General features: G+C 42.5%; 9 protein-coding genes and 3 long non-coding RNA genes across 20 annotated transcripts; 3 read left to right on the forward strand and 9 right to left on the reverse strand.

The window, feature by feature from the left end:
- Positions 1-17,670: 17,670 nt before the first annotated feature.
- Positions 17,671-19,027, reverse strand: LOC134448543 (protein rapunzel-like). Its single transcript, XM_063198219.1, has one exon. It carries the CDS (start codon positions 19,025-19,027, stop codon positions 17,840-17,842), a length of 1,188 nt encoding a protein of 395 aa, XP_063054289.1. The 3' UTR covers positions 17,671-17,839.
- Positions 19,028-22,486: 3,459 nt separating this feature from the next.
- LOC134448544 (serine/threonine-protein kinase pim-1-like) lies at positions 22,487-26,327 on the reverse strand. Its single transcript, XM_063198220.1, has 7 exons — positions 26,206-26,327; positions 25,641-25,958; positions 24,752-25,005; positions 24,157-24,529; positions 23,735-23,911; positions 23,508-23,631; positions 22,487-23,394 (listed from the first exon to the last, which is right to left on the reverse strand). Exons 4-6 carry the CDS (start codon positions 24,518-24,520, stop codon positions 23,528-23,530), a joined length of 645 nt encoding a protein of 214 aa, XP_063054290.1. The 5' UTR covers positions 24,521-24,529; positions 24,752-25,005; positions 25,641-25,958; positions 26,206-26,327; the 3' UTR covers positions 22,487-23,394; positions 23,508-23,527.
- A 1,779-nt stretch (positions 26,328-28,106) lies between these two features.
- On the reverse strand, positions 28,107-40,913 carry LOC134449449 (protein rapunzel-like). Of its 3 annotated transcripts, none has more exons than XM_063199385.1 (4): positions 40,763-40,913; positions 37,735-37,801; positions 34,757-34,837; positions 28,107-31,388 (listed from the first exon to the last, which is right to left on the reverse strand). In XM_063199385.1, the coding sequence occupies exon 4, from the start codon at positions 31,313-31,315 to the stop codon at positions 30,623-30,625; it is 693 nt and encodes a 230-aa protein (XP_063055455.1). In that variant the 5' UTR covers positions 31,316-31,388; positions 34,757-34,837; positions 37,735-37,801; positions 40,763-40,913; the 3' UTR covers positions 28,107-30,622. The 3 variants fall into 3 exon arrangements, with proteins under 3 accessions (XP_063055455.1, XP_063055456.1, XP_063055457.1); XM_063199386.1 differs by lacking the exon at positions 28,107-31,388 and adding an exon at positions 31,488-32,762 and having other exon boundaries at positions 40,763-40,911; XM_063199387.1 differs by lacking the exons at positions 28,107-31,388; positions 34,757-34,837; positions 37,735-37,801; positions 40,763-40,913 and adding exons at positions 31,488-32,762; positions 33,757-34,641.
- Positions 40,914-44,903: 3,990 nt separating this feature from the next.
- On the reverse strand, positions 44,904-66,079 carry ncapg (non-SMC condensin I complex, subunit G). The gene is made up of 22 exons (XM_063199348.1): positions 65,961-66,079; positions 65,161-65,281; positions 64,545-64,760; positions 63,666-63,894; positions 62,988-63,133; positions 61,120-61,204; positions 59,611-59,806; positions 58,881-59,030; positions 58,461-58,601; positions 57,872-57,995; positions 57,193-57,282; positions 56,896-57,081; positions 54,584-54,694; positions 53,866-53,985; positions 52,484-52,708; positions 51,655-51,836; positions 50,743-50,911; positions 50,127-50,297; positions 47,185-47,308; positions 46,464-46,499; positions 45,946-46,015; positions 44,904-45,348 (listed from the first exon to the last, which is right to left on the reverse strand). Exons 2-22 carry the CDS (start codon positions 65,266-65,268, stop codon positions 45,222-45,224), a joined length of 3,006 nt encoding a protein of 1,001 aa, XP_063055418.1. The 5' UTR covers positions 65,269-65,281; positions 65,961-66,079; the 3' UTR covers positions 44,904-45,221.
- Positions 66,080-71,950: 5,871 nt separating this feature from the next.
- On the reverse strand, positions 71,951-82,099 carry LOC134449427 (uncharacterized). Its single transcript, XM_063199350.1, has 4 exons — positions 81,608-82,099; positions 74,380-74,802; positions 73,622-73,730; positions 71,951-72,475 (listed from the first exon to the last, which is right to left on the reverse strand). Exons 1-4 carry the CDS (start codon positions 81,942-81,944, stop codon positions 72,337-72,339), a joined length of 1,008 nt encoding a protein of 335 aa, XP_063055420.1. The 5' UTR covers positions 81,945-82,099; the 3' UTR covers positions 71,951-72,336.
- Positions 82,100-83,360: 1,261 nt separating this feature from the next.
- On the reverse strand, positions 83,361-86,718 carry LOC134448545 (uncharacterized). Its single transcript, XM_063198222.1, has 4 exons — positions 86,203-86,718; positions 85,818-86,087; positions 84,881-85,177; positions 83,361-83,761 (listed from the first exon to the last, which is right to left on the reverse strand). The coding sequence occupies exons 1-4, from the start codon at positions 86,621-86,623 to the stop codon at positions 83,742-83,744; spliced, it is 1,008 nt and encodes a 335-aa protein (XP_063054292.1). The 5' UTR covers positions 86,624-86,718; the 3' UTR covers positions 83,361-83,741.
- Positions 86,719-88,157: 1,439 nt separating this feature from the next.
- On the reverse strand, positions 88,158-95,671 carry LOC134449424 (uncharacterized). Of its 2 annotated transcripts, none has more exons than XR_010034958.1 (6): positions 94,986-95,671; positions 94,144-94,383; positions 90,417-92,158; positions 89,556-89,919; positions 89,144-89,214; positions 88,158-88,839 (listed from the first exon to the last, which is right to left on the reverse strand). XR_010034958.1 is itself a non-coding variant. In XM_063199349.1 (6 exons), the coding sequence occupies exons 3-6, from the start codon at positions 90,775-90,777 to the stop codon at positions 88,321-88,323; spliced, it is 1,320 nt and encodes a 439-aa protein (XP_063055419.1). In that variant the 5' UTR covers positions 90,778-92,158; positions 94,144-94,383; positions 94,986-95,671; the 3' UTR covers positions 88,158-88,320. The 2 variants fall into 2 exon arrangements, 1 of the variants encoding a protein (XP_063055419.1); XM_063199349.1 differs by having other exon boundaries at positions 89,144-89,219.
- Positions 95,672-97,758: 2,087 nt separating this feature from the next.
- LOC134448546 (uncharacterized) lies at positions 97,759-103,366 on the reverse strand. 4 transcript variants are annotated; one of them, XM_063198224.1, is made up of 5 exons: positions 102,848-103,366; positions 102,378-102,659; positions 100,241-100,639; positions 99,779-99,878; positions 97,759-99,067 (listed from the first exon to the last, which is right to left on the reverse strand). In XM_063198224.1, the coding sequence occupies exons 1-5, from the start codon at positions 103,185-103,187 to the stop codon at positions 98,929-98,931; spliced, it is 1,260 nt and encodes a 419-aa protein (XP_063054294.1). In that variant the 5' UTR covers positions 103,188-103,366; the 3' UTR covers positions 97,759-98,928. The 4 variants fall into 4 exon arrangements, with proteins under 4 accessions (XP_063054294.1, XP_063054293.1, XP_063054296.1 ...); XM_063198223.1 differs by having other exon boundaries at positions 99,779-99,881; XM_063198225.1 differs by having other exon boundaries at positions 98,976-99,067; positions 99,775-99,881.
- Positions 103,367-106,939: 3,573 nt separating this feature from the next.
- Positions 106,940-107,657, forward strand: LOC134449426 (uncharacterized). Its single transcript, XR_010034962.1, has 2 exons — positions 106,940-107,233; positions 107,607-107,657. It is a non-coding gene; the product is annotated as an uncharacterized LOC134449426 (long non-coding RNA).
- An 89-nt stretch (positions 107,658-107,746) lies between these two features.
- Positions 107,747-112,713, forward strand: LOC134449425 (uncharacterized). 3 transcript variants are annotated; one of them, XR_010034961.1, is made up of 3 exons: positions 107,747-107,894; positions 108,643-108,775; positions 108,889-112,713. It is a non-coding gene; the product is annotated as an uncharacterized LOC134449425 (long non-coding RNA). The 3 variants fall into 3 exon arrangements; XR_010034960.1 differs by having other exon boundaries at positions 107,749-107,894; positions 108,643-109,544; positions 111,847-112,713; XR_010034959.1 differs by having other exon boundaries at positions 107,750-107,894; positions 108,643-109,194; positions 109,434-112,713.
- A 7,625-nt stretch (positions 112,714-120,338) lies between these two features.
- Positions 120,339-121,660, reverse strand: LOC134448547 (uncharacterized). Its single transcript, XR_010034785.1, has 4 exons — positions 121,572-121,660; positions 121,168-121,259; positions 120,811-120,928; positions 120,339-120,700 (listed from the first exon to the last, which is right to left on the reverse strand). It is a non-coding gene; the product is annotated as an uncharacterized LOC134448547 (long non-coding RNA).
- A 7,317-nt stretch (positions 121,661-128,977) lies between these two features.
- Positions 128,978-130,435, forward strand: LOC134449791 (glutamic acid-rich protein-like). Its single transcript, XM_063199898.1, has 3 exons — positions 128,978-129,604; positions 129,728-129,832; positions 129,934-130,435. The coding sequence occupies exons 1-3, from the start codon at positions 128,978-128,980 to the stop codon at positions 130,240-130,242; spliced, it is 1,041 nt and encodes a 346-aa protein (XP_063055968.1). The 3' UTR covers positions 130,243-130,435.
- Positions 130,436-142,286: the final 11,851 nt, after the last annotated feature.

Here is a 142,286-nt window from a genome sequence, read left to right on the forward strand (position 1 = left end):
GTAAACTTTTCATAACCCAAACACCACTGCTTTACTGTAGTTTTGCATAATTCTCAACATATTTGATACAAACATGATGTTTACTTGAGGAAACTGAACATCTGGTGGGTCTCAAGAGCTGTAGGCCTACAGTTGAGTGGTGCGAAAGAGGAACTGTCTCCTGGGCCACAGGAGAAAGTATAAGGGAGAAATGAGTTATGACTGTAAAGAGACGAGGCATGTTGAAACTAGCCTGCAGAAACCAGTGATGTATTTGGCATAATACCCGGCATCACAGGTGTGGGAACGACCAAGCCACCTGCATCCAACACAGAAACAGGTTGATCTTATTGCGGCTTCAGATGGATTAACAGTCTGTGTCTGCAATCTTGTGCTCACTCGCCTCAGTTTATCTGTTTTGTTTACTAATTTTTGCTTGCCATGTGTGTTCAGTAGAAAGAGAAATTTTGAATGTTATTCATTTGTGTGTTGTTTGACGTGAAGCAATAGTAAGTAGTTGTCTGAACGTTTAAAATAAATTGACACAACAAAAATGTTTCAGCGTTTCAGCTGCTTATACATAAGTCAGAATTCACTTGCTATTCTCAGAGGTCCAATTGCACCAAGTACATTTGGAGGACCGGGCAGCACAGAAAGTTTTTAAGTGCTAAACCAACACTTTGAGATTCGATTTAACATCCTCTAGAGACTGTATCTGATCCCACGCACTGAGTACTCTCGAACTGTTGGAATTAACACTAGCCTACTTTTTTTTTTACTATGCATCTCTCTAGTTTGAATGGGAGAAACATTCACTTTCCAAGACTGCATGACCTGTAGATAGGCAGAACCCATTGTGTAGCCTATATAAAGGCTGCGCATTAGCCAGTCACAGCAGACGAAGATGTCACATTGAACATTTCTGACAGCCTGTAACTGCAACTATTACGTGTGCCATCAATGCAGTAGGCCTATTTGTACAGTTAAAAAAAACCCTAAGAAAAACAGTGCAGTGTTAATTCAACACTTAGATTTAACCCTTGTGTTGTGTTCATAAGCTGCATACACCTGTGGTGTTCGGGTCATTTTTGACCCATGATAACAAAACTCAGCCATAAAATACCTAAAAACACTAGTTATCATCAAATATTGTTTTTCATCTCATGGCTAACTTGGTATGTATTCATATCCATGGAAATATTACTTTATGTATTCATCTTTTTGACTTTACAGGTCTTTTATCTTACATTATGCAAATCGTTTTTGATGACCAAAACTATCAAAATCTGCATAAATTCACTATTAACACCTCCTAGAGTGATACAATTAGTGATTATGTTGTCCATGTATTACAGCTGATATGTGAGTACAACAACCCCCAAATGTATTTAATTAGTTTTTCTCTAATATTAAAAAATATCATCAATAGTGGCATTTGTGGTGTTCGGGTCCAAACCAACCCAAAGAGATTTACAGCAGGATAAAGACCAAATGTCAACTAAATTACTTTTTCAGTGCATAAAATCAATGTTTAAATATGTTGACTTGGTGTTTTTGAATATTTATATGATTTTAGTGTGGTAAATATACAAAATAACAATTCTGTCAGAGTCCCAGCTATTCCGCAAATCTAATGCAAAGATATTAGAAATGAACACCTCAATGAACATGAAAAAAATCACACTATTCATCTGAATACCCTATGCCATGAACATGGACCATTATGTCATTGCCACATCAACTTTATGGAAAGTATAAGACCAGTTTTACATGTTTGGGTGCAATTATGAATTTTTGATACGTTTTTTTGGAAAAAAAATATGTGCAAAAATGTATTTTGAAAACAAATGTGCAACAAAACTCATTATATAATCCAGAAATGGATTCCCTGACCATGAAAACATATGAGTAGACACCAGAAATACATCTGTACTCCTTTCACAACAGGAGATATGACGTATTGTAGTGTATGGGACTGTCCGGCAGCCATATTGGATTTGTAATATGAAAAAGCTGGCAATTTTTTTTTTTCAGGCAAGAAATATATTTTCCTCAACATAAATCACCAAATTGAGGACAAAGGGCAACCAACAGCTTTTCAGAAATGCATACAACAACCAAAAATCTATGCCGGGTCAATTTTGACCCTCGAACACCACAGATGTAACTTTTTTTTTTTTGGACCTTTAAAATTTACTAAAATGACCAAACAAATTTTTTTTTGTGTTGAAATGATTGTGACTGAGGATTAGATGAAGCCTTATTCCAAGAAAATAAAGGAAAGTGTGTTTTTTTCACACTAAAACTTGAAAACGGGTCAAAAATGACCCGAACACAACATAAGGGTTAACATTTGACTTAACATCTTCTGGACTGTATATGGCTTTTTTTTTTTTTTTTTAACTGTGAATCGCCAGCTATTTATCTCATTTGAGGTGCAGTTTGTGGCTTTTTCATTGTTTTTATCTGTGGCAGTGGAGGATTTGGGCCCAACTCTACATGTGCTCATGGCTTTAACCGGATACAGTCACAGATGGAGCTTCCCATTTCCTGTCATCATTTTGTTTTCCTGTGTTGCTGCGCACACTTGGAGACCTTGTACAAATGAAAATGAGGGATGGAATGGAGGGGTGCTACAGTAGAATGGAGTGGATTGCTCAAACATTTCACCACAAAGGAAACTTTTGCTCACCTCAGTTCGAACAAGTGCGTTGGATGCAACCGATGGTTCAAAGTACAAGTTTCTCATCTGATCAAAGTCTGAACAACTGAAACGTTGCGGGCAGTAAAATTGCAAGTTGACAGTGTTCAGGATATTTACTTACTACTTTGACCATGGATTTTCCCAACTATCAGATGGAAACTTGTGATCAGAATTTGAGGACGAGAATGAGCTCTTTATACATGCAAAGAGAGTATAAATATTTAATTAATATATAATGGATGAAAGTATGGGTTTATTTGACACACTATTCAATATTATCTTGGTCTGAACGCCATGCAAACTTTAACCCAGTCGATTAGATACATTTGTCATGAGAGGCCTCTTTTCCATTCAAAGCAGAGCCGACGCAAGTATCCTGCAGACAAGAGCTGACAATGGGGTGGCCATAGATATAGAGTATTTTACAACATGCATCAAGGCTGTTTCCCCAATCTCGGTTGTGTCAGGTCATGTCTTGTTCACACGGCAATCTTCACAGAAACTTGAGGAGGGCTTGCCCTCTCTTTCACAAGAGCAGTGCTGTCTTTATCTTCACAAAGGAAATGACCCGGTTATGGGAACCTGATCGGAAGCCCACGGTCTCCCTTGGGAACCATGTGGGGGCCTTTATCACGAACACAAGACAATCAAAAGCAGACCCAGAAAAGAAAGGGAAACACAAATCCAGCTATGGACAACAACTTTTACGGAGCACTTGCGCTGAGATAACTGTGGTGAATTTAGCATTCGATCTGGTAGTAACATCCCACTGCCTTTGCATGCAAAGATAGAAATGCATGTCCCACTAATGCTTTGGACAGTTGCAATTACAGTAGATTGCAATTTTCAGTTTTATTGTAACAACTCGGGTACTTCAGACCTGTTGTCACTTGTACTGTATATATTACACACTGAGAAAGTTAGATAGCCGAAACGCGTCGGTGCAATAAAAGAAAGTCAAATGCATGGCGTCACCTTCTCTTACTTTTCAACTGTAACAACTCTAATGTGATTGCCCAGAATTTACTACCAGGAACAAAGGTATGTAGTGCGATCAGGAACTGCTTTAGGCATGACTGCCTGTTACACATGTCTGCTGTGCCGTCACTTATTGGGAGCAATTGTGTCTGTGCATGCTGGAGCTTGCTTGAGCGTCGGAGCAGACAGATGTTTCCAGGTCAGAGAGAGCCAGCTATGTATCATGTGATTCCAGGGACGCTGACAGCTTTGGCCAGGCCCAGGACAAAGTCATCTGAAAGCCCCCCCGTCCCGCACCACTCACTACATATGTACAATATAATGGGGAGCCAAACCTGGCCCCCTTTCCCTGGGCCCGGGATAACTGAAACCCTCACTGTCGGCTTCCCTGTGTGAGTCAGTGGGGGAACTCCAGCCGTCCTAACGCCCTTAAAGTTTCAGGGGTGGTCGCGCATGCCAGGACCATGCTGCATGGTCTCCCATGGTGACGGGAGGCTAAAAAGGAAGTTGCGCAAAAAAGACAACTTTTAAACACAAGAGGAAAAGGGTTTTTGGAATCATTTCATCTGGATCATATTTTAATAAATACTCATATTCAATACATCTGTTATTTCAAATGTTATTACCAAAGTCTTACAGTATCCTGCTGTGTATACATAACACATAACAACACAGGGTCAAAAACTGTAAAGTGGAAAGACAAATACAAACACAAACTGACTTTATTCCTATGTGAATTTGAATATAACTGCCCCCCCCCCCCTCATAATTAATTCAAAGTTCATACTTTGATCATTCAAATTATTATTTCACATATACTGTATGGTTAAATAATATTCCTTCAGATTGGTTGTTTACCTCTAAAGCTTGTGCAAAAGCCCATCAGTATGCACACACACAGCACAGCCTGTGGAGACAGGCCCTGAATCCAAATCTCCAGTAAGACAGACAGAGTCGATTTGTTAGACTGCCTGAATCAATACAAATCTGTGCAGGATGAGAAAACAGATGAGCGTTCAGAAACTATTAGCTGCCATTGATTGAAAACAAATGTACCTTTGAGCAGGGGCACAGCTACAGGAGCGGCAAGAAGGTCGGGGGGGTCAGTGTTTTGTCCTGGGTCCCAGTGTGCAATTCTTCCACCACTGTTTTGATTCTTTTTTGTTGCTGATCAAAGACAATACTCTTCTACACGCAGGCCTTATAGAGTGCATATAGGCCCCATGCTACGATTGCCAAAACATAACATGAAACATAACATGTTTTGGGCACAGGATGGCTGTCAATAGTGGTAGTGTACGGTCTGCATCTGAACACAATAAGTACATTGTGTTCAAGGCTGTTTTTGTCTTAATGTACATTATATTTAACCAAAAGCAGTAGTCAAGCAAGCCAACATTTAGTTTTGTTCTTGTGAAAGTTGTGACAGACAAAATACAAAACAAAATAAATCATAATTTGAAGTCCTACTGTACGTTATAGGGAAGATGTATTGTACATAAGGATTGTAGGAGCCTAAATGCAGTTTATTTTAGTTAGAATATTTTTCATTTAAAAAGATGCAAATTCATAAGTAAGATAATTATTGTTTATTATTTCATGATTCAAAAGGATTTAAAAAGATTTAAAAATGCTATTTACATATGTACAGTTCATTGATATTGTGTGAGTAAGATATGACTTTTATTGTGACATCTTAAAACCGGCCTTTGGGGGAGATTCATCTTCATGCCAGGGCATGCCAGGGGAGCGTGGTCAGTAGGATTCAGAAGGAGATTGGAGCGCAATAGTTTTTTGACCTCGCCCTCAGGCTCTCCTTTGGACTTTAAAAGATTTCATTTTGTGGATAGATTTTATGTTTTTGTAATGTTGCGTTAAGTTTTCATATAAACAGTTAAAATCAAGAAGTGGACTCGTGGATTTATTTTTTGGAGTGTTTTGATACAAGGGAGTCTGACGAGCGTCAAGATTAAGTTCCAATATCGACAGTAAGAACCTACAAGGATGAAGCAGATTGTAACCTGCCCCTTTTCTATTCTTGAAGGTAGAGAATGCGCGCACATCAGTGGCACAGGTGCTGGACAAAATAAAGTAACTGAAGTAAATGATAGAAGTCCGCAACACTGTTAATGCTCCCAGATTGTTTTATTTGCACGACGTTTCAGACCTTCGTCCTTTTTCAATTGCAACCTATTCTTTCTATTCTTGTCACAAACATGACAAGAACAAAACATGCCATTGTACAAGATTTATAAAATGATTGAATCATTAAATTATTGTGAGGCAGAAGCTGACAACTCAGAGCCCGTCTTTGATCAATGTGAATGCACCAAAGGGGGCAATGCATTCCAGTAGTTTCCTGACTTGTTTTTTGTGTCCATGCCAGTCTTTGTGAATCTCCACCCACCTTGTCTCGCTATTCTGGTCATACACAAAAGTGCAGTGTCACCTGCTCCCACTAGGCCACAGAAATACTGTGTGTGTGTGTGTGTGTGTGTGTGTGTGTGTGTGTGTGTGTGTGTGTGTGTGTGTGTGTGTGTGTGTGTGTGTGTGTGTGTGTGTGTGTGTGTGTGTGTGTGTGTGCGTGCGTGCGTGTGTGTGTGTGTGTGTGCGTGTGTGTGTGTGTGTGTGTGTGTGTGTGATAGAGAGAGAGAGAGAGAGAGAGAGAGAGAGAGAGAGAGAGAGAGAGAGATCAGCACTCGAGAGAGAAAAAAATTACAAGGAAGCCAGAACAGCAATCAATATACCGATTACAACTTTAATTTGCTAATGGTTTTGTGGACAGAAGTGTAGGAGAGCGAGCGTAAGAGCTATTTATAGTTTATGTTAAAGGAACCTGACTGAACTGCACCGCCACGTTACATGACAGTAACAAACATTCATTATCAGCGTTGCTTGCTGCCGGGGCCCATGTGGTCATTGGAAATGAAAGTCCATCTATTGCTTCCTGTGAGCTGGAGTTCAGAGCTTGCAGCTGTGGCTGTTTCCTAATTTTCCATTTCCCCCTTTTCCTGCCCCTCGCTCATGCCTTTACTCCATCCATTCCCCTCCCCCCCCCCCCCCATCCCCCCACATCCCCTGCAGTCAGGATTGAACTGGTAATCTGGCAAACAGGCTATTTCCCGATGGGCCAACGGTCCCAAGGGGCGATGCTGTTTTTTTTTGTGTTCTCTCATAGACCGGCCCACAGTTTAGAGGGGGCAATACAAAAATGCCTCTGCCTTATTTGGTGCCAGTGCAGCCCTGCTTGCAGTAACCCCAGCATGGACGCACTCAACTCCCCATCACTCACCCTGGTGTGGACACGCCTGTTGGCTCGTCCCCGGCAGCAAGCTATTGGCTTCATCATGACTTAGCGGCTTCATTTTGCTGTATGCGCTTTTTGGCGGTGGCCATCATGCAACCGTGTACCACTACAGATAAGCAGAACCAGGGCTGGACAGGCCATCTAGCATAGCGGGCATTTCCCAGTGGGCCCTGCACTCTTGTGGGCCCCTTATTTCAGACATGATTTTTTTAAACATTTCTGAAAATAGGGGACCACCAGTGACTCAGTTCTGCGCTGCTAATCATGAGGGACCCCTTTAAGCCCAAAAGTGCCCGGTCCCTATTTCTCCGCTAGGCCAGCCCTGAGCAGCACTCTCTATACTAGTAGTCCACGGGCCAGGTGAGATGTCGGTACCACTCAGAGGGGCAAAGGTTGCTTATATTTTTTGAAAAGATACATGTCTGAAGTTAACATTTTTGTATGATAACCCTTCTGGAAGTACAGCCAAGTTAGGGTTATCAGCCGTTAAAGTAACACCCCCCATCAAAAATAAAGGTTTTTAAGATGGGTGCCTGTCTTTCTACTGGCCCTTGTTTAAGACATATAGGGATGGTTAATTTTGTTATGTGTGGTATCGTTGCGAAGGGGAGACTCTGAGCTTTCATCCGACTCCTCTTGAGAACATTTTGGTTAAGTATAGCCCTCCCTGCAGCTCTTCAAACATTTACTCAGACACATTTTTTTCCATTTTCGCCGATACCATCTCTTGTCTTTTCATACTGTGGCATCAGGGAGCATCAGAAAGACCTATTTTAAACTCTAAAATATTGTCTTGAGTATCAGGAATCTGAAAATGTATCCTTTCACTATGTTATCCCATGTTTAGGGGGTGATTTTCAGTCTTGTATGAGGCATGTTATTTTTTTCAAAACACAGTTTTACCATTTTCTCATAAAGTTCAGGAAGCAATACCTCTAGGTGCATTTTGCAGTTGGTTGTCATAGCTTGTTATATACCATATGAAAGCTTGGAGTGGGTAGCATATTCATATATTATCATATATTTGGTGTACCTGTTTGCAGAGCAATGTTAACTAGGCAAATCATTTTCCATAACCAGTATCAATGATATAGTTTCTCAGTGATTCCATTGTGTCATATGGTGTCTGAATCCTGACTACTTGTCCTAAAATCAATGTTGTTATGCGCCCAGAGGTTGTATACCAGAAATATATGTGATAATGTCCCCTATGATATTAGTCTTGCAACTGAAATCATAGCAATTGTATATAAACACAACATAAACTCATCCCTTAACTTGTCCCTTTTTAGTAGTCTTTAGTAGTAGAAAGTGAAGTGAAAGTTCAACTAGTTAACTCCTACATCCATTCACATTGTGACACAGCCCGCCACAACACACTACACACTGTGCACACGACACACACCAAAATTGCATTTATGCCTCACCCGTGCAATGGGGCAGCCCCCAAAGGGCATCCGAAAGGGAGCAGTGCAGCGGGACGGTACCATAATTGGGGTGCCTCATGGGAGAGGATGGTGGAGAGCACTGGTTAATTAATCCCCCCACTAACCTGGCGGGTCCTGAGTGCAGTTGCACACTTGCAGGAGGAGATAAGTGCTGCACACTCTCGAGTTGTCACATTAAAAACTTGTTTATTTAATTGGAGAATTTGCGGCACTTCTCTCCTCCTGGAGGCCTTGGTCGTACCACATGTATCATGATTTACAGCAACATTTAAAAACCCTCTGCAAGAACACTTGATTTGAGGTGAAGATCATGAAGAGGTTTGCAAAGGAAGAGTGGGGTACTATTTCATCAAAGCTTTGCAAAGACAGCACAAGTTCTGAACTTCATACTGCTGCAACAACTACTACACCATGCCACCGATGAAGCAACATGCATACATGTACTGTATTCACATGTGTTGGTGTACCAACTGAGCAACTGCAGCTCACTTTCCAGGCATACACTGATACCCATCCCTAGACCCAAGCAGCAGTAATGAACAATGGAGTGGAGTGAAGTAGAGTAGAGAACTGTATGGTACAGTAGAGTATAGTTCAGTAGAGTACAGTGCATTACAATAGGAGACCATGCTGAGCATTGACCTCTATGAACCTGGTAGTCACAGTAGATGTAATGGGTTTGTTATTGCCCTGCTACTCTACATGTGCTAATGTCACAATAGCACAGAACCTCATATCACACTGAGTAGTACTCCCTGTACATGCACTGTAAATGTAGAGAGTAGGACCAACTGTGGCATTCATACAGTTACATAACAGCCATGTTACACATACTATAACAGCACATGGGGCAGTTGTGGCGTAGTGGTTCAGGAGATGGACATCAGATCAGAGGGTTGCAGGTTGAAATCCCACCTGCATACTGACTTATGCATAAAACTGTATACTGTATACTACATACCACTTTAGAAAGAAAAAATGCATACACAAAGAAGATGTGCACTTACCTGCTACTTAGGTACACCTTGCTGGGCTGGTACTGGGCTGGGTACTGGGCTGTAGCCTACCCCTTTTTCAATAAGAAGCCATTTAACTGCCTGCAACAACGTTCAAGTAGACTGGGGCATTGTAATGATGCTTGATTGGTACAAAGGGGCCCAACGTGTGCCAAGAAAACATCCCCTGCTGAAATTATATTTTTGTCTTCTGAATGGTCAGTATACAGTCATCATCAGTAGTATTTGGGTGCACAATGACAATGACAGCTTCCAAACATGTTTTTCATTCATCAATGAGCTTTTTGTACTTTTCTGATGGTATTGTCCCTCACTCTTCCTTTGCAATATGTTCAACTTCTTCATGATCTTCAACTGTTATATCACAGACAGTTTTTACATTTTGCTATAAATCATGACACCTCTGATACAGTCTAGGTCTCCAATACCAGATGTAACAAAGCCCTGCTGCCTGTTCAAATCACTACCCAAGACTGAAGTTGGCCTTTAGGTTTGTAGATGATAGACCTGCTGGATTTCCTGCAAGAGGGCCTGTCTGGGAACACCAGATGTGTCATTATTGACTAAACAAAACCACTAAATGAAGAGCATCTCAAAAGGACTAGGCATGGACCGCTAGATAGGGCACCAGACTGCCGCCTCTCTCTCTCGCCAATCCTTTCCTGTCACAAAATGAGCCATAAAAGACCAAAAAAAGAGGCCTAGGCCACTAGAGGACATCTAATTGAAAGTAACAAAGAACTATTTTTCATCAAATTACATTTTAAGTTCAGTACTTTTTTTGAACTACTTTACCTATACTTGAGCAGATTTTGGATGAGTACATGACTTTTACTTACCCCTCGAGTAAGATTTAAGAAAGATAGGCCTACGCTCACTTGAGTACAACTTCAACTCTTTTCCCATCTCTTCTGCTAAGCACATGTAAAATTAAGATACATGTATGTCTGACATGTAGTAACCAAACATTTTAAAGTCATATTTAACATGACACAATATGTCTACAAAAGTTGACACGATATGTTTAAAGGCCTATTGTATTTCTCACACGTTTACTATGATTTCAGTTGGTAGACTAACATCAAATGGGCCATTATCACATATGTTGCAGACGTTGTATATAACCTCTTGATGTATTGCATCACAACACTGATATTAGGACAAGTAGTCAGGATTCACGTATCATTACACAATGGAATCGCTGAGAAACTGTATCATTGATGCTGGTTGGTAAGGAAAATGCTTTACCTGCGTCGCTAAGCAAATAGGTACAGCAAAATATATCATAATATCCCATACACTGCAAACTCCAAGCTTTAATATGGTGTATAATGAGCTATGATAACCAATTGCAGAATGGCCCTAGAAGCGTTGCCAGTTTACCACTACATGGAACTGATAGAGTAGTGTGGGGTCATGTACAATGCAGTGTAAAAAAGAAAAGTGGAGTGGGAGTCAGATATATTACGGTTACCACTCAAATTCATCTTCAAGGTTGAAACGTCTTGAGGTATTTTGGACATATAATGAAGTTTCAGTCATAACAACAAATTGGCAACCGTTGCTATGCAAATAGGTTACTATGCAAATAGGTACACCAAATACATGGTCATATCTGTATACTATACAATCCAAGCTTTCATATGATATACAGGGTCGCTGACAGCCTTGGCTGGGCCTGGGACAAAGACATCGGAAAGGGCCCCAAATTCAATACATACAATGTAATAAGGATCAAATTCTGGGCACCCTCTGTCCCTGGGCCCGGGACAAGACATCCCTTTGTCCCCCCCTGTCGGCTTCCTTGATGATATATAACAAGCTATGATAACCAACTGCAGAATGTCTCAAAAAGGCCTGACTATACGAGACATTAGCACACAAAAAAAACAGCAACAAAAAAGTGGCATGCCTGATACAAGACTGAAAATCACCCCCTAAAAATGGCATAACATAGTGAAAGGATATATTTTCAGATTCCTGATACTCAAGACAATATTTTAGAGTTTTAAATAGGTTTCTCTGATGCTCCCTGATGCCACAGTATGAAAAGACAAGAGATGATATCGGCGAAAATTGAAAAAAATGTGTCTGAGTAAATGTTTGAAAAGCTGCAGGGAGGGCTATACTTAACCAAAATGTTCTCGAAAGGTGTCGGATGAAAGCTCAGAGTCTCCCCTTCGCAACGATACCACACATAACAAAATTAACCATCCCTATATGTCTTAAACAAGGGCCAGTAGAAAGACAGGCACCCATCTTAAAAACCTTTATTTTTGATGGGGGGTTGTTACTTTAACGGCTGATAACCCTAACTTGGCTGTACTTCCAGAAGGGTTATCATACAAAAATGTTAACTTCAGACATGTATCTTTTCAAAAAATATAAGCAACCTTTGCCCCTCTGAGTGGTACCGACATCTCACCTGGCCCGTGGACTATGGAGGCGAGATATGGCCGGCCGCTGTAACTATCTATGTGATATACAGTTATTGGCACCCGTTGCATTGGCAGCGGTGGGAGGATGGGAAAGGGGTGAGAGTGTCCCTCTGCTCCTCTTGTGGATCGTGGCCAGGTTTCAGGAGGCGAGGCGGCCTCGGGTGACAAGACAGGAGAAGGAGGCAGATACTGCCGTGGTGGTGATGGAGCAGAGCAACTCGTGCAGCTCGTGGCCTGGCGTGAGAATAAGGGATGGACCAATACAGGGAGGGCTGGCTTGTCTTCAAGAGGGGGAGGAGGAGGAGGAGGAGGAGGAGGAAGGGGAAGAAAAGTGTGTGTGTGTGTGTGTGTGTGTGTGTGTGTGTGTGTGTGTGTGTGTGTGTGTGTGTGTGTGAGAGAGAGAGAGAGAGAGAGAGAGAAGAGAGAGAGAGAGAGAGAGAGAGAGAGAGAGAGAGAGAGAGAGAGAGAGAGAGAGAGAGAGAGAGAGAGCAATTAGGACAGAGAGCAAAAAAGGTGGGTGAAGCAAGAACGGGGGAGGGAAATGAAAGGAAAGGGGAAAAAAAGGCTAGTGTGCATGTTGTGCAAGAAAGAGTGGGGAGAAGAGAAAGAGAAACCGTGTGAGAAAGAGAGACATTCCATTGTGCTGACGTATGCCAAAAATCTTGGTAGTCTGCGGGGGTTTTTCAGCTGAAGTAGAAAAAACACCGGAGGGAGGTGATGAGAAACGATTCCAGACCAGGACAACCAAGCAACATGGTTTAGTCCTGAACACACAGCAACCACCCGGACTCACATTGTTAACATACACCAGCATTGCAATTCCACATTAATGTCAAGATTAAACACAAATATTTGCCATAGTGAAATGACAAAACAGGAAGCGGTTGGGCAGTGAGGGGTCAGCTGCCTCATGTTTTGTCATTTCGCTATAGCAAATATTTGAGATTAATCTTGACATGTGGAATTGCAGTGCTGGTGAATGTTAACAATGTGAGTGGTGGTTCTAGACCAAAATTTCCAGTGGGGCAGAGGTGGGGCCAATGTGTTTTTAGGGGGCGCACATAATGGAAGATCAGGTCAAAAATATATATTTTTAAATATATATTATATGTACCTCCACCAAGGAGGTTATTTGTCACGTTGGTTTGTCTGTCTGTCTGTCTGTCTGTCTGTTTGTCTGTCTCTCTGTCTGTTTGTCAGCAGGATTACTTAAAAAGTTATGAACGTATTTGGATGAAACATTGTGGAGTTGTTGGAAATGACAAAGGGAACATGTGATTACATTTTGGTGGTGATCCAGATCACGATCTGGTTGCAGGATTTTTTTTTTTTTAAAGATTCCAGTTTCTAACTTCTAACACAAAAAGAAGGCAGAAAGACTTGAAAAAATTGCTCAAATGTTCTATCAAACAGTTTCCTTGGCGGAGGTCTGCACTCTTCGAGTGCATTTCTAGCTATTATTATTGTTTCCGTTGTTTTCATTACAAATAAATATTTCATATTCATGTTCAGTCCAGGGAATATAACAGAGACCATGAGCAATACTACATCTAGATAATACTACTTCCCCTCCCTGACCCCGTTTTAGAGCTGCCAATGCTTGCTGTTCACCACAGCACGACTGACCGGGAGTTGGGTGAGTGACCTTCCAACTCCTCTAAAGCTCCTCCAAGTCTTCAGCAGGTCTGCCGCTGTGTGTCACCGAACAAATGTTTTAATGCTTTCTATCAGATTAGTCCACTTAAGCCGCAGGGCCCTGGTCGATGGTCCACTCTGACAGGGAGGTAATGTCATTACCCATCCCCGATCTGAGCAGACTGAGACTGGGCCGCCCCATCCATTGATCGACCCACTGACTGCCCGCCCGACCAACCGCCTCCCTCCTTCCCTCCCTCCTGAGAACCACTAATGCTGGGCTCCATAAAAATCACTCATTTGTTTATGAAATATTGATATTGGCTGGTGCGTCTCATGGCAGACCTCGGAGCAATGGGAGGATGTACAGGAATATGCTTGATGTGATGCTAGAGGAGAGTCAGGACGTTTTATCTTCTTCTTGCCGTAGTTCCTTCAAATGGGGCAGTCAGGCTCACTAATCACAAGCAGCAGGCTGAGCATAAGCTATACTGAAGTTTAGTGATGTGTAATTTAACTGGGTAAGGGGAATTTTGCATTACATCATAGTGATTCCTTTGAAAAATATGCAAATGTTGCATTACTCTAGTCTTAGGCCAAAAACCTCCACCAAATTTTATTGGAAGAGAAACGTTTTTTAAAAGACAATGTTTGTGAGACAGAACTTTCTCTCTCTCTCATCCACTCTTTGATCTGCTGAAAAAGAACGTTATCTCAAAAACAAAATGGGCCCCCCTATCTTCACATGTTACACCACGCACCCGTGCCATTAACTCTGCTCTGCGCTGATGGTGATAAGACGGGAGGGAAATTGAATTTGCCTGATGCAGAGCTGGCTTGAAAGAGCCTAGGGCTAGAGAGATACTGAGCACTTTCATTACCATCTCGGACCTTGCAGTGAGAAAGGACCAAAGGACCAGGGGGCCAGAGTGCAAGCACAGCGTCAAAGATCCCTCTGCGACACTTGACCAACAAGTGGGTCTGTCTGCTGAATATGTTTGTTGACAGCGCCCTCTATCTGCCAAAGGTAGAAGAAGCAGCTCTTTGGCAAGCTGTTAACCTACTAAGTAGCCTATATGGAGGGGCCAAAATAACATCTCAACAACTCATCCTTTACCACAAAAACAGGCATGGGGAGAGAAGCCGCATCTCATGGCTGGGAGTGGGCATCCAACACGTAGGCATGTCAGCAGTGACAGAGAGGATTGCTGTGCGGGCATCCATGGAGAAAAAAAGCCTTTATCAGGGATAAGAGCTTCAGGGATCAATATTGCAGGCAGGCTTGAGACCACATGACCACTAATGAATTCAGCAGGTTCCTGGACGGCAGACCACCTCTGTATTTGTGTTCTGTAACCAGAGGACTTTTGTTTTGGCATACCATTCAAATGTTAGCTCTTTATAAATGTGTCTGGTGGTTAGGAGAATATACTACATGGTTAGGAATGCAATATGACAGTTATGTTACATGTGTATGATGTGAATAAGAGAATAAAGTATATAAAGAACACATTCAAAAAATGTTTTTAAGCCACACATGTTGTACACATGGGGCATACACATGTAAGAAAATCATTCACAGGGTCATCTGATGATGATAAATAATTAATTTTACTGTGGTATAATTCCCATTTTTGTCATACAATCTTCACTGCTGTTGAAACACTCAAGCGGGGACGTTCCATTTGCCAGTTCAACCACAAACATGCGCTTTGGGAGGCCTTATCCATCCTCCGTTGTCCTTAATGACTCAAATTAACCACACATTTGTCACGACACATGTTAAGGTTATTAATATCCACATTCACAAGGTTTTATTGGCCACACTTGTTTCAGTGTGAGTGACAACAGTAGGGGCAGTGTGCCCACTCCACCAGCATTTAACACCTCACATTAAAGCCCCTGCCGCATAGATTTTGACACCATTGATTTACAGCACAGCACAGCGCAGCACGACTCAGCATATGAGGGCCCAATATACAGGCACTCACTCTCTCCATCCCTCCCTCCCTCTCTCACTCTCTCCATTTTCTCTCTCTTTCTATGTCTCTATTTCTCCCTCCCACTCTGTCTCCTCTCTCTCACACACTCTGTCTTCTTCTTCTTCTTCTTCTCTCTCTCTCTCTCTCTCTCTCTCTCTCTCTCTCTCTCTCTCTCTCTCTCTCTCTCTCTCTCTCTCAATATACAGGCACTCACACTCTCCTTCCCTCCCTCCCTCACTCTCTCCATTTTCTTTACATCTCCATCTCTCTCTCTCCTTCCCTCCCTCCCTCACTCTCTCCATTTTCTTTACATCTCCATCTCTCTCTTTCCATTTCTCTCTCTGTCCTCTTTCTCCCTCTCTCTCTCTTTGTATCCTTCCTCTTTCTATCTTTCTAACCCCCTCTCTCTCTCTCTCTCTCTCTCTCTCTCTCTCTCTCTCTCCCCAGGCTCAGAAATGATGGATAGAGCCCCTCTGGTCTCCACCTCTAACGCGTGTAACGAGTTATTCCACTGTGCTGAGCACAGCACTTTGGAGCTTGTCTTTTTGATATTAGCCGTCCAAAAGGTTACTGGCAATCTATTATGGTCCCGCCAAGGCTCCGCTCCGGATATATGCTGACTTCTGTGCAAAAAGCCAGTGATTCAATTACAACCTGCTCAGAGTGGTGTTTGTGGCCAGCAAAGAGATTTAATAGCAATATATGTCAACAATTGTTTGTAAATTTTTGCTTTCATAAAAAACATGTCCCGCAGAAATCGGAAAAAGATATTCAATTACACAGTGGCGACCGCTGCTGATAGATGGCAAGCGTATGACGGGTAGTATAAATAAAGCAGAGATTGAAATATTTCAAAGTGAATGCCAGCCGATGAGAGCGACTGGTTAAACTCAAAGGTTAAATGACTTTTATAATATTCCTCAACGGAAGTCGTTCAGGGCGGATACAGCAAATAAATGACCACAGTTCAGTTCACTTGAATCCAGTTTTTAATTGCCATGTAATTCAAGAATCCCTTTTGCAACCTGAGTTTAAGAAATCTGATTAGTATGATTAAACGTACTGGAGTATTTAATTCATTGATTAATTGAGTCAGTGAGTCAACTGACACTATTTAAGACATTGGATCTCAGAGTTTGTCTAGCCACTGCACATTGCAAACTATATACAGTTCAAATAATGAAATTTGCATAGACTTTACAAATTGGTCAGCTGCTGCGGATTATCATTTTTATTTATTACAGACATGACTAAGTCATCCTTTGGTCACCTGACATTGCAAAAAAAACACTGAGGAGAGTCCATTGAGCACATGCACAGGCAGGGCTGCCGACAGCTTTGGCTGGGCCAGGGACAATGTACTTGGGCAGCATTACATAATGCATAATAGCGGGCCTAATTCTGGATCCCCTTTCTCCCTGGGCCTGGGACAACTGACCCCTTTGCCTCTCCCTGTTAGCTTCCATGTGCACAGGCACTCTGGCAACTGGGCTTTTGACGGCAGCACTGATTGTTTTCACGGTCCACAGATCTGTATCCAGGCCTCGCTTTGGCTCTCAAACTGGCATTGGTAAAGTAGGGCAACTCTGAGACTCTCTCTCTCTCTCTCTCTCTCTCTCTCTCTCTCTCTCTCTCTCTCTCTCTCTCTCTCTCTCTCTCTCTCTCTCTCCCTCGCTCTCTCTCTCTCTAAACCCCCCCCCCTCCCCCCCCCCCCCCCCCTCCCCCCCACACACACACAGCAAGAACAGAAGGGCATTCTAAAAAGGCCCCATTTTCCAGCAGAGTGGTCTCTCTGGACTTGAAGCTCCTTAACTCCCACTGTACTCACTGTTGGGTCACAGGGACTTGAACTCACACATGAAGTCATGCACATTTGGTTGTGGCTGCCATTACAAACATGAGCTACTTGAGGGATTTCTATTCTATTCCATTCTATCAGAGATTATATTCTATCTTCTATCCATGGTCTTACGTTCTGCCCCATTTTCTCATACAGCAGATTTTAGGAGTACATTACTCATTGTCAACAATAATTATTGTATTTTATTACTGGACGCATACATGAAGGCCTAAAATTGTTAGGAATTTTCCTTCTAGCTCTAGGTTTTCTTTACTCTTGTTAGTTTTTATTAGTAATTAAATGTCCACAGCATTAGTAAATAAATAGTAAAAACAAAATGTCCACTAAAACACTTGGGTAATAACCACATTTCATTGCACTTGTGTTGTACTCACAGTATCGGGCTGAGAGAGGAAAAGTTCAGAAATCTGAGCTATAGGCTACTTCAAGGCAAATGAGTGTAGAGAAAGCTCAGTCAGCAAGACATGTTGCGTATGTGTTGTGTGCTTCATTCACTCAGAGTGCACACAGACGGCCACGTTTTTGTGCCTCTCCCAGTAATGGCAGTCTTCTGGGAAGTTCCACACGGCACAGCTTTCCTTGTGGCGGCTAACGGTGTGGACCACAAACCCGGCCAGCTGTTTCTCCAGGGCCTCCACCACAGCCTTGGGGTCACCCCTCTTCACCGGCCCCGCCATCAGCTCCTGGATGCTCTCCCTGGGCACCGGCTGAGGGCTGCAGCTGTAGGACACCACCAGGTTGGTGTCGTTGACCTGCAGGACGTCGAACCAGTTCTGGCCGCCCACGGCCTGGAAGTTCTCGCCGGCCCTCCAGTTGCGGTAGCTGCTGCCCGAGTGGTTGACGACGCGGACGGACCAGCAGACCCAGTCGTACTTGCGCACCAGGAAGTCTCGGAGCTCCTCGCCAACCTCCTGGAGGTTCTTGCTCTCTTTCTCCTTCAGGAGCTTCTGGACGTCCAGCTGGGCCTGCTCGGGGAAGGCGGCCACACAGGCCTCGATGGCGGCCTTCATCTTGGTCTCCACCTGCTGCATGTTGACGCTCCACTCCTGGATCTTCTGCTGCTCCTCCTCCTCGCCTCCGGGGCTCAGGGCGCAGTAGCCCAGCAGGGCGATCAGACCCAGGCAGAGGAGCTCCTTCATACGGACACAGAAGTCCTCCAGCACCCTGCGGTTACGTGCCTCGTACCTCTCCACCACCTCCAGGACGGACTCTCCAAAGGTACTGGTGCCCATCAGCGCGTCGTAGAGAACGCAGAGGTTCTTCTCGCCGCCTGTCTTGGCGAAGTGCTCCAGGAACAGCCTGGTCTTGACCTCGTGGAACTGGGGCTTGGCCTCCAGGATGTCCAGGTACTTGCGGAACTGGTTGCGCAGGTTCTCCTCCACCGAGAAGTACTGGGCGTCCAGCTTGCCCTTCTTGATCTCGCAGTCTATGTCCTCCAGCTGGGAGGAGAGGACGTCCAGCCGGTTGCGCACCACCAGAAACTGCTCTTTCACATAGAACACCTCTTTGCTTTGCACGTTGTCCAAGGCGAGGCGGAGAACGGGGGCAGCTGCCTCGCAGAGGGGGAAGAGCTCACCCACACTGCTGGCCAGCACCTCCGCTCCCCTCTCAAACATCTCCATGGTCGCCTCGATGGCCTGCTTTTTCTGCGCCACCACTTTCTCCAGCTGACTCGGCATTGCCTGTATAAAAAAAAATAACAGATTGAACTGCATGTATTTTATATACAGTAGACCTATGTAGACCTGCCATTTAGAACCTATAAATTATCCCTCTCCGTTATATAAGTGCCAGAGCTGATCTAGCTGTAGATTTAACATGAAATACTAAAAACTTGTAAATTATATTTTAAGCATAGGTAACACTTTAGAATAATGGATGCAAAAAATCATTATAAAGACTTAATAAATAATTAACTATTGATGAACGAAACATTAACAAACATTTGTAAATGACTAGGAAATGTAGACAAATGCTTGTAAATGACTAAGAAATGCTATGTTAATATTGTATATTTATCAAACATTTACAAGTTGCTTGTAAATGAATAAAATACTCTGTTATAAGGTGTGTAAAATCTTAAAATATATCATTTGTAGATATTTTATAAAGCATTAATAAAACTTAGTTAATAATAAAATAATTTGTTAATGTTTTATTCATCATTGGTTAATTATTTACTGAGTCTTTACTAAGGAACATTATTATACAGTGTAAGCATATAGTCTATGAGATAGTTTTAAATGTAGGCCTATATTGTAGTTCAAAATATACCCTGTACCTTCCTTGGCTATAAATTCTACTGTTAAACGATGGAATCAAAATGTGAGCGTTTTCCAACCGCATTGGACACACCTTGAAAACCGCTGTTTATCTCGAAGACACTATGACACATGCACAAGCATCATCCACAAAGCAACGCCATTCCGTACCTGCAATATTATAGCACACCACAACACAGCAAGTCTGCCGCCTGGCCGAGAACAGCTGCAATGTTCTCCAAGTTCCACAATTTTCCCACGGAGACTTTTCACGGATTACATGCGGATTCGGAAAGGAATGATGGTACTAATATGTGAGACAGAGGAGGAGCAGGACAGAAAGGCAGAGAGAGAGAGAGAGAGAGAGAGAGAGAGAGAGAGAGAGAGAGAGAGAGAGAGAGAGAGAGAGAGAGAGAGAGAGAGAGAGAGAGAGAGAGAGAGAGATGTACTTGCGCGCACTCAGTGGAGGACAGACATTTTTGGAAACGTTGCACCTCGAAATCTGCCTTTGACAATCAGTGGGATAACATATTGAGGGATAATATTTGGAGAATCTGAAATGGTGCTGCGCAGAGACATTGACATCATACCTATCATCCAAACGTGCTCGAAATGCGCACGGTGCGCAATAATGCATGGCTCCACCACGGTTCAGGCACGGCACTATACAGAGAATCAAACTTAAAAGATGGTGAGTCATACAAAGACTATAATGTCTATTCTTGTGATCTGCAACATATCCCATATGCAGTTAAGTGTATATCCTGGTTGTCTTTGAAATAGATGTAAGAATTTAGGATACAATTGGTGTATGGATCATGATTTCAAAAGTCTTATTTGAATAGATTTAAGTAGATAATTGTTGTTTTTTGTACAGACCTTGCGGTTTAGCAAGTGCAACATTGATTGTTTACGTCAATATTTCACACCACAATTACATTTGCTTCACCATTAGTCACAATATTTGTATGATGGTCGAATTATTCCACCATATAATAAAAAGACAACTATCCTACATAATAAGTAAGACATGCTGTAATGATGGTTGTTTACAAATGGAATGTGTATCAAAGCATTGTGAGAACTGTGTGAATTTAAGCGTGTTGCCGAGATGATGGCGGAGGATGGGATGAGTAAATGGCTATCTTCGTACAAACGTCATCGGGAAAAACTACCTTATCGTCCTGATGCCAGAGCAGTAGACATCTTGTACAGGGGACAGTCATAAGCAGTACTCGGCTACAAGTGGAATACGTCAGGTGTGCTTCTTCTTCGCCATTGAGTAACTATGTGGGGGTATATATTTCGGCATCCTTATCTCAGTATGGTATTCAGCTCGTGAAATGCAAGTGTTTACCGTGATAACTAACCCAGAATATTCAGAATGCATATAGACATATGAAGTTACACAATATTACCACTGGAATGGAAGTATTGAAAAGCTCATCGGTACCCTGCTGGCTACACAGACAATCTGGAGGCGGTGCGTAACCGTGCGTAATTGTCCTGGTTGGAGAGCATGGCGCCTGGGTACACTATCGCATTATCCACAATTTCAAAACACTGTTTAGGTAAGCATTTCCGTGATGACATACCGGCTTGTTGAGGGCGAAAAACAGCCCTTAAGCTTGTGTATTTTTTGCTTCACCGCAAGCTGTAGAAAACCCGTTATTCTTGTTGTGCGCAAGAGCATATTTCAGGGGCTTAATTTTACAATAAGGGTGGAATGTCTGAGAAATGCTGGTATAAGGTGTTGTGTCTGCGGAAAAGATTACCAGTTAAGACACAGGTAAACATGATTTGGGTAGCGTCATCTTGAGGAGGACCAATTAACACACTCAGTTTGAGTCAAAAGTGACATTTGGAAATATTTCATATCACTAACAGGCATAATTAATCAATATATGTTAAGGTACCACTGATGGTAGAGAGTATTTGGTCAGATGCACCTGTTTCAGAACAGCACAAGGTGGCAGATGCATTTTTTCACAATAGGGAGATTTTCCCTTTCCATCTTAGTTTCTGTGCATCATTGACCCCTAGTGGCAGAAAATAAGTGTTTATTTATTTTAGAGTTGACAGAGTACGTCCTTGTATTTACACGAAGCATTACTGTAAGCTTGATTCCAACGTTGCTTCAATTTGAGTTTATTTAGCCCATTTCATACACATTCAAGGCAATTCAAAGTGCGCCACAAATAAAGGATATTCCTGGCCAGTAAACATGTATTATAAATAATTAAAAACAGCAAAACACTGGAACAATATATTCTGAGAGCTTAAGTGGATCTTAAATTTGAAGCAGAGTAAAAGAAACTTCTGAATTCGTTGTGCTGCCCTCCACGGCTTATAATGCACATTACATGTGTTAGTTCTGAGTTCCAGTCCCACTGTTATTTTCTGTGATAGACCATTCTGAATTACTTGGTATAGAAGAAGATGGGAACTACTTAGTGTTGCTGTATACATGTTTTTAATTATTGATAAATTGCTGAATGTGGGCAGAATTAACATCTGTTTCCATTAACACCTTTACACCCCCTCACACCACCTATATGTAAAAGCCAAACTAACTGCTATGTAATGCATACAAAAATGCATTTAAATGGTGTTAAGACTGCCTGGCTCAAGGCAGCAAAAACATAAAAGGGAGACCACACCGCAGCGTCCAATTTACATGATAGCTTTCTTTCTTAAATGAACACAACATAAATCAACACATTCAACCGAGCCAGTGAGAGAGAGAGTGGGTCTGGCGCAATGAGGTGCAGAGAGAGAGAGAGAACTGCAGATGGAATTCCCAGGTCTTTATAGTGGAATCAATCTGCCAACACCTGGCCTCACCCACTAGATAGATAAGTGATACATGAAATACAAGAGTCCTTTTGCAGTTGAGCATGTATGTTTTAATCAAGTCCCAATGCTGGAGAAGGTGGGCATTTGTGCTAAAACTGCAGGCCACAGGAGATAGATCAGGAGAATTCTTTCTCTGTCGGAGAGAGTACTGTACATGCTGGTCTTCCACATTCAGTCAAAATCTTATGGCCAAGACTGACACACTATGTGGAGGCGAGTCTCAGGTGCCCTGCTGTGCGGTGGTGCTCCACCCAGGTGAGACCCAGGCTGAATCCCATTTCATTTTTTTTTTTTGCGTGTTCACGTGAAGGGCTTGGAATGTCCCAATTCATGTTCGGACAGAGAGGAAGGGGTAAGGGGAAGTGCTTTCTACCCCTTCTAACGGAGATTTTACGGATGCACACTTCAAACTGAGAGGTACGAAAGATTTCCCCGAATGAATTGTGAATGCCTAAATGGGTGGTATCCACAAAAGCACATAAACAATTTTTTTGCCATAATTTACGGTTTCACAGTTGTAATAATTATACACAATAAACATTGTCCCAATTTGTAATGGTCATTTTGTCCATGAAACAGACATGAAAAAAATCCCTTTTAATGCCAACCTAATGCATGGGAGTTGCATAAAGGAATTGTGAGGGTTAACGCTGTTGTCCTTTTTTTAAATTGTTGAGCGAGTTATTACAAATATCTTTGGTTTAACCATTGAGAGACTGGTTTTTGAATGCTATGGGTTTCAATCCGTGATCGTTGAAGGGGTGTCTCAATTCATACTGCTCCGTTTGAAGGGTCGAGGGCCAAGGGGAAGGCGTAGGTAGGGGAGGGGGTTGAAATTAGAAATGGGATTGGTGTAATCTGTCACTTTTCTTTTCGGTCTGCTGATGGAGGAAGAGGCAGCTGGTGGCATTGTCCCTGATCTCCCCTGTCTGCCAATGGAGAAAAATAAGCTTACTCATGTGAATGCTATTTCCTGATAGAATCCTATGAATCTATTGCATCTGAGAGTTTGGCGTCATTACGATGAAGTTTTAAGTTTTACCTGTTTCTCCCAGTGGCTATTTATGAGAGATTGGTGGCCATCCACTCATGCGTCAGTATGCCCTCCAGAGTGGGTCTTTCCTCTGCCTCCTTCCTCAAGCACCAGCTGATGAGGTCCTTACATGCTGCACAGAGTGTGGTTGTACCAAATACAGCTATGAATAATTAAGGTCCTTTTTTTCCAATAATAAAAAAAATAGGACTAACAAAATCTGACAAATTTCGCACCTTCGGATAAACCCTCAACAAACTTGGGCTGGTTGTGAGTGATTTCGAATGGGGTCCTGAAGGGCGTGAAACCACACACCAGCTCAAACAACAGGATTCCGAGTGTCCATGTTGTGGTGGGGGAGGCCCTGTAGCATTTATGCAGGAGCCACTCTGGTGGTATGTAGGTTGGTGTACCTGGGAAATATTGAAGAGACACAAGCACCAAAAGCTATATATTTGTCTGAGGCCTTTATCCAAAGCATCTTACAGTTACAGCAATATTGGGCTACGTGCCTTGCTCAAGGGCACTTCAGCTATGGATTGAGGTATAAGGAGAAGCACAGGTGGGATTTGAATATGCACCTTTCTAATCGTAAGGCCACCTCTCTAACCATTAGGCCACGGCTGCACACCTCGACTTTGTTTTTCTGGCAACTCACCGGCAAATCTGGTGTAGGTGTCCCTCATAAGGTCGCCACAGCCAAAATCAATCAATTTGATGGAATAATCAGCGATGTTGATTAGGACATTTTTGGTTTTGAGGTCCCTGTGGAAGACGCCTTTGTCTCTGCATCTGATGAGAGCATGGACCAGCTGCTGAATGATGGATTTAGCGTCCATCTCTTCGAAAGGGCCTCCAAACACCTCCATGAACTCATAGAGGTCAGCGCAGGGGCTGGGGCGCTCCAACACCAACACGTACAGATTCTCAAAGTCAAACCAGTCGAGCAGTTGCACGATGTTAGGGCATTGCTCAGGCTGGGACACCAAGGTCATCAGGGCCACTTCCAAAGGCCCCTGCATGCAATCAAACTTGAAAGAGACAGAAAGAGGAATAAAAATCAGATGCTGATGACTGAAAAGTTATGGTCATCTATGAGATATTACAGTGAGAAGACAGGATGCACAGTTAGTAGACCACCTCACCTGCCTGAGAGAGTTGTGCTCTCTCAAAACAACCTCTGTCTTTCATTGGGGAAATTGTAGTCGAAAAATGATTAGCCTAAGTAAGACTGTGCATAAAAGCAAATTTACCTGAGCGCTGAAGCATTTCACCGCTCTTCGTTTCAAAAGAAACTTTATGGCCACCTACAAGTATGAGAACATATGAAGCAAAAAGAAATGTCACTCAGGCATCAAGTAAATTCTGGAAACGTGTGAGACAAAAACAAAAAAAGCCTTCATGATTCTCACCTTTTCACCATCTGACTTCCTCATACCGGCGTACACTGAGCCAAATCCACCTGATCCAAGCTGTTCTCCCACAGTATACTTGGATGTAAAAACACCTGCCAAAGTAGAAGAACTTGTGAGACATACATACAGCCTTCAGACATTTACAGAGTGCTCTTGGGGGGTTCTGATACCCTGAAATGGCACCCTCATTATGACCTGTTCATTTATTAGTGTCATGATCAGATGCTCACACACTGTAGTAAATGCAGCTTTCTCTTTCTTGTTCTGTGTGTGTGTGTGTGTGTGTGTGTGTGTGTGTGTGTGTGTGTGTGTGTGTGTGTGTGTGTGTGTGTGTGTGTGTGTGTGTGTGTGTGTGTGTGTGTGTGTGTGCGCAGTGGTGTAGTCTATAACACGGGGATTACGGAGTATACCCACTTCTAAATTTCAGGGATTTCAGTATACCCACTTAAAATGGATTGATCCATTATTTTGAATAGCACAAATATATACAGTAGTATACCCACTACAAAAAATGCTCGAATATACGGTATACCCACCATAAAAAGCAGACTACACCACTGTGTGTGTGTCTGTGTCTCAGTGTGACTGTGTGTGTACAGCAGCAATGTGTATGGGGCCGTGCATGTTGGTATGCATGAGCCGCTATGATATAGCATTTTCTCTGAGAACATGCCGTTTAGTTCTCATCTGGTAACTAGGTGGCTATCTCCTCACTCTGGCCTCTTACCTTCAGGGGTCTCGGCACAGGTGGTCTCGTTTGATCCGATCAAGATGGACACCTCATCGTCTAGCTCCTGAGAAGGGGTCCTCTCCTCTGGGCTGCTGTCAGTGTCTTCCCTCTTTCTTTTCTGGGAGACGCCACTTGTTGTGCTTGTGGTGGGAGCAGACTGTGTAGTGCTGCTTCTTGGCCTCTTCCTATTAGCCTCTTGGATGACCGTTTGGTGGCCAGGCTGATGGTCAGAGACAGTGGACTGCTGACCCAAGCAGGAGGCCCTTTGAGGGAGACTGTAGGGCTGTTTCCTGCCGCTTATCCGTTGGGATATGTCTAAATAGCAAGATCACATTTTCACATCATGTGGGTTGTGTTTCTCTATGCTTTCCAGCTTTTTCCACATCTCACAGCACATAGGCCTATATTTTTCTATGATGAAATTAATGGATAAAGATAATGTTGGCCTATGTGTTTAAACTATGACAATAATCTCAGAATATTCATAACATAGGCTATTTATTCAATAATAATGATTATGCAGGTATCGATAGGCTATAGGCTTATAAATGGTTCCATTTACCTGGATGCGTTTTACGGCGTTTCCGAGAAGGCATGGTAATAAAACCAAACAAAAAACATAGACTAATATGAATATGACTATATTCTAAATGCGAAAATACTGAAATGAGACAAGTTGAATTTACTTCGGAATCTGTGAATCGCTCTGTGTTCTATAGGCATAGGTAGACTACGTGCGTCACCAGTCGATCAAGGCTGAAAGGCATTATGCCGCATGCATCATAATACATTCATCATAATAACATTGACCGTACCAGAGGCGGTCTATTATGAGCTAAAATAATCTTTGATTTTACATCCTAACATCCGAGGTCAAAATATAGGAATGCAATTGGCAAATGTGGCTAGGCCTAATTGACCGATTGTTTTGGGAAGATTTGACACTACATCGTCACTCCATCGTCTCTATCCCAGAGTCGACAGATAGCTCTAAACTTAAAATCACCGTGCGTGCATGCATCTGCCTACTTTGAAATAACGAGTAGGCGTAATAGGCTACTAAGAAAAAGCACCATGTAATCTTGCAAAAAGCATGAATAATGAAATTATAGGCCTACGCCTATTCAGGCAGAAATCTAATAACAAGGCTATCTTTAGTAGCCTATATCTCCTGTTCATAGTTCAGTGTTTCCCAATCTTTTTCTGTCTTGCGCACAGGTCTTTTATTTGCACATATGAGTGCCCCCCTCACTCATGATCTCGGCTATCTCTTCCTCGTTCCCAATGTGCCTTTTCTCCATATACTTACATTTGTTATTAATCCACGGTAGTCTAGTCCTCAGACCACCCAGATCATTTGCAGGAAAGCAAAATCAAGTCAGAACACGTAAGCCTACAGTAGGCCAACAACTGAAGAATTATATGCTGCAAAATGGAAGTGTACAGTCGGGCTGCATATCATTATTTGTATCTATTTTTTTTTAAGTATTTATCATAAATTATTTTTTTTCTTTTCTTTTTAAAAAAAAAACTTTTCTGGGTGTGGGAGGTACTGAGGTAGGTGAGGGAGCCTGTTCCCCGACGTTTTTTCAGTTCATGACCATGGGGTCAAACCACCACAAGATGACGCTAGTGGACAGAAATAGGCAGCAGAGCACACTCTGGGGATGGGCATAAGAGTTATGCCATGCCATCATCTTTGTAGAACTAGTTGGTGAAGGAAGGGTCAGGGACCAGGATGTCATGAATTTGGTAACAGAATTTGCCAGGTTAAACAGTAGGCCTACCATACTTTGCCAGAATGCAATAGATCTGGGGCCCATACATTTTAAAGGTATACATGGGTTCTCAGTGTTTATCAACACAATGTTATGAGGGGCAAGACACTGGCAGCCAACCACGTGAGCTAATTTTTTGACCGACAGAGGTTTCCAACAATCAGAGGTTGAGTTGTGCGCAGCTAGGTTCGCGCAGTCAGGTTATAAACAAAATTTAGAACCCATGTATATTGTGGCCAGAGTAGGCATTGTATCTAGAGGCCTACTGTACCTATGCTGATCATTCCCAAATGTGACCTTTTCATGAATATGTACTAAGCAATTAAGTAATATTTATGGGTGTGACCAAAGCACAGTAACTTTTGTAGCAAAAAAATGTCTGTTATTGGAATTTCAAAATGGTGGACAATGAGAAGATCTTATAGGCCTATGTCAAAAATTTCATTTTCTCAGTCACAAGGAATTACTTAGTGGTGGGTGGTGGGGGAAAGGTGACATTTGTGAATGGGCAGCATTAATTCTAGAAGTAAACTACTAAAAAGAATGACATACTCTACTGTTTAAGGTGGGAAATATGAGGGAATATGACTGACACCATATTCCTTTCACTGTCCGCAGGTATGGGAGGTTGGGAGTTCCAACCGAAGGATGCAACAACTGGGCAAATGATTGTTGGGACACGCAATCACTTTCATGACAGGTTTGCCTTTTTTATTAACAGTTATAGTATGCAACAGAGAACTGAATCACATTGGAAAGAGATCCATCACAACTGCTCATGTGGAATTTGTTCAGAAGCTAAAACAAATCTAAGTTATTCAACATCATGACATTACTTTGAGTTTTTGTATATTGGCAACATACAAGAGCCTAGTAAAATTGTAATTCAGAATTGAGGCACTGAAGGCATGTTTGTCAGTCAAAATAATGTCAAAGGTAATGGAAAAATATAAATGGCATTGGTTTACAAAAAAGAAAGAAATGTACACATGAATATTTTCATCAATTAAAAAAAGAATAGATTGATTACTCAAAAAGGCATTAACCAGAGGGCTATGCAGAGAAGATGGTTGACCTTTTGTTTCCACTAACATTTTTGTTAAAGCATTTACTTCACATCTCTTCATAATATTTTGACAAAATGCATGCAAGTAGCTGCTGACAACAGTGTTTGTTTGGTGTGTTTGTGTGTGTGTGTGTGCGTGTGCACATATTTTGTAGTGTTTCAACACTGTGAGGTGTGTAAAACCATGTGGTCTGTCTTGGGCAGGTCTAGTAGTGTTTTATATGAGGCATAAAACATTTATTTTTCCTATTTCAACTCCTATTTACTTGCTGTAGCACTGTAGTGTCATATGGAGTAGCTCAGAGTGAAGCGGCACTTGGTTAAATAGCTCAACAGTCAGCATTGTGGCAGAGACCGCCTTCTTCATGTCTTGGAAAGCAAGTAGTGTAATGAATTAGTAATGCTGGATAATGTCTATACTGTGATGAGCGAGTAGGGGCCAGTGCTTACAGTAGTATATCTGGCATGCAGGTTTGGAAATGATGTATGATTGTAGTAACAGCTAGTGATAATCTCTGAGGTTGTCCATCTAGTGGTTTCAGACATTTCAGTTTTTATCACCACATTGTCCCTCTTTTTGTTTTAGTGTTGTCATTGATGCACTGTACAGACAGTTCATCATATTTCTCTTTACATTGCATTGCACATAGTAGGATTCAAGACTGTTGTAAGCTTAGCATGTGGAACAGCTGCTACAACTAGTTGAAGTTTGTTTGGCCGAGACTCCGTTTAACACATAAATGGACATTTTTCAAAAACAGATGTATTTTCTTAATCCTTTTATACTAGATCCCATTTATACACCACGTGTATATAATAAATCAGAATGGTCAAGTCAATAAAAATGGCTGTAGAATATGGAATCACTCACATGGGACTGCCTAATAACCAGGCATGTACAAACAAGAAGACCCCACCACCCCCCACCCCCCTATTTGCCCGTATCCGTTTCAGGTGTGTTTGACAAATCTCTAGCTCCTTAAAACGGATGTTTTCAAAACTTGATTACAACAGTGTTTATGTGTAAAGGAATAGTTTCTTATCAGGGCCTTTCAGACATCCATATACGTGTAAACGAGGTCTAAATGAACCTTGCAATGCTGTTATGGTTATGCACAGGGTGCGATTTGTAGGGGTGGTGGGGGGGATTGTCCCCCCTTCTGGTTTTGATACTTCCACTATTCCTACAGGATTTTAATATTTGCGGTATGTAACTCCATTGATAATGCTTAAAATCTTAAACTTATCCCCCCTTCTGGTTCTTCAACAAATCGCACCCTGGTTATGCATATTATTATACATACAGTATGTCATACATGTATCAGACCTGAACAAGACACAGGGATAGGTGAAGAAGAGAAAGAAAGAAAAAGTGCAGTTTAGATTTTTCTAAAAGGTACATTCTCAGTGAGCCGCTCTCAACAAGACCCCAGGGGTGTGTAAGGAGAAACTGGAATGGAGCCGCAGTTTGTTGTTGTATGGCATGGAACATGAGAAGACAACAGGAGAAGGCCCAGAGGAGAGGAAAGGGAAGGGAGGGGAGGGAAGAAGTTTGTTTTGAGGAGGCAGACGGGAGACAAATAAGGGTCCAACGTGCGCTGAAGGGGAAAAGACAAGGAGAGAGCCCGAGAGAGGAAGAGAGGCATGGGGAGAAAGAGAGGAGGGGGGCATCCTTTCCCTCTCCTCTTTCCCTCAGCAGCTCCTGCATGAGGATAAGAAGAAAGGGAGTACGCTTTAGAGATGTTTTAGGGCAAGGCTGGGTCCAATTTGAAGTAAAGGGGAAAGAGGAAGGGAGGCGGCTGTTTCCTCTCCTCCCTGCTTGCCTGGTTCACTCAGCACCTCCCCACAGGAAGACAAGAAGGGATGAAAAGAAGTTTTCTTTTGGTGGATAAGGAGAGGAGGGTAAGCAGGGTCCTATGAGATGTGGGGACTGAGGTGTAGAGGGAGAGATCCTCTCCGTCTCCTCTCCTTTCCACCTCATCAGTGCTTCACTTGCACCTCCTCAGCACCTCCCACATGACGACAGAAAGAGGGGAAACGAGATGTGAGAGGGGGTGGGTTCGGATCCTCTCCTCTCATCTCGCCTCCTCTCCGTCTCCTCCACCTCGTCATCATCATCATCATCAGCGCTTGCTTTACTTGCACCTCCTCAGCACCTCCTGCATGCGCTCCTGCACGTTCTCCATCTTCTCGGTCCACTCCTCGCTCAGGCCCTCCTCGTCGTCCCCAATGATGGCGGCGTAGCCCATGAGTGCGATGAGGCCGATGCAGAAGAGGTAGGTGAGGCGCGTGCAGAGGCGCTCCATGACGCGCCGGTCGCGCTGCGAGTGCCTCATGTAGACCTCCAGGATGGGCTGGCTGAAGAGCTTGGGCTTGCCCATCACGCCGTCGTAGAGGGTGTGCAGGTTCTGGTCGCCCATGTCGTTGGCGTAGCTCTCCTCGAAGTCGTCCTTCTTGCGCTGCTGGTGGTCGCCGGGCCGCGCCTCCACCACCTCCATGAACTTGCGGAACTGGTTCTTGAGGTTCTCCTCCACGGTGCAGTATTGGCCGTCCAGCGTCTCCTTGCGGATCTGCAGCAGGGCGCTGCGGTGCTGCTGCGAGAGCTCGTCCAGCGCCCGGTGCACGCTGCCGAACTCGCGCTTGAGCGTCTTGATCTCCTCGTCGTCGATGTGATGGAGCACCACGCGGATGAGGGAGCCGGCCACGCCGAAGATGGGGTTGACCACGGCCGCCGCCGAGGAGATGGTGGCCACGCACTCCAGCACCTTCACCACGTTGCGCTTCAGCTTGTCACGGTCCTCCATGATGTCCATGTCCATGTCAGCCATCTTGGCGGCAGTAGGGTCGTCTGTACTTTACAGCAAGCAGTAGGAAGAGGCCAGCAGTACAAGGCAGGCCTGACTGAAAGGGGAAGAATACGAAGAGAAACATTAATTTAGAAACATTTAGAAATATTTAGACATTTCACATTGAGAAAAAATAGACATGCATCCGTCAATATTTTTCTGGAAATGATTTGAAGAAATTTCATACTTAGATGTGCCACATTCTTCAGAAGTCTAAATGAAGTATGTTGGAAGCAGATTGCGATAGATTTTAGCATAACATTGCATCATCCCACATAATCAGTTAAAAAAATGAGAAACTTTGAGCAGGTGCAGGAATAATATTTTCTTTAATGTACAAAATAAACATAAACATAGATGGTCCATGATTGTGGTTATGCATTTAGGGGGGCTGGAATGACAATGTGCAAGTATTTGACCCTTCTGGCTATGAACATGAATACACATCACTGATAGTGGATACATTCAGTCTCAGCAAATGTTACAACATACATGATCATTGACAAAAAAATGCAAAATAACATCTAAACTCAGTGCTGAATGAATATAGTATAAAATATCAAACAAAACAATATATATTTTTTATCGAAAACAGCTCACTCATTAACTTTATAGATATGGACTCTTTTGGTTTAAACAAATGGCTTTGCTTGTTTTTTCCTACTACGTAGAAGAGCGATACCACAAATTTTGAAAGTCCTTTCGTCCACAATCAGTCCTCTTTGCACTGCTTTAAGACGTCCAGCATTTTGTCCTGAATTTCAGCCACCCGCCTGCCCCATTTCTCCTTCACCTCATCCTCGTCGTCCTCGGTGACGGCCGTGTAGGCCATGAGCGCCATGAGGCCGATGTGGAACAGGTGGGCGATGTGCGAGCACCTGGCCTCCATGATCTTACGGTCCCCCTCGCAGTGCTCCATGTACACCCTCAGAAGGGGCCTGCCGAACACCGTGCCCGTCCCCATCACGCCGCGGTAGTACACGTCCAGGCTGAGGTCGCTCTTGTCGCGCTCGTAGATGTTCTCAAAGTCGTCCATGTGCCGCTGGGCTTTCTCGGGGTCCCTCTTGACGCGCTCCACCATGGTGTTGAAGGCGGCGTACTGGTGCTTGATGTACTCCTCGTACTTCCCGAAGGTCTCGTTGACCTCGTCGATGCGGATCTGCCGCAGGATCTGCTGGTTCTTCTGCGAGATGCTCTCCAGCTTCTCGTGGACCTGCCGGAAGTCTCCGTCCAGCTCGTGCGCCTCCTCGTCACCGAGGCCCTTGCGCACAATGCCCACCAGCGAGGAGACTATGCCGAACAGCGGGTCGATGGAGGAGGCGAAAGACGAGGCCTTCTCCACACAACCCAGCACCTTCACCGCCGTCTGCTTGATCTGATCCTTGCTGGCCATCAGGTCTACTTCCCTGCTGGTCCCAAAATGGCAGGTCTGCAAAAAATAAACACACAAGAAAAAATAACATATGTTAGAGCGCAGAAAATGACACTGGAGCAGATTAAGCAGAACATCTTAATGTTTGTTACTATCCCCTCGATGGTGACTCCACCTGTTGTTTACATCACCATGGCAACCAAAACAAGTGTTACAGTAATTACTATGGTAGGATCTATTTATGGACAGTTGTTTTTTATATTAGTTCAAACTAATAACTCATATTTGTATAATTCAAACTTAAACTCATGTATTTAACAGCTCACAGTCTTGGTAGATTTTAAAAATAAAATGTCATTCCCCTTTAAATATTTTCTAAATATATGCAGAATTCGACAAAATTCCAGATTAGAATGACAAAACGCCAGGCAGTGACATTACTTGTCACAGGTTGCTGTCCAGTTCTGAAAACACAGCAGCACACTGAGACCCATCAGCATGCAGTGAGATCTGTGTCAGCTCCACAGTCCCTCCCTCTATGGTAGGGGAAATTACCATGTTAGGTCTTTATTATTTGTTTTCTAAACCAGCTTGTTGCAGTCGGGAACAGGAAAATCAATGCTAACAGAATCACTCGTACAACATGGTTCCTTCTCCTTACATATTACAGCAAAGACGGGCACTATGTATGCATACAGACCATTACATTACATTACATTACATAATCTCTCTATGAACAGGGCTGAGCACATGCTGAGTAAACACTGTCAGCTAACTAAATGAGTTCTAACCCAAAAGATGAGCTGGGAAGAAAAATGAAAACTGCCATAACCAGTCAGTGCCATAGACAAGAATTACCACAATGACTAAGGAAGTCCCATCCCCGGACACTGTGTGGCTAAAGTTAGCTTCAGACAAGTGAAATCAACATCACATGAGGGGCTCCCGTACCGAGAGCTAAAAACAAACACTGAGGTGACTACGGACAGACTACACCATCTCACAGAAAGCACCGAGCAAAGAGAAAATGGAGCTAGACAGGATAGCTTACCTTGTTTGTTCAGCCTCTGCAGCTGCTCTGTCTTCCTTGTGGCAGGGCTGTTGTTTTGTGCACACACACACACACACACAGCTAGCCAGTCAGCCAGCCAGCCACCATTTCCTTCTAAGCCAGTCCCAGCCTCTACGCCATATAAGGGCGGGGTGTGGGAGTGACTCATACATGAACAATGCTGATTGGGTTACGGAGGGGAAAAATGCAGCCGTTCCGCAATCCACAGGAGCTGGGCAGGCACACCCATTCTGGTTCACATAAAATGGCTGCAGCAGACAGTTGGTGCAGTGGCCGACACAGGCTTCTTCGGAAAGATTTTGTAGTATATTTGGGTTCTTAAGAACTATCTAATCAAACCACAAAACCAGTTTGTCTCATTACAAGACCAGGTTAGAGAGGATGGTGTAGCAGCAGACACAGGCTTCTTCAGAAGTATATTTGAATTCTTAGGAACTATTTAACCAAAACTCAAAACTAGTTTGTCTTACTAGACCAGAATGGATAGAAAATATTTTAATTCACTTGGTTGTTGGTATTGGTGTTGTGCCATGTTGTGTTGTGTAGTGTTGTGACAGACAGTTGGAAAGAGGTGGTGCGGTGGTGGTTAGCATGTGGTGTGCGTGGGTAGGACAGTGGAGGGTGTGTAGTAATAGACTTGGTTTTGGGCAGGCAGGGAGACCACCAGTTTCCAGACAGCTGACATTTCCTTCCCCTCACCCCTCACCCTCACCCCACCCAGACAGCCTGCCTTGTCTTTCAACCCTGTGTTTATCAGCTGCTCTCAAGGAAGCCTGCCAGCAACCAAGACCTGTGACCATCCATCTCAAGTTTTTTTTTTAATTATGCATAATCTGATGTACAGCATATCAAGAAATCAGTTGCTGGTACATATTCCGTCATGAAATTCTTGTTTTGTATGTATGTGTCTTTGTTTTATATCATCACATTTGTGAATGTGGATGTTTACGCTCACACAATTGAGAAACTGAAGTCTTACGTTGAAGTTCTGCTTGGGGTGAAGGGTGGTCTTGTGGTTTGTTATGGACTCCCGGAGCGTAGCTTGCAACTCAGATACCACCTGTGGGCACGAGAGAGAGAGAGAACACATGTCAATCACACTGTTAAACTGTACTTACACAAACCAGAATCTCCATTTTGACTTAAATTCACAGTATGAGTTATTCCTGTTACAAATGTACTGGGATAATACAAGTGTTCCCAGCCCATAATGCCCTATTCTTTCTCTCTAGTTCTCAGTCATCCTATCTTAAAATATTGAAGCCATGGGGTCTTGAGCCTTGAGTCAGGGTGTAAGGTGATGTGCATGCTACCCTCTCCTTTGCACACTTCCTGGTTTCATATGACAGTTTGAGATGTGTACAGGAAGAGGATGAGTAAGACAAGAGGGTGAGAGGGTCACATTCAAATGCTATAGGGTCACTATTTTCTTAGTGGAAACTGCCAATGTACAGTACATGGAGAACTACTTGTGCTCTGAGCATTAAACATTTATGTCTGAGACTCAATAATACATTAGGGAACCATATCCGCATGCAGCTTATGGTTTACGTTTCTAATTAATGGACCTACAGATAAGCAGTAAAGGAGATTTCATATTTATTTCTAATGTACAGCTACTGTTGTCACTCTGTGTCTTCACAGTGCCATTCGAAGCCCTGCTTTACCCAGGAAGATACCACCAAGGTCACTCTTAATCAGCGGAGAGCATCAGGGAGCTGATTGTACTGCACTTTGTGAAGGTAAGGCACGGATGCAGGTGATGCACTGTGTGTAAAACAGACATCTAATCCCTGGCAGAGCGCTTAGTGGGTGTGGCCGATGCAAATGATGCATAACCACAGGCCCCCAAAAAAACCCAAGCCAAGCCTAGGGGGGCGGGCAGAGAGAGCAGGGCGAGATAGCAGCCTGGAGAGGCTCCTAAGATCTAGTCGCACAGCTCCTCTGTCTAAAGGGGGTTTCACTTTTTTGTGTCAATGAGTAATAAGTAAGATTTGTAAAGTAATCTTATATGAACCTAGGGTTCCTGTTTCTGTAACCTGATCAGGGACATCTCCACAAATGCTGTCACCATATCTGTGAGAAAACATGATTCTCAGTGAACAAACATACTACCAGTAACAAGTGTGAGAGGGTCAGAAGCATGGCTCAGGGTTAATATCATGGTCTGAGGACATAAAGCATGTTCCCAAACTTGACCACAGGGGGCAGAGATTTACATTTTCATCGTTTTTTTGATGGTTGTTCATAATAGTGAGCAATGGGATGCAGCACTAGTGGCAGGAGAGTGACAGGGAAGTGAGGCCTCAATCGACAGGCGTGTTTAACCCTTTCATGTCTGGACAGTTTTATTTTTTTAATGTGGTTCAAAATGTGTGATGTTTTATATGGGACTGTTTCCTGAGGAGTATAAAACTGCATGAAATATTGAAAGCTAATTTAGTGAGACACTATATCTGATATATATACACTTTATATATATATCTATATATATTAATATATAAAATCCATTTAATCTTTTAAGACAAGAAAATTAAATGAATTTGACAGGCACACGGACACTAAATAATTATTTTAATTAGTTGATGAAATAATTAATTGATCTAATTATTTAATTGACCAATTAACATGCTTGAATCCAACTGGAAAAAAGATAATTATTTTAATTCGGCTGAAATATGAGACATTTCAATTAAATTGACAATTTATATCTGATTCATTGAAATTCCTTAATCAATAGGCCTAGTAATAGTGCGATGAAAGGGTTAATAACCAAAATTACTAAATAAATGTAATTTGGCATCCTGGACAGCAGCATACATCACAAGAGCAGGCCATAATATTCAAATTATACCTTACTGATACTCTAGTCGTACATTACTTAACATCCACGTTGTATATTAACCCTTTGTAACCCTGTTATTTTGTGACTGGGGTCCTGGGATGCGGTGAATATATAAATGACATATTCCAGTGGTCCCCATCCCTGTCTGGAAAAGCCCAAATGTGGCTCTGGCTGCACAGTTACCATGGAGAGTTGTGTTCACTTGCTACATAGGCCTTGTTTACCCCATAGCAATGCCAAGGGAGCAAGACTTTAAAGGCTGGAGTTAAGGAGCTAACATCTGGAGGCACACAGTGAATATCTCTTAGCTCTTAGGCCTCAGACACTGCAATGTCACATTACAGAAAAAAATGAAGAAAATGGAGAATATAATGTTTTATATTAATTGATAACTACAAATAAAAAAAGAAATAGAATACTTTTGAAAGTCTTAAAAACATCTATTTTCATATGGCTACACTGTAAACAAATGGGCAACGTCACAGTCTCAATCAGGAAGTCAGGAGCCTTTTAACTAAACTCTCCTCACAGAAGGGCAGCCATCTTGCAAAGCTCTCTGTCATAGCACATACCATGATAGTCTAAATACAGTTTTACCTTATTATCGCTTTTTAAGCTAAATAAATGAAAGAATCCACATGACAACATGTTATTGTGCTAATTCCTTAACCTCTGTAGTCATGTTTGACAGTTTCCTGCCTTTGTTTTTCAAGTTCAAGGGCAGCTGGGCAGTTTGGCAGTTTCTACTGCACAAACACCAATTTGACCACAAAAGGAACAAACACAAACTTCCTAATCAAGATACAGACTAACAATAGACCACTTCCCAAGTACTTCTGACAATGTGAATAGTTTGTAAAACACACCACACTCTCCACTGCACCAACACACTCCCTACTCCCAAGGCAGCAATAGCTCCCCCTAGCCTTTCCTCCATAGTTGCCTGCCTATGGCTAGCATAGACCTCACCCTTCCCTGTTTTCAGCTATGCAATAGAATCACACAGGACCTCAAAAGTCACATATTTACCCATAAATATCATCTATATGGCCACCCAACACCATTTCATGCTCACTGGATACCAATCCATTTGTATTTGTAGCACTTCTTACCTCTTCAGAGTGCCTCCTGCCTCTCCAAAGTCCAAATCTGTACTGTTCTTCTTCTTCCCAGCAATCCCTGCAAAAGGGGCACTTCCATGTAAGTTCAATAGGTAGGGGTGCTCACAGTGGACTATACCATTTATTTGGTCTATTTAGGACCCTGTGGGGCCACTAAGGGCCCTTTGGTGCACAAAAGGCCTAAAATACCCAACTTCTCTACTATAAATATATTCCATCATTATCAAATAGAATAGCCCCCTGTCATGTACTCCTTGGCCTCCCCTCAATACTGACATGTCTGCTGGTCCAAACAGCAGTCATACAGGCAATACAAAACGTCAGTTGTCACTGTGAAAGCAGCTGGGACGAGGGGACTCTTTAGCAGACATTTAAACAGCTGTCTGACCCTGGGGCTTTCCATGGTGACCTTTATTCATCTCTAGAGGCTACTGAATTCAAAAAATATATCAATTTAAACTAAATAGACTTGATATACACGGGAATAATAGTGTCTTTCACGGAAGTTGTCCGTTCAGTGAATAGGAAGCATTTAAAAGGGCACCTCTCCAAATGCGCACTTTTTATCCATACAAAACGCCTTAAAGTGCGCAGTACAGAGCAGAGCAGTGAGAACTGAAAGACAGGAAAAAACATTTTGGTTTCAAGAGACAGATATATATTTATCAATTTAAAACCAAACTTGGGCCAGATCTAAAAGTTTGAAGAAAATAACAGTATTTATTTAAAGCCGCGCGTGTTTCTCATAACAGGTGTATCCACATTTGCTACCTCCACTCAATCGTTGTAGTGTGTAAAATTCACTTGGACTTGGGTCTTAAAATGTTATTTTTATATTAGAACAATATACTTACACTCATACCCACATGCTTTACATGTTCATTCATCCAATACAGACAGTCACCATACGAGAGAATTCAACTGCCGCAACAGAAGCCTGCAGCAAAGGCTGCTGCGCCAAAACGTGAAGCCAGGTAAGAGTCTCATAAGCCCTTGCTCAAACGCTGACTATAACTTACAACACAATTATAACATGATCTCTTCGTTTACAAAGTAGTCATGTATTTCATACACTATCAAATGATCCGTGGCAGCTTAAATGCGAATATTACTTGACATATATTGATGTAGTAAACCGAGACACATTCTGTGAGTTACCACAGAGGACGCATTTCACAAATGCACCATGATTAAACTCCTACCAATTCAAACAATTCTGTTCCTCTGCCCGTGGACATGTCGCGACCAACGCAACAATTCAGGCTCTCATGGGCTCATTTCTTGCAGTACCTACTGCTCAGACTCGTGGGCGATAGCTGCGCTACGCGACGAGCCTGAAAGGCCAAACCCCCTTCCGAGGCAATGGACAGCATCACAAACACTTTTCAAAATGTCAGATAAAACCCCGGCAAATACTTTGTGCAAGAATAGGTTATGTCTCGTCGCTACTTGGCCTACATAATACGCGCTGACATAAAACACCAAAGCTGTTTACCTTATGGAATAACATGTTAATTAAACACACCATGACACTTACCGTGGATAGAACCACAATTGTGAAATGCTGACTAATAAACTAAACGGCTGCTGTAGCACTGCAACAGCCTGCACTGCTGTTGTAGCCTAGGTACAGCACCTGCCAGTTGGTGCGCTCAGCTCCCAAGCCTTTGTTTACAACAGCTGCGCATGTGGTGCTGAAAATTATACCCACAAAGTCAGAGCTAGCAATGTATGCTACCTGGCTAAATATTGGATGTCTTCTGCACACAATCTGCGCACCAATTTTATCCAGTCCTGTGTCCATATGTCGCTTATCACGAGGAACAAACCAACTCCAGAGAAAGACATTTGTTTCCATCCTGTGATGGACGCAACGAGTGTATTGACTTCAAATCATAGAACACCATTTTGTCCACACTGTTTCTGTAGGGTGCTCAATCCGTTTGATCCCACAGACAAGTGTTCAGACTGACAGTCCAATGCAAGGGCTAACCTATGGTGTGCTTGCCACTGCCAGAGTGATTTCCAAACATTGGATTAGCGTATTAATTGTGTCATCCTTGCAGACAGGTAACGCCTCCAATATTTTTTTGAAGAACGGTGTTGTTACTTCTGATTGCAGACTCTATCATCAACTGCTCTGTAACATTGCAGTGGAGTGGAATGAGGTTGGGATAAAGTCAAGAGCCGACGTTTGGGCGGTGGTCAGCACACTAGTGTCTGCAGGCAAGATGGAACATGCCGAGTAGCTCTAAGCTAGAACTAATTGTAGGTGGTTACGACTGTTTTCTCAACAACACATTTGCATCAAGATACTAAGAAACACCGTCAACCCATAGGAACTATGCTTCTGATAGTAGTAGGAGGTAGCAGTAGTACCTCAAGCTGAAGGCTATTTATGTGCTCCCCTCGGCGTGTGAAGTGTTTGGTTGGTTGGAAGCAGGAAAAAAAAGTTGGACAGGCTGGAACAGCAACAAAGAAAGCACTCAGTCTAATGTCTCAAAGGCCAATTAACTACATTAGCATAACGAAATCTTAACACTAGAGAACAAACTGGACTATTTATTGGACTCTGCACGCCGCTACAGGGGCACACGGGGGTCAAACAAAGCCTGGGGAACAACAATTCAGCACCACTGACAGCGCACGCGGATTCTGAAGGAAGTCAAGTAGCCTATCTACCAACTTTTTGAGCTACCGCATAGATTTAACTATGGATTACGACTAAAAGTTGATCAAGCAAAACAAAACAAAAACCGAATAGAGGGAGGCTGTATTTAAATTTTTCACCAATATAGCCCGAGTGAGGGAGTTCACGAGTCTGCATAACCACGTGGCCAAGACTGCGCGCCTACAGCAGAACAGAACACAAAATAATGGCAATAAGTAGCGGCTCCCTTGGATGATATCGTTGCGTGTAGTGATCACATGCCCATATTGATACGATACAAATCAGTGGACACAGTACAACTACAATATGCAATGGCACTGCAAAGTAACTACTAAACAACAAACTTACACTTTAGACGCAGGGGTTGATGAAGGAGCCGACTGGAATATTGAAAGAGAGATGGACGCCGATGTCTTCAGACGTCCAGAGATAGGCCTAGTCCAAGAAATGCAGCGGATCAGCAACGCCAATTCCTGTATTACTGATGAGTTACTCTGGAGAGTGACGAGGGCTAGAGGTCTGCTGCCTTTATTTAAGGTTGACCGGGCGGGGGGCTTCCCTGATTATGCTAAACAGGTCAGACAATTAGGCTTCCGCGGGAAGGCGCGGCCTGAGGTCATGGCCTCACCCACAACACACCCTGTGAAATGTTTTTTATTTTGGATAGAAAAGTTATTTAAAAGCCATTGCAATTCCTGTGCGATTATCCACAAGAAAACAGGCCACAATAGGCCCGGGGGAAACTGAGAAAATAGAAAAGTTTTTTTTTTTTTTGCCTTATTATTTTTTAAATTCTGGCATATTTACATGTTGTATCTTGATATAGCCTAAAAATGTTCAAAATCCATGGCCCCTATCTAATGAAATAAAACATTACATAGAACACAATACCAGTCAAATATTCTGCTCGGCTGTTGCCACAAAAGCAGCAAATTGTGTTAGATCACGTCAATGGTCCAATATACAATCAAGACTTCCCAGGGCTTCCCAGACTTCATCAAGGCAAGCCCCCTCTATAGCCTACTTTAGTAGTCAAGATCTCAGACTTTTTGTTTGTGCAGTAGGCCTAAAATCTGAATGGGTGAGGTTGCCAACCTCAAAATGTTCTCTTTGATGTGTAGGCTACTGAAACAAAAATAATATGCATAGTGACATCATCTAATGCAAAGTGAATGGGGAAATAAATGCAGATAGCGCATGCATGTGACACTGGACGCATCAGAATTTAGATGGCCATATGTTAGGTTGTGGAAAAATGTACATACCTGTACTTTAAGTTTCAGTGCCAAAAAGAGATTTATTGACCATTCAGTGAAAACCCATGAATTAGGGAATTCGCATCATTAGAATATTGTAATAAAATCACAATTTTCTTCATCAAAATTCGGGTCACATCAAATCAGTTAAAATTTGGTACTTTCTACATAACATGCAATGTTCAATACTTGGTTAGGACTCTCTCTGTCTTCATAACGGCCATGATGCGTTTAACATTGAAGTCAATGGCAGAAACTGTGCATGGGAGTTATGGAAGCCCAGATATCCTTGATGCTTTGCTGTCAGCTGTTCTTGTTTGTTGACCTGGTGTCGCACACTTCACTCTTCAATATACCCGTAGATTTCCATGCCACGTTTTGGCGCTAACTCACCAGTTTAGTTCTAAATCACCAGAAATGAAACCCCATTGGAAATGGAAATGGAAATAAATCAACTTTTTCATGCTATTCTCAAGAGAGATGAACAGACCAAGGATATGGATCACTGGAACCATGTCGTGTGGTCTGATGAGACCAAGATAAACAAATTGGCTTAAGATGGTGTTAAACATGTGTGGCGGTAAACAAGTGAATTTTACCAAAAAAAGTGCATCATCTGGCTAGTCAAGCATGGTAGTGGGACTGACATCGTTTGGGGATGTATGAATGCAGTCAACATTGGAAATCTGAATTACACCTAAAGAAGCATGCATGTCAACATGCACTGTGACTACAGAAGCAGATCATGATACTCTCCATAGGATTTCATTCAAAACTCACACCCATCTATTTTAGCCAGGTGCAGACTCAAAATGTACAATTTCAATGTGCTGAAAGGTTGAAACACACACCGATGACCTCCCTTTTAATCCCTTTTCATTTCGAAAAGAAAAAAAAATGAATGTAGTTGCTGCCAAAGGTGGTTCTACAAAGTATTAAGCAAAGGCTGTGAATACTTTTGTAAATATTATTTATTTGTTTTTTATTTTTATACATTTTCAAAACTGTCAAGACAACTTGTTATTCACATGGTCATAATGGAATAATTTCTGTAGGATTTTGACAACAGAGATTAATTTGTAGCATTTGAATAAGGCTGTAAGATAATAAAATGTGAAAAAAATGAAGCGCTGTGAATACTTTCCGGATTGACTGTATCTGAGTGATAAGCTAGCATTAAGATCAATTTAATGTTTCCTAAAAAAACACTTTGGTTTATATATTTCTAGAATGTCTCATTAAAATCATTTCATATAGTATGTAAGCTTACACATAATGAAAAACATATATTTGACACAGAAAACTATGTATATGGATGAAGATGTTAATTACGTATATTTAAATTAAGACTACTGCTTGACACCCATTGTGTACATGTAGGGAAGCCAAAGTTGTACATAGTCATGTTCATTGAATGTATTACTGAAACTTTTTGTGCATTAGTGTGGCTGTAGCTGTTGTAAATCCAAAAGGTATCTTTCTATCATTGCAATTATAATCACACATGATTAATAATAGGACAACCTTACATTATTTTTATATACTACAATAGGCCTAAATAATTTTGCCTTGTAGTGAAACTTTTTCTGTGTGTGGTCAGAGAAATGTTATTGTTGGTGAATGGGCAGAGAGATAACATGATATTATCAACACATTTGGTTCTTGAGTGGTCAATCACTCAAAGGTCTACCAAAAGGGTCACAAGGGCTAACGATCTAATCAAATGACAATGGACACATAAAGCCAAGAATTTCAGAAAAAGACCCATGGGCCTTTTGTTCAAGGATGCATACCAAGCAACCTACAAAAGAGGTTTGTTTTTTTGTGGCTAGCTACGAGGTCAAGATGCAGGCTCCAGGGCCCTGCAAAGCCTTATCCATTTATACATTTATCTTTCTAGATCGGAGGTGGGCAAACTCAGGCCCAGGGTCCACATGTGGCCCGCTGAGCCACTTCATGCAAATCGCAGACCCTTTACAAATAGATAGATACGAATAATAATAGATACGAATAGATAGCAGCCAGCGCACCATTGATAACAAACATTTATTCTGAAAAGTTGTTCAGAAAGGCAGATTTTTTAGCCTAGAAATCTAGACGCCCCTAGAGGCCGCAAATTGTATTTTCCATCTGATGGATCCAAAGCACATTTAAAGCATTGTCGTTTCAAGGGCATTTGTAGAGCTTACTGATGGATTGAGGGGCTCTAAGCGAAGCTTTGTTCCTTTTCTAAATGTCTGAAGATGGCTCTGGCATTAACACCTGCTAACAGTCCAGTGATGGGCCTCTGCTTGGCAACCATTAATGGTTGAGATGTTGACGATGGCCCACTGACGTTGGAGGCCACAATTCTGAATTACACAATGAAAATGTATAAAGAAGTATGTTGCCCATACACTGTATACGTTTATCATTTAATAGAAGTAGGGACAAACAGAACAGTGATATTTTTGGTCCATCTTCAGGCAGATTTTAATTGTTCAGATACATTTTGGGATTAGCTGGAGGTTCAGTTTATGTAACTTCAAAACAAGATTTTTTTTTTTTATTGAGTGGCGCACAACCTCTAATTTTCAGGCATGACATTTATAATTAAAAAAATCCTCAAACTTTTTTTATTCTGCAGGGTTCATGAAACACATCACTGAATTGCCACAGGAAGAATAGATCTCCTACCAGCAATAGCAGTCAAGAGAGCCCACTGTTGCTACAGCCAAACCACCATGCAGAACCCAGCGCAGAGAACAAAATGATAGTATTACCATCTTGCCAGCCTGGTAAATAACCAAAGGGAGCAATGGTACCACAAAGGTGAGTAAAATAACTCAAGCTTAGAGTGTAGGCCTCCACTCAAGATGTACCGTCACAGTAATGTCTCAAAAGATGTATAGAGATTAGGAGTGTGCTAAGTCGGGAAACAACTACACAACACAAGTAGTACAGATCATGTTGTATTATTATTATTGTAGTGTGCTTATCACTTGAACAATACATGTGTGAGCTTTGCACAAAGGATCTCAGAAGACTGTTGATGCCACAATCAAGGGTAGTGAGTGAAATTTAAATGTAACCGCATTTCATTGCAGACCATGACCTCCTGCATTATCTGGTATTGTGTACCTTCCCACCCCTGTCCATGTAATCCCCCATACATTTACCAGGATCAAGTGGTTTTTTTTTTGTAATGATGTTTTTTCTAGATCACATCAATAAAAAGAAACAGAAAATACAAATCACTTTTGCAGTTCTGTAGTTTTATTTTGTTGTTATATAAAAACAGATATCGCATATGAGATGTCACAATGAGATGTGTGAAATGAAGTGTCTTGAAAGCGAAATAGTAAAATATTTACAGGTGACAGAAAGAGTTATAAAATGAGTTGTTACCGGTATATATAGGATTATTGTCAGGATAGTGCTACCAAAGGAGTACGAACAAAGTGTCAGCAAGAAGTCACACAGAGTGGAGAGAAAAACATTTTTAAAAGTTGATGTAAAACTGAAACACAAGTCACAGAAGAGTACTCCCCTCCCCCCACAATGCTGGATGGTTATGAGCCATTGGCTTCTTTGTCCAAGAGAGTGGACAAGTCCTGCTTGGTCTTGTCTGAAGGAGCCGTCTTCCCCCGGCGGCTGGGTCTCTGAACCACAGGTGTGTCTGGAATGTTTTCTCCATCACTGAAGGGCAAAAAGGCAAAAAAGGAGCAGAAAAATGTAAGAGAGAGAGGATGGACTCAAGTTTAGAGTAGTTTATTTGTGACAAAGAATGATAATAATGCATTTATTTACTAAACAAAGCCTCCATACTGGACCCTGTTTCTCGAAAGCCTTGTAGCAAACCAGTCAGCTACTTAGTAGGTTGTACATGGGACATTGCATTGCAACCAAGTACGTTTCTAACTTAGTTAGCAGCTACAATGATGAGAAACGCACCTCTGGGCACATAACAATGTTGCCTGCAAACATGCACGTCTGGCTGGCCATAGTCATCCCGCTAACTGGCCGGTAATGGATCTCTGGGGCAGGCATTGATGGCCCATAAGTGACGGCGGAAATGTTGATGATGGCCCAACTGAAGCCCTGCATGCCAACATCTCTTGCCAATGTGCCTATTGTTGGCAGTTAAGAGGTCCTTTGTTCCCAGGACAACACATTTGTGTACAACAACTCACAGAAGTAAGAGATAAAAAAGGTCACCCCCCACCCCTAGGGTGTCCAAGTGACCATCTTTGAATGCAGTTGTGTGGGTTTGTTTGCTGGTATAGCATCACTGACCTTTCCTCTGAAGACTCCCGTGCCTTGCTGCCTTTCCTGGCCCTGGCAGCCACAGGTTTCGCCCGAGCTCCTGTGGAGAGGGAGGAGGAAGAGAACAAGGTTAATGACAAACGCTCAACTTAGCAGCTGTTCATCCAGGACAGTCAGTGTCGGTGATTGCCATTCCAGGAGTACGCAAGCACACTGGAAAACTTAATATCAATTATAACGAGAATAGCCACACAAGGAAAGAGGAAGAGAGCATGAGCGAGTGGGTACTCATGGAATGACAAGGCTTAATGAGTATGCAAGACAAAAAAGGATGGGAAACACTGATTTAGGAGATGAATATTAGATTGATCGATATGAACTTAGACTTAATGCAAACATTTCCTGACGTAACAGATCCAAAAGAGCATGCAAATCAGAGATGTAGGTAGTCTGATTCGTGACATCAGATGCGTTCAGTGCGCAGGCAGATGGTATAGTAGATAGAAACTTTTTTTTTTTAATTGAGGAATAACATCAACAAAACAAACCTCTTCTGGGCCTCTTGTTGTTGAGATCATCCACATCTGCACAACAGAATTAAAGTGGTTAACACAAATGCAGTAGTTAACAGCATTACTTAGAACAACTTTGAGCTTCAAAGTGGATTCACTACTCATCCAAGACGTTTCCCCAGTTCTAAGAAAGACTATTTTAATGGTTTAGGTTTACAGAAGTGCCAGTAGTGAAGTTGCACAGGTGACCTCTTAGGATAATATGACTTGAGGGGTTTTCCAAGAACACGGTGCAGTGATGAACCTGGTTAAGTAATGCAGGACAAGGAAGAACCACACACAGATGAGCTGCTTTTTAATCCATTTTTATTTCCGTGATGTTTTGAGCCACCACAGCCCTTCCTCAACCTTGCAGTTCTTTCTTACCCTGCATGTACTTAACGTTTTCACCCTGCACCCGGCTAAAAGACATTGGATGTGCATGAGATCTGACTCGATTTTAAGTTGCTTTGGTTAAAAATCATCTGCCAAACGCAATGTAATGACTGGGAAACCAGAGGTAGTGGTAAATCATCTGATAGAAGAGCACAGAGTCATCATTTTCTGAACGAAATTACACATATGGGATATCTACCATCAGGTTTACCCTTTTCTATAGGCTAAACTAACCTGGTTTATTACCGAGACAGGTATTAGGAATATTACCCCCACCCCCCGCATGAATAAGAATCTCCACAGCCATGAGGCCCCTACTGACCGCCTGCGTTGTCGTCCAGAGCCTGCAGCGTGGTGTCGGGAAGCGGGGGCTGCGTCTTGGGCTCGCCCTTCAGGCGACTCGCCACCTTCTCCAGCACCCGAAGGCAGACCTTGTTCTTCACCTCCTGCGGAGCACACAATGGGTTCACACGGGAGGATCAACGACGGCCTGTTACTTGATCTTCAAGACCTTTAACTGGGTGCTGATTTTACAAATAAAGTTTTACTGTAGATTTTTGCTTATTTACTCCAAAACTTTTGTGGGAAAATAAATGAGTGTTGACAAGCTGTTCAAGCAGTTGGGGAACTAGGTAATAGGGAATTGATGATGGCTTGATCACAAATAAATACATTTATTCAAACATTAAGAGGTTTCTTTATAACACTTTGAATGTGTGCCGTCATAACCACCCACTACAGTCAGTTCATAGTCTGATGGTTCTGGCTAATCACCAAAAAAATAAAATGGCTACAAAGCAGCAAATAGCAAATATGCCAATCATCTCTTTGTACTTTTGTCAAATCTCAATGCAAAGATCGTGACGTGCACCAACATATTGACTGCAGCGGCCTTGATTAGGAGCCCTCTCACGCCTTTAGTAAAGTCTTCACGAAAATAATATATTCATTTTCGTGGTGCATTCACGTTATTGCCCGTCTTTCGTAAAGTCTTCACGAAAATAATAGATTAATTTTCACGCTGCCTATTCACTTGAATTGCCCCACTGCTGCTATGGTTATCCAAACGTCTGCAGGGGCGGGGAGGGGGTGCTGACAGAACACTGCTGATACACTCGGGCAGGGCTCTAAATTAACTTTTTCCACCACCAGCCAATTTGGCTAGTGGACATTTTTTCTTACCAGCCAAACAGAAGTTCAACTAGCCATTTTTTTTAATCTCGCCAAAATAAACTATGCATTAGGCTAGGTTTTTTTTTCTTTTTTTTAAAAATTATGGTCATTTTGTTCAACTATTTCTACAACACAGATAGGCTACACTATAGGCCTGCATATATGCCTAGGCCTACATAATAAGCATATTATAGGCTATATATTTTTCCATTATTTTTTTAACTTCTGCTTTATTTTTTACTTTCATTACTTAGGCCTAATCAATTTGATTAGTTTTTTGTTCAATTCCTCTGAAAACAGCTGAATCACATCACACAAGCCACTCACATAACAGACCTTTAACATACAGTACAAGCACACAGTCAAACACTAGGCCTACAAAACCTCACATAGGCTACGCACACCCCAAGGAAGGAGAAGATATGAGAGGAAAAGGAGAGGAGAGGGGAGGAGCTCTTCTCTACCATGCGCAACAAAATGACAAGAAGCCTAGTTTAACCAAAAGTAAATAATATCTCGGGAATCGCTTCCTTTGTTACTTCCACAGCTTCGTCGTTGGTTGTTTTTTTTTTTTCTTTCCGATGGCGTGGGCTTTCCAACTTATAGTTGCACCAGGACTCGGAACATTTCATTAGACAACTGAACTGACAGCTACGGTCACACTACTCTGACAGTCAGCTCTCCTCCTCTGCCCTTGTCGCTATTTCGTTCCATAACCACTCATATTTTAACGTCACTATACGGTTACAATTAGGCCTACTACTAGCATTCACCAACACACAGAACCTTGCTCTAACCCCCGCCACATTCTCATCACTCGCACAAAACATAGTCTACAGAACAGAAGTAGCTCTATGCATAATCTGCGTAAGTCCTGTTATTGAAACGGTCAGGGCCTCGCTGCTTCAAAAATGCAGCCTGGTACAGCAAGGTTCATATAGGCCAAGTAATAATAGCAGTAGTGACGTTAAAAAGGTTGTAGCGAAAGCGACGAGAGCATAGGAGGAGAGCTGCCTGTCAGAATAGTGTGAGCGCAGTTTAGCTGACAGAAGGCTGGTCGTCTGAAATGTTTTCAATCCTGGCGCGCGCAACAGCATGGAGTTGCCGCTCGCTGCACTGGAAAGCCCACGGTGGGAGGCTACGTCGTGACGCTGTCTAGTGTCCATGGGTAATGTAGGAAATCTCGCCGTCTAACGTTCGTCAGAGCAGCGGTTTACCGTTCATAATTTACTGTACTCGGACGCTACTAGCCAAATTGGCGGGTAGGTATTTTTTTCTACTAGCCAAAATTAATTTTCACCCGTGTTTGGCGTGTTGGCGTGTGTTAATTTAGAGCCCTGCACTCGGGACTCACTAATTCGACGCCCTTTCGGTACTTACGCCTTATTTCCCCTAAACCTAACCCTAACCTTAACCCTACTTAACCCTAAACCTTAACCCTAACCTTGACCCTAACCTTGACCCTAACCTTGACCCTAACCTTGACCCTAACCTTGACCCTAACCTTGACCCTAACCTTGACCCTAAATTGCTTGTTTGAAATGTTTGATTACCATGTGACAGTAGGCTACCAAAAGGGCATCAAACTAGTGGGTCGCTAGGCAACAGTCGGGCAATTCAAGTGAATAGGCAGCGTGAAAATTAATCTCTTATTTTCGTGAAGACTTTACGAAAGGCGGGAAATAACGTGAATGCACCACGAAAATTAGTCATTTTTTTTTGTGAATACTTCACGAAATGAGTGAGATACGGTTGGGATTAGATGTGACCAAATGATGTCACCGTCAGCCTCCCCTCCATATCAGCTTAGAGAAACGACTTTTAAAGAACACCAAAAAACGCACAAAATGGCGTTACCCAATACTATGATGGCTTGTTGGACAGACAAACAGATAGACTGACAGACAGGCAGATTTCTTTGCGGAACAGCCAGACACACACAGACAGACACATGGAGAAAGACAGACACATAGAGACAGACAGAGACAGACTAACACACACAGAGTCAGACAGCCACACAGAGTCAGCCAGACACACACAGACAGCCAGGCACACACAGACAGCCAGACAGCCAGACACATAGAGACAGACCTCTTGGACCTCCTTGAGGAGTAGGAGCAGGTCGTTCTTGTGGGGGCCGTCCTCGCTGCTGAGCTCCAGGCAGCTCAGGCACTTGGTGTAGAGCCGCATCTCGGGGGCCTTGGGGTCCCGCAGGATCTCGTCACACAGACGCACCGCCAGGCTGTCGTGAACCGACAAACCCTGTGATGGAGGGAAGATACGGTTTTATTTAGGTCGTGTTGCATCCTGCGGTCGTGCATAAATGGGTGCTCATCTCTCATAGTGGGATACACAGAGCGCGCACACACACACACTTAATAAAAGAACATGACAGATGAGGTATAATACATTTTATGAATTAGAATGCAAGAACAGCACATGCTGATCAGCAGCACATTGTAGATAGAAAGTCGAATGGTCCAACAATCATGTGCTGAAGTAAACTCTTGAACACCTACATACTCTCTCAAAGACAGCATTTGATACCAAATAACCTTGTATTCAATCAATGGCAAAGAACAACTGCTACCAGTGCATTCAGCCCAAACACAACTGAAACATTGTCAAATTGAATTTCCGATGGTGGGGGGTGGAGATTTGTGGCGTGGAGTGCTGGTGTTGAGTGGGTGCAGTGCATGTGTCTGACCTGTAGGGCGGCGTCTTTCTGGCTGTTGAGGATGGAGGGTCGAGTTAGCTCGATGAGCAGCTCAGCCACGTTGGACATGTCCACCTCGGCCAGCGGGGAGGTGCTCGGTGCCTGGACCAGCGTGCGGATGGTGGGCAGGAAGCTCTCTTCGATGCAGTCCTGGTGGGCCCTAGTCACCGAAGGGTTAACAACACACACAGCACACCGCAATCAACAGCTTTTACCTTGAAATCTATACATTAATTTTATTTAGTATTGTGTTTACAATTTGTAAAAAGGTAAAACAATTACATGTTAAGCTATTTCAGTTGACAACACTTATTTCCTGTTCTCTGCCGCAGAACTGCAGTGAGACGCAAAGACGGTGCCTTTTATTTTATTTTAGTGTTAACATTTTGTCAACTTTAACAGACTACCCTGTAATTGCTGTTCATTTATACAGCATTTGCTTCCCAATACCTGCCTTCCCTGCCTACAGCTGCCACAAGACTCCAAGATTGTGATTTTTCTTGTCCGATTTGTGTGTACGTTCATCGTTTGTAGGTTGGCGGTCATATGTGATTCTGTCCACCAGGGGGCTGGTGGTTTTCAGGGCGATCAGAGTGGAGCTGGTGCCAGTGGCTGCACCAGTTACGTTCGGCACTAAAGTGCTTATCTGCGAACCGCCCGTGTTTATACCGGGCTCTGAACTGTGTTACCCTGATGAACCTGCTGACGGCCACTTTGTCGTCACGGCTCGTATTTTGCGGTTCGTATTGCGAATCAACTGTATGGTTCGCGAACACTAAGATCTGTGGTGTGAACACAACTGCCGGTTCGCGATAAGGTGCAGGAACGGGCATTGGCACGATTCTCAGACGGCCTGAATGCAGAAACAAGTGTTCACTAGAAAAGTGCTTATATGGCGCCTACCTGTTCTCCCTGGCGTAGAGCTGCAGGAAGACCCCGAGGCAGTGGCGCAGCTTGGTGTCGTCCTCTGTGACTGGGTTGTACCACAGCAGCAGCAGACGTGACAGGAGCTTGGGGCTGCTGATGCGCCCGCAGTACATCAGCTTGGCCAGGCCCTCCGCCACCTCCGTACGCAGCTCAGTGTCCTGACACACACACCCAAACAAACGCACATATGCACAAAGTTAAAAATATAAAAGCAAAACCCCACCTGGGAAACTCCAATTGTCATTTTGACATAGCACTCCACGGCACATAGAGCTCACAGCACACAACGAAAGTGCATTTATGCCTCACCCGTGCAAGGGGTCAGTCAGCCTCAAATGGCACCCCAAGGGAGCAGTGCGGTGTGACGGTACCATGCTCAGGGTACCTCAGTCATGGAGGAGGAAGGGGGAGAGCACTAGTGAATTATTTCCCCCACCAACCTGACGGGATCGGAAATCAAACCAGCAAGCTTTGGGCTACAAGTCTGACTCCTTCACCACTCACCCATGACTGCCCTTTAAGTATACCCTCTTAACGCCCCTTCCACTACCACCTCCGTATGCAACTCTGTGTCCTGACATATACCCTCTAAATCAGTGATTGTTAACCATTTTTTAAATAAAGTCGTTCCTTACCTGTGCCACTACCCCCGCCCTCCCAACCCAACATTTAACAGCACTACTTAATTCTCATGCTGCTCTGCACCACTCCATAACTCCCCATCTAGGATGGCACTGAGCATGGTGAGGAGGTAGCACTTAAGCGGCACTATTTTATTCCTGTGCTATTACGTGTTGTTCCATACCTCGCTGTCTAGGAAGTCAGCAAGCATGGTGAGGATGCTCTGCACGGTGCTCTGGCCATCCTCCGACTCCACCTCCCCCTCCTGGCTGCCTGCAGCCTCCGCGTCGCTGTCGTCCAGCTTCTTGCCATTTGTCTGGCCCACGATGTCCAGGCCGTTCAGGAGCAGCTGGTCGATTAGGGCCCTCACCGCGTTTATGCGCACCTTGGGCTCATCCAGCTGGCTGATCTGGGGGAGGAAATGTTACACTTACATTTAGGTGGTGATCTTATCCAGAGCAACGTAAGGTCCATCCATTCCACACCAAGAGGTTATGATTAAAGACAATCACCGTTAATCCCCAAATAATAGCCAGAACCAAACACCAGCATTTCAGGTGTTGTTCATGACATTGCCGGCTACATTTGGACAAGGAACTGGCCATTTTAAAATATGAGGGGTTTTTTAGATATTAGAGGTTTAATTTTTCAATTTATCACAATTCATATTCTGAGGGTTGTTGTATTCCAAGCTGATTGTGTAATATGTAGAGCTAGAAAAGATCTTTTTGTGACTAACACTGACTGATATAATCAAGGCGCAATGTATAGTGTCCTACCCTCATTTGTAAACCTTCGCTAGTCTGTTTCTCCCTTAATATTCATGTCAGATTCAAACCAATGCAGTTCTGGGGTGCTGCCTTGCTACTAAAAAGGCACACCAAGTATGATTGAAATCCGGGTCGGTCGGGTCCCAAAGTGTCTGATTACACGTGAAATGACCCTATTAACAAAACATGTTTGTACCAGTCCACAAATAGGGCCAGGCCACAATTAGGCTTTTAAGGGAAAAAGGGGCAAATTTGCATAGCTAGTAGGGCTGTAAAACGATCCATGACGATACGATAGAGCAGGGATGGGCAACTGGAGGCCCGGGGGCCACATGCAGCCCGCCTCCTCACTTAGTGTGGCCCGTAGATAAAACATTATCTACTAACAAGCTACTAACAATTAGGCCGTGTCTTCACCAACAAAAAGGACTGCCTCTTGGTAATAACAGCTTTAAAAAAACTACTTTACATGTTGCTGACATGTGGCAGCCCACTATAATAGAGAAAATACTTTCAGTCAATAAATCACCAAAAACATAGTAAATAAACAGGTAAGCTACTAATAGATCAGTAAGTTTTTAAGATGAGCAGGACTCAGATAAGCAGAAGACTGTAGTGACAATAAAGCTGCAAGAACACATTGCACATGGGACAGACATCATATGGTATTGCACTGCAGACAGATATGCTTGAAACACGAGGCCTTATTTATGCAGCTCAGCTGGGCAGTATGTGTACGCGCGTGGGAGTACCACAGTGACATGCCTTAGTCATTTGCATGTGCAGACAGACGCACCTGTAGTAAAAGCACCAGGTGTCGGTTGGCAAAGTCTTTGCTGTGGAGAGCACACGTGCCCAGGCACATCACGGCTACGTTCCTCACCGCCGTGTTTGGATTGGCGATACTGGGCAGGACCTGCAGACAGAACACTTTGTAAACCAACTTTGGAAATTACACACATACAATAGAAATTAACATTCTCTCTCCCCCCCCCCCCATTGTCAGTACAATGCTTTTTTCCATCTGTAGCCCCACTGGCAGGTTAAATACAATAAATAGTGTCAAGTCTATTATACGGTGCACGGTAGAGCAGGGAAGTAGAACGACATTGGTGTGTGTGTGTGTGTGTGTGTGTGTGTGTGTGTGTGTGTGTGTGTGTGTGTGTGTACACACCAGGGACATAAATGAATGTGTTTATGGTGGGGCTGATGCTCTTCTTGATGTTCATCTGCTTCATGTCAAATGGTTAAAACGGTGTGTGTGTGTGTGTGTGTGTGTGGTGTTGTGTTGCTCGTGCATGGCATTATTTCATGCGTGTGTGAACATGCGTGCGTGTACACACCAGAGACTCGATGAGGGTGTTTATGGCGGGGCTGATGCTCTTCTTGATGTTCATCTGCTTCATGTCAGATGGTTAAAAACGGTGTGTGTGTGTGTCTGTGTGTGTGTGGGGTTGTGTTGCTCCTGCATGGCATTATTTCATGTGTGTGTGAACATGCGTGCGTGTACACACCAGAGACTCGATGAGGGCGTTTATGGCGGGGCTGATGCTCTTCTTGAGGTTCATCTGCTTCATCACCTCCACAAACATGGTCAGGCACTTCAGCAACGTCTCGGGGTCGCTCTGGTGACAAGCAATAAGAATTTAAATAACTAAAAAAAACGGAGGTAGATAAATAGACTGATAAATGCATGAATAAAGAATCGAACGTCAGTAAGTCCAAACATACTTTAAAAGAGTGAATCCAAAGTAAGAAACATGCCTTGGTTTAATTTGCCACATGACCCATGACCCTTTTGACAAGGACCTTTCATTATTATAATAATCGTGTGCGTGTGTGTGTGTGTGTGTGTGTGTGTGTGTGTGAGTGAGTGTGTGAGTGAGTGAGTACTCAAGAGTGTGTTATACTTTTACTGTAATGTACAATTATGTGTACAAGGTCTTTGCGTATGTTTTGTATTTGTGTATTTATGTAAGATGATAGACACCTTTCCTTCTGGATTAATTCAAGTACTCTACTCTACTACTATTAGTGCTAATGATTTTCATACTAGGGGTAAGAGCACAGCTCTTGAGAAACAGTTTACCTCAATAAAGCTGTATTCACCATTTTGAACGGACAGGGCCCATGCACTTCTACTATCTGAAAGTAAGGACTGATGCAAGACAATATTTAAATACATGGCACATTTTTACTCCTTATCAGCTTTATTTATCACATATATAATTATATATAGCACCATTAAGTTTTCTTGTTAGAGAATATCCAATCACACCAGCAAGAGCAAAAGTACTTGATAATTTTTGACATTAAGCATAGTAACAATGCTGTATTAGTCGTGCGAGTTCTGTTAAGAGCACATCCGAGCAGCCAATCACACAGAAGATCGTCAAGGCCGGGCAAGATTACAGCCAATGAGGGGTGCCACTGCAGCACCTGACCAGAGTAGTCATTCAATTGGAGGGGTGTCAACTAACTGGTAAATGCCACAATGACTACCCCATTTGTTGTTAAAAATAAAACCATGCACTCCAAAAATGTTGTGAGTGACCATGCACTTCAAAAACATGCATACACCACACGCAGTAGTCAGCGGAGATCAGTGAAGCCAAAGCCCCCACAGCAAAGAGTTCCGCAGCCAGAAACATGACCATGCTCACAAGCAAGACGATAGCTTGTGTAGACGATACTTTCAATACTTGTGTATGTTTCCCAACATTCCAATTTCCAGAAAACTTTGAAACAGCAGATTAACAAAGCTTCTTGAAATAAATAAGCTACAGCAAAACATGCATTTCAAGTTTAACCCATCAAGACCGGCTGCAGCATTTATGCATATGTACCTTATCCAACAGTGTTGATCTTTCTGATTTTTTTTAAAGACCCATTGGGGTCTTAATGATTTAATACACAACAGCACTTCAATAGGCATTACATATTTATAAACAGCACACTCAAGTGGACAGGAGAAGTGGTGCAGTATGGCCTGTATTATGTAAAACCAAAACATTTTGTATAGATATACAGTAGGGCTGCACAATATATCGAAAATATATCGTTATCGCAATATCACGGCTTGCAATACACGTATCGCAAAAGTTGTGCACGTATTGCAAAAAGTTTTACATTTACAACAAATTTGGTGAAAAGCTTAACAAATGTATTAAAAATGTTGTCATTTTAAGTAGATGCTGTATATTAGCCATGTTTTCTCCTAATAAAAAGTGTAGAATGGCAAGTAGAGGGGGGAAAATATTTGTATATAGTATAATATCGCGAGTAATATCCATATCGCATTATACAGACATGTTATTGTGTATCGCATATTTTTCCAATATCGTGCAGCCCTAATATACAGCCATTGGTGTAGTCAGATGCATCTGCGGCAAACTGCTGGGGGCCACTGAAATTGAGGCACCAAGGGCCCGTAAGCATTTACCTTTTCCACACCTACCTCCTGGATATTACACACACACTTACAATAATAAATGTACCGATATGTACTGTAATACTGTCGCTGTCCCACAGAAACCTTGTAAATCCACATCAATTTTTTTTAATATATATATAAAATCAGTACATAAGTATGAGTTTTGGAAATTGTTGAAAATATTTAATGACGTAATGCTAAATTATTTAGAAAATGGCGTTTTAAAATAATGAATATATTAATTTTATTACCAAATAAATAAATATACGAGTTACGAGTTTTCTGCCAGGCAGAGACGATATACAATTTCGTCTCAAAAAAGGAAGGTTTTGAGCTTGGGTGGGAAAAGCAGCTGTGTGCAGGGGGTGTCAAAGCGTAATTAATGAGTTTTACCTTCTCGACGCGGACCTCCTTTTCTCGGATACTGGGTTGGTCCACCTCCGCTGCCAGCTGGACCTGTGTGGTCTCCAGGCCAGAGATGTGCTCCTTCAGCTCGGCCGCGCGCCCAAAGTCCTGCGTCGCGATGGCCTCCTCCAGCGCCTGCTTGGCCTCCATGATCTGCACCTTGCCCTCCGCCATCTTGGAAGGGGGACGGATGGTGGGAAATTAGAATGAATTCATGTACCAGTTTATGCCACTTGACTTTTAATATTTTTTATCATCATTGTCAGTTTTTTTTCCCCATCATACCTTGACCTTTCTCCTCCTGTTTTCGTTCTCGTCGATGGGTTCGCTGACGTGCACTATGGGCTCCCGCACCTCAGAGATGATCTCAGCAATCTGCCAGAGAGCAGGGTGGGGGGATAGGAGAGGAGGAGTTAGGCATCACAGCAAACATTTCAATCACCACTGTACCAGAAACCTGAATGTTTGATGGGACATAACAAAAGACATGGGACATTTACAGGTCCAGTTAAATTGGGGGTGGGGGTGGTGCACTGTACATAATACTAGTGGTGCAGCAGACTTTACTTTTTGTGAGAATTATCTGGCATGGTCCTGGAGTCAGACCATTCTGCGGTGTGCATACAGAGTTTCAGTAACAGTAACAAGCGTGTTATGAAATTGGTAATGGTAATTCTAGTCTGAGTACAAGTAATGCCATTGGCAATGTTATGATGTAGTGGAGTTGAGGCATTGCGAAGTTGGACCGCTGGCAATCCCATCTGCAGCAATAGGTTCGACCACCACAGGATTTCTCCACTAGGGGTGTAAATGATAATAGAAATGTATCGATCCTACAGCCGACGATTTCATCGAATCATATCGTAGGGCATGTATCGAAAATAATCTGATCCCTGCCTTAAGAAATCGATACCGTATCGTATCGTCATGGAGGCTGTGATTTACACCCCTACTCTCCACTGACCACTTGTATGCGTCGATCGTCATCCTTCAGCATGCCCATGAGCCTCTCCACCAGCAGGGAGATGAGGGAGATGGGGGTGTTGGGTAGCACCAGCATCTCCTGGAGCACCGCCAGCACTCGCTTCCTACAGTACACACACACACACACAGAATGTAAGTATTGAGGGCTAACTGACTGAAAGCTGCGTTTTACACTATTGCTACTGTTGTAGGTCCTGGCAGAGAAAGTGCACATGCGAGCATTGACCATCGCCCAGAGAGTAAGCCTCCTTCAGCAAGGCCTTCACGACTCATCAGGTAGGAGGGAGATTGGCACACACGCACACACACGCGCCTTTTCTGCATTATTTTGAGCATTCCTGCTAAGCAACAGCAACACTAGAGGACAATGGAAACAAAATTAACAAAATTAAGTGCTCCATTCTAACAAGTCAATGGTCAACAGGCGAACTGACAGTCCGCACTCCAGGGGAACCGATGGTGTGCTCCCCTCCTAAACAGTGATATCTAAACCAAAGCTACTGCATAAGACACGGCACTAAACTGAGGCGGTATGTACACTGTGGTGGTGTGCTGTGGTGTGAACTGACCGTCCTCCCTCCTCGGCGGTGTCCAGGCAGCCCACCAGCAGGATGAGCTGCTTGCCGATGAACTCCTTGGACAGCACCTCGTCCAGCTGCTGGTCATCCGCCATCTGGTCCTGCCCCAGCATCGGGATGCTCTTCAGGTAGCTGAACACACACACACACACACACACACACACACACACACACACACACGCTTTGACATACAAACCTTCCTCTCAAACTTCACAGTTCAACTAATAATCTTTGCTTTTTAAAACAATCTGAAATTGTATTTAATAAAAATTCATGCATGCAATGTGGATGTATATTCACCAGTTTTAGGGGGTGGGGTGGGTGTGTATATTATGTTTCTCTGTTACTGTAAATACCCCTGTGAAGGGGTGAGTGTGTGTCCCCATTAAACACAAAATGCGCTTTCCATACCCATAGAGGTACTCTGCAAAGATGACCGCCTCTGGAATGAGCTGTTCCAGGACCTCCTCTCCCTGATCGCCCTTCTGCTTGACAAACTCACATAGCGCCCTCCAGTACAGCACATTCTCACAAGTCAGAGTCTCCGCCGGGATCAGCTTCCTGCAGGAATACACAACACTTCTTTGAAAACGCACAACAACGTTGAAGAATGTACATTTGGCACAACACGCATAAAATGATTAGGAATTTGTGCTTTGGCATTAAGGTTCCGGAATTTTGAATTTCTAAATTTCCTAGAGAAATAAAATGGGTCTTTAAACAAGCCGTCCTAGCGTACCAGGAAATCAATGAAACTCATTCTTAACAACTCAATAACGCTATGACCATTTTCTTAGAAGAACCAATTCTGCCCTATAAAGGCAAAGTGCAGTATCTACATATTTTCTCAAAACTGAGTTTAGACTGAAAATTGTTATTACACCTTCCTGATCTTGTGACAAAGCCTTATGGTCCAAATATGTCTGTTTTTTAATACATTGCCCAGCCGAATTTGCAGTAACTACAATATCCAACCTAATACCAAGGATTTGAAGGACTTTTTTTCTCAATTTCACTGTTGATGTAGTTACACTTTGCCTTTGTAGGGCAGAATTGTATGAGAACAAACACCATCATTGACCTCCTCATACCATGTTAAAACAGAAAGCAGAAACCAATATAAGCGCCAAGTGTCTCCTACCTGCTATCCAGACTGAGTCCATCCTGTTGGAGTTCCTCCAGGCTGCCCACCCTGGCGAACAGGGCGTGGAGCACCTCACAGGTGATCTCCGTGAAGTTCTCCACATCCAGCTTGTGGAGCAGGTCCAGCACTTTGCCGTCCACCAGTCGCAGCCAAGCCGGCAGAAGCTTGCTCTTAACCACGTCCTTGACCACCTCTGTAAAGAGCAAGAACACAAAGCAGGACCCAACAATGAGCATACTATTGTCAGAGAGGAGCTATCGGGACTGTCACCATCAGGAAGAGAGCCACGGTACATTTCAATATTTAATCTCCCGTCCTCTCTACGGGCTTGTGGCCTCGTAATGCAAGGCAAGACGTCATCGTCAATAGAAGTTTTATTCAATATCTTGCAAAAGCACAAGTCAAAGGTCATTTTTTTCCCATTTGCAATCGGGATGTTGAGTGGGAAAGTGTCCCCAAAAGTTTATTGGAGAAGACACCGGAGCAGCACAGATGCAATTCTTTTCTTCAATTTATTAAGTGCAAAACATAGGGAATAATGTTTCGATGGATGTTGTTGTCTAGGTTGACAGCCAGGAAAATGTATTGTTTTCTCCTCGGAGACAGGAGGCAGCAAAGCCCAAGGCCACAAGCACAAAACGAGGACGGGAGGTTAGAAGATAGTAAGATGGATCCCCAGTGTACATCCCGTCTGCACCGAGCAGCAACATTAACACATTGAGTGCCAAAACTTTTTTTCAGAATGTTGTAGAATCCTGGCATTCTAAACCATTTGACGTGTTTTGTAGAGTCACAGCATATTATGTGATGGACTACTGAAACATGTTATGACTGGTTTGAAAGGTGACACTTTAACCTTTTAGTTGGTGAAAACTACTTGTCTCTAGGCGCCTTTGTTGCCGACCTACCCTGAGCTTAACAAAAGCCAAACAATCCACCAAAATAAACAGCAAACTGAGATATTGAGGCTTTTGTGAAACATGCATAGTTTCAGCCAGTCATGCTTTTGATACCAACATATCAGGGTCAAATGATTTGTGTTGACCAACAGATGACCACTGGGGGGCAGCAACCTTTTCTTTATAAAAACACCAAAGCACATAAACCCTCACTCCCCTTGTAATAGCATGGTAGTAGTCATAAGAAAATTCTACATCTCAAACAGAAAAAAACCCTAACATTTGTAACTTGCCACACAGAAGCCAGCTGTAAATGGAGAATCATCTTTTCCCAACAGGCAGTGCAGGTTGACAGATATTGATGATTTCACAGAACTAACACATTAAACTTGGGAGATGCATTTATTTTAAGCGTATTCATTTGTTTGGTCAACTTTGAAGGTACTGACTGTGAAGGTAAGGAAATACTGGAAACCCCAGTTAACTACTGGGGAGAATGAATGCCATTCTTCCATCTACAGTATAGTATGGGGTGTGAGTGTGTGTGTGTGTGTGTGTGTGTGTGTGTGTGTGTGTGTGTGTGTGTGTGCACCAATCTCCCTCCTACCTGAGGAGTCGTGAAGGCCTTGCTGAAGGAGGCTTACTCTCTGGGCGATGGTCAATGCTCGCATGTGCACTTTCTCTGCCATAACCTACAACAGTAGAAATAATATCCAGACAGAGGTTGCAGTCAGTCAGCCCTCAATACTTACATTCATATTCACAATCTAATCCAATCCAAAGTAACACAGACAAAACTTTACATAGAGAACGTCTCTAAGGACGCACTGGCAGATACAGTGCCCTCCATAATTATTGGCACCCCTGGTTGAGATGTGTTAAAAGCCTTAAAATAAATTCAGTGTTTATTGCAGAAGAATACTGTCACACTGAAAATTGTAGAAAAATGTAGCCTTCAACTCAAATGAATTGTAAGAAAATAAAAAAAATCCCTGACTAAAAAATAATTATTTTTCATTAAATCACCTGTTCCACAATTATTGGCACCCTTAACTATTCCCAGGAAATACATATAATTGAAGCATTTCTGTCATTTCTACAGTAGTTTACAAAGTTTACCAGAGTATGTAGGAACATTTAATTAGTAATTCATCACTTCCTGTTTCCCTGGGGTATAAATATGACGTGACACCGAGGCCATTTCTCTTATCCACTCTTAAACATGGGAAAGACAAAGGAACACAGCATACAAGTGAGGCAGATGTGCGTCGACCTTCACAGGTCAGGCAGAGGCTACAAGAAGATTGCCACTCAACTGCAGCTGCCCATATCCACTGTGAGAGGAATAATTAAGAAGTTCAAAACAACTGGAACAGTGGTAAACAAGCCTGGACGAGGACCCAAGTTTATTTTGCCACCACGCACAGTGATGAGGATGGTAAGAGAAATCAAAAGATCTCCAAAGCTCACTGTTACAGAATTACAACAAATGGTAGCATCCTGGGGTCACAAAGTCTCCAAATCAACCATCAGGCGCTGTCTACACGCCAACAAGCTGTTTGGGAGGCATGCACGGAGAAAACCTTTCCTCACTCACAATCATAAACGCAAGCGTCTGGAGTTCGCCAAGCGGTATTGGGGCTTCAACTGGGACCGTGTGCTTTGGTCAGATGAGACCAAGATTGAGCTTTTTGGCAACAAACACTCTAAGTGGGTCTGGCGTACCACGAAAGATGCGCATGCTGAAAAGCACCTCATACCCACTGTGAAGTATGGGGGTGGGTCAGTGATGCTGTGGGGCTGTTTCGCTTCCAAAGGCCCTGGGAACCTTGTTAGGGTGCATGGCATCATGAATGCTTTGAAATACCAGGACATTTTAAATCAAAATCTGTTGCCCTCTGCCCGAAAGCTGAAGCTGGGTCGTCACTGGGTCTTTCAGCAAGACAATGACCCAAAACATATGGCCAAATCTACACAGAAATGGTTCACCAGACACAAGCTCCTCCCATGGCCATCTCAGTCCCCATACCTCAACCCCAATGACAACCTGTAGGGTGAGCTGAAGAGGAGAGTACAGAGGAGAGGACCCAGGTATCTGGATGATTTAGAGAGATTCTGCAAAGAGGAATGGCTGAAGATCCCTCTTTCTGTCTTTTCCCATCTTGTGAAACATTATAGGAGAAGATTAGGTGCTGTTTTGTTGGCAAAAGGGGGTTTTACAAAATATTAACACCAGGGGTGCTAATAATTGTGACACACATTATTTGATGTCAAATAATTATTTCTTTATGTGGGATTTTTTCCCCACTGAATAAATGCACTTGTATTGAAGGTTGGATTTTTCTCTTTTTTTCCATTAAGGTCCCATATTATTTAGAAAAAAAATAAAATAATTGGAAGCTAAAAAACACATCTCAACCAGGGGTGCCAATAATTATGGAAGGCACTGTACATGCCAATCCGCCTTCACATTACCTCATAAGCCAGCTTGCGGACCCTCTCCTTCACGTCCCGTGTGCGTTTCAAGATTTTGGGCAGAGAGATGACAGAGGGAGCAATGCAGGACAGGACGGCGCGGCGCACCTCAGGGTTGGAGTCGTTCTCCAGGATCAGCATATACGCTTCACATGCAGAGATGGAAGACAAGTCAATAACAGCATGATAGAGGACAGTGAATTACAGAATGTCGTACATCAAGTCAGTTTGTGAAGAGAAGAGTTGGTAGATTGCTGCAGAACAATAATTTAGTCATCACCCAAATTGAATAGTGCTATTTTACTGTCATCAAACAAAGACATCAGTTCAAATGAACATCACAGATAGTATGGGCAATTGTAATTACACGAATGAAATACAGTGTAGGGGTCCCCAACCTTTCTGGGTCTGAGGGCTACCCGAGGGCTACTCTTGTTCAAAATTCTCTACTGATGTCACCACTCTCAAATCACACTAGTATTATTGAATAATACTTTGCTTATAGGTTATAAAGAATAAATAATCTCATATTTAAATTAAGCATAGCATTAACTGTGACTAATATCTGGTAGTCGTCACTCCTTATTAACATCCTTGGTGGGCACCTCAAGAAGTTCCTGGAGGGCTACCTGGCGCCCGCGGGCACCACGTTGGTGACACCTGTCTGAGCTAGCTCACCCTTCATGGTGGGGCAGTCGGCATTCTGGGGCTCCTGCAGCCTGGCCATGGCCAGGGCGGCCTGGATGCGAATGTTGGGGAACTTGTCCGTGACGCGAATCAGCATGGTCTCGTGGATCTGGTCAAAGAGCTCGTCATCAATCAGGGCGTTCTCAGACATGCTGCCCAAAAGCTTGTTGATGATCTGGCAGACGCGGAAACGCACTGCGTGGCTGTTGGCATTGTGGGACTGGAACAGAGAAAGCATAGAGACATGGTTATGTTCAATAAATACAGTGCATGGTTCCATTCCATACAGGGAAAACACATTGAACATATCCAGCCAACAGTGTTTCCCTCAGAACATTTCTTAGACAAGCTGTGTGGTGCAGTGGCTTAACCAACATCAGACATATCCCCATCACCATTGCAAAAGCCAAGTTTTGCAGTTTCATATGAAATTCGATATAAAAATGCTTATTTAACAAATTTGAGAGTACATTTACAAAAAACGTATCTTTACACAAGTCATGGGTACGCAGTTAGGGCGTCAGAATTGTAGCCCCAATGTTGCCGGTTAGACTCCCAGCCCACCAAGTTGGTGGGTGAGGTAATCAACCAGTGCTTTCCCACAATCCTCATCCATGACCGAGGTACCCTGCGGATGGAACCGTCCCTTCGTCGCACTGCTCCCTTTTGGGTGCCACGATTGGGGGCTGCCCCTTTGCAAGGGTGAGGCACAAATGCAATTTCATTGTGTGCAGTGTGCACCTGTGTGCTGTGTCACAAGGACAATGTGAGTTGGAGTTTCCCAGTTGGCCTTTCACTTCATAATTCATTGAGCAATCCAATTTAATGAATGAATGAATGAATGAATGAATGAATGAATGTAAAAGTCACCTCTAGGAGGAAGTTAAATAGGAAGCTCAGGAAGGGGTGGTCGTCCGGCTGCTCCTCCTCCTCCTCTTGCTCCTCACTGCCGGTCGCCTCAAAGTTGATGGCAAACTTGGTGACAAAATCGATCACGTTCTCCACTGCCGGCTCCCTCTTGTAGACTATCATGGCATACTTCAGGTAGTGGATGAACTCCTCATGGAAGGCAGTTTTGTCCTCCAACTAAGGAAAATGATACTAGTTTATTTTCAATACAACAATGTCACAAAATTATCTCTAAACCTTTTGTAAAGAATCATTCATTGTTTCGTGTTAAAATTATCGGTCAGCCCTTGGTGGCCATCACAGAGCAAAATGATATTCTAGTTCCTGACAGAAACATCCTAGATCAAGAGCTATGCGTGGGGTTCCTTATAAGCTTAGTTTTATCCCCTTTCTCTGGATTTCTTAGTGAACCACTTACTTCACCTAGTATAGGGCTCCAAACAACACACTTCAAGATGGGTGTTGGAATGCACAACAGCACCAAAGACAAACAACAACAAAGGGGATACAAAAAGACCACACTACAACTATACTCCTTTTGTAGGATTAAATCCATACACACTCAGACTGTACTTACCTTGTTGTATCTGCTTTTAAGGCTTGCGGCAAGTTTGACCTTGTTATTGTGTGGCTTCTGGGCTCGCTGAAAGGCCTCTTTAATCTCCAGGTCGTTGTCTGCAGTCATGATGATGACCCCTCTGTGTTGAAGAAGATAGTGTCTTGACCATCTCACAAAATGTAGACTACGATACTAACGTACCGTAAAATGATCAACTGCCTCAACTGTCATGTGGTTTTTCTACACTTCCTTCTTAACTGTGCTAGAACCCTAGAAGATGCAGTCCTTTTTTGCCTATGCATGTAAGTTCTAAACCGGAAAATTACACCCAAACATGGGCGTGTTGTTGATGTCGAAGAAGACCTAGCATTGCATCTCCTCAAATGCACAAATAAAGTTTGCCCACGTCTACCCAATGCAACATGGTGTTAAGCAGAGTGAATTGTACCATAACAAAGTTGTTACAATTGGTAAACTAACAATTGAAAGAAAATGCTTGTACATGAACACAACGTTATTCCAGGAAACCGTCTCTGAAAACACCCAAAGGGCCTGTGTTGACAACTGTACCCTTCTTACAAGTCTGCATTAACACAGAGCAAGTTCATGGACATTATTCTGACAAAATCTTAACTTCAAATGCAAAAGACCAAGAAGTGTATTGCTTGGCTTGCTATAGCATGCATACACAAAGTTTATCTGACATCGTGACGCGTTAGCTCTGGCTACTGCTAAGAATACTCCCGAGTTTCACTAGCAAAACAAAGACATTTATGACCAGCCTGGCATGAAATTTTCAGTAAAATTGCGCGTCTTACCTGGTGCTATAATATAACTGATATCGCCTTCCGTCTGGAGTAAATTGGCTTCGGAAGTAACGGCTTACTCTTTAGAAATATATTTGTTATTAGCTTGAGTAAAACGCTACCCCGCTACCCGCCCGTTTTCAAAAATGTGTCTTCTTCTTTGCTTTTCAATGGGAATGGCAACTCGATTTTGGCGCACTACTGCCACCACTGGACTGGATGTCGAACAATGCTGTGGAAAGAAGTTCCCTCAGCATGTTTCTTCAGAAACTTTCTAGACTGCATGCACGTGCATTCATGCAGCATGTGTTTATAGTTTTTCTCGATTGGTTTGGCAAATTTCTCAAATAGTAGATGGAACAAATTTCTCAAATCCCTAAACCACCTCGTAATTTCCCAAATCAGAAGGACATTTCTCATTGCTTTCATCAAATATCAAATGTTTTGTGCATGTCTCAAATGTTTAGTAGCCTAGGCATAGGCCTACTTTTCTGCAGATGGCTATGTAGGCCTACATTTGACACATTGAGCATACATTTAGCACATTTTACAAATGAATTGATCTAGCTTGTCTAAATGAATTAGACAATTCTCAGTGTAATGGTTGCCCTCTCCAAAACATGTCAGCATGATTTCATTGTGTAAGACATCATAGGCTATGCAAAGTAGTCTACACAATTGTCAAAACAGTCAAGGATATAATATTTTAATAATTTCATTAAACAGTAAATTCATGACAGTCTTCAACAGGCCAGATGATATTGTAACTTCACTAGTTTGTAGAAAATAATTTTACAACCGTGTATACAACTGTTTCCTCTGTTATTTGGCTAATTTCCTGACACTTTTTCAAACAACATTGTTTTGAACAATTGCTAGTTGTTTTGGGATTTCTCCATGTTATTTTGAAAATGATATCTCTGTTTTGAGAAATGAGCAAAACAAATGAGAAACCTGTAATATAATATAATAGTATATAATATATGAGCATTACTTTCAGTATGTGCATTTACAGTCAAGAAAGTTACTGATAAATGTCCTTGGTAAATTTTATGTGTTGTCAAACTTAAATGGTTTCACTCACTTTTTCATTTGTATACATAGTCGAAATCTGTTAGCTGAACGTAGTCCCATAATGACAAAACATCTAACCATTTTGACTTGCAGTGCTTACACAATGGCAAAGGGACAATGTTTTTTGGGGGTACTGATTATATATGTGGGGAAGAAATTTAGTTTTGACTGACGGGTAAACTGTTTTTGGAGTGATATGAGCAAGTGATGAGGATCCATGTGGTTATGCTGAACCATCCACTTTATTTTGACAGAAGGACTAAATGAATGACAATGAGCCAAAGCAATTGAGAAGGATCTATGCCATTTTGATGGTACTGACTATTTATGTGAGAGAGGGTTTGGTGCTGATGCAAGAACGAGCTGTTTTGGGAGGTTTATGACATTTTGCTAGTTATCTGAACTGTTGTGCAGAAGTGTAAGAATGTTTAGCCAAATGACCCAATGGTTATAGGAATGTCATCTCAGTTTCAAGAAATTAGCCAAACCAATCGAGAAAAACTGTAAAACATACTGGGTTTAGTCATCATTTTGTTATGATTTAGTTATTATTGTAGGTGTTTTAGCTTTTGTCTCAATATCTCTTCCAGAAAAGCTTTTCAATCCCATTATCAATATCATCCAACTGGCGGAGTCTGGCCCAAAATGCCTAATAATACAATTGTTACTTAATCTCATATTTTAACCATACAACCATAAATAAATACGTAAATAAAACACTGCTTCATCAAGTGACAACATTTATTGGCAGAAGGGAAACATATTTACATTCATATTTATTGTGCTGTCCCCAGTGTCTGTCGTTGCTTGAACAGCCAGCCAACTCATTCATTCATTGTTTCAGGAAAAAGGCGAATCAAGATGCCGTTGCGTTTCCGTTATTTAATGAAGAAGGGTTTAACTGTAACAAAGTGTAAAACAAAAAGTATTCAATAATAAAGTCCATTTAAGTCTATTAAAGTCCATTAAACATCTGCTGTGTCTTGAGAAGAAGAAGAGACGATTACGGGAGGGAAGATTACCGGAGGTATATGGGAAAGAGATCAAGGAAAATGTATGATATTTAAATAAACAGTTGAATCACAAGTTAGGTTAATCAGAGGAATAAGAAATATGGATTTAAGATTATTACTTACAGACGGTAATTACTTTAGGAGTATTAGAAACAAACAGAGGAAGGAAGAATCACTGGAGGAGGTAAGTTGTTTACGGTAAGTATTAACTGATTTTGACAGGTCGGTTGCCAGGGCAACCCTAAACAAATGCCCAGTGGGGCACGGGCATTTAAAGGTACAGAACACGAGAGTAGGCTGCTGAATACAGGGTTGATCTCAAACCTGCAAGGTCTTTGGGGGACAGAACACTCCCCGCCTGGCATTATAATAATGCCACACCAACATTAACTAAATAAAAAGGATACGTAGAAGCTTTTCAGCTAGGTGGTCTCCAACACAGGTGGACACCGGTCCCTCTTTGTTGTCTGCAGCTCTACTTTGGGCGGCGTGGCGGTTTCGACCTGAGAGACAGGTGCCGCCTGCTGCTGGAAGGGGTGCTGAGGGGAAGACTGCTTTCTGTTGTAAGCCAACCTGGCCATGCTGACTGTAGGAAGCCAGACTGTGAGTGTCTTGAAGAGAGTGGGACTGACATGAGAGGCGAAGATCAGTGGGCTGGCAGCTAGACGAGTTCTTGGATGACCTGGGACGGTTGGGTTAAGCGTTGATAGGGAGGCTGATACTGCTGCAGAGGAGAGATTTGGGAGTAGGGCGATGGCTGGCCCTGTGAGGCAAGCCCATGTCCCATGGCATGCAGGGGTGCTGTGGGTGGTACGATGACTGCTGTTGCTGCTGGACGGGATGCTGCTGGTGATGCTGTGGAGGAGCTGGATGCTGTGGAGAAGCTGATTGCTGCTGGTGATGCTGTTGAGAAGCTGGTTGCTGCTGGTGATGTTGTTGAGAAGCTGGTTGCTGCTGGTGATGCTGTGGAGGAGCTGGATGCTGGTGGTAGTGATGTAGGTGGTTTTGCTGCTGCTGAGGATCTGCTGACGCTGGGGCATGTAGATGCTGTGGGATGCTGATGCGGTTGGCATGGAGGAACAGGGTGCTGTTGCTGCTGACAATGTCTTTGGTGCGTTTGTTGTGACTGCTGCTGCACTGGAGGAACTGGTTGGTGGCACTGTTGCCATGGAAGAGTGGGATGCTGTTTTTGGTGACCATGTCCTTGTTGCACTTGCTGTGAGTGCTGCTGCTGCGATGGTGTCTGTCGCTGGGCATTCTGTCTTTGGAGCCCTTGATGTCCTCTACCAGGCTGAGGCCCCTGCTGGTGTGGTATGTGGCTGGAGCAAGGAGTTAGTGGTGAAGAGCGTCCATTTTCTAACACTATAGTCTTTGTGCAGTTTACCACTGGCTTGTGTGTGTTTCCGCGGCCTACCTCTCCAGCCACTTCAGATGGTTGCACTCGTTCTTCTCCCTCCCCGCCGTCTGTTTCAGCCACCTCAAAGCGTACTGTTGACCATGGGGGTGGACCTGGATGCAGAGCACTGACATGGTTATTGCTTTCACATTCAACGCACATCAAGACAGCTCTGCACTCTTTTGCTAGATGGGAATCCGAAGCGCAGCACCGAAAGCATATGCCTTGCTCTCTTAAGTAGGCCTTTCTTTCCTGGAGTGTTTTCAGTCTGAAGCCTCTGCACTTGGAAAGGGGGTGCGGCTTGTCATGTATAGGACAGTGCTTGGTAATGTCAATCAGTTTCAAACTGCTTTCAGCTTCATGGTTGGCATTAGAGTCAATGTGAGTTTTGTGTACCATGACAGCCATTTTGCTTTTTGCCTTTTGTGTGTGACTGTCATCTTGTTGTTCATTGGGGGTGGTGTTAAACTGAGCAAAGCATGGGTCGTTTCTTATTTTGGCATTGTAACAGACAAAATCAACAAAAAAATAGAATGGAGGGTATGTAACATTATGCGTTGATTTAAATGTAGAGCCTTGGTAGATCCACTTTTCTTGTAGTCCGAATGGTAGTTTTGCTACAAATGGGGTTGATGCCACGTGCTGTGTCTAGTACTGTTAGGCCGGGTAGGTATCCATCTTCTTTTGCAGAGAGCAGCTCCATGAGAAGATCGCCCAAATCCCGCAGTTTAGTGTACTCGCCACTGGAGATTTTGGGGAAGTTGTCTAACCTGGTGAGGAGAGACAGTTCGATGGCCTCAGGTGAGCAGTAGACTTCATTAAGCCGCTCCCACACCATCTGAAGTGCTGCATGGGGATTGCCTATGTGGACCGCCCTGAGCCTTCTAACATAGCTGGATGATTCTCTGCCTAACCATTTAGTCATTAAGTCCAACTCCTCACTCGCTGACAGGTTCAGATCGTTGATGGCGTTAAAGAAGGAGGATCTCCAAGCCCTGTATGTCTCTGGGCTATCATCAAATTCTTTTAGGCCAGTGCTGACAATTTCCCTGCGCGCTAAATATCTAGCCATGTTAAACAGTTCATCAGGTGAGCGCGATGGTGCAGACGAGTACTGATGTTCTGGAGTAGCTGGTTGAGGGCTATGTTGGTGCTGATGATAATTGTGCAGTTCACTGCTGATTGGCATGGGCGTCGTGGGCTGAAGGCTGTGTTGTTGACTAAAACTATATGGGTGTTGTCTATGAGCAGTGGGCATAGCGGGGTGAAGGCCGTACTGCTGTTGGTAGTGAGGCTTTTCTCTGTCAATCATGGATGGCATCGCATGGCTAGAATACGGCGTTTGTGGTTGATAATGTGCATTTTTGATTGGTATCGGGAGCTGCTGCTGTGAGTTAAGACGGGTTGGGTGTTCTGGTGCTTGCAACAGATGTTCATGTCCGAAGTGTGATGTGGGCTGACGTGCAGACTGCGCATTGATTGGGTTGGGTGTTGACAAGGGCAATGTGTTGACATAGTCTTTTGTGCGCTCCTCCGAGCACTCAGATAATGGCTTTCCTGGGTAGTGAACTTCGACGCGCTGTTCTGATATTTTCCCCCCTGTGTTGATCTTGGCTGGCGTGTGGTTCTGACGCCTGTTCATACATTTCAAATTCTGCCGCTTCCAGCGCTTCGGCTTCGGCTTCGGCTGCGGCCGCATCTTTTGCTAGATTCAGTGCTTCTAGTTTAGCTTCAAGTTTAGCCTTATCGACTTTTATGGCCATCTCCTCCTCAGCGAAAGCAGCGCGAGCTTTGGCTGCTTTGTGCTCTAGCGCGTGCATTAACAGCGGCTGATATGGATGATCTGGACCCTCTTGACGAGCCAGAGTGTAGAGAAAGACTATCCGACATACCTTTGTCTGTTGTTAACATCTCCTTAGAATTCGTCTTTAAACTGTGCTGTCCCCAGTGTCTGTCGTTGCTTGAACAGCCAGCCAACTCATTCATTCATTGTTTCAGGAAAAAGGCGAATCAAGATGCCGTTGCGTTTCCGTTATTTAATGATGAAGGTTTAACTGTAACAAAAGTGTAAAACAAAAAGTATTCAATAATAAAGTCCATTTAAGTCTATTAAAGTCCATTAAACATCTGCTGTGTCTTGAGAAGAAGAAGAGACGATTACGGGAGGGAAGATTACCGGAGGTATATGGGAAAGAGATCAAGGAAAATGTATGATATTTAAATAAACAGTTGAATCACAAGTTAGGTTAATCAGAGGAATAAGAAATATGGATTTAAGATTATTACTTACAGACGGTAATTACTTTAGGAGTATTAGAAACAAACAGAGGAAGGAAGAATCACTGGAGGAGGTAAGTTGTTTACGGTAAGTATTAACTGATTTTGACAGGTCGGTTGCCAGGGCAACCCTAAACAAATGCCCAGTGGGGCACGGGCATTTAAAGGTACAGAACACGAGAGTAGGCTGCTGAATACAGGGTTGATCTCAAACCTGCAAGGTCTTTGGGGGACAGAACATTTATAGGCCTGTTTATATAATATACCCATTAGTCAGAAAACAAAAACATGATCTTGACTCTTTGTATTTTCAAATGATGAAATGGCGGTCATGGGTGAACAGCTAAGGTATCACTATCAGGCTTGGGCCTGTAGGATTGCAGGTTCAATTCCCCACATAGTCCGTTGCATTGCTCCATTCGCCGCACCTGTTGGGCTGCCCCATTGTATGGGTGAGGGATAAATGTATTTTCACTGTGAGTGCACTGTGCTTCCCTGTGTGTCGCAATGAAAATGGGGCTTTCAGGCGAGGACTTGTCTATTCATTGGCCCCAGTCCACAGAGTAAGCCACTTAAAGTGCATTACACACATGCACACTTGTCCAGCATGGTCAGAGTGGTTTCATGGTCAGAGAGGCTGTGTCCACTGCTCTGTGTGAGATTTCTTCATGGCTCGGGATTTTCTGGTAGCTTCCCTCCACAACTCTCTTTTCTGTCTTTGCATTTCTTCAGGCAACTCGTGGATCAACTTTTTCCTCTGCTGGTACCTGGGATAGTGCACCAATGTGATATTAATGACAGCATAGTAATGTACGTATGTCAACTTATAAAGTGAGGAACTGGGATTCCCAACAACTGTATTTCATACTGTTGATATGGCTAAATAAGCTTGAAACTTGAAAATCTCTTTCATGTTCCATGTTTACTTCAAAACCAACTGTGTGCTTTGTGTAGACAAGCATTGGCTATGTATGAATTAATCACTACCACAACAATAGACTATGATAACACTGCAATGAAAGCAGATAATGTGAGTTATATGCCAACTACTTGACTCCTTAATTTTGGCCCGGAAATCAATAAAGTAACTACTGTATTTTAATCAATGCTCTTTTGACCTTTATTAGTGTTTTTAATAGGGCTGGTACTCGATTAAAATGTTCAATTGAATTAATCTATAGGCTTTGAAATTAATTTATCGAATTAATCACATTTTAATCACATTTAAATATCTGATTTGAGAACAATACAAAGTATTTTTTCACATGGATTTTGTCTAATGACAATAAATAAGCTTAATCTAAAGATATTGTTCCTTTTTAAAAAAAGAGAGAATTCTTCTCAATTTCAGCAGGCTGTTCACCATCAGGCGTAATACTGCCCCCCACTGGTCTAATCCAGAACTATTAAACTATATTTTGTAGTGCGATTAAAATGAGTTAATTTTTTTAATCGCGTTATTTTTTGTGTGATTAATTAATCGAAATTAATGCATTAATGTCCCAGCCCTTGTTTTTAAAGAATGATTTGCACGCTTCTTGCAAAGTGCCCGGAAATCCTCAAAGCAATTTCCCATGTGGCCAAAACGATGATCAAACTAAATAACCCAACTACTCATGAACATTTTTTTAAACAAAACTTTGTCTGTTGCACTTTCCCTGAAGCAGTCTATTTAGGATCGAAATTGTCTTTTATTGACTGCACTAGGCAGAACCACATGACGACACATTTGCTGGTTTTAAAGGACATACTTATTATACAGCTATATTAACATGTCAACACACACAGTGGAATGCACAGAACACAAATAAAAAATAGAAATAAAAGTTAATAACAATAATAACAAACAACCATTATTGCTTGTTTATGGTCCTGTCTGACCCTAGACTGGAGCTTTGATTTAGGGTGTGTACCTGCGTCTCTCCTGCTGAAGGTAGGCTTGGTACTTTGCTGGATCAGCACGGATCCTCTCTCTGTAGCGTCTTGAGCTCTCGCGATTTCCGTCCATGACATCATGCTTCTCTGCAGGCATAAAGCAAACAAATAATGACAAAATTAAATAGTGGAACATATTATCGATCCAGGCATGGGCTCATCTACCTGGTCCATTAACAGCCACTTTCACTGGCTCATAAAACCTTTGAAAACTGTGTCTTCATACATTCCTTGACCCAGTCTTTACTTACATTTTTTGTTGAGAGGTTGTCGGGTTTCGGCCTGTCTTACCTTGGCCATGTCTCTGAGTGCAGAATACCAATGTTTTTCTGAGCACTCGATGATGTATGTTTCCTAATAATTTTTCCAAATAATTATGCACGCCTAATATAGGGTGTTGAGCACCTTTGATCACACCCTCTATTATACAAATGTGCATGACCTGAAATAGGTTTTAATGTTCATACAGCTTGGTGTTGATAAATATGCATGAAATGGATAATATGATTAAAAAAACTTGGACTTGACCATGGCTGAAACGGCTAGGGCGCTGTACTGTTCTATTCCAGCTCGAGGTCATTTCATGACACTGCAAAACCATTTCCTTTCATCTCTTCACTGTCACCATCAAATAATGCAAACACACACACCCCAAAACAAAAAGAAAAAACTTAAAAAAAAAAAAAAAGAAGACCAAATAGTGTGTTAAACTTGGCAACTACAGAGAAAGACATACTTTTTTTACGCCTTGGGACAGAGTAGCCCAGTCTTCCATGTCCCCACAGAGCACTGGAGGGACTTCTTGTATGAGTCTGGACCTCTGATGGGTGATGGTGGGTAAAACTGTAGTTCTCAGGTGTCTCCCTCTCCAGAGTCCATGATGAATGAGGATCACTGTGGTATTGATCAGTAGACATGTCCTCCAGAAAGTCACTGGTGTTCTCCTCCTTTACTTCACACTTAATGTAAACAGTGTCTGTGTTGGCACGCTCCTCTTTGACCAGAGGGAACTCTATGCTATCAACAAAGTCCACTTGGCCTTCTGAGTCCCAGGATGGCGAGCAGACCGGAGGTGGAGAGCCTGTAACCACGTCGTCACGTGGACTTGAGGCAGTTCTGCCCAGACTCAGACGTTCATACTGGAATTCAGTATTAGCACCTACAACACAGATAGGAAATGAGGTTTAGGACACATAGGAAACAAACATACATTATATATGGTTAAGGTGTACAGCCTTGGTCTCCAAACAAAGTCCCGTGGGTCAAATCCGACCCGGGCATGGTAAACATTTGGCCCGCCATGAGGTCAGAACAAATGAAAACTAAACATGTGTGATTTTCACTCTAACTAAACTTTCACTTCAGTGGGACATATCGCTCCAAAGCTTTCACAGAGAGTAGAGATCATGTGCTAACATTCTCATAACAGACACTGACAAGAAGGGAAAACGGAAAAGCAAAAATCTGTTCTATGTCTAGACATCTAACTTGTTTCACATTGGGTTGGGGCGCTGGTTTGGCACGCAGCCTCACTTGCGCTATATCACTTGGCCCAGAGAGAAAAACAATTGGATACCACTGGTGTACAGCATTTTGTGTATAGGTCAGTGATGTTTCAGCAGTAGCATACATCAGGGTGACGCAATGGCAGGCAGTGACAGCAGACAGGCTTTTTAAAAAATCCTCCAATGCAGCCATACAATCTTTTTCCTATGCTCAAGTGTGTGTGTGTGTGTGTGTGTGTGTGTGTGTGTGTGTGTGTGTGTGTGTGTGTGTGTGTGGAGCGATGCAGAGACATTGTACTATGCACTGTGACTTCTGACACTCCTGGACACTTTGTTGGTCACTTGGTCTTGGGCTGCTCTGTGCCGCTCAGCTAAGGTATTTTTTTAGAGAAAGTGCACTCAACTCCCAACTGTTTCTCACAAGGTCTTTGGGTGCAAGCTAACAGCAAAGTTCACGTTCAGCTCAGCTAAGGCACATATGATATATCACTGGGACACTTTTCCTTTGAACACTTTTTATTTGTGTGTGTGTGTGTGTGTGTGTGTGTATGTGAGTGAGTGAGTGAGTGAGTGAGTGAGTGAGTGAGTGAGTGAGTGAGTGAGAGAGAGAGAGAGAGCGCAAGACACCTGTATTCATGAAAAAGGTAACATTAGTGAATGGGCAGCATGAATTCTGGAAATAAACAACTAAAAATCTCACACAGTGTCCCTTTAAGGTGACTATTAACCTCTTAATATGTCTACATATTGCAATGTGTCTGTCACATAAGGCCACACCAATTTAATTTGTTGGTTCTCGGATTTTTTCAGGAAAAAGTTGAAGCGAGAGGGCGAAAAAAAAAAGAAAAAAAAATAGTCGTGTGGTTATACCACCTGTATATCAGCCTCACATGGACCTCCAAAGGAAGGTGCAAGACAGGCAAACACCTGGACATGGAGAAGGACAGTGTAGAAGGGAATTAAGGCAGCCAAATAGACCAGGCACAAAATTAGCTCACAGGGCAATTATTATATTAATCTGGTTTGAATAAACTGAGATGATTCAACAGTTGAATAGTTGTTGTTTTTCTTTTTTAAAACTGCTATCCCACTCCACTAATTCCACTAAGAGCAATACTGTGTTTCACCGCTGCTACTGCTAACCCACAGGGGCTTCAACTTGCCATTGCATGTTTGTCTGTAAATGTTTGAATGTAACACGTTTCCTGATTCGCTAGTCGTAATCGGCATGTTGAAAGGAGTGGTTTTATTGGTTCTCTACGTCACATGACCTCCAACTACTAAAGAGACACCTCCCCGTTCATGAAAACATGCAGTCTTCGTTTTTTTTAAGCAATTTCATTTTTTGGGGTATTGAAACTGATTTTTTTTTTTTTTTCATTTTGTTACAAAATACAAGAGGCGAATCCGAGAACCAACAAATTAAATTGGTGTGGCCTAAGCTTAATGCTTAGGTTCATTTATGGTGTCCCATGGTGTGACTGCTCTTATGGAAGGAAAAAAAGTTTTTAATGAGTGAAAACACATATTAAGGTTAAACACAATAGCCTATATCTCGGTCAGTCACGAATACAAAATGATTAAAATGGCCACAATGCAGTGAAATTCCTGTGGTGTGACATGCTTAGGCATTGAGTTGCTCAGTCCTTACTTATTTTTCATGCATCATGCAAGGTTATAAGGATACCAGGACATTTATTTGTCACATTCACACAGTTATTACAAGTAATACAGTGAAACCATGCAGTGAAATCACAGTTGTCTGCCTGTACGATGCATAGGCGTGTGGGGGTGGGGGTGGGGCTGCGGTTGGCTAGTAGTGTATGTGTGGGGTGGGGGTTAAAGGAACAATAGCAGAAAGAGCATTGGGGATATGTTTGTGCAGAATATTAACCATTTTATTGTATCTTACAGAAATGTCACACCAAGGATGTCACACCGCAGGACAAATTTTCCCAAAAATGGCAAAAATTTTCCTCCCCTTTTTTCAGGAATTGGAATATGTTTCCTCCTTTAAGTGTGTTACGGCCTCGAACTTCAACCACCCATGTATATGTAGGTAATACCTGTGTGTAATGTCTTCTGTATTCATGTATGTGGGTGGTTGACGTTTATGGGCAAAACGCCAAAAAAAAAAGTTTTTCCAATTCCTGAAAAAATTTATCGAAAAAATAGGAAAAAATTGAAAAAAAATAAAGCACTTACTGGTCCGTGGAATTTCGCCTAATTTTTGCCATCTTTGGGAAAAGATGTCCTGCATCAACACATTGCATAGGCATGTCACGCCGCAGGAAAATGAAGTCACACCACAGGAAATTCACTGCATTATGGCCATTTTAATCCTTTTGTATAGCACTGATTCTTGAGAAAGTGGCTAAAACAGGTTGTAATGTTGACAGAAAAAAACTAAGTGAATTACAAAATTATATGGCATATCCTCGTAGACTAAGGTCTTGGCTTTTCAGAAATGCACAAGGCCAATCTCCCCATTTTGTATTTTTTTCAGAAATCAGGCTTTTCTCCGATCATACCTTGTTTTTTGTCAACACCGTCAGACACAATTAAAAGTAATTAAAATTGTATTGATTTGTTTGCATATGTATCTGGAGTTTTTAAGTGATTATGTGTATTTTTAGGTTCACACATATGCCTTTAAATTGAAAATTCACTTTTGTTCTATTTTAATACTGTTTCATGTGTTCTAATTTCAAATTATGCACCGTCATACGATGCTTACTTAACGCCTAAATAGAACAAACAATTTTTTGTAATTTCACAAATATTCGTGTAGGCTTAAATTGGCTATTACTTTGATAATTCAACAACTCCTAAGGAAAATGTTGTAAGCACATTCATTTAAAATGTCCAAAACTCCTTCTTACGGTGGTGACTTTTGAACTGACGGTGGTGACAGTAATCTGAGAGTGGTGAAAGTAGGCTAATTAGTACCTGCATTTAGCAAAATAAATAGCCCTCTCAAGTCAATGGCATCTTGCATAAACACTTCATTTTTGTGTGTGCACAGTATGTTTGTGCATGTGTTTTTTCTTCATTAGTTAGATTCTCTAGGAAGTAGGCCACTGGTTCTTGAAAATGTGGCAAAAACAGGTTTTAAGTTGTTCAAATCCAAAATGTAGAGGTGTATTATCATAGATGTAGGTCTTGGCTGTGCAGTGAATGTATTGGCCAAGCTCCCCATGTTTAACATTTTTCATAAAATGGGCTCTTTCTTGTTTTGTCAACAGCAGCAGACAGAATTAGAAGTAAAAGCATATGTTTGCTGTATTAAAGTGAATTACTTTAACAATTGAACATAACTGTAGATACTTATTGTATGCATATTCTTAAAACATGTCAAAAACACGTAAAACATGTGTTTTTTGGTGAACTCCATCAGAAAAAAAAACTCCAAATGCACCTCAGTGGTGGCTAGAGTATCATTTTGGATCACAATTATTACTAACATGCCTAATAATATTTCATTAACCAGCACAATTTAGTGAAATGAGATGATGAGCGGAACAAAATCTGACGGTGGTGACATCTGACGGTGTGAGACAAAAAAACACTCTTTCACATATTATGCATTGTTTGTTCACATTAGCCATTTCATTTTCGCTCTGTTTCTTGGGTGCTTCATACCTTTTCTGAGAAAGTATATATTAATTAACATTAATGTAATATAATACCATTAAAACCCCCGACGGTGTTGACAGTTTATGGTTGGGACATTACCAGTGTCCAAACAAATTAACAAATTGAGGACAAAATAGTAAACTTACAGGAGCTTCAGTGATGGTGAAGTATGCAGTAGAGCTAAAGGTTTGAAAAGGGGTCCTCAGTAATGAAAATTACCTTGTGCATACCTGATTTTATTGTCTTTTAGAAAAAATCTGACGGTGGTGACCAATATGGTGGACACATTTTGAGCAATCAGAAAACAATAGTAAATATTGTTTTACATGCACTACGTGCACATCTGTAGAACCACTTTAATATGGTCTTCCACATCATGGTGATATTGTTCAATTCTGTTAGTGATTTTTGTATTTTAAGTCAATTGAAATGATGATGTCTGTCCTTGGGACAGGCGTTTTTACAGGGTGTGGACAGGTTTATAGCCATGAAAAGTAATACAATTACACTTAAATATTTCAAACAACTGTGTATTTGTGTAACAGACCCCTTGGCCATTACCTGGATTCATTTTGTTCGTGAAAATTTAGTTGATTTTCAACAGAATTAGCATTTTACTGCAGGGACATGTTTTTGCCAAACTTTCAAGAATCAGTGATGACTGACATCTGAGCTCATGCTAACTTGATAATGATATTGTGTTTAATCTTAATATGTGTTTTCATTTATAAAAAACTTGTTTTCCTTCTATAAGAGCAGTCACACCACAGGACACCATAAAATGAACCTAAGCATTGCGTGACAGAAACATTGCAATATGAAGACATATTAAGAGGTTAAGTTAATAGTCACCTTAAACTTCCACACCACTCTCCAATAACTGAGGTACTGACGGGTTAGCAGCCTGTCTTCAAGACCCTTGTAGTTGGCCTTGCAGCTGCCCGTTCACAAACATTGACATACATGTCACCCCACAGGACGCAATTTTTGTTACGAAATTGAACTTGTAGTTAATATTACTGTCTTGAGTTTTTTTCACATTCACATATCTTAATATAAAGTTAATATTTATGCAATCATGCCAAATGCTTCATACATTATTCAAAATGTTGTTGGTTAATTTATATATATATTATGTTCCAGGTTTCATTAATGTTACAGTCACACCGCAGGATATTATCCAACATTCCTCAAGAGCGAGGGGCCATTTGACCCAATTCAGTGAAAGAAGACTTTTGGATGCCAGTGCAAGGTTGTTTGGGTAAGGCTATTGGAGAATCCAACATCAGCAACATTTCAACATGCCAGACTGCTAGAGAATACAGTATAGGCCCTACAGCATTAAGTAACACAACATGCATATTTGTAGGCCTACATTATTGTGTGTGGGTTATTTATTTAGTTTTAATCAACCGTTACTTTTTACTGTTCAGGTGTTTGTTTTTTTCATGTGAGATCGCTTACTGGTAACGAAAGAACAGGATATTGTGGATGACTGTTCAGGGTTCAATCAATGCCACTTGTAACTGCTGCTGATGACGCCCTGCTGTTGCCTTCACCAGCTCGGGACCTCACGAGACAGCTGACGACACTGCTCACATGACAATCGAGTTCTGGAGTTTGGCGCATGAACGCCACTGATCCCGGAACAATCGGGATTGATGCGTGTTTTGTTTTGGTTCTCTTTTCTTTTTTTCACCTCACCTTGAGCCTCCACACCCACGACATATAATTTTAGCTGAAGTAAGCTAAATTAAACAGCCAGAGACCAGCATTACTGACATATGTGCATATGCAATTGAATGACATTGACTGGTGTTGTTGATAGTGATTACAAGATGATATTTTAGCATTTATGATACTGTTTACATGTCAGTTGCATGCATGGCTATGTTGATGATGCGTGTGTCGTCACACAAAACACAAGCTCGGGAACTCGTTCTTCTATACTTCCGCCAGAGATCAACCTCGATAATTCACGTCCATGTTTCCCGAGGTTTTAGGTCGGCTTTCTGGGGATTCTCGATTTTTTGAACGAGCCATATGTCCACCCTTATTATTGCACGCTTCTCTATTATGCTGCATTCCCCAGAGGTAGGAGCTTCCTAGTAGGCAACAAGAAGGCAGCTACCTCCCACTTGAAAGCGTTCCAACCAGCAAGTCGAACAAACTACAAACATGGAGGGACAAGAACTACATATCCACTTCTCAAAGATGTCAGCAATGTAAACAACATCATGCGTGATTTTCATTTAGCCGCATTTCGTCTTTGAAATACGCAATGTCAATATAACTACACCTTAGAATAGTTAATAGGCTGTTTTGCAACTGTTAACCTGTCCGAATCAACTTTATTTGTCCATAGAATGGTGATGTGCAACATAAACTATTCCTAATACTGTGCGCTGCCATTGCTGTGGTGACATCATGATAGTCAATGGGGCAAAGTCAGTTTGCTTTGCTTTTGCCCCAGCTCGCGACTTGAACATTGCACTTCAACAGGTGTCCAATGTATTTCAGCAAGTAGGAGGTTAGAAACATCCCATCTCCCAACCCTGGGGAACGCACCATTAGTCGTGGGTGCGTAATGTTTTCTCTTTCCCAGCAACCTCATTCATCCCATCTCCTTGTCTGCGATTCAAGGCAATCAGGTAGGCGGCCGGGCCTACACTGCCTTTCAGCTGCACTCATGGGCTCTGTGCTTTTCAGAGTTGGGGTGTCAGATGGATGCAGTTTCTAAGGTATCTATGTTTGATAGGATTTTAAGGCTTAAAAATAAATTAATTGTTTTTTTTTAAAGGAGCGAGTCTGAGCGCCACTTACTTTTGGACTGTTTTACGTTGCTTTGAAAAGGTCCAGTTGGCTGTGCATGTTTGCCACAATGTGTGGCCAAAAGAAATAGATTTTCCTGTACATCGGTGCTTGGAGATCTGACATCTTCACTTCGCTGGGAACCTGCCAGTCGCCGCAGACGTGCGAGTTCTTTCTCGGTCCTGACAGCTTCTGCTTTGAGGAGGGCATTCTCTTTGTCTTTTTCAGCAACCTTTCTTTGGTAATCCACCAGTCGGCTTGTGTAAATATTATTTATCACATCCACCACACTCAGCACAGCGGCTCTGACAGCTGTCTCAACAGCACGAGCTTCCGCTTCACTTTGCATCTCAGACACTTGATAGCGTGAGCTCTTGTCGATGGAACGATGGAAATTTATGACATTTCACGTCTTTTTTTCGTGAGAATTGAGAAATCCTCGTTGTGTTCAGTAAATAATATGAAGAAATGGACAATGCTAACAACAACTTCAACAAAGACCATTGGACCTGCACACTTCTTCGTTTTTTTATGTTGTGAAATTATTTTATTATCGCCATCTGCTGGCAAACTGTGGCTGTGACGGAAATGGCATTTGCATTCAATGAAGTGAAGTGAAAGAAAAGTGAAAGCCCACCTGGGAAACTCCAACTCCTATTGTGACACAACACTCCACAGCCCACAAGTGTTCACTGCACACTGCACACAACGAAATTGCATTTTATGTCTCACCCGTGTAAGGGGGTAGCACCCAATGGCGCCCCAACTTGATAGCAGTGCAGCGGGACGGTACCATGCTCGTACCTCAGTCAAAGAGGAGGATGGGGGAGAGCATTGGTTAATTACTCCCCTCACCAACCTGGTGGGTTGTGAGTCAAACCAGCAACCTTGGGTGTACAAGTCTGACGCCCTAACCGCTTACCCATGACTGCCCTACAAAAATAAATTCCCTAATTCCCTAAATAAATCTTCCTAAATGATTAAATCTAAACACTTGTGTCTCTCTACATACACAACTTCATTAACTGTATCCATGATTCCACACCCAATGTTTACAATAGTCTACGAGTTCTAGGAATTAGACGCTCGCACAACAAGTATTTTCACATTAGGTCTATATTTTGACAGTAGGCCTATCCATTAAAATAATGTTCACTGTGTGTGTGTGTGTGTGTGTATCACAAACAGACGGTCTATTACAACCTGCATCAGAATAAAATAATGCATGGGGTTTGTTATGTAAAAACAAAAAATGCCCTACAACTGACAGTGATTTGCACAAAGAAAAGTGTCCCATCCATAAAATCAAGCACAGTAGTGGGACTGTCATGGTTTGAGGCTGCAAGACTTATACTTACACTTTACTTTATTATACTTATTAAGTAAGGAATTAGGTTTCTATGAATCTCCTCCATGTTCTATGTTCACTTAAAAAACAACCGTATGGGGTTTGTGTAGACAAGCAACTATGCATAAATTCATCACTACCACAATAAACTATGATAACACTGCAATGAAAGCACATTATGTGCGTGTGAACGGCTTGACTCCTTAATTCCCCCCAGGAATCAATAAAGTAACAACTCTACTCTACCCTTTTACTCAATGCACTTTTGACCTCTCTTCATGTTTTTAAAATACAGTATAATGATTTGTACAATTCTTGCAAAGTGCCTACATGGCCAAAATCTGATCAAACTAAATAACCCAACTATACCTTTAAAAAAAAAAAAAAAAAAAAAAAAAAAAACTTGGTCTGTTGCCCCTTTCCTGAAGCAGTCGTACGGGACAATACGGTAATAAAAAGAATTGCCTTTTATTGACTGCACTAGGCAGAACCACATGCCGACACACTTGGTGGTTTTATAGGGCATATTATACACCAACATATTAATACATCACCACATACACAGTGGAATGCACAGAACACAAAAATCACAACATAAATATTAATAACAATAATGAACAACCATTATTGCTGGTTCACAGTCTGTGTGATTTTTTTCCCGATGACTTGTCTGACACTAGACTGGAGCTTTGCTTTAGGGTGTGTACCTGCGTCCCTCCTGCTACAGGTAGGCTTGGTGCTTGGTGCTGGATCAACACGGATCCTCTCTCTGTAACGTCTTGAGCTCTCACGATTTCCTCAGATAACATCATGCTTCTCTGCAGGCATAAAGCAAACAAATAATGGCAATTTACATAGTACAAAAAAAAAAACAGAAGGAAAAAGATCCTCAGTCCTTGGCACTTGATTTAAACAGTCAAAAAGATCTTTATTTTGTGAGCAGTCAATGTGTTAAAAATAACAGATGTGTAGGCCCTCAGCCTTCCAGCCTGATCTCCAAAAATTCCGTGCTCCTGGACACAGATGTTAAGGACACGAAATCCGTGTCCAGGAGCACGGATTTTGCCAAAATTCCGTGCTCCTGGACACGGAATTGTTTTCCGTGCTCCTGGACACAGAATTGTTTTCTGTGATGGGCACACAGAAGTGCCTATAGGCTATTACCACAGCACTGTGTAACTCTATCATTAGAAAATACATACCAAATGCTAATCCTAAACAAAATAATGCTATAGCAATTTAAGTTGTGCCCTGACCAAAACATTCCCTAACCATAACCTGTCATTAAAGACATATTTTTGAGAAATACCTTTTCCAGTTGGTTGCTGGGCTATCAAATTCATATAATGAATGAAAGAAAACTAGCTGTGCCCAGACCAAAACAATCCCTAACCCTAACCTGTCAGTAGGAAATGTTTTTTTTTTTTTATAGAAAAAACATTTAAAATTAGAAAAATCCTGAGAAAACAGAAGACTGTGGAAACATAGAGCTGTGGGAGTAGCCTATAGAGAGAACACTTGTCTGTGTCCATCACGGAAAACAATTCCGTGTCCAGGAGCACGGAATTTTGGGAAAATCCGTGCTCCTGGACACAGATTTTGTGCCCTTAACATCCGTGTCCAGGAGCACGGAATTTTTGGAGATCATGTTGCAGCCAGCCTGCGCCTTCATCAGGGTGCCAACAGAAGCATCATAGTACCGTTTAACAGTAACATTTAACAAATCATCAAAAGAAGACCAAATATGGTCTTGGCCGTGGCTCAAACTGCTAGGGCGCTGCACAATAGTGGTGGAGACCCGGGTTTGATTCTGTCTTGAGGTAATTTCATAATCCAGCCCAACCATTTCCTTTCATCTCTTTACTGTCACCATGAAATAAAAAAAAAACGAAAACAAAGAAGACCAAATATTGTCTCAACAACAAAGAAAGACATACCTTTTTCTCGCCTGGAGGGACTTCTTGTATGAGTCTGGACCTCTGATGGGTGATGGTGGGTAAAACTGTAGTTCTCAGGTGTCTCCCTCTCCAGAGTCCATGATGAATGAGGATCACTGTGGTATTGATCAGTAGACATGTCCTCCAGAAAGTCACTGGTGTTCTCCTCCTTTACTTCACACTTAATGTAAACAGTGTCTGGGCTTGGAGACTCTGGAGAGCCTGTATCCACGTCACGTGGACTTGAGGGAAATGTGTCCAGACTCAAACATTCATACTGGAATTCAGTATTAGCACCTACAACACAGGTAAGAAATGACAATAGTTTAGGAGACAAAGAAAACATACATATATTACACATGGTTAAGGTGTACAGTTGACATATCGTCATGGTCAGAGAAATAAACATGGATTAAAAGGGAGCTCATTAGTGTGAGGTTCTTCCTTTACATGAGTTTTACGTTTTGACCCTGAACCTGGCTAAAACAAATTGGATGCGCATGAGATCTGACCAGGATTATGGTAAGGCCAGTCATGACCTAATCGGTTAGGATGTTGATTTTGGGATCTTGCGATTGGAAAGACACAGGTTCAAATTTCTGTACCACTAAGAAATAGTATGAAGGGGTAAACAGCACTCTGCTATACCCTAACCCTCCATGGTTGACCTTTGGATGTCAGACCTTTGGACCTTTGAATGTCAGTGCAATAGGTTGTTTAAGATAAGCTCATGGAGAATCCAACAAAATCAGCAACATTTCAACAACATTGCATGCATGCCATGTAGGTAGAGATTGCTGGTTAGAGTAGTAATACAACAGATGTAACACTGCATGCCACATTATGTGGTTATTCATTTCGTTTTGATGAGCAGTTTTCATTTTACATTATTCAGTGTTTTGTTTTTCCATACGAGATTGTTAATTAAAAGAAATACCTGGATATTGTGGCGGTGACTGTTCAGGGTTCAGTGCCACTTGCAACTGCTTACTGACTTTTGACGCCCTGCTCTTTTCCTGGGCTAATCTCCACCTCTTTCGTATTGCAAGCTTTTCTTTCGGGCTGTACTCGTCGATACGTTTCGCCTTTCCCAGCAACTTGTCATTCATCCATTTCTGTTTGTGCCTTTCAAGGTATTCGGCCCTTCTCCTGGGGTCTGCGTCTCTACGGGCACGATACCGCCTCTGCCTTTCAGCAGCGCTCAACCCTGAATGCGTTTCAGAGAATGTGGCGTGTCAGATACAGTCTGGAATATGAATTATTGCCCTATATTTAAATGAATAAGTATAGCCTAATATGAGCGATTCTGTGCGGTCACTTACTTTTGGACTGTTTGACGTTGCTTTGAAGAGGCCCTGTTGTCGTTGCATGTTTGGTAGGACGATGTGTGGCCACAATAAATGGATTTTCATGTAGTTCCAGGTCTAGAACTACATCAGTGCTTGGAAATCTGACATCTTCATCTTGCTGGGAATCTGCCTTTCCCCGCAGAAATGCGAGTTCTTTCTCTGCCCTGGAAACTTCTGCTTTGAGGAGAGCATTCTCGTTGTCCTTTTCTGTAACCTTTCTTTGGTAATCCACCAGTCGACTTGTGTAAATGTTATTGATCACATCAACCACACTTAGTACAGCAGCTCTGACAGCTGTCTCAATAGCACGAGCTTCCTCTTCACTTTGCATTCCGGACACCCGAAAGCATGAACTCGTGTCAGCAGTAGAACTATAATAATGTAATTCCGACATTTTGCCAATTCAAAATCTTCGCTGAGTTCACTGGACCATGAAGCAAACGAAAAATGCTACCATCAACAACAAAGCCCCCTGGACCACAACATTTCTTCGTTTGTTTCTGTTGTCTGAAATCGAATGATTTTCTTACCGCCATCTGCTGGCACACTGTGAATAAGTATATTATTTTGACAGTAGGCCTACTATCCATCCAGATAACCTCCACACACACAGGGGCCAACAGGTGAAGTGAAAGTGAAAGCTCATTGGGAAACTCCAACTCCCATTGTCATTGTGACACAGCACTCCACAGCACACAAGTGAACACTGCACATTGCACACAACGAAATTGCCTTTATGCCTCACCCGTGCAAGGGGGCAGCCCTCAGTGGCGCCCCATGGGGAGCAGTGCGGTGGGACGGTACCATGCTCAGGGTACCTCAGTCATGGAGGAGGATGGGGGAGAGCACTGGTTGATTACTCCCCCCACCAACCTGGCTGGTCGGGAGTCGAACCAGCAACCTCTGGGATGCAAGTCTGACGCCCTAACCGCTCACCCATGACTGCCCAGGGTAGTCCAGGTCACCAGGGACTTTAAATTAACTTTTTTTTCATCATCAGCCAAAATGGCTAGTAGATGCTAATCTTACTAACCAAGCACACACTCACTAAAGGGTCAAAGTGACTTATAAAGAGTTCTTTTCTACTCGCCAAACTAAATTTTCAACATTATTCGGCTGGTTAGGAGGTTTGATTTAGAGCCCTGCTTCAACCTGCATCAGAATCCATTAGAAAATTAATGAATGGGGATGCTATGTAAAAAAGAACAAACAAATCTTGCAATACCACTGAGTTGGAAAGGATGTTTTATCAAGAACATAACAGTAATGCACCACACCACAGTGTAAAACCCTCAGGTTTTTTTTTTTTTTTTACAAGAGCTCAGTGCTTCGATACCACACCCTACATCCATAAGCGATACATTGGATTATAAAACTTTGTTTTCATGGCAGAACAACATGTGTTTTTTCTCTCAGCACTTGTGATTTGGTCATTATAAAAATGGCCAACAAGCTGTCAAATAACCGTCCCTTTATGGATAATCAGTAACACATATTTCTCTCCATTGGCATGCCTTGGACATTTATGATGGGTCATCCGGACCTGTGTAACAGAGGCCAAGTAGCAGTGTGGCAAGGAACGTAGGTAAACCTCACCCCCGAGCCTCATACAATATCGTAGCGCTAAGCTATCGGACTGGTCCGTTAGCTCAGTGGTATTGTGCTGTGCCTCCCATACCCAACCTGATGCTTTGACTAGGACTTGGCGAGTTCGAGACAGGAGGGGCAGTCTGTGAGGAAACACCTTAGTTACATCTGACATGTATATAGTGTTGCTGTGTCTACCATGTAAAACAACAAAAAATGTCCACAACATCAGACACCCCTTTCTGTTTTTTTAATATGACATTTCGGGAGTGTTGTGGCGTTATGGACTATTTTTGTTCTTTACTTGACTTTTCTAGTCCAGCACTGATTTGAGACAGATGTGCGTGTTTTCTTAGTGTCATTCATGACATCAATAACTGCATCAGCACAAACAATAACATTCATTTCAGCATCCTCAACAACTACTACTTCTTCCTGACTTGTGTGAGGAACTGCAGTAGGTCCTGTAGGAGAGGACAAGAGTTCATATATCTCCTGATGGGGTTATCCGTCATCTGTTTTTTTCCGTGTACAGACATAAAACCTGAGCAGTTTGAGTCCTGAGTCATACATCTGGCCAACTGTCACGGCATCATTTACAGTCCTCCGTTTGAAATCCCTCAAATCAAAATAAAAGTCTGTAACGGCCCCCTTAGCATTTCTACCAGAGGGGAAGAAAAAGCCTGTGGCCATATTAATCAAGTCCTCCTTCACGGCATCTTTTGACACATCCACTTTTCGTGTCCCCCCGCCATGCTTTGATCTCACTTGCCTGAAGACGCCACATGTGTAGTCATAGTTCATCCAACCCAGCTCGACCTTTCGCTTTGTTTTACGTGCATTTTGACTTCGCGACTCTCTTATTCTCTTTTCTCTCTCCTCCGCACTTTCCCTCGTTTCTCGTCTGGAGCTGCTTTCATCATCCCTCTTACAGAATCCAAGGAGTTCCAGACGATCACAAGAATATGGCAAGCAGGCGCTCAGCTGAGTGGCACTCATATCTAGAACTTCATTCCCATCGATCTAAAACAGAATACAACATTTTTTTTCATTTGAGTAACAAGTACAGCAAAGTTGAACAGTCCTTGTTGAGTAAAGCAATAAATGATTAAGATATTAGAAAAAAAAGGACTCAAAAGTCTCATACACCCACACATCCACTTATCCCAACCACAACCACCCACACAGTACATACAAATCCATTACAATTTGAAAGCATAATTTAGTAAAGGCTGTTACATGGAAGGTCATGGGGAGGTCAGGGGACAATGTACTGTATATTCTATCTTTAACACACTGGCAATTAAGTTTAGATATTCTTACGAACCCTCTCAAACTCCATGGTCTCTATTGTGTCATCTGGTAAATTTCTCTCTCCAAGGAAGACAATGTTGTCATCTGTCCTGGGGTGACAAAATCATGAATTACAAGATAGGTTGATGTTTTGATTTAGTGTCTTACGTTTATACACGACAATATGTAAGTATATATAAGTTATATGGTTAGGGTTAGGGAACTAAACACCATTTTCAAATGTGCAAATTATTGAACACAGTGAGAAAAACAAGCCAACATGCTCACATACCGGTATGGCGATATATGACACACCTTGAGGCTAGTAGTAAGCCTTCAGTACATAGTGTTTTTTAAGAGTAGTGAATTTCAAGTAATTTGAAGCATATTGGCCCTAAACTAAAACCCTCATTGTAATAAATAACAATATAATCAGAATATACAACCTTAAATGAAGGTCTGAAGCATTGGAGCAACTTCTGGTGTCAAACTGGATTTCCGGTGTATGATTGGTGAAGCTGTAGCTCTCAAGGGTCTCTCTCTCCAGAGTGCATGATGGAAAACCGTGGTCCTGATTAGTGGTCGAGGTGTCCCCAAGGAAGTCACTGGTGTTCTCCTCCTTCACTTCACACTTGATGTAAACAGTGTCTGTACTTGGAGGCTCAGATTCTGTATTTAAAGGCTCCTCTTTGATGGCCGTGATGTCTGTGCAGTCCGAGTGGTCGGATGGTGAGATCTCCTGAGCTGAAGAGCCTGTAACTGTGTCTGCTGTATCAAGACTCGAACATTCATCCTGGACCTCAGTAGTACCTACAACAGACAGAGGTCAGAAAATTGAGATGGATCAGCAGCAGGACCATGAGAGAGGCCTTTGGATATTCATAGATGTGACCTGTAGGAAATTGTGGCTGCTGGTTTATTTTACAAAAAAAAAACCTAACTAACTCTAAATGTCAATAATATAGCTCATACTATATTGGGGGTATACAGGAAGAACTTTGGGGGTATCCCAAGACGTTGCACTCAAAAGCTCCTGGTCTGGAATAGCCTCGTGGCAATGACAAATTGTCATTCAGTTACAATACTGTCATTCAATACAATTACTTCATGTGCATAGGCCTACAGGGAGCTCAAATGAAATATGACGCGTTTAAAGGCATCGTATATCTCTGGGGAAGGGCTGCCTAATGATGGGAAATCCTGGTTTGTGTTCATACTTAGTCTATACCCTTTGGAGGAATTTAAAGTGGCCCCTCGAATGAATTAAGTTCCCCAATTGCTGTATGTGAATTGCATGTTGTACTTACGTTGGCCCGTCTCCCCGTCTTTCAGCTCAGTCCCACGTTCAGCACTGCACGTCTCCATACTCGAAGCAGCATCTTCGTGAACCTTTGTCGTGTTATTTGCAGTGGTGGTCGATTCATCTTGCTGTTCACCTACCAGCTGCCGCAGAAACGCCAACTCTTTCGTTACTTCGATAACAGTTGCTTTGAGAAGGGCATTCTCTTTGACCTTTTCTGTAACCTTTCTTTGATAACCCAGTACACGACTTCTGTTCAGTTTATTTACCACTTCCAGCACACTCCGTACAGCTGCTCTTACAGCTGTTTCGATAACACGAGCTTCCTCTGCACTTTGCATTCCAGATATTTCATGAACCGAAGTCATGATGTCGTCAACAGAATACCATAAAAATTAAATTGAGTCAGCTCTGATTAATACCAACCCGACTAGTGATCTTTGTTGCACAAAACCAAAACAAAACATCCTCATACAATCCTCAATCAATTAGACCTTCTTCTTCTGCTTCTTTCATGTTGTCTGGAAGGTTACTACTGCCATCTACTGACAAACCCGGACGAGTGTGGCGAAAAGTGACTTGATATGAGTCGCCTTATCATTCTCTTCTTTTTTTACAGTTTGATCTCATATTTTAAACCACATACATAAATCATAATAAAACAAGGATCAAATCAATTGACAATATGTATTGAACCATAGAAATGTGATGGCATTTACAGGGCAAACAAAAAAGCATGACCAAACTTTTATGTGTTACATACAACCATATACTGTATATAATATGGTTTTATAACATTGGGTATGGTAATTGCTGAATGTTATGCATTTCTGTTAATCATCCTGTTAGAAATACTACAGTAGTTACTTACATAAGGTCCCTGATAGTAAAGGGACGCTGAATCAGTGCCAACGGCGTCTATTCAACGTCCCTTTGCTATCAGGGGTAGGTAGGCCTACAATTCATTTAAGAGTACATTTTTGAAAAAGAAAAAAAGAAAACAAAAACTTTCCCAGGCCATTTCTAACTCGTGGTCACAGAGACAGTGTCCAGTGTGCAGTGCCAGATGGTGGATTTCTCCTGGCTCGTTTTCTTCCGCGTGCTCTACTCCACACTCCTGATTCAGCTTCTTCCTCTGCAGGTATTGGGACTGGAGAGTACTCATGATAATGAACCCAGCATGCAGCATTTGTGCTTTTAATGCTGATGGAGACCGTGAAATGTGACATGATGGAAGAGAGTGGGAAAGAGTGATTGGGTGGGGCTGAAAAATGATCCAGGCTGAGCTCGAACCTGGGTCCCGATGGGCGTGATTCGCCACAGCCTCCCCAGATGCACCTTATTAATGCCTTGGGACTGAGGGCAGCCTTCCATCTCCCTGTACAGAACTATAGGGACTCCTGGTATTAAACTGGATTTCTGGTGGATGATGGGTGAAGTTGTAGTTCTCAAGGGTCTCTCCCTCCAGAGCGCATGATGGAAAATTGTGGCCTTGATCAGTCAATGTGTTCTCCAGAAAGTCACTGGTATTCTCCTCCTTTATTTCAAACTTAACATAAACAGTGTCTGTGTTGGAAGGCTCCTCTTTGGTCAGAGGGAAATCGATGCCCTCAAAAAAGTCTGTTTGGCTTCTCGAATAGTCGGATAACGAGCAAACTGGAGCTGAAGAGCCTGTGACCACATCACCAGCTGGAACCGTGGCGCTTGTTTCCAGACTCAAAGACTCATACTGGATGTCAGTGGCACAATCTATAACAGAGGAAAAAATGGGAATCGTTTAGTAGACAAAGAAAACCCTACAGTACTCATGGCTTAATTGTTTAGTATTGCAGGCAGGGCTGTAAACCCTTTTCAGCACCAGCCAAAATGTCTAGTAGATATTAATCTTTCTAGCCAAAGACTCATTAATGGGTCAAAGCGGCTTGTAAGTTGGTCTTTTCTACCAGCCAAACTGAAATTTCACCAGCATTTGGTCGGTTGGCTTGTGTTAATTTAGAGCCCTGATGACAGGCAAATATAGGCTGGTCTCCAAATGGCAGCACGCGTGCCAGATCCGGTCCAGAGTCGGACACGGCAAAAATTTGGCCGGCCATGACGCTGGAATACATGAAAACATGGCATACGGCCGGGTGATTTGTTTGGCCCTCAGTCTCACTTGCGATACATAATTTGGCCCTTAGGGGAAAATATTTACTACTAAACAGATTAATGAAATGCAGTTCAGCATGTAAAGAGAAATGCAAATATAGCATCTGGCATAGCCAGAATAGCCATGCCATGATTACGGAGTTGGGACCTTGGACTGAAGGGTCCCAGGTTCAAATTTTCCTTTCACTTGATGGAGGGTGAATAACCAGCACGTACACCCTCGATGATTGAAGTGCACCTAATAATAACAAGGCTTGTGTGCTTTCAATAATGTTGTGTGCTGCCTGCTGATGTATGCATAACGCTGTGGGTTATCAATTAGCTAGACAAAATATTGTACATTGTACATCAGTATCAAAACTAGAGTTACTTCTACATACAGCATTAATGCAATATGCTGAATCTTTATTACATTAGAATAGTCAGTGCAATAGTTTAGATACAAAAGCACAGCATATTACAAACATACTTTACTTTAACAACAACAATGTTATTATACAGTGTAGTTTTTGTGTACACGTTGTTGTTGTTAAAATACAGTACGTTTGTAATATGCTATGCTTTTTTATAATATAATATACACATATATATAACTATTACTGTATATCATTTTTCCCATGAAGGAATATGTATGTGGGTGGGAGACATGACGCCTTGTTTTTTCGTAACATTGGTTAAAAACCTACAAACCTGTTATTTTTCCTTTAAAAAAACAAATGTCAATGAAAGAAGATGTGGTACATTATGTTTCATATTAGTCTTAGATGAGAAGAAACATTTAGATTTATGTAAAGGTTTATATGTCAAATATCCTGCGGTGTGACTGTAACATTAATGAAACCTGGAATATAATATAGATATTAACCAACAACATTTTGAATAATGTATGAAGCATTTGGCGTGATTGCATAAATATTAACTTTATATTAAGATATGTGAATGTGAAAAAAACTCAAGACAGTAATATTAACTACAAGTTCAATTTCGTAACACAAATTGCGTCCTGTGGGGTGACATGTATGTCAATGTTTGTGAATGGGCAGCTACATGGCCAACTACAAGGGTCTTAAAGACTGGCTCCTAACCAGTCAGTGCCTCAGTTATTGGAGAGTGCAGTGGAAGTTTAAGGTGACTCTTAACCTCTTAATATGTCTTCATATTGCAATCTTTCTGTCACGCAATGCTTAGGTTCATTTTATGGTGTCCTGTGGTGTGACTGCTCTTATAGAAGGAAAAAAAGTTTTTTATAAATGAAAACACATATTAAGATTAAACACAATATCATTATCAAGTTAGCATGAGCTCAGATGTCAGTCATGTATACAAAAGGATTAAAATGGCCATAATGCAGTGAATTCCCTGTGGTGTGACTCCATTTTTCTGCGGTGTGACATGCCTATGCAATGTGTTGATGCAGGACACATTTTCCCAAAAATGGCAAAAATAAGGTGAAATTCCACAGACCACTAAGTGCTTTATTTTTTCTATTTTTTTCCAATTTGTATCCATCATTTTTTTCAGGAATTTGAACAACTTTTTTTTTTGCGTTACGCCCTTAAACGTCAACCACCCATAAATGGAAATACCTGCTCCTTGTGGAAGTGACCATTCTGGGTTGAGTACAGCGTGGGTGTTGACTTTTGATGCTCTGTTTGATGCCTTGTATATTCTCCATCTGTTCCTCAGCACAGTCCTCTCTCTGATACTGCACTCGTGGACACGTCTTCTCTTTCTTTTCCTCGATTCAAGGTATTCTGCCCTTCGTCTAGGATCTGCATCTCGGCGAGCACGATACAGTCTCTGCCTTTCAGCTGCAGTTATGCGTTCTGTGGGAATGGATCAACATTCAGATGTAAGGCAGAGGTGGAAAAAGTCAACCCAGGTGCAGAAAGTAAAAACCCTGACCTTTTTTTGCTCCAGCCAATTCTATGAGCCACACAAGCCTTGTGCCTGGTTCATGAGCTAATGAAATCACATGTGTGTTGAGAGCACCTGTAGGCAGATGAAAACCCTAGCACAGGGGTGGGGAACCTATGTCTCGAGGGCCGTTTGCGGCCCTTGAGGCCATTTTATTCGGCCCTGATATGATTTCAATGTTATGCATCTTCACATGAAACATGACATATTTTGTAAAGGAATCTTAGAAACTACATTTACATTACACATTTACAATTAAGTTATATAGGGCACCTAGAAAAGGTAGGGTCTGTTCTAAAGGCCTAATGTGCAGAGGGAAATCCTGTTCTTAGTAAGACCCTCGGAGGACTTGAAGGAATTTGAAGTGGCCCCTCGAATGAAAAAGGTTCCCCACCCCTGTCCTTACAGGACTTTCACTCTGTCAGTTCAGTTTTTCCACCTCTGATGGGCCCCATGATGGCTTAACACTAATATTAACACACGAGATCTGTCACGTGATCTGACACATTACCTTTGGAGGACTGTTGTGGGCCTAGAGCTACGCTTCTTTGGATAGACATCACTGCTTTACTTGTCCCAGTCGCACTTTCAACACGACCTTTGGAGGACTGTTGTGGGCCTACGCTTCTTTGGATAGTCATCACTGCTTTACTTGTCCCAGTCGTACTTGGAACACGACCCGTGGAGGTCACACTCCCCCGTCTCTGATGTGCATCAATGCGTGTGGTGGTTCTGACATGGCCTTCTTCTTCACCTTGCTGCTGCAACGCCACCAGTCGCCGCAGGAAAGCCAGCTCTTCCCCTGCCTTGACAACTTCTGCTTTGAGGAGAGCATTTTCTTTCTCCTTTTCAGCAACCTTTCTTTGATAATCCACCAGTCTGATTGTGTTAATGTTATTTACCACTTCCATCACACTCCGCACAGCTGCTCTCACTGTTGTCTCAATAACACGCGCTTCCTCTAAACTTTGCATTTCAGACATTTGATGAACTGAAGCCATGGTGGCGTAGACAGAATACCTTATCCGATAAGTAAAGATTCGAGTCTATTAAACCCAAAGAAACTGTTTTAATCATGGACTGACACCGATGGATCGGCTCTTGGGTGCTGTTAAGAATCGTTGACCAAAACATCCGCTTCTTTTTCGATCCTTTGTCTAAAATATTACTACCGCCATCTACTGGCATACCTCGCATTTGGCGGACGCAGATTTATAGCTTGGTAAAATAAGTGTGACACTATGTTAATGTCAGTAATTGTTGTTGCTATTGATTACACTGTTGTGCACCAATTGCTGTTAACTGAAAACAAAACCCTATATGGGCAGTCATGGGTGTCATGGGCAGTCATTAGGGCGTCAGACTTGCATCCCAGAGGTTGCCGGTTCGACTACCGACCCGCCAGGTTGGTGGGGGGAGTAATCAACCAGTGCTGTCCCCCATCCTCCTCCATGATTGAGGTACCCTGAGCATGGTATCGTCCCACCGCACTGCTCCCCATGGGGCGCCACTGAGGTCTGCCCCCTTGCACGGACGAGGCATAAATGCAATTTTATTGTGTGCAGTGTTTAGTGTGCACTTGTGTGCTGTGTCACAAAGAGAATGGGAGTTCTAGTTTCCCAGTGGGCTTTCACTTTCACTATATTAAAAATGTACAGTCATTGTTTATTTTTCCACGGCACACCAGATGTGTTCCCCATTGGAGTGGTTGAAAAACACTTGCCTAATAGTAAGGGACATGGCATTTGGATCAGAGGGTTACAGGTTCAAAAGACCATGTTTCACTTTCACTCACCCTTGCTCTTGAGCAAGGCACCTAACCCTACATTACTCCAGGGGCTGTAACTAATATCCTGTAGCCCAGTGGTTCCCAAACTGGGGGTCGGAACCCCTGGGGGTGGGGACTGGATCGCCGTCGCGGACAAAAGGGACATCACATAAAAAAATGGGAAATGCACAGGTTAACAGCTAACACAATATATACAGCTCCAGGCCTTTTTATTAGAATACCATGAACAAGTTGATTTATTTCCAAAATTCCATCAATAATGTTAAACTGTCATGGATTGTAGATTCATGGCCCAGTTTTTTAACTATTCCAATCATTATTTTTTTTCTTTTTATATACGTTGGCCTTCCAGCTCAAAAAACCCATGAATTGGGGAATTCGCATTATTAGAATATTGTTATAAAATCACATTTTTCTTCATCAAAATTCGGGTCACATTAATTCAGTTGAAATTTGGTACTTTCTACATAATATGCAATGGTCAATACTTGGTTAGGACATTCTCTGTCTTCATAATGGCCATGATGCGTTTAACATTGAAGTCAATGGCAGAAACAGTGCATGGGAGTAATGGAAGCCCAGATATCCTTGATGCTTTGCTGTCAGCTGTTCTTGTTTGTTGACCTGGTGCCCCACACTTCACTCTTCAATATACCCTGTAGATTTCCATGCCACGTTTTGGTGTTAACTCACCAGTTTAATTCTAACTGAACAGAAATAAAACCCCATTCATTTTCAATGGGGTTTCATTTCTGGTTATTTAGAATTAAACTGGTGAGATAGCACCAAAACGTGGCATGGAAATCTACAGGGTGTATTGAAGAGTGAAGTGTGGGGCACCAGGTCAGCTATACAAAAACAGCTGACGGCAAAGCATCAAGGATATTTGGGCTTCCTTAACTCCCATGCACTGTTTTTGCCATTGACTTCAATGTTAAACGCATCATGGCCATTATGAAGACAGAGAATGTCCTAACCAAGTATTGACCATTGCATGTTATGTAGAAAGTACCAAATTTCAACGGATTTAATGTGACCCGAATTTTGATGAAGAAAAATTTGATTTTATAACAATATTCTAATAATGCGAATTCCCCAATTCATGGGTTTCTTGAGCTGGCAGGCCAACGTATATATAAAGAAAAAAAACAATGATTGGAATAGTTAAATAACTGGGCCATGAATCTACAATCCATGACAGTTTAACATTATTGATGGAATTATGGCAATAAATCAACTTTTTCATGGTATTCTAATAAAAAGGCCTGGAGCTGTACATATGCTTAAGTCCGAAAGGGGGTCGCTGAAAAAGTTTGGGATCCACTGCTGTAGGCCTAACCACTGCAAGTTGTACAGGTACATATAAGTGTGATGCACTGTAATGTCGAATCTGATCTGAGCCTATATGTGCACCCACAGTGGCTAGCATTTTAAGAAGTATTCATTATCTAATATTTTTACCAAGCACAAAAGAATACACACAACAATCCATTAATTCACATCAAATGGAAACATTTATTGCCTCTGGCAGAATGTAAACTTGACATAGAAAACAAAAACACAATGTAAACCAAATTCTGTGTACATGTATTTTCAATTGACAAAGAGAGCACTTGTTTTTTACTGCCTCCAGTCAGTAAAATACAGTAGGCCATAAACCCAATTCCAAAAAAGTTGTGACAGTTGAGAAATGGTGAATAAAAGCAACATACTCCACTATCATTCTCAAATCTGCCATCATATCAGTTGTTTAAAGGGACACTGTGTGAGATTTTTAATTGTTTATTTCCAGAATTCATACTGCCCATTCACAAATGTTACCTTTTTCATGAATACTTACCACCACCATCAAATTCTAAGTATTCATTATGACTGGAAAAATTACACTTTTCATACATGAAAAGGGGGATCTTCTCCATGGTCCGCCATTTTGAATTTCCAAAAATAGCCATTTTTAGCTGCAAAAATGACTCTACTTGGACCATACTAGAAAATATTTGTTTTCTCCTTAGTAAACTTTCATGTAAAGATCAAATTTGGCAATAGGCAGCCCAGTTTCAATGAGCAGCATAGTTGCATTACCTTTTTTGACCATTTCCTGCACAGTGTCCCTTTAAGCCAAGATCATTCGTGTTATGAGAGAAATATGTGCTCACTTGAAATTTAAATCAATGCTTCTGAACAGTTAGCGTTTTTAATTGTGAAGTGTCCTCCAATATCTCGTTCTACAATCTACAAGTACGTACACTATTTCATGCCGGACCTTGCCATGTACTGTATAGGCTTCTGTTCAATACCCATTTCCCTCCATATTACATCTGGGCCATTTTAAACTTCAATAGAATTCACTCAAATGAAACTCATTTCTTAATTCCTTTGGTAGACCCTCTGTGCGAATGAAATTACCACGAGGCTATGGTAAGGTAAGACTAATTTATTAAACTTGTCCCAACTTCTTTATAATAATAATAATAATAATAATAATAATAATAATAATACCATTTATTTAAAAGTGCTATTCCAAATCTTTTTTGGGTTTGGGTTTGGGTTTGTACCTTCCAAAAGGTCCACTTGACTGTGACCGAAATAGTGCATTTTTGCAAAGCAAGCAGGCAAACAAACAAAACAAGACAAAAACATTTTTCCAGCCATATGTAACATGTGGTCAGAGAGGCTGTGCCCAATAACCAGTTTGAGATTTTTCCCGGTCTCGTTTTCTTCTGGCTGCTCTCCTCCACACCTCCCTCGTGTGCCTCTGCATCTCTTCAGGCAACTCATGAATTGGCTTTTTCCTCTGCTGGTACCTGGAAAAGAGTAATATGATAATGATAATATGATATTAATGGCAGCATGCTGTAGTAGCTGTAACCTGGGTCTCACGCCGTGCGAGCTCACAAAGTTTAACGAAGATGCACGAAGCACGAAGGGTCTGCGTGAGAGCCAGGCTATAGTATTTGTGCCAATTTGTTTTGTGCCAATTTGTTTTGCTTTACTGACTGATGTCATTTTTTTAAATGAAGATGAAGATTGAATGAGAGAATTTCAAATAAAGATCATCTTGCATTGCTCAGACAAGACAGAATAACACAGCAACATATTTGGAGAGTGTGCACAGAATGGAAACCAGAGTACAGGTGGAAATCTTTTACAAAGAAATACCACCAGTAATAACAAAACACCACGACTGCTCATATGCTTGTTCAATGTGCATTTGTTATGCTTATGATCATCAGTTCCATTGGTCTTTTTGATGAATTGTAGCAAAAAAGAAAGTCAGCAACACCAAGTCCCTGTTTCTCTTACAAACGTATTTAATGATTATAATCATTAAGTAATTATTTTATATTATATTTTATATTACTTTTTTAAATTATGTTTAGCTATTATTTGACTTTAAGCTTACTACTCCAGCACCCAGTTTTTGAGACAGATGTGCATCTTATTTTCTTTGTCATTCTTTTTGATGAATTGCCCAACCCTACACAGAAGGGTTCTGCTTTCAGAGATGTACCTGCCTGCGTCTCTCCTTCTCCAGGTAGGCTTGGTGCTTCACTGGGTCGGCACGGACCCTCTCCCGGTGCCGTCTCAATCTCTCTCTGCTATCATCATACCCTTCTGCTGTCACAAGACAAACACAGAATACAATATAAATTAGTGTTTCTCAATGGGGGCGGTACAGCCCCCAAGGGGGCGTTGGGGAGCCCTAGGGGGGCGTTGGGAAGGATAGAGCTGAGAGGGGGCAGAGCTTAGTTGCCATTGGGGGGCATTATCATTGTATTTTTTAATACTACGGAAGGCCAGTCTTAGGTCAAGGGGGTGTTGGGAGGCATACGATGAGGCCAAGGGGCCGTTCGTTCAAAAAAGGTTGAGAACCACTGATCTAAATAGAAGGACAGTTTTGACGGAGTAGCGTTTGGAGACTCATCAAAAGAAGGCCACTCGTCTCACTTGGCAACTGCAAAGCGACAGGTACGTACTTTTTCCACGCCTTGGGAGAGAGCAGGGCAGTCTGTCGTCTTCTTGTGGAGCACTATGGCCACTTATGGTGTCCGACTGGACCTCTGATGGGTGATGATGATGGGTGAAGCTGTAGCTGTCCAGAGTCTCTCTTTCCAGAGTGCATGACAGAAAACTGTGGTCTTGATGAGTGGACACGTCCTCCAGAGAGTCACTGGCGTTCTCCTCCTTCACCTCACACTTAATGTAAACAGTGTCTGATTTTGCACGCTCCTCTTTGACCAGAGGCAAATTGAAGCCGGTGAAGTCCATGTGTCCTCCCGTGTCGTGAGATGGTGACATCACCGGAGCTGAAGACCCTTGAACTGACGTGGTTGTTTCCAGACTCAAACACTCAAACTGGAACTCAGAATCACTTCCTACAACAGAGATGAGAAAATAGAGACAGTTCAGTCGACAGAATAAATACATAGGTCATACTCATGGCGGTATTGTGGGTATCCACAAATTATCAAATGTCATTGGATGATCAAAGGGTGATTAACTCCTTTGCGAAGAGCATCTATTATTGCCTTATTGTCACCAAAATGACCAGGTCTAATCTATTAATCTATTACTGAAGGCTGTTGGTAATGTTATAGCAATGTTGCTACGGGTTAGAGTGAACGGGCCTGCCAGCGGACCTGTCTGCACAAAAGATGTGACACAGCAATTTGGGATAGGAGGGTCGCCGGTTCAAATCTCCGAATAAAAATATGGGTGAGGACTGAATAAGCAGCACTCATTGGTTGAAAGTGTCGTTTATCACAAGACATCACTTCGCTTTTGTACGGAGGGTGGCGGCTGGTGGCCAAATTCATTGTAAATTGTTCTGCATGTCTGCTAAATGCAATGTTAATGGGTAGCCTCATGGATCAAGCAAAAACAATGTAGATTATGTTCTTGCATGTCCTATTTTTATTTGCAATGTCACATTGCATGTTGACGTAGTTGTGGGTAATCCCTTAAGAATAAAATATTTATTTGAAGTGTAGTGTAACCTACTCAGGGTTGTACAAATTAATGGAAACACCTGTCATTTTAGAGTGGGAAGTTTCATGGCTCAGGTGGACCAGCCTGTTGGCCAATCTTCAATCATTGCACATTGCACCAATAATGTGAAGTGTGAAGATTCAATTAGCAGGGTAAGAGAACAGTTTAGCTCAAAATTTCACATTGCACACAACATTATGGGTGACATATCAGAGTTCAAAAAGGATAAATTCTTAGTGTTTGTGTAACTGTTGCATCTTTGACCGAGACGGCAAGTATTTGTGATGTATCAAGAACCACTGTATCCAAGGTAATGTCTGCATACCACCAAGAAGGATGAACCACATCCAACAGGATTAACTGTGGATGCAAGAGGAAGCTGTCTGAAAGGGATGTTTGGGTGACCGGCCGTGTGTATTGACCCTGTGGAGCTCTCAATGGACCGTTCTGGTGGAAACAGGAGAGTTGAGGTGCACATTTAATTCTACCGTCATTTGGACAGCTGTGGTTTTATGTTTTTTGGATTCAGTCCAGGTTAGCACCCAAACATCCCTTTCAGAGAGTTCAAACAGCTTCCTCTTGCGTCCAAGGTTGATCCAGTTGGATGTGGTTCATCCCTCTTGCTGATATTCAGACCTTAACTTGGATAACGTGGCTCTTCATACATAACAAAGACTTGCTGTCTCTATCAAATATGCAGCAGTTACACACGCACCAAGAATTTCTCCTTTTTGAACTCTGATATGTCACCCATAATGTTGTGTGCATTGCAAATTTGTGAGCAAAACTGTGCTCTTACCCCGCTAATGGAATCTTCACACCTTACAAGTGCAATGTGCAATGAATGAAGATTGGCCAACAGGCTGGTTCACTTGAGTCATGAAACATCCCACTCTAAAATGACATGTGTTTCCATTATTTTGTCCAACCCCTGTATGTACAGCATTAGTGTAGGAAGAGCAATACGAAAACACTGCATGCTACAAAACCACTGGCTTTTAATTTGACGAATGAATGAATTGGACACGGCAATCCTGCAGGAAAAAAGGCATCTTTTCTGTTATACACTTGCACAGTTTTTTCATGTGAGATTATTTGTTATTAAAAAGTTATAAAGGGAAATACCTGCTTCTTGTGGATGTGACCCTTCAGAATTTAGTGCTGTTTGTAATTGGATGCTGACTTTTGATGCCCTTCTCCTCTCACTGGCTAACCTCCACTTCCTCCTAATTACACTCCTCTCTTTCGGGCTGCGCTCGTTGATGAGTTTCTTCTTCCCAGACAACCTATCTTTCATCCATCTCTTTTTCTCCGATTCAAGATATTCTGCCCTTCTCCTGGGGTCTGCATCTCGGCGGGCACGATACAGCCTCTGCTTTTCAGCTGCACTCATGATGGACGCTGTGACTGTAAGATAGAGGCTATGAGCTGTCAGGCTTATGACGTGTGACTACTACAATGTCGATGGTAGTAGTAACCTATTCATACTCGTGAAGTTACGTGCACAGAGCAAAATCTGGAGTGCTGTAGATGCACAGTAGGCTACAGTAGATGTACAATGGACAAAAAGTAAAAGTGTCTGAGTGGATACTTACCTTTTGACTGTTTTACGCGTCTTTGGTCAGTTTCCCTTGCACGTTTTGGATGATGGGTGCCCATATTTATCTCCTTTGCCTGCACCTGTAACTCAGTGCTCGGCGCTGCGACAAGGTGTTCACTTTGTTGCAAGCCCATCAGCCGCCGCAGAAATACCAGTTCTTCCTCTGCCTTGATGATCTCTGCTCTGAGAACAGCATTTTCCTTGTCCCGTTCAGCAACCTTTCTTTGATAATGCTCAAGTCGGATTGTGTTGATGTGATTTACCACTTCCACCACACTCAATACAGCTGCTCTTACAGCTGTCTCAATAGCACGAGCTTCCTCTTCGCTTTGCATTTCAGACAGTTGATAACCTGAGATCAGTGTGGACTGGAATCAGCCTGAGCAGAGCCACGTCTGGCGTTTAAGTCTGTTTCTATTTTACACATCCAAAATGCTAATAACTTGCTAATAACACAGCCCTGTCAGAAATAAAATCAACGCATCTTTATCCGCTTTGTTCCACCCGGGCCGGAACACAGTTTCCACGCCGTTATCTTGAATGATGTCATTACTGCCATCTTCTGGCACGCCATGGCAATGACAACACAAATTATTTTCAACCAATTATTTTCAACCAAGTAATTAATTAATTAATAATTAGGGGCCAAGCAGCGAAGCTGGCGAAGGCCCCTATAGAGTTAGTAGGTTTTCTTCATTATTATTCTCTAGTCACCATTCCTATCCCTCTGCAAGTCTATGGCAGCCCATAGAACCGTAGGCAGGAAAATGCTGTAAATTGGCACACACATTCGGGCCCGGCTCAGCATTACCCACAGCAATTTATAGGACCCCAGCCCTAACGCTCTAGCGCCACCAGCAGGTCAAAGTTGCAGGTACATTTCTGCTTGTAACTTTTGAACCGCTTGGCCAATTTTCATAAACTTGGTATCCCTGGAATCCTTGAGCCAAGACGAATCCAACGCACCCTATGACGTCATTTTCCGCCAGGATAGTTTTCCCGCCATTTTGAATTTTGTAAAATTCAATAAAAATGTTAATTTTCCCACAATTTTTTACCAATCAAAACTGTTGTAAAAGTGGTGAAACAGGAAGTGAGGTCATATCTCAGCAACCGTTTGTTGAATTGGGCTGGGAATTTGTACACACATAGAAGTCCATCCCATGACCTACCACAGGGGTGCCCAACCAGTCGATCGCGAGCTACCAGTCGATCTCGAGGGGAGTGGCAGTCGATCGCGAGGCATGTAGTATAATGTGAAGGGGAAAATACTGTCTTTCAAAAGTAGGCTATAGCAAGCTGCTGGTTCTGTATTGGTTAGATAATTAGTCCCACGGTAACACAGCATGAGGGGAAAGCATTAGGAAGTGACAAAGGGTATTGCAGTTGATTCATGTGTGCACACATGTAACATCGAGTGAGTAACAGAACATGTGCGCAACGATGCGTTATGACGCGGCGATATGCGAGGATCTTCGTCCAAATCGCTAGTCGCATGCATCATCGCTAACTGCGTTTACATCGCGTGCCGCGTGTAGTAAGGGAAATGTTAGTTGTTGACATGTATGGCATTCACTTCTATTTGTGCTGTTTCTTGCTCCAGTTGTGGACAAAACGATTGGCCAAACTCACAATAGAAAGCCTTTGCCGTGCTACTGTCCCAGAGAGCTGAAAAAAAAACACCCTTCATAGAAGAATTCACTCTTAACAGGGGTGTTAACCAATCCAATGAGTTCTCTCTCTCTCTCTCTCTCTCTCTCTCTCTCTCTCTCTCTCTCTCTCTCTCTCTCTCTCTCTCTCTCTCTCTCATAGTAAAGTGAACTTAACTAGCCTACTATTTACCCATAACAAATGGTGAATATCTGAGCCGCCTTTTTAATTTGTAGCCTACCACTGAAGGCCTGATAATGCTTCATCATATTTTAGAAATAGGGCCTATGTGCCTACATATGCCTTTTTATATAGCCTACCAAATGTTTATCGTTTTGAAATTGTTTCAGTTGTTTATGACTTGTGTATCATGACAGAAATTATCTCTGCATACTATCAGTGCTCCATTGCTTTGTAAACATAGGCTATTCAACACACTTTTAAAAAACACACTGAAAAGATACGGCCATAGTAGCCTACTAAAAACATTTTGTTCATAATAATGGTGAATATTTTCATACTGACATCCTTAAATTTGACTTGGTAGATCACGGCAGACCATCAACTTCAAAAGTAGATCTCGGTTAAAAAAAGGTTGGGCACCCCTGACCTACCACAAAAAAAATCGAATCCCCAGCTCAAACTCTGTAGCGCCACCAGCAGGTCAAAATTGTAGCCACATTTTTGCCTGTATCTTTTGAACCGTATCCCAATTTTCAAAATATTGGTACACAGGTCATCCTCACACCATGTTGCACCCAGGTATGGATTTTCGTAACGATTGAAAAAACTATCAGCTCACAGCAGCCATTCAAAATTGTGGAAAGAATGGAGGGATTTTTTCTCATCTCTCTGTCTCCTCTGCTCCCCTTGCGCACGTTCACTGACACCATTCTCGGCAGGGGGTCAAGCCCCACTGCCCCAGCCCCTGCACCCCACCCCCCACCCCCTCCTCACACACACACAGACAGACAGAGGGAGAGGGAGAGGGACAGGGAGAGGGAGAGGGAGGGGGGAGAGGGAGAGGGAGAGGGAGAGGGAGAGGGACAGAGAGGGAAGAAGGGAGGGAGGGAGGGAGAGGGAGGGGGGAGAGGAAAGAATTTTGAACACCTCTTGTCGTTTGCCGGTGACAGCCAATCAAAATTGTCATAAAGGTGGCAAAACAGGAAGTGAGGTCATATCTCAGCAACCGTTAGTCAATTTCTGTTAGGATTTTTTGCACACATTCTAGTCCATCCCATGACCTCCCACAAAAAAGCGCCACCAACAGGTAACAGGAAGTGAGCTCATATCTCGGCAGCTCTTCAACGGATTCAAACTAAACTTGGTTTACGTGATCACACTCTCGTCCAAGGAATGCACACCAACATTGGCGAGATTTGGACCAAAGGTAGTTGCAGTTCCTTCTGTTGCCGTGGCGGCTCTGGCAAGTTTACTGCTTGGCCCCGCATTGCTGCTTGCAGCTATATTTAATAACTGTATTTGTATAGCACTATCATACAAGGCATGCAGCTCAAAGTGCTTAACAAATGGAAAAAAACCATCAATTTTAAAGATGGAGTTAAAAAGAGAAGTAGAAAAGAGCGACAGAAACAAGAAAGAATAGAAAGAATACAAAAGAAGTAGCCTACACATAAGAGATTGTAGAGGCATAAGGTCCACATAGGTTGGGCCCACGATTCTTGGAGGCATAAGGTCCACAGTGGTTGGGTCCAGGATAAGTGATAAAACAGGGTGGGGAGCGGTGGGGTTCACACTGAATTTGGGCGCTCACATGTGGCCCCTGGTGGCAACAGGGGTGAGGAAAAAACTCCCTTTATTTATATAAAAGACCCATGGAGTGCTGTGGTATAGTGCATTAATACACCCATCATGTACAGCATCTGCGGACCCAGGTTCGAGCGGTGTCTGCTGATGACTCAAAATGATGAGACGCTTCATCCCCAGCAGTCCGTAGAGAAGTGGTATGCTGCACGTCACAGAGCACCTGCCTGCTATTCAACAGGCTGCTGCAGAGGCAACTCTCCTTTTGCCTGGTGCAGAGGAGCCCTGATATCGACATAGCCTATATCATGTCTCTGGTAGACTAAACCAGGCTGTTGTCATGACAAGTGTTGCCAGATTGCTTGCATGGGTATTTCATTCCATCATTCTGAGTGAGAAAGAGCTGAGGACCGAGTGAATAAGTTAGACCGACATGTTTCCATATATTCTAGATCAAAGAAATTACACATAGGGTCTACTTATTTTTCTAACATGCCTGTAGTGTACATTTAAATGACAGCACTAGGCCTAACACTTTATTTTAATGGTTCACTATTACAGTGGATCTACCACATTAGGTACAGTGTAATTACCAGTGTAAGAATATTTAATATATTGTAGGCCTAATACCAGTGTAATACCATGTATCAACTGTAACCCTAACCCTGTGTTCTGCCCCCAGTTTTAAACTGATGAAAAGAGAAGCTTAAGTTGTAAGTTGAATGTTTGTTGGTATAATTTGCTGGTATGTCGGGGTGCTTAATGCAGAGTTGCTTGTGCTCTTATTTTGACGTGGGGTCCTGGTTGCGTGTGCCCGTTTCTATGGCAGCAGTTATAAACTCTTGGGAATGAATGAAATGTTGCGAAGAATCAACACGTAACTTAATGAATGCCGAAGATAATGCCGGTAACTTCATTTCACTTTGTACCGGAGTACACTTATGTCCGCTCTAAGGCAGCAATGTCTGTAAGTGTTTTTTAAGATTATAATACCTACCTGTTCGTATTGATTGTGTCAACGTTAGTGAACTTTATGGGTGCTTTTCTCTGTGTCATCGTAACCTCATTCAGCTTTACCGTTATGATGCTGACTTTCGTCCTATATTTATAACTTGTACCGTTAATCCTATTCCTTTGTCATCGCTTGATATTATAGTTTTAAGATAGCGTGAATAAGTCTTATGTGTTTATCTATTTGTAGTGTGCTGAAGCAATGTAATGTCATTTTATTCTCGCGTAGATGGCTTGTTAAAGCAACTAGCGCGATTGTTGTAAGCTTAAGTGCTCTAATAGTTTCCAGGCAGACGCCTAATTTGTTCTTTGATTCTTCTGTTTTACAGTTTTACACGTTGTTTCCGACAAAATAAATGCCAACTTTTGGAAGAACACGAGTTTAGCTGCCTGTCAAAGTCTGTGTAACTAAACACTCAGATAAGGACAGAACAGTAAAAAGACAACTAGCAAGGAGCAGAGCTGTAGAGAAAGAGTTGTCCTAAAGCCGTTGACGGCCGCGGACGAGCATGGCTGCTCTACATCCGGGGTTTCGCCGTCACTTCATTTTGCTCAAAGGGTCCTGTGCAGCAACGGGGACGCCATTGAGTGTCGTTGGCGTGTCGACCACTTCCCAGGTAAGTTGATATAATAGGGAGATTAATCAAAGTTGTCTGTCTTTGTCAGCGTAAGCTATCACAAGTACAGTCTCTGAGGATGTAATTTTGCCAGTTTGGGTAATATAAAATCACAATGGTAATGTGAAAAACCGTTAATCGTGTGGTAATAGCTAGCGTTTTCGCTTCTGGTTCAACTTTGGATTTGATGTGTTCGCAAAACATCGATGCTACCTTTCAATCTATATTTTAAACGATGACATGTCACATATTTTATAAGATACCGTCCTGTTGTCTTCTGTCAATATCCATACAGTCGTTGTGTTTGATTTCAGAGCTATTTGCTTATCGGTCATTTATAAATAGCTAACGTTTCTAAGCTAGCTGGAAGCTAATGTCAACAAATTAGTTGATGCACGGAGATCTTTATGCTATCTAACTAGATCCAATAATGGACTACGAGGCATTCAAATGCTGATGTTCATGGCTTCAGGTATTACTTAAGTAGAATTTGGGATTTTTGTGCCATTGAGTGTCTACTGTGTCGTGTGTCACTGTCGAGTCGACACAGGCTATCACAAGTACAGTCTCCGAGGATGTCATTTGTTGTTTTTGGGTAGCATACAATGGTGATGTTACCTGCTCATTTCTTGTTAAGCTGACATTAAGCTTACATTACTCGTGTATCTTTACGATAGCTAGATTCACAATGAACTGCGAGGCATTGAAATGGTGATGTTCATGTTGTCATTTTTCTGTTCGGATCTAGGTTCTAGCAGATTGTTGGTGGAGACCGCTACAGCAGGCTGGTGCAGACTGGTGGTGTTGGTGGGGACCGCTACAGCCATCGGAAGGGATTTGGCAGGAGGTGGAGCCTTCTTTGCTTGACTTTTACTGCCAAGGTAGCTTTTTCCCTTCCCATGGTTCTTCCCTTTCATTATTGATGCATTTACCTGCAATCCTGAGCCTCAACCTGGTGTATTTGGTGATCACTCTCCTCTTGACATCATGGCAGGATGGAAGGTTTGATTTCACAGTCATGGCCTCTTCCACTAGTTCACTGACTGAGCACTCCATTAGGGCTTCTGATGTCCTGGCCCGGAACAGCTGCTCAACGTGCTGCAGTAAAGAGAATACATCCGTAGATGGCTGGTGAAGTGCGCCCTCTCTGTACTCCTTCATCTGCAGCAGTGTGGCGTTGTCCGGTACAGCGTCGTCACTGTTCCTTAAGGCAGGCTTACAGGCCGAACACAAAGAGCCGCCTAGTACACCCTTGATGACGTATCCGGCCAGATGGTATAGCACACAGGACTCCGCTTTTGTGAGTGCATTTGGTGGATGGGTGGCTGGTGGTGGTGGTGTGTCTACCAAGTGCTAGAATCATAGCTGTCATCTGTTGTAATTATTCACTTGGTCATAATGATACCACAGATTCATTGAAAATCACTTCTTTCAATCAGCAGTGACTGGCTGTGAAATATTTAACCGTCCAGATCCAGTTCAACATTTGACTAATATCACTGTTTTTGTCTTTTGTATTCCCATTGAGTTGTGTTACAGGTGGAAATGATTCTGCTCCTACTGCATGAGACTGCTGCTGTTGATGGGGAAGTGCTTTTGCCAGAAATGGCTTAGTTGCAGGTGGTGGCTTTCTTGAGTTGCACTGATAAGGTAACCTAACTAACCTTTTGAGGACCCTTACAGTAAGTAATATTATATCTGTGTCTAACATTTTGTATTTCCGGTGATTGAGGTCTTTAGCTGCAAAATGTATAGGACTTTGGTCACACTAGTAGGGCCGGATATATGTGCACAGCAACATAGTTGTCTTTTTTTTTGTTTCTATACGCCATCCCAATGGAATTCAAATGAAACTACGGTAACAAGAGAATAAAAGTGCCTTTCAAAACATTCAAGGATCAGAGAGAAGTAATAATAAAACGAAGACACATTAACACATTTTTAACAAAAATAAAACGGTAGTTAAAAAGTCCTAAGGAATAGGCTAACTGAAACAAATGAGTTTTTAGTCTGCATTTGAACTTGGGTAATAAGTCAGGGGGCAGTGCATTCCAGAGCTGAGGAGCAGAGCAACTGAAAAGCTCTATTCCCCATGGTACTGAGATGGGCAGAGGGACAGAGAGGAGGATGGTCGAGGACAAACCGAGGTAGCGAGAGGGAATGGCAAGGCAAGATAGTTGCAAGATTGTGAATGGCCTGGAAGGTGTGCAGGACAGGAGTATTTTAAGAAGCACAGGGTATTGAGCACTCAGAGACATAGCCAAGGTAAGAATGGAAGACGCCGAACAACCATTCAACAAGTTAATTGAGTCAAGACTGGGTCAAGAAATACCAGAGGACAGTTTTCAAAGGTATGGACTAGTGAAAGTGACTGTTGACAGACAGGGTGTCAAGACAATGGTATTTGTGTCGTATTCGTGGGTAAGCGGTTAGGGTGTCAGACTCGTAGCCCAAAGGATGCTGGTTCGACTCCAACCCGCCAGGTTGGTGTGGGGAGTATTTAACCAGTGCTCTCCCCCATCCTCCTCCCTGACTGAGGTACCCTGATCATGGTACCGTCCCGCCACACTGCGCCATTGGGGACTGCCCCCTTGCATGGATGAGGCAGAAATGCAATTTTCTAGTGTGCAGTGTTCACTTGAATTTTGTGGAGTACTGTGTCACAGTGAATTTAAATGTATTACTTTAATAAATGTTAATGACAAGTAGAAATGGGCAGCATAGTTGCAATGCCTAGTCTTGCCACCCTTGTAAGATCAGATAACTAACTTTTAGTGTCTGTTTTCACCCTTGTAAGATCAGATAACTAACTTTTTGTGTCTGTTTTCACAGAAATTTGTCTAGCGTGACACTTCTCCACAATCCACATGTAAACAGGCATTTAAAAACAATATGGCCATTGGTCTTGTCCTCTAGGTCCTCTAGGCCCAAGCTGTTAGGGCAGCACAGTACAATAAATTAAGTTGCCAAAAAAAAACTTAAAATATTCCTCTGTGGTATTAAAAAAAATATGCTTTCCATGTAGATGTGTGCATTCTACTGTTCTCCACTTCTGTGAAGCAATACTATAGGATGAGGGTGAAAATGGTGTTTATATATATATTTTTTTCAGCAGCAAGACATTCTAAAATTTCTTCCAGAAGGGAGGAACGCTAATTATTGGTTTAGCAAAGGGTCCAGAGCAATATTGTCCGCCATTCTTGCTGTGTGATCCATTTAACTTTCCAATAAATGTCCCTCCAGGGTGTGGCCTACCATTTTGGCACTGTACCTTTAAACAAAGTCTTGGGTAGGCTGTGGCATTCCAACAAATATAAATTGGTTCTAATTGGCCCAAAATGTGCTTAGGAAATATCCCTATGCCATTATATCTCCTACATGAAACGTTGATGTAAGACAGAGTCCATCTTTTCATGTTGTTATCGACAATTCTAAATTCTGTCAATTCCACCTGAGAGTGTAGATGTAGATATCAAGACTCATCAGACTAGGCAACATTTTTCCGATCTTTTAGTGTCGTTTATGGTGAGCCAGTCGAAATTGTTGCCTCATTTTCCTGTTCTTGGCTGACAGGAGTGGCACCAAATGTGTTTTTTCTGCTGCTGTAACCCGTTTGCCTCAAGATGTGCTGTGTAATCAGGGATTCTCTTATGCATACCTTTGTTGTACTGAGTGGTTATTTGACTTAATGTTGCCTTTGTATCAGCTCCAACCAGTCTGGCTATTCTCCTCTGCCATCAACAAGACATTTTTGCCCACAGAATCGCTGCTCACTGTATTCCCCCCCTTACCATTGTTTGTTAACCCCAGAGATGGTTATGTGTGAATATCCCAGCAGATCAGTCTTTTCTGAAATATTCAAATCAATCCCTTTCAGCACCAACAGCCATGCCATGTATATAAATAAATCTCTCTCTTTTTTCTTCTCCTGTCTGCTCCTCTCTGGTCATAGGTTGATGCTTTCAATGCATTGGAAGTTCCAGCATGTTCCAGTGAATTCCAATTCTTCATGCATTATTGATTTCACACACACACACACACACACACACACACACACACACACACACACACACACACACACACACACACACACACACACACGTCTTGTCATGTACACAGACATGCCGTTTTATTCATAGTTATTTTGTTTGGGCTGTTTATGTTTCTATTTGGAGTATTTTTTTTATTTCAAATAAAAGATTGAACCATTCAAGCACAGGTTGTACAGCTGTGGGTTATTTACTTCATGTTCATTGCATCATGTTCATGTTCATTTGCATCCTGCATTGAGTGGTTTGACAGGTCTGATGATGACCAGCATCATAAAGGCTGAAATTAACAAATGCTATATTACTGTAGGCCTACAACTGGGACATGCTGGGTTTATGTATTTATCTTTTTATGTATTGGAAGTATTTTATCCATTAAAATGTCCTTCTGCTGAATCCAAAACAAATAGACATTATCAAGGGCTACGGACAATTAGCATCTCAATGGTAAGTAATGGAGCTTCCTAGCTAAGATGACGTTTCCCTCCCAAAGTGTAACTGCAATGATATTACCGTATTACGGTACTGACACTTCAATGTTTTTATATGACAATGAAGGCCATAAAATGGCCTACAAAAAACAAAACGAACTCGTTCTTTTGGGGGCGGCATAATCTGATATAATTACCGTTAAAGGACGCTCTCGCTCAATGAAATGTATTGACAGCTCCCGGTGTATAGGACCCTTCTGCGGTGGGCGTAGACTACGCAAACCACGTGACCACTCGTCGGCAAAGATCAAAGGATGCTCCAACTCTTTTCTCTACAGCTCTGGCAAGGAGCAACGGATACTATTAGAACTCCAGTATGCCGTCGTCACGCCCCTCGTCTCCACCTCCATCGGTCCACTCAAGAGCCAGCTCGAGGCGCTCGTCCTCTTCAAGAGTTTCTGTCATGGAGGCTGCCAAAGCTAGAGCCACAGCCGAGGCAGCGCTCACCAAGGCATCTTACGCCAAGCGACAGGTAGAATTGAAAAAGGAGAGAGCCAAGCTGGATCTACAAAGGGCAGCATTAGAAGCAGATTTGGAGGCATTGGAGTATGAAAGGGATGCAGAGGCGGCGCGGGTCGAAGCTGAGGTGTGGGAAGCAGCTGTTGCCATGCATAGAGAATGAAGATGTACAGAGCCTAACTGGTATGGTTACGCGACAAGCGATCCAGCAGCGCACTGAAGAGTATGTGGAACACCAGTCACAGGTCAACGTACAGTCTTCTGCCTTACCACATCACCATGAAACGCAACACACGTCGAACAGTCCTCCATGTCAGTCAGTACCTGGAGCTGTAGAGGTAAACCCCCCAGTCAGAGTCTTCACACCACCAGCACAGGAGCCAACTTTCTTCAGCATACAGTGTCCAGCCTCACCTCATCACCACGAAATCCAGTACCTGGTGAACAGTCCTCCATTTCAGCCAGTACCTGGAGCTGTAGAGGTGAAGCCCCCACTCAGAGACTTCAGACCACCATTACACGAGTCACAGTTCAACAGCATACAATCTCCAGCCTCAGCACGTCACCACGAAATCCAGTACCTGGTGAACAGTTCTCCATTTCAGCCAGTACCTGGAGCTGTGGTAAACCCCCCACTCAGAGTATTCACACCACCAGCACACGAGCCACAGTTCATCAGCTTACAGTCTCCAGCCTCACCGCATTACCATGAAACCCAGTACCTGGTGAACAGCCCTCCATTTCAGCAAGCACCTGAAGCTGTGGAGGTAAAACCCCTAGTTAGAGAATTCAGACGACCGACACATCAACTACAGATCAGCGCACAGCCCCCTGTTTTTCCAGATCACCACGAAACACAGTACACAGTGAACAGCCCTTCATTTCAGCCAGCACCTGAAGCTATAGAGGTAAAGCCGCCACACAGTCACACAGCCATCGCCACACACAATCAGCATCCTCCTGTTCATCATGACTCTCCACCCATGATCGACTTTGCCAAGTTCCTGGCGCGCAGAGAGTTAGTGACCACTGGCCTTACTAAATTTGACGACTCAGCAGAGAATTTCAGAGCATGGCAGTCATCTTTCTTCAATGCAACACAGGGCTTGGGGCTTACATACAGTGAAGAGTTAGACATCCTTGCGAAGTGGCTGGGCAAAGAGTCATCGGAACACGTGAAAAGGATTCGTGCTGTTCATGTCACTAACCCCAGAGCTGCCCTCTGTTTGTCCTGGCAGAGACTACAAGAATGCTATGGTACACCTGAAATGATGGAGAATGCACTGTTCGAAAGGCTAGACAACTTTCCCCGACTGTCAGTCAGAGACAATGTGAAGCTGAGAGAGCTTAGTGACCTTCTTATGGAGCTGCTAGCAGCGAAGAATGACGGCTACCTTCCCGGGCTGGCTTACCTCGACACGCCTCGTGGGGTAAAACCCATTGTAGAGAAGCTGCCTCCTAGCTTGCAGGAAAAGTGGCTCACCACAGGCTCCCGCTTCAAAGAGCAGCACAGAGGATCTTTTCCTCCCTTCTCATTCTTCGTCGGCTTCATGGAACGCGAGGCAAAGGCCCGCAATGACCCAAATTTCACTGTGTCGAACAACAGCAGAGGCGAGAAGACGTACATATCTGTGCAGAAGACGGACATGTCCGCCACCGGTGAGACAGACATCACAGGCGCTACAGACACTGACCCAGCTCAATACTGCCCTGTGCACAAGAAAAGCCATCCAGTAGAAAATTGTAGGTCATTCAGGACGAAAACACTGCATGAACGGAAGGACATTCTGAAAGAACACAAGCGCTGTTACAGATGCTGTGCCCCCAACCACCTTGCCAAGGACTGCCAAGCAGCACTGAAATGTGGTGAGTGTGAGAGTGACAGACACTGCTCAGCCATGCATCCCGACACCTCTCAGACACCACCTCCGTCTTCAGCTCCACCTGGTGCAGAAGCACGGCCAACCAGCCCCCCCCTAGAAGTGACAACCTTCCGAACTCACATTCTCCAGGATGGATGTCCATCCCATCTCATTCCTTGCCACGACACCATCTGCTGTAAAGAGAGACTAAGCCACGGCGGGGAGCACAGGTATGGACACTGTGCTCACACATCACAACCTCCCAGAACAGCCTCGACACCAGCCTCCCAGACACCAGCCTCGACACCAGCCTCCCAGACACCAGCCTCCCAGGGCAGCCTCCGACACCAGCCTCCCAGGGCAGCCTCCGACACCAGCCTCCCAGACACCAGCCTCGACACCAGCCTCCCAGACACCAGCCTCGACACCAGCCTCCCAGGGCAGCCTCCCAGACACCAGCCTCCCAGACACCAGCCTCGACACCAGCCTCCCAGGGCAGCCTCCGACACCAGCCTCCCAGACACCAGCCTCCCAGACACCAGCCTCCCAGACACCAGCCTCGACACCAGCCTCCCAGACACCAGCCTCGACACCAGCCTCCCAGGGCAGCCTCCCAGACACCAGCCTCCCAGACACCAGCCTCCCAGGGCAGCCTCCCAGACACCAGCCTCCCAGACACCAGCCTCCCAGACACCAGCCTCCCAGACACCCAGACACCAGCCTCCCAGGGCAGCCTCCGACACCAGCCTCCCAGACACTCCCAGACACCAGCTTCTTAGAGTCAGTTTCCCAGATCCATCCCCCTGGATCTACAGGTAACCGGGTGGTCATGTCCTCCCACAGTGCTGCCATAATAACGCAGCAGCAGCAGCAGTAGCAGCAGACTTTTCTCAGTCCATCGCTGCTACAGATTTCCTGCTATGCCTTACTACCTGGCCCTCCCAGGCACCTTTCAGTACCCGCTCTTCACACCCACCCACACTAATACAGCCAGAACAGTGGCTTGCAGCAGAAAAGTGGTGGACGACATCTCAAAGCACCCGCTGTTCACGCCCACCCACTCCAATACTGCCAGAACAGCGGCAGAAGACTTACCTGCTGCCCATCTCTGACACCACCTTCTCCTAGAGTGACTGAAAAAAAAAAAAAAAAAGTGTTCAAGTGTAAAAGCTAAGTTTAGTATTGGCATCAGTAATGCCAGACGGGGAGTGTTCTGCCCCCAGTTTTAAACTGATGAAAAGAGAAGCTTAAGTTGTAAGTTGAATGTTTGTTGGTATAATTTGCTGGTATGTCGGGGTGCTTAATGCAGAGTTGCTTGTGCTCTTATTTTGACGTGGGGTCCTGGTTGCGTGTGCCCGTTTCTATGGCAGCAGTTATAAACTCTTGGGAATGAATGAAATGTTGCGAAGAATCAACACGTAACTTAATGAATGCCGAAGATAATGCCGGTAACTTCATTTCACTTTGTACCGGAGTACACTTATGTCCGCTCTAAGGCAGCAATGTCTGTAAGTGTTGTTTAAGATTATAATACCTACCTGTTCGTATTGATTGTGTCAACGTTAGTGAACTTTATGGGTGCTTTTCTCTGTGTCTTCGTAACCTCATTCAGCTTTACCGTTATGATGCTGACTTTCGTCATTTATAACTTGTACCGTTAATCCTATTCCTTTGTCATCGCTTGATATTATAGTTTTAAGATAGCGTGAATAAGTCTTATGTGTTTATCTATTTGTAGTGTGCTGAAGCAATGTAATGTCATTTTATTCTCGCGTAGATGGCTTGTTAAAGCAACTAGCGCGATTGTTGTAAGCTTAAGTGCTCTAATAGTTTCCAGGCAGACGCCTAATTTGTTCTTTGATTCTTCTGTTTTACAGTTTTACACGTTGTTTCCGACAAAATAAATGCCAACTTTTGGAAGAACACGAGTTTAGCTGCCTGTCAAAGTCTGTGTAACTAAACACTCAGATAAGGACAGAACCCTGGCCCTATATCCTATGTAGCCTAAGTAAAATTGGTAGGCTACATGGTGTTACACTGGCCTATTACATGCCATGGTATTAAATACTGTTACACTGGTTATTACTGTAAATCCACTGTAATAGTGAACCATTGAAATTAAGTGTTACCCTTGGGTTTATCTAACCAGTTTCAGGAGATCAAGCTATTCCCTCTCTTCCTCTTTTCTGTAGGCCTATTAGCCTAAATCAGTGATTCTCAAAGTGTGGTCCGGGACCACTGGTGGTCCGCGACAGAGCTCAGGTGGTCCATGAGGGGATTTCTACTTTTCGAAGACGAGCTGGCAGTAGGCTATATTTGTAACATTATTACAAAGCTAAACATAGCTCAAGTCATGTTTTCACCACAATAAGACAGGCTTGTAAATGTGAATAAAAAGTAAGTGATCTGCTTTGAAATGAGCAGTGTCAAATTAGCACCCATCAAATCACAATTCAGTTGACAGGTGGTCCCTGAACATTTTTTTGGGGAAAAAAGTGGTCCTCGATCTGAAAAAGTTTGAGAAACACTGGCCTAAATCAACAGTCAATCTCATGTCAGAGCAGAACACCTCATAGAATTCCCTTCATTAACAGTAGAAGGGTCATTCCACGCCTTGAGAATGCCCCCGCTCGAACATCTCTTTGATTTGACTTTGGTCACTGATCAGACGCCTCAGAATGCAAGCCGGCCCGGCACCATTTTTTNAGGGGCCAAGCAGCGAAGCTGGCGAAGGCCCCTAGTGTTTTAGTTCCCTCATTGACTCCAGTCAAAATTCTTCTCCCTCTGCAAGTCTATGGCAGCCCATAGAACCGTACATAGGAAAGTTATGAAAATTGGCACACATATTCGAGGCAGCATCAACATTACCCGCAGCAATTTTCAAAAACTTTGTATCCCTGGAATCCTTGGCCCAGGATAAATCCGAGAACTAGTGATGATATTGTACCCTGCGTGTATAGTTTTCCCGCAAATTAGAATTTTGTGAAATTCAATAAAAATGCTATTTTTCCCGCAATGTTTGAACAATTCGCCCGAAACTTGGTATATAGTATCTCTGGACTGAGCTACACGTGGGGTCTCAAGGAATATTGGATATCTTTTATAGTTTAGCCGTGAGAGCCAATCAAAATTGTCGTAAACATGGCGAAACAGGAAGTGAGGTCATATCTCAGCAACCGTTTGTTGAATTAGGCTGGGATTTTGTACACACATAGTAGTCCATCCCATGACCTACCACAAAACAAATCAGATCCCCAGCTCAAACGCTGTAGCGCCACCAGCAGGTCAAAATTTTAGCTACATTTTTGCCTGTAGCTTTTGAACCGTACTCCCAATTTTCAAAATATTGGTACACAGGTCATCTTCACACTATGTTGCACCCAGGTATGGATTTTCGTAACGATTGAAAAAACTATCAGCTCACAGCAGCCATTCAAAATTGTGGAAAGAATGGAGGGATTTTTCTCATCTCTCTGTCCCCTTTGCCAACGGCACCTGCGCACGTTCACTGACACCATTCTCGGCAGGGGGTCTCTGGACACACAAGACACGAGAGCTTAGGTGTGTGCGTAGTTCTGCTATTGCTCTAGTGTCAACCAAAGCCCCACTGCCCCAGCCCCTGCACATACCCCCCCCACCCCACACACACAGACAGAGGGAGAGGGAGAGGGAGGGGGAGGGGGAGAGAGAGGGAAGGAGGGAGAGAGAGAGAGAGAGAGAGAGAGAGAGAGAGAGAGAGAGAGACCATTGTTGTTCTCTCGGTTCCTCTGTCTCTCTCTCACACACACACACACACACACACACACACACACACACACACACACACACACGTTACTTCTATGTACACCAATTCCTCAGACCAGTCTCTCAAAAGGCTGGCCAACATTACATTGCAGCCTATACACTCTTAAAAAGCCTGGGTCAAAAACAACCCAAATTGGGTTATTTTCTGACCCAGGCCCTGGTTCAGTATTGGGCCTACCCTTTGCCTGGGTTAAAATATTTTAACCCTCACATTGGGTCATTCCCCTAAACCAACTAAATGGGTCATTCTGACCCAATTTGTGTGTTAAAAGAACCCATTAAATGGGTCAGACCTGCTACCACATTATTGGGTCATATTGACTTCTTTGTTGGGTTCATACTTTAACCCAATATTGGGTATTTAAATTGCAAGGGGATTTACAAAAAAACAATTATGACTTAACATTATTACATTAGGGTGAAATATACCAGAATTGTTGACCAATGCATTAATTAAGATCAACTTAAAAAAACAAAATACAAGAATGCATAATATTTCAGATCTTTTTTTTTATTGCTGAACAATGAAGATAATTAACAATACATTTCATAAAAGTATACTATAAAGATGCAAATCACAGCAGTGTAGCATTAACACATGATAGCATTGGAGCAATAAAACCTTAATTGAATTTACATGCATCTTTGTAGCCTCTTTGCAAAGACGGGTTATCAGCAAGACTGATCACTCATGACTGAAAAGACTCAACTACATCATAGCAACATTGCTATGACATTACCAAGAGCCTTAAGTAACAGGTTAAAACTCAGTCATTACAATATTGGTGACAGTAAAGTTCAAACATAGGCTCTGCTAAACAGGATTAAAGGAAATGGTTCAGTTTTACCAATGCACCATTTGATTTCAGTGACACTGTACAATTATAGAATTTCAAAAAAATAGTTTCACCTTACCTTTTGTATAGCACACTGTAAAACAGCACATGAAAATGTTTAACCCCTTTGCAAAGAGCCCATGTGCTTTGCACAGAGAATATTTTGCTTTATAGCTATGAGTAAACAGGCCCGCCAGCAGGTCCATCTGCACAAACAGGCTTCTCACCGTACTTTTGGTTAATTACAAAATTTACAGTGCATCCATAACTGCGCTAACAGAGTGGAGTGAACTTTTTGTCCCCAGGTTGAAATTTGTCTTGGGCTCTACAGTCACTACATTCCATACAGTACTTACATAACCAGCATATAACAGAACATAAATAAAAAAGAACATCGGAAAAACATAGAAAACATTAAAATAAAAAACATCAAAGTGTGCACTGCATGTCAATGGCATGTCCATCCGTCATAGACAGACAAGGTATTCCCTGATGGGAGGTTATCCGAATAATACATTTCAAACACAGCATGTATTCAGTCCAAAAGAACTGACAGGGATGTCGCAACACTTAGATTGACAGTTTGTACAGGACCTTGTCTCGTGATCTGGCTTGAATGACATCACTACCCTTTCAAGGACTTAAAGTAGCTGGCTTGTAGATACTCAAGGTTCACGTAGTACATGATCTCCCAAAAGCATGGTGAAGCTGCAGGTTGCATATCCCTCATGGCGGTTCTTGACATCTCACCATAAGTCTTGAAAAAGCAAAACAAAAGAAAAGTGTTAATGATTAAGACATGGCTCTTCCATCTCAGTCATCAAACATATGGTTTAGGGAAATTATATATATATATATATATATATATATATATATATATATATATATATATATATATATGTTATTTCTGACTTGACTGCATGTGCATTTTGGGTGCTACACGCTATGTCTGTTTTATATGTAAACAGATCATGCACTCATTAGAATGAGATGACGGACAGGGCTGGAAAAAAGAGGCTGTTGGGTCCTGACAAGCCAGTGGTAGTGAGAACAATATAATTAGATGTTGAAACTAGTAGGGATTTTCCTTTAAGGTTGTGTGTGTTTATCTGTGTTTGGTGTAGAGTGGAGTGTGCACGTGCATGTTTTGTATGTGTGTGTGTGTGTGTGTGCGTGTGCGTGCACGCATGGGCTGTTATGCATGACATAAAAAAGATCTTACTTCCTACATCCTGATGTTTGAGGATTCCTAGGATAAGTAGTGTCGCAGACCCAGCAGAGAAGACGTCCTCTTTCATTTGTGTCCTACAGCAGAAAAAGAATGAATAACTATGAGTAATAGTAATTGGGATTTTACTGTGAAATATATAGTACAACTGGCACCCATGTTTACAATTATTGGATCATACACTCACATTTCAGTGCTGGGTTCTTCCCTCGATGCAGACACAGCTTCATACACATTAAGTGGTTTTGGTGCCAGGTCATCACGTCCATCGAGGAACGACTCCGTGCCTACCGGAATGACTGTGCCTACCAGTGCACAAAGAGGAAGACAAAAAGAAAGACAACAAGTTTGAGAGTTTGGCAGACAAATAGACAGTACATACAGTAAACCGTTGCAAAATTGTCTGAAGTGACACCAGACAGTAGGCATTCCATACACATTCACAGAATCAAAGAACAATATCAGGACAGCTCGCATTGTGTGTGTGTGTGTGTGTGTGTGTGCATTAACGCCTGCTGTTGTGCATTGATATAAAAAAACTTACTTCACACATGCCGATGATATCCAAGAGCTTCTTGAATAAGTAGTGTGACCGCCGACTCAGCTGAGCAGCATTCTTCTCCTTTTACTTGTGTCCTACAGCCAAAAAATAAGCAGTTATTGTGATTTCATGGTTAAAGTAATAGGCCTACAATACAGTTGACATACACATTTATCCTGAACTGCGTTGTTGGGTCCTGACAAGCCAGTGGTAGTGAGAACAATATAATTGGATGTTGAAACTAGTAGGGATTTTCCTTTAAGGTTGTGTGTGTTTATTTGTGTGTGGTGTAGAGTGGGGTGTGCATGCGCATGTTTTGTACGTGTGTGTATGAGCATATGTGTGGCGTGTGTGTGTGTGCGCGCGTGCACGCATGGGCTGTTATGCATGACATATAAAGATCTTACTTCCTACATCCTAATGTTTGAGGACTCCTCGGATAAGTAGTGTCGCAGACCCAGCAGAGCAGAAGTACTCTTCTTTCATTTGTGTCCTACAGCAGAAAAAGAATGAATAACTATGAGTATTGTAATAGTAATTGGGATTTTACTGTGAAATATATACAAAGCGGATTCCAAAAAAGTTGGGACACTTTGTAATTTGTGAATAAAATCAAAATGCTGGCATTTTCAAAACATTCAATATGTTAACAAGGTAGAACATTATGCACTGACAACATATCAGTTGTTAAAGTCAAGCAGAATTATTGTTTTGAGGTAATTATGTTATGTGATCATTTAAAATTTCACCCTTGCAACAAATCCCAAAAAAGTTGGGACAGGGCCAATAAAATGCTTTTTATATTGGATAAGACTAAACACAACACAAGGGATGAGACTGAACAGTTAGATACTTTGACTGATGGCATAATTTTATTGAAAAATTAGATATTTTGATGTGCGAGACATGATTTCAGCAGCTCAACTGATAGGTGTGTTCTTCAACTTGTTTACCTTTTTGTTATGCTTAATATGTGGCATATCCTGACTGCAAGAAAACAATTTTGTGACCTGTTTACTCTAATGATGGATCACACTGTTGGAACATAGTAGAGATTGAAATTTGCCACCTTTATGGGGCAATATCTAAAAGCGGTGCTCCAAAATAATGCCTTGGTAGCTATGTTTGCTGTTTAAAGTCTGTATGTATCATTCAGCATTCATTTTAATTCTCTACATGAGTAAGAAGACCCTAACCAAGTCACCTCCGCACCCCCTTACCATCATATATGCTGTCTTTCAGACTGACCACTAAATCAAGCTGAAGTATTCATTTTCTATATAACCTGGAGGGTGCATGACTCCATAATTTTCAAAATGGATTAAATATTTACCATTCTGTAATCAGAAAACAGTTTCACATTTCTCCTAGGTCCATAGAATGAGCTTTTCCGCACACGACACTGTTTAATGTCTGCATCATGTGCATTAATCAAGTGTTGTGTTTATGGTCATTTTTTCGAGAGCTGTCATTGCTGGAGTGTCATAGTTTGCTTATTGACCACGAGTATGTCATGATCTCATAACTCGTGCAATGATTACACAGAACTCTATATTACGGAAGTAAGCCTTATATGCCTGCAATTTTGATAATTCAATCTTTCTGTGTAATAGATAAGTAATTAGTCCCTCAAAATCTTCGCCGCTGAATGACATAGCCTTTATGTGATGGTATTTTATTTGTGCATTCATGTTGGCAGTCAATATAGTTCCTTTTAAAATATTCTTCCTTGTGTAATTTTTAGAATTATCCAACTATTACAACATGTTTTGGCCCTGTCCCAACTTTTTTGAGATTTGTTGCATGGGCCAAATTTTAAATGATCACATAATTACCTCAAAACAATAATTCTGCTCAACTTTAACAACTGATATGTTGTCTGTACATAATGCTCTACCTTATTAACATATTAGCTGTTTTAAAAATGCCAGCATTTTGATTTTATTCACAAAATACAAAGTGTCCCAACTTTTTTGGAATCCGCTTGTAGTACAACTGGCACCCATGTTTACAATAACTGGATCATACACTCAACATTTCAGTGCTGGGTTCTTCCCTCGATGCAGACAGCTTCATACACATTATAGGCGAGTACATTTAGGGTTTAACCCCAAAAAAATTGATACAAAAGGTTTTTTTATGGATTCTATTACTATTGGACCTGCTAAATGACATACTAAAAATCTAGTAAAATCTGACTTTGCGAAATGAGTTTTTCAACATGGCTGCCATAGGCTTATTATAAGGGTCAAGAGACTCTCCAGGTGAATAGGCCAAAAAATGTAGCTTGCCAATATCACCATGAAACTTAATCCGGTGATTACTCACATATTTGTGAGGAAAAAAAATGTATATCAAGTTTTCTGAAATGTTATGTTTTAATATGGTAATTGGACTATATCTAATTAAATATGCATTACATTTCAAAATGCAAAACCTCAAAATCTAAAAAAGCCAAGCTCAAAATTACTCTTTTATTTTGTTTCTAGGAAGCCAGAAGATATCTTCAGAAGAGATTATGGACATCTCTTTTTGTTTTGTAGTAAATCTAAAAATCTTTGTGCAGACACACCAGCTAGCATTTTTTTTCAAAACATGATTATTTAACATCTCTCTTAGATAAATAATTGAGTTTTATGTGTCTCAAGTTCTTCCAGGCATTCTGGTGGTATCATTCTTAGCATGTATCAAGGGCAAGGTCAGCTGTCCTCAAATCATAGCCTCTCCACAGAGGTGTCCTAAAGGCTGGTGCTGGGACTCCTATTTGCCATGTACACCACATCACTGGGCCATGTTATCTGTTCTCACAGCTTCTCATACTACTGTTACACCGATGAAGCACAGTTACTTTGTGCCAGATGACTCCATGGTCACACACATTTCCGCTTGCCTCTCTGAACTATCCACAAGTATGAAGGAATGCAACCTTCAGTTGAGCCTCGCCCAAATGTACTGCTGGTGATCCCAGCCAAAGATTTAGGTTGCCATGATATCGAGCTCAATATGGATTCTGCTACTGTTGCCTCAAATAAGGTCACAAGAAATCTAGGTGTCATTGTTGATGACCATCTATTATTCTCTGACCACATAGCCTCAGTTTCCCAGTCATGTCCTCTTTTTCATGCCCTAATTGACATTGTCTGTCTCCAGTACCAACCGTTTCACCTTGCCCTCTACTTACACATGTAGTGGCTACTGTCTATTCAGTTCAGCTGCTGAAAGACCCAAAATACCTAGTGACACCATGATTCATCACTGATGATGTGCCCTGACAAACAGCACATGGATATTATCATAGCAGTAGTGTCTTTATCCACCCAAACAGCACTCCAAACAAACAGATCCTGAAAACATGTTAGTTCATGCCAATGTAATTATCATGTAGTAACCTTTATTTTAAAAAACTTTGATCTTGAAAATGACACCTTTCCTGAAGTCAGATTTTCCTAGATTTTTAGTATGTTATTAAGGACACTTAGAGGTAACAAAATCAGTTCAAAAACCTTTTGTATCAATTTATTTGGGGTTAGGTCTTTTTTTTGCATAGATGTACTCGCCTATTAAGCTGTTTTGGTGCCAGGTCATCACGTCCATCGAGGAACGACTCTGTGCCTACCGGAATGACTCTGTGCCTACCGGTGCCCAAAGAGGAAGACAAAAAGAAAGACAACAAGTTTGAGAGTTTGGCAGACAAATAGACAGAACATACAGTAAACCGTTGCAAAATTGTCTGAAGTGACACCAGACAGTACTGTAGGCATTCCATACAAATTCACAGAATCAAAGAACAATATCAGGCCAGCTCTCATTGTGTGTGTCTGTGTGTGTGTGTGTGTGTGCGTGCGTGCGTGCACGCGCATTAACGCCTGCTGTTGTGCATTGATTTAAAAAACTTACTTCATACATGTGCTGATGATATCCAAGAGCATCGCCAACCCAGCTGAGCAGCATTCTTCTCCTTTTACTTGTGTCCTACAGCCAAAAAATAAGCAGTTATTGTGATTTTATTGTTAAAGTAATAGGCCTACAATACAGTTGACATACACATTTGTCCTGAACTCAGTCACTTACATCTCTCAGACAATCCAAATCGGTTTTCATCGGTTTACTTCTTCAGTGACTTAGTTCCAGCTTCTTACACATCCAGCTGTCTTGGTAACAGGTCAGAGGAAAGACGTCCATCTTATCCAGAGCATAAGAGATTTAAAAAAATCAAAAAACAAAAAACAGACAAAACGTTACAGAGCTTTGCAGACACACCTTCAAAACATACAGGCAACCTAAATATATGAAAGGCTTTTGTCTCACTACTGTAGTGCACACAACAACTTTACATATTTCATTTACATTAACAAAAATATAAACCAACCAGTCTTCGGAAATACTGCACATACTACAGAGTACAATATCACACAGTCACACTAGAACTAAACGGTCTCTGGGACAACACACGCACGATTTGCGGCTGATATCAGCTATCATGCATAGCTTGTTGAAGTAGCTGTTGCCTTATTGCCTATAGAGCTCTCTAGCCACAACTTTCTTTAAACCAGGAAACTTCCCTGTAGCGTCAACAAAGCAACAAATCCCTGCTCGTGAAAGAGAGAAATTGGCTAACTATAACCCTTCGCATTAAAGCCTTATGATTTTGGAACACAACGACAGGTGAATGTAAACAGTTCCCCACGCAGCCAGCTTCATCCGCATACGGTAATCAAACAGTTATGTAGTACACAAGCTACGACAAACAAGCAAAGCACATACGAGCCGAGATAAGAAACGTCAGTTAACACAAACAATAAACCATTGTCGCGACAACATTTTCTTGCGCAAGCAAGCTGACCAAGCACATGATGCGACTTACCACACCTAACATGCCGGTATTAAGCGGCGTACACACACAAAGCTAGCATTTCGCTTGCTCGCCTACTCGCCACTCTTTCATGGAACGTTCGCTGAAGGTTCCCGCGGCTTTAACTGCCAATGGACAGCCGAGAAGTACCGAACTCTGCATTCCAATTGGTTACTCGCTTACTCGCCTCGCTCGAAGATAAAATATTTTCAACTCGGAATCCGCCCACATCGCATCGCTTGCACAGTACTCGCCTACTCTCCTGCGAGTCTCGCTGGGACCCATTGACATTCTATTGAGTTCATTCGCTGAGCGAGTAACTAGCAGCGACGTGTGTGTACGGCCCTTTATGCACGAGCTCTCCCTCTGCCTTTATCAGAGTTCGGACTCGCAGTGAGCTCAGAATATCGCAGGCGAAGTCACACAAGCACTTGCACCCACAAAACTAGTTCTAGGTGATACAAAAAAGAAGAAAGTTCATCGACTTCCCTGCTGTAGAATTAACATGACATAACCGAAGACAGTCTTCAGATGCAAGCTTGTCCCCCGAACGAAAATGCTGTCGTTATTGCATTCTAGGTTGAGTTGAGCAGGTGAAGTAGCGGCTAGATATAATTTGTGTCAGTTTAGCGTCCTGCATTAGGTATCGCCTGTGTAGTGGACACACTTAGCCCAATCCACCTAAAAAGTATCCTCCCAGCCTGACAGCCAACCATCCGTTATGAGCTATATTAAGCGAAATAGCAACCAAATGAATCCCAGAAGGGCTAACATTATGACTTACCGTAGCTAACTAACCACCGTTGACAGAACCTGGACGAACATGTAATACTAACTTTCCAATGAAATGTAGCCTACATTTGTAAAATTCATTAAAGCAAGCATCTATATTCCAAAATCCACCACAGGACAGCAAACCGCTGCAGTTATGACTAAGTGCTTATTCATTTGCTCCCCTTAAAAGACTGTTAATACCGTTTCCACCTATTACTCGAAATGTGTAACTTTCTATGAAATGTGCCTTTGCTTTCCACAAACAGGAACTCACGGCTGACGCACATTTACACAGCGAAAAGCAATATATGGCAAGTTTATATACACAAAAGGCGCACACTTACCGAAACAATGCTTTCATAAGCCATCCGATGTCCTCTCTTCTGGACGTTGGTAGCCCGGTAGCCGTTTTGGCAATGGCGACCGGTAAAATTCAAAATTCAAATATCGTTGACAAGATAACTTAGATTACAGGGTTAAAATGACCCAGGTACTGGGTGCTGATGTGGGTTTGGTCAATAACCCAGGTAATTGGTCAGAAAAATAACCCAATATGGGTTATATTTAACCCATTTTTTATAGAAAAGCAATTGACCCAGGGGTTTAGTCAAAGTAATAACCCAGCTCTTTTTAGAGTGTAGGATTCTTATGTTTAGGATTTCAAGGACATATCTATTTTCAGTAGGCTCCCGATTCTTTTCCATAATATTGTATGTCATATAAACAATTTTACTAAATAGAATGATCACAGAGGATTATAATTGCTGTCCAAAAAGCAAGCCTCTCAAGTATAGAAATTACTTGCTGATATTTTATAGACTAATTTGAGAGGGAATGGAAATGTGTTACTCAATATAAATCAAGGGCAGCACAGGCCCTGCCATGGCCAACCGGTAGGGCACTCGTCTATCATGCGGCTGACCCGGGTTTGATTCCCAGCCCAGGTCCTTTGCCGACCCTCCCCGTCTCTCTCCCCATTTTCCCCTCCAAGTAATGCACCCCAACATTGGCGAGATTTGGGCCAAAGGGGGCGCTGCAGTTCCTTCTGTTGCCGTGGCAACTTTGGCAAGTTTACTGCTTGGCCCCGCATTGCTGCTTGCAGCTATATTCTTCTAGCTGATATTTCATTTTAGCAGTGCCTCATAGCAACAATAAGCCTATTGGCTTGGCTACAGTGAATAGGCAGTGAATACTGTAGCCAATGTGGCGAATTGTCACGTTATAGCCTACACATTTCAAGAACTTCTAGCACTGCAACTTTTCTGACTGCGGATAGCTTCGCCCAGCCTATGTGCCTTTTGAGTCTGTAGTAATTCAATGGCTCGCATTCAAAACAAACCGGGAAATTGAATTGTTTTTTTTTCTCCCAAAACTCATTCGACTTACCTTCTCTGTAAAGGTTCTAAAGAACCTCTTTCGCATACCCATTACGACACAAAGGTGGTTGCCTGCGCGCATTGTGGCGTCGTCCTGTGCACCTTCGATTAGGTAAAAAAGCGCACGATGACACCTGATTTGTTATCATTCTTTGGAGATATCGACGACGACTCGGGAACGCAATCAAGTTGCATTGTACTAGCTTATTGTTTAGGCCTATGTGTTTTTATTTTGCTATTGGACCAAAAAATCATTTTATATGGTAAGTGTGGGCATGCGAAATGCTTTCTTTAATGAAATCCCATTGCAATTATGAAAAACAACCATAGGACAACGAAAGGAGCCTATCCAATAATAATATTTCTGTGGTGTGTGGTTCCTTTATAGTAGCCTACTAATATCACCTCTATAAACTTTCTTTAGGTAGGCCTATTGATTTTCTATAATAGGGGCCTATGTGATAATTATCTGCTATATCCCAAAATATCAGATTCATAGGAATTAGATCTATAATAGTTGTGGTACTGTGCTATACATACAATTTCAATAAAAATCAATATAATGCTATGTTTTTTTCCCTTAAGAGTGAGTGGCACATAACATCTATGCCATGTGTAGTGCATAGCAGTTTCTGTATCACATCTTCTATATTGGGGTAATTGTACTTGTATTGTTCAGATTAAAGAAGGTGTAATATACTCTTTGGTTCTCTTACTAGATTTAGTCAGTTCTGTATGGCTAGGCTACTCCAGAGGTGAGAACAGTCTGTGCTAATGTTGTTTTATATTCCCAGACTCTTCACTCTTGGGCATGAATCGCCTGAGCCAGGAAGCGAGGGCAAGCCTCAGCCCGGCTGCTCGGGAGGGGCTGCAGCTGGTGTTCAGTGCCCGTGCAGAGGAGCAGGAAAAGCGGATGCAGGCCTTGAGGTTAGTGGCCGAGAAGCAGATGAGGGACATGGAGGAGCTCCAGGCCTCCCAACAGGCTCGCAGGCAAGCCTGGAAAAAAGAGAAAGCCGACCTCGTCCAGGTCATTGATGATGCCAGACACGAGGAGTTCCTCAAGATGAGCGACGAGTTCACTCAAGTGCAGGCTGACCTGAACGCGGCCATGGAGAAGCTGCAGAAGGCAAATGGGGAACGTGAAGCCGTGGAGAAGGAGAAGGAGGAGGAGAAGGAGGTGGAGGAGAAGCAGGAGGAGGAGGAGGAGGAGGAGGAGAAGGAGGAGAGCAAACACATCCTCTCCCAGCCTGAGGTACCTGCTGCTGCAGAGCCAGACATGATGATGACTGTGGAGGAGACAGGACAAGCTGTCACAGACACCCAGAAGAACTTGTCCCATGACGACGAGAGGGACACTGACACCTCAGGAATACTACTGGCTGTTGCTGCCAACAGGCAAAGGATGCTCAAGGACGTGAAGGATCAGAAATGGATGGAGGTATATCAAATAGTATAGGCCTCTCAAATTATTTAGGTGTTTGTCTGCGGTGCAAAAATATGGTGTCTTAAGACTAATTTAGCAGGTATGAATTACTAAAGGTGCTGTATAATATTATCTCAGGGGGAGAATGTGATCTCTGAGGTGGCCGGCATCCCTGAGGACCAAGTGTTTGAGGAGCAACCACAGGACAGCACGCCATACCCAACTGATGTGGAGTTTCACCAGGTACCCACGCACAACTAACAAACAACTGAAACAAAACTAAAACAACACTGGAATGACAAGATCACTAGATGCTTTTGTTGATACATTGTCATCTCCCACAGCTCCAGGTGGATATGGAGTTCCTCCGCTTGGAGAAGCAGTCTCTCTTTGACAAGATCGCTGCGAGGTTTATGAAGAAGAAGGAGGGCGTCGCCGCAGAGTTTGCCAAGAAACAGAAGGAAATCCTGGCTGCTCACGTAAAAGAGAGGAGAAAGCAGAATGAGAAGATGAGGAAACAGATGGAGAAAACACACAAGGCCGAACTTAAAGAGCAGAAGAAACGAGAGGCCAAAATAAGAAAGGAGGCCAAGAAGGCCGCAGCGGCAGAAGAAGGCAGGCAGACAAGATGTTGCTTCTGCTTCTGCTTCTAATCTGTGCTTGAAATCTCCCCCTCATTTGACAAGTAACCAAGATTCATGTCATGATTGATGCCTGACGAAGATCCAGGGTGATCGAAACTTTGCGGTTATAATCTACTTTACTAATCTACTTTGATTGACAACATCAGCAAATCAAATTGAGTAAAATGTATTTCGGTCAAAGCCTGTTTTGAGTGTTTATGTTAATTAAGACAAGTGTACATACAGCAACATACAGAAAATGTACATACTTCAACATGCATGGACACTACAGTCACTGTTGAATGAAATGAAATTGTGCATTTAAGAGTGATTGCGCTTTTAAGTCCATGGATTTTATTTGCCAATTCCACTAACTATTAACTGCATCCAATGATGTTTTGGACATTAGCACACATTTATCTTTCATATAATACAGAAAGTGTAGACATGGCATTATTTCCCTCTGCAAGAATTCATATTTAATATTGGTTTTGGGCGTTTTCATGCCGTCCTGTTTTCCAAATGTCAGATTCAGTCTTCATATTAGCATGTAAAGAAACTTGTTTTGCCCAAGACGATTGCAAATGTTGATTCACAGTAATCATCACAATATGACAAAACTGTCAGAAAGACCACTGTCCATTATACATGAAATTTGCCATTTTGTGTGTGTCCACGAAAACTGTGTTAACCGTGTCACGGTCTGAAACCCCCTCCATAAATCAGTAATGGTTTGGTCTTAGGCCATATGAATAACATCACGTGATGTCATAACCTCTTTGGCAGGATATGGGAAGACTTTTTGGTAAGTTTTGAGCTCCATCCTTCCATAATTTAATCCATTCTTTTTTCTCATGTTCTCATAGCGGGAAAATTGCCTGTCAACTGTCTTATCAATATATTCATAAGAATCTGAATTAGAAATCACATGTAGAAAAACACAGATAAAGCATACAAATACATGAATTGATTAAGGTGTTGTGGTGGAACTTCTGAGGTCCTCAGTTAGCACAACACCATAAAAATGGCTGAAATGTCAAGCCGTGTTACCGTCAATGATGTTACAATTAGCTATGACAGTTGAGGAGGAGTATGTTTTTGCCAATTTATCTCCATATTGACAGACAAACAAACAACCAAAATAATGGGTTTGTCTGCTTTGTTTTTTCTCCTAAAAAAGTGCCGACTTGTTCCCCTGCACTGTTGACCGTAACACAGTTGAGTAACACGGTTGACTGTTTTGAAAGTGTTTTTGTGCTATTGATCCCTTATGTGTTGGAAAATTCCTATGAACAGACACTAGGGATTATCTCTGGAGAAGGAAGTCTTGTGTAAGGAGGGTGACTAAATTCAAATCAGACGTTACAGGGATTTCTAAGGAAAAATGTGTCGGTCTGTATCACAGTGAATCATAAAATCCTACTTATGAAGCTCAACAACATTTTCTATATCAGTTGCACAGATTAATGACAACATTATTGCTAAGGGACATAAGCACTTTCAAACGTAGCCTATGTTGTTTCAACTCTGTAGTATTTTTATATATGTTTGAAATGACATAGTATTTGTCCATAAGTTAACACTGTTGACAAAATAATCAAGCAAATGTTAGCTTTCATTAGAGTATTTATCAAATGATTTAAGATTAAGCTTGACAATTTGTTTGTTTGGAAACTTAAATATATGAAGAGTTCAGATGCAAAACCCCCTAACTCCATTTCTGAAGACCTGCACTTCTATATTTTTAGAGAACCCCGTTGTTGGTTTGGTTTACATTCTTGTACTTGATAATACATATAAATAGTTATATTACATAAATAAAATAAAAAATATGCATTTTTGATAGCTTTGTATTAGATAAAAATTAATTAAGATTATTTTCTGAAAAGGCACTTAGGGGGTTTTGCATCTGAACTCTTCATATACACTATGTAGACATCTAGGTCATTTAGTTGAAAAAAAAATACTGATAATTGACATTTTGCTTTTGCCAAAAGCGCAGGCGAATCGTAGAATCACTCTTAAGAAAACATGACTCATTTCAAAATTGCCCAAGACTCTTCTGTTGTTTTCTGGGGTGGCAAGTTTAAGTCTCTAGCTATTTGGTTCACTATCAAGGCAAACACATACATTGTTGATGTGGCAGTGTGGTAGCAGCATCACTGCTGGAGACATGATTGGTTGATACTAGCCACCTACTGGAGAGCAGAGCATCTGGTAATATATAAAGTATAAAATATCTACAGCATATCTTTGGTGCTACTGTCATAATAGCCTAGCTACTTTATGGGAAGAAGAAGTCACTGTTTTTTCGTGGGCAAGGTCAGAACCAAGGTCATCCAGTAGAATGTTGTATTTCTGATATTTCATGACCAGACTTCCGATAATCCCCATGTTACTATTTATGTATTTGGTGGTATTGAGCTTCATTCCAATTCATGTTTGAGTGCCATGTCAAGGAGATAGTTTTGAGGACAAGGTCAGAAGGCTGATAGGTTGAGCAAGTGTCCATCTTTGAAAGATGTGGGGGGTTATGTAGCTGCATGAGATGAGATGCCTATTTCATGTTTGATCAGCGATTACATTTGGATTTTCTGATTTTCTTTTTTCACATCAATTCCCTGTATACAAGGAGGTCCTGTGGCCAAGGTCATGCTGCACAAGCCTTGAAATCTCCAATCCATGCACAGGCCTACAACAGCTCTGAATTTGGAAAATGTGCTACCTAGAGAGTTCAAATCAGATTATTAAATGAGCACCAAAGCCATATTTAGCACTTCACATTTTTGAATTTAGGTGAATGCTTGGTCATGTTAATCCAACAGTGTGTTTTCCAGAGATGACAATGTGGGCTGATGGGGCACATGGTGCCTTCACAAATATTATGCTTTCCACTTTTAAAGTGGAAATTATGAAAGTCTTGTCAAGTCGTTTTGTTGGCATAGAGACCAGGGCTTGACACTGGCACCTGCAACCGGCCAAATGCTGGTAAAACTTGGCTGTGGCTGGTAACAATTTCAGTGTCACTAGCCAATTTGACAGGTAGCTTATTCTATGGTAAGACATATCAGAATAGTGTATATTCTGCACGTTGCCCCCTGTGTATCAATTGTTCGTATTTAAGTTCAAGAAAAAGATCAGTTTTACTCAGTTTCTATTTGTTTGCTTTATTTCAATGTAGAAACCCATGCACTCATCTTCTTGCTAAAAGCACCTCATCTTCTGAGGTTAGATACAGCATGATGATTTAAAAAATCGAATTTTTGGCTAGTAGAATAGCTGGATGGCTAGTGACTCGGGAAAACCACTAGCAAGCGAGAAAAGTTAATGTCAAGCCCTGGTAGAGACATGAAACACAACAGAGCCAAAGTTTATCCAGGCAAAGTTGTTAGTGTGCATGTTTGAAACTGCCAAAATACACTTGTAAATCTAATCATTTTGTGATTCATATTGGCAGAATCCAATGATGCCCTGCATGCCATTCATGATATTTCTGCTGCCTACTAAGAAAATGAGGTACGCTTTTTTAGAGCAATAAAGTACAATTGATCTCCATCATGTTGAAAAGGTCAAAGGTTATTCCATCTGGACCACTTGTGCATCAAAAAATTCTACGACTTTTCCAGTGGAAAATATCAGATGGTGGGGTGTTCATGTGTGCTTTTCATGTTGGTGCTTGGTATTTATAGCATGTGAAGGCCACAACATCCCTCAAAGGACACGGTACAACTGCAGTGGTGAGTGAAATACAAATTTCAGTAGTTAGATCATGTCAGCACACCTCACTCACTGGAGTCGCCACAGAGGAGCGCCACGCCCCTCAGATCTTTTCAGATTCACCCTCATGGTCCCATGTCCCAGTACATGTTACTAAATTTTAGTCAATTACTGTCAACACTGTTACACACATAAGTGAATGGAAAAAAGTGGCCCAATTTACCTGAATTCACCTTGTATGATATAAAACAAAATATTAACATTAAAGAACATGGCGGTAAGAGAAACGTGCCAGACTTCGGCTTAACTATATTTCTCATTAAAACAGTAAATATTTATTATAAATGTCTAACTACAATAGAAAGGGAATTTTAATGATCTTTAATGACTTTTTTCAAACTATTGAAGCTGTGATGCGTTACTTAGAGGTGACACTGGATACAACCTGGGAAACTTGGCTGACACATGGCTTAATTTCATTAAGTCAACAGAGGTCTGGAATAGCACAAAAACACAAAACAAAACTTTATGTAGGCTATTTGTGTTCAAGAGTAGGCTATTGTACTCTTGTTCGTGTTCCACCGGGCTTACAAAGACATGTAACAGGAAACCTTACCCCTAAGGTGAACTTTATTGCTGTCAGTTCTTGTCAGAATATACTGTTAAAATGTGCCAAAGGTGAAAACTTTTTTGTACATTTGATATCCAACTGTACGTGTCTAAAAATAGAATAAAAATAAAATAAGACTACATTGATACTATGTCTGTAAAAATGAAAATGTTCCAGTGGCAAGATTCAAAAGCATACGAATGTCAAACCCTTGCCTTCACCGTTATCAACTTGCCATGTCACCAAAGGTCCACAAGAGGGTGACGTACTGTTACATACTCAACGATAGCCAGTGGAGACAAGACAAGACCTCCTTCAGCCAGTAAGTTATGCATCATGGAGCTAGACTGATTACAGCTACTATGTCAGTGGGTGCAAATATGACTTTCTGGATATTAACTTATTTTTTTGGTGATACACATTAAGTTTCTTTCAACAATCAAAAAGGGCTTTTAATTATGTGAACCTAACAACTTGTGTGAACTTGTGCCTTGGCGTTAAGGGACTATATAAGGAAGCAAGAGTTGGCGAACATCAGCACATTTCTTTGCTTTCCACATTTCAACAAAGTCACCGCACAGTTGACATAGCACTCAACAACAAGGCCGTGCAAGTTGACACAGAAACCTTACACAGCCACACAAGAAGCTGACAAACAACATCCAACATCAAACACCCCAAAATCAAAGGCCAAAAAACAAGTAACATGCCCAAGCAATAAAAGAAAGCCACTAAACAAGTGTAGTGGTAGCAGGGCGACAACAGTTTTGCAATCAGGGAAGCCAACGGGTGGGTCAGTTGTCCCGGGCACAGTGACAGAGGGGGCCCAGAATTAGGTCCTCATTACATTGTATGTATTAGGTGGGGGCCGTTCCAGATGAGTTTGTCCTTGGCTCAACCAAAGATGTCAGCGGCTCTGGTTGTGGTGTAGTCTGGTTGGAGTAAGGAAGGTCAGTTGTCCCGGGCCCAGTGACAGAGGGGGCCCAGAATTAGGTCCTCATTACATTGTATGTATCGGGTGGCGGGCCGTTCCAGATGAGTTTGTCCTTGGCCCAGCCAAAGATGTCAGCGGCTCTGGTTGTGGTGTAGTCTGGTTGGAGTAAGTAGACAAAACAAGAGTTCGGAGAGTGTTAGCGAGTCAGGGAACCTCCGCATGGGTCACTGCGAGCGGCCATAATACAGTTCTTGAAAGCTGCTTAAAAGAGCTACAGTTGGCCCCAGCCATGACTCAATCGGCTGGGAACTCGACCGTTACACCAGTGACCCGGGTTTGATTCCGTCTCTCTCTCCTCCCTCATTTCCTGTCCTTCTGTAACTGTCCTGTCAAAATAAAGGCATAAAATCCAAAAAAATACATTTAAAAAAGTTCTACAGTCAGTTTTGGAGGAAATATTCTCCCATTCGTGTTGCTGAGGGCACGAAAATGAGACAGGAGCACAATAGCATGCAGCACTGTTACATGTTAGGTGTGTGTGTGTGTGTGTGTGTGTGTGTGCACGTGTGCGTGTGTGTGTGTGTTTTCCTCTTTTCACAGCGCTGTCTTGTGACATGTTTGTAGCAGTAGTTTTGTGTGTATGTATGTGTGAGTGCGTGCATGTGTGGGTGTTAGAAGTGATGCTTTGTATGTGTGTGTGTGTGTGTGTGTGCGTGTGTGTCTTTTATCAGCTCTCTCACAGGTCGGCAGGTTTTTATCACTCTTGAGGCTGCTTTGCCAAGTTGTTCGGTGAAGTGACCCGGATTCTGAAGCAAAGTGATGGAGGTGTCTTATAGAGAGAATGACTGCCTGGTGCAGGTGGTGGTGGACACTGGGGGAGGTTGGGGTAGGAGGGAGGGGGGAGGGGGGGGGAGACAGCGGGGGGTTGGAGATGGGGGGGGGGGCGGGTCGGTGGGGGGGGGTGCATTATTGCAGCTGTGCGTGTGCTTGTGTCTATGTGTCTGATTAAGGGGGGGCAGCTAAGGTTCAGAAGTGTTGGAGCAGAAAATCTCTCTTTCTCTCTCTCTCTCTCTCTCTCTCTCTCTCTCTCTCTCTCTCTTTTTCTCTCTCTCTCTCTCTTTCACTCCCTTTCTCTTTCTCTCCCTCTGTCACTGGGCCAGACGTAAAGCAACAGCAATTTGTGCGATTTCACAGTTCACTGGCCACCAAAAAACTCTGACAGGCTCACTGCGAGATAAAAAGGGGAAGAGAGAGAGAGAGAGAGAGAGAGAGAGAGAGAGAGAGAGAGAGAGAGAGAGAGAGAGAGAGAGAGAGAGAGAGACAGAGAGACAGAGAGAGAGAGAGAGAGACAGAGAGAGAGAGACAGAGACAGAAAGGAAAGGAAAGGAAAGGAAAGGAAAGGAAAGGAAAGGAAAGGAAAGGAAAACAGATAGAATCGTCACTGAAAGATAATCACATTTTTCAGTTTCGGAAATTCGGTTACAGAGATAGAGAGAGAGAGATCATTTGGCAGTTTGAGAGGGACAGGGAAGTAAATTGTGAAAGACACAGGTTTTGTTTATTAAAAATGGAAAGGAATGTGTCAAACAGCAACAAACAAAGATGAAGGAACTTCAAGGAAGAATCCAAAATCTGGGATGACACCCGAGTTAGACAATGTTGTTTTCCTGAAACAAAAAGGCTGTTAATAGGCCTACTGAGCAGCTGTTTCTTTGAGCTGAATTTAAAACACCTCATAGTCATACGTATAATACATATAATGATGGACATTCACCAGAAATGGTCCCTGTTGTAAATTAGCTGAATGGTAATGACCAAGTCGTAATGTATCACTAAAGCACTGTCATAGTGGTGTAGTACTTGTATATGGTAGTAGAGCTTTTTCAGTGACTATTACAGAGTTCCATTTGTTGAACGGCTTTGGCACCCTTGATGATGACCCTTCTTGTTTCTTCCTATGCATGTGTTTGACAAATAAACACCCTTGCATCCTTATGTGACCTTGGAAATGTTTGATAATAAATGAAATCTGAGAGTTTGCAATCTGCTCTGCAAAAATCTATAGTCAGTGACATATTATATTACATAGTTTTATACTGATATTTACCTTACAAGTTTTGCATGTGGTTTTGTACAGTGATGCAAAGCAGCGGCGTCACATCTGCTTTGCCATATTCAACACTGTATGTTGTTGAAAGTTTGAGTCTTAATCTCAGGCTAATAAGTCTGAGTCGTCTGTCATGGGAGCCTTGGAGCCCTGGTAGAGACCTTGGTCCCACCTTTGAAGGTTTTGACTTCTTAATGTGTATTGATGTTAAAAAATAAGTGTCGCCTAAATAAATGAAGCAATGAATGAACAAATAAACAACTAAAGCCATATTTAAAGGGGCTCTAGGTAGGATTAAAAGTCTAATTAATCACTGTCCTGAGACAGCAGGTGCTTATTTGAGTCATTAGTAGGTGAACCATGATTCTCACGACCACTTCCACGGTCCGCTGTCAGAAAACCCCAAATGCAACTTTTGACAGCGCCATCCGAACGAGTGTCGCGGGAAACACCTCCCATACGAAAAATTGCTTTACATACCGTATTCATGTTTGTATCAACAGCTGGCATTCTGCGATGATAAACATTCTCACAGCGCGTTTATTTAAACAGCATTTTTTCATGACTGTGTAGATTTTGAGACAGGCATGCCACGGGTACCACAACAAACGATGTCATCCTACACTGTGCCCCTTTAATTTACCAATAAAGTAAAAGTAGCTAAATGGATCAATAAACTAAACTCCCACAGCCCTGGAGACATGTTTCAAACTAAGGCCACCAATGGCGCATTGGAAGACCTCCCTATAGCCCGGCCTTTGGAGCCCACGAGGTTAGCTGGTCAGTGAGCACTTGTCGTTAACCTGCGGCGTGGCTTTTGAAGAAACTCCTCTGAGCTGAGCTCAGTGCACCGGCCCCCGGGGAGGTGTTCTCTGGCCATCTGGCATACCGGGCATTTCCTGGTGGGCCCTGCATCCTCGTGGGCCCCTATTTTCAGAAATGTAAAAAAAGGGGAGGGGGGGGGCACGAGTCAGTTCTGCGCCACTAATTATTAGGGGGCCCTTTAAGCCAAAAGTGCCCAGGCCCTATTTCTTCCCCAGAACAGCCCTGGAGCAGTGCAATCTGGACGCATGTCAGTGACGGAGCAGCATGCCCCCCCCCCACCCTCTTCTCTTCTCTTCTCCTCTCTTCTCTTCTCAGGGGCTCCTTAAGATAAGAAGTGTCACCTGAGTGCTTTGTGCTGTGCTGGGGGGGACATCTGGACTCGGGGCTTTGGAGGTCACTTGCGGGACAGGAAGCTGCGCTTAATCCCCCCAGCTGTGACTTGAGAGGGATTCCCGACCCCCCCCCAATATCTCACCCCCAACCCCCTATATGATGCCCCCCCCCCACCACCACCACCACACACATAAACACATGTATGCAAGCTGGCCTCACGATTAAACCCTCTTTGAACAGTAGCTGACCGCACACAGGCCCCCATGCACTGCGAACCCTCACTTCACAGCGCTCACGCCGAACTCACTCAGCCATCATCAACAGACTCACATGCTCACAGTCGCACTTGCTTTCATCAGTACAGAGGAGGCAGGTACTGACTGCGTGTGTGTTGTCTTGAAAAGATAGCAGATGATGTAGTTTGTATGGTTCTTAGGGAGTGGTCAGTGACTTTGCCCTCATGGTTCATCAGGTGACCACCGTGAATTGCAGGACCTGGGGGGTGGGGGTGGGGTAATTAAGTAGTGGCCACACAGCTGACACGGTGTCTTGAAGATAGGCAATCAGATAATTGATACGGAGAGATATGGGGATGGCTGAAGGGGGGGAGGGGTGAAGGTTTGATGGTGGTCGTACTGGTGTTTGGTGGTGGTGGTGGTGGTGGAACGAGTGGAGATGGGGCGGGTTGAACGGATGGTCAGACAGACTGATGGCGGGTAGAGATGGGAAGCGGAGTAGACATCGGCCTTGAGAAACTCACTGTGTGGCCCCCCGCACGCCTCACATGACGCAGGCCAGGGCGGGGAGGACGGACAGGGGGGGGGGGGGGGGGTTGAATTACCATACAGGGCGAGGGGTCAAGTGAAGGTGGCAACCCCCGACCGGCCGACTGGAAAGCACCGAGTGCACAGGTCACGGAAAAGCCGCTCTATTGCTTGATTGGTTAGACAAATCAAATTAACTACTAGCTGTCCCCCGCCCTGACTCGACTCGACCCCCCCGCCACTGCTACAAAGCCAAAAGAGAAAAAGAAAAAAAAAGCAGAGGTCTGCTGCTTACTAATCCCCACTCACCTCTGAAGTAGCTTTCAAAACTAAGAAGAGTTATGTTAAGTACACGTATTAGTGTTTTTAAGCCTTCATTTTACTAGGCTAAGCTTGTATCTTATCTATGACAAAACTTGATCTGCTCATAATCTTTGCATGGAGCTACATACCGTTACTTTTTAAAAAATATTTTTTTTGGTCTTTTTGACTTTATTAATGATAGAACAGAGCAGATGTTGTCGGCGGCGTAGCAGAGGAGTGCCCTACCGTTTAGCGCCACAGTAGGGCTTACATACCATTACTTCTGAAAGTAGCATACTCCTGAATCTGTTTTGTTGTCTGTGCATAGTCCATTGCTCACTATCCGTTTAAGGCAATGCTGACGTTTTCCGTGCACGCCAGCAAGGCTACCATTGAGAGCTGGAGTGGTCTGGAGATGTTGCGTTACACACTATGTATGTACATCGATATTGGCACCATCTCATTGGAGCTCACTACCTCTTGTCATTTCATTTTTATCCTTTACATGACTTTGACCTTCTTTTTTTCGCCACCAGCATTCAGTAAGCCGTGATTTATCTGCCGAATCAATTTGTTGGCTTCATTGAAATGTATTTAAGGTTGGGGTCAGAGCCGAGGTCGGCGGTGGCATCTAATAAATTGAAGGGTGGGCGGCCGGCGGCGAGAGATCGCCGAGGCAAGTATAGAGGACGGTGGTCGTTGCTTCATGGCTTGGAGGAGGAGAGGATGGATGAGGAGGAGGAGGAGGAGAGGATGGAGGAGGAGGAGGAGCAGGAGGAGAGGGTGGAGGAGGAGGAGGAGGAGCAGGGATAGACTGGGACAAAAAAGAAACCTGGGCATTTCTTGCTTAAACTGGCCCATCACATATACAAGCCGTTTTTGTACTATATCCTGTGTAGCCCCTTAATGCACGCCGTACCTCCTGTGGCACGCTGTAATAGACATTGAAAGTTAACTACTATAGTGCTATACTACTAGGACAGTGCACAGGGCCTTTAGTAATACATTATGACTTGGTCATTGCCATCCTGGTTAATTTATAATGCCGTGTCTTAAGGGGTTAAGTCACTATTGAAGATGGAACAATGAGTCGGTCCTCTAAACAGTATGCTAGTCCTCAAGAAAATCAAACCCAAGGAAAAAAAACAACTGTAAGGGCCCCTAGGGACTGTCAACCCACCGGGAAAATGCCCTCCATGGCAGATTAACACTCAAGCCCAGAGGAGAAAAGAGGAGGAGTTGCCTGCCTCTTTAAGTTGCTCATGAAAAATGCAAAGGTCAAAGAACTTCATATCGCATAATAATAGGAACGGCGACGTGGAAGCCAAACAATGACAGCTATTCTGGGCGACAGTATGTCGAGCAATATCCTCTTGCAAAAGGCAACCCATCAGTCATGTTTTATAACTGCTTGCTAGCTCTCCTGAGGGTCACGGATGTGTGCGTCTATGAGGCTATTGAAACCTTGGGTTATGTATAACTGTAACACCAAGGTTTATTTTGAATTTGATTGCTTGAGATGTGTTCATGAATTTGTAACTTAAGACAGTATTTTAATTAAATGCCTACGATCATGCAAATGATAAAAAAAATGTGTGATTGATAGAAAAGCGTAGGTGTGCATCTGTGATGCTGTTGAAGCAAGTGTGTCCAGAAGAGATGTTTAACAGCGCCGTATCTGTCTAACGATGACCCTGTTTATAAGAACAAAAGGTAATGTTTTGATTTATGCAGCATTTTTTGATCAGTCAAAGAGATTTTTTATTTGTCGTATAAAATAAATTTTACTTTTACCAACTTTTACCAATGATATACATTAGCAGTTTATACTGTATAGTTTGGGAAGTTTAGTCTTTGGCTCTTTCTAAACCAGAAGAACAGTACCTGTAGTGGCCTCATGAGCAAATCTTGCTTACAGACACAAACAGCAACACAAGTAACTTTTCACACAAATATTGAGATAGGCTACTAAGACTGACTTAACATGAAAAGGTGCATGTGTACTAAATTTCATGTGAAATTGGAGGTACTCCAATGTGAAACATGAAAACTTGTTTATTCATGGACTGATGTATTTGAAATGTTAGGTGCATATGTATCATTTCAGATTTTTACAAAGATTCAGTCAGAAATCTAGTCTTAGTCCCAGTTTTAGGCATTCATGCCGAACCACACTCATGTACAGCACACCACATCTGTCCAGTATGCATGAGGGAGGAGAGCAACTATGGGGACAAGTAACGCTGTAACGCTGGACCAGATGTCCAGAGCTCTTCATTAAATCAGGTTAATGGTTACTAATTGGAAGAGTGTTTGTGATGGCTGGCTGTGCAACTGTGTGAGTGTGTGTGTGTGCGTGCGTGCATGTGTGCGTGTGAGAGAGAGAGAGAGAGAATTCGTTTGCAATTGCATTTATGTCACAGGTGTACTCTACTGATCTTACAGGGTACTTCTACTTTTTTATAAGAGTCCTCTACTTTT

The sequence above is a fragment of the Engraulis encrasicolus genome, chromosome 5, assembly GCF_034702125.1.
Source record: "Engraulis encrasicolus isolate BLACKSEA-1 chromosome 5, IST_EnEncr_1.0, whole genome shotgun sequence".
Taxonomy (NCBI): Eukaryota; Metazoa; Chordata; class Actinopteri; order Clupeiformes; family Engraulidae; genus Engraulis; species Engraulis encrasicolus.

Excerpts from the sequence above, each read along its gene's own strand:
- LOC134448543 (XM_063198219.1), bottom strand. The coding sequence starts at position 19,027 with ATGCCGAGTCAGCTGGAGAAAGTGGTGGCGCAGAAAAAGCAGGCCATC.
- LOC134448544 (XM_063198220.1), bottom strand. The coding sequence starts at position 24,520 with ATGCAGGGGCCTTTGGAAGTGGCCCTGATGACCTTGGTGTCCCAGCCT. Across the intron at positions 23,912-24,156 it reads CACCTACACCAGATTTGCCG|GTACACCAACCTACATACCA; the intron begins GTGAGTTGCCAG and ends AATATTTCCCAG. Across the intron at positions 23,632-23,734 it reads TGTTGAGGGTTTATCCGAAG|CATGTAAGGACCTCATCAGC; the intron begins GTGCGAAATTTG and ends CACTCTGTGCAG.
- LOC134449449 (XM_063199385.1), bottom strand. The coding sequence starts at position 31,315 with ATGGCTGACATGGACATGGACATCATGGAGGACCGTGACAAGCTGAAG.
- ncapg (XM_063199348.1), bottom strand. The coding sequence starts at position 65,268 with ATGACTGCAGACAACGACCTGGAGATTAAAGAGGCCTTTCAGCGAGCC. Across the intron at positions 63,134-63,665 it reads CGACTGCCCCACCATGAAGG|CGTATATGCTGATCCTGGAG; the intron begins GTGAGCTAGCTC and ends CTGCATGTGAAG. Across the intron at positions 47,309-50,126 it reads TCCTCAAGGAGGTCCAAGAG|GAGGTGAAGAACAAGGTCTG; the intron begins GTCTGTCTCTAT and ends TGTGCTCCGCAG.
- LOC134449427 (XM_063199350.1), bottom strand. The coding sequence starts at position 81,944 with ATGCAAAGTGAAGCGGAAGCTCGTGCTGTTGAGACAGCTGTCAGAGCC. Across the intron at positions 73,731-74,379 it reads TGTCCCAAGGCGTAAAAAAA|AGAAGCATGATGTCATGGAC; the intron begins GTATGTCTTTCT and ends TTATGCCTGCAG. Across the intron at positions 72,476-73,621 it reads CTTCAGCAGGAGAGACGCAG|GTACCAGCAGAGGAAAAAGT; the intron begins GTACACACCCTA and ends GCACTATCCCAG.
- LOC134448545 (XM_063198222.1), bottom strand. The coding sequence starts at position 86,623 with ATGTCGGAATTACATTATTATAGTTCTACTGCTGACACGAGTTCATGC. Across the intron at positions 86,088-86,202 it reads CAACGTCAAACAGTCCAAAA|GGTTGAGCGCTGCTGAAAGG; the intron begins GTAAGTGACCGC and ends AAACGCATTCAG. Across the intron at positions 83,762-84,880 it reads TCCCTCCAGGCGAGAAAAAG|AGAAGCATGATGTTATCTGA; the intron begins GTATGTCTTTCT and ends TTATGCCTGCAG.
- LOC134449424 (XM_063199349.1), bottom strand. The coding sequence starts at position 90,777 with ATGACTTCGGTTCATGAAATATCTGGAATGCAAAGTGCAGAGGAAGCT. Across the intron at positions 89,920-90,416 it reads AGACGGGGAGACGGGCCAAC|GTACTACTGAGGTCCAGGAT; the intron begins GTAAGTACAACA and ends TGTCTGTTGTAG. Across the intron at positions 89,220-89,555 it reads GCTTCAGACCTTCATTTAAG|GACAGATGACAACATTGTCT; the intron begins GTTGTATATTCT and ends TTGTCACCCCAG.
- LOC134448546 (XM_063198223.1), bottom strand. The coding sequence starts at position 103,187 with ATGCAAAGCGAAGAGGAAGCTCGTGCTATTGAGACAGCTGTAAGAGCA. Across the intron at positions 100,640-102,377 it reads GTCACATCCACAAGAAGCAG|GAAGTGATTCTGAGTTCCAG; the intron begins GTATTTCCCTTT and ends TCTCTGTTGTAG. Across the intron at positions 99,068-99,778 it reads CTGGAGAAGGAGAGACGCAG|GTACCAGCAGAGGAAAAAGC; the intron begins GCAGGTACATCT and ends ACTCTTTTCCAG.
- LOC134449791 (XM_063199898.1), top strand. The coding sequence starts at position 128,978 with ATGAATCGCCTGAGCCAGGAAGCGAGGGCAAGCCTCAGCCCGGCTGCT. Across the intron at positions 129,605-129,727 it reads AGGATCAGAAATGGATGGAG|GGGGAGAATGTGATCTCTGA; the intron begins GTATATCAAATA and ends ATATTATCTCAG. Across the intron at positions 129,833-129,933 it reads CTGATGTGGAGTTTCACCAG|CTCCAGGTGGATATGGAGTT; the intron begins GTACCCACGCAC and ends CATCTCCCACAG.